The sequence below is a fragment of the Vulpes vulpes genome, chromosome 3 (assembly GCF_048418805.1).
Source record: "Vulpes vulpes isolate BD-2025 chromosome 3, VulVul3, whole genome shotgun sequence".
NCBI lineage: Eukaryota > Metazoa > Chordata > Mammalia > Carnivora > Canidae > Vulpes > Vulpes vulpes.
The window spans coordinates 138,469,187-138,598,208 of NC_132782.1; the positions used below are offsets into that span (position 1 = coordinate 138,469,187).

Below are 129,022 nucleotides of genomic sequence, written 5' to 3' on the forward strand. Positions count from 1 at the left end.
TTTAAAATAATGTGTCCTGTTCTTCACTTAAATATGAATACTCCAAATATCTCACTGTAAAGTAAATATTTATCATAGGTTTCTTGTATATTACCACTACCATGTTACTAAAGCTTCCTTCTGTTCATAGCTTATTAAAATATTTTTTAAATCTTAAAATTAGGAGGGATCCTGGGTGGCTCAGTTGGTTAAGCATCTGCCTTTGGCTCAGGTCATGATCCCAGAGTCCTGGGATTGGGTTCTGCACTGGGCTCCCTACTCAATGGGGAGTCTGCTTCTCCCTCTCCTTTTGCCTCTCCCCCTTGCTCGTGCTCTTTCTCACTTGCTCTCTCTCTCAATTAAATAAATAAAATCTTTAAGAAAATTAAAATTAGGAATGGATGCTAATGTTGTGAATTCCAAGAACAGAACAACTGATTTCCTAAGACTGAACCACATTTGAATTGAAAGGATTTGTAAGCTTGATCAGTCATTTGCCTCTAGCCCGTGATGTGGCTTATTAGGATAACTCCCTAAGAAGTGGCATGGTACAGTGGAGTTTTTGCATCTGTCACACTCTGGTAAACCCATGAAGTTTTTCCAGAACACAAAATAATTATCTTCCATACAAAATTGTTGGTTCTTGTTGAGGAAAATGTAGAAGATTTTGGTGAACATCAACTTTTTCCTGTCTGACCAGCACTTCTTTCTTTGGAAAACTACCTTTCCCCCAATCCACGTAATTCTGGTGAGGCTGTCAATCATGTGTATCTCCCAACCCAGGCCCAGACACAGGCTCTGACCCAGGCTGGACCACGAGTCCCCTTAGGGGATTAACCTAGAGCATGAGAAACCTCTGAAACCCCCAACTCCTTCGTCTGAGACCATGGGCACTTTCAAAAGTGCAAACCTGGGGTGGTTGGGGGTTTTATTTTCTGCTCCATGGAGAGTGCCTATTGAGGATGCAGTGAATTCTGAGGACAGGGCCAAGAGTTTGAGAGAGAGGCAGAATTTTGATGATATAGTTTGGTCTTTCAGACCTTATTATGACAGAAATCCACCCTCATACTTCCCGGTTATGTGAGTTCACTGCTTCCCTTTTTTGCTAAAACTGCTTTGCGTTGTGTGATCTGTTACTTGTCAGTAAGAATCTAGGACTACTATCAATTCCAAAAGTATAGACACAAAATTCATAGTCTTCCTCTTTATAGCAAGAATTGGTACCAATCACATTATATTCAGAAGTGTGCAAAGCCAGCCCCAGTAAATAATAAGTATGTGTGGAGAGAAAGCAAAATAAGGGAAAAAAATTGCTGGCATGCTATCTAGAACAGTGTAGGTAAGGCCACGGGTGAGAAGATTCTACACTCAGTTTTAGGTGTTGCGTATATGTGAAGTGTTCAGCAGATTTTTGTTTATCATGTGGAAGAAAACTTCTGTTTGGTTTGTGATTATTTTCTGAGCCACGGTATAGACAGGAATGAGGTTATCTACAGACCAGTAAGCGACAAAGAAGGACATTGCGACTTGAATGAAAGAGGCTTTTTTTGGATGCCAGTAACCACATGATTTATTCAGAGAGAACAGGCTGCACTTAACTCAGCTGTGTGCTTCCTGACTTTGACTTAATAAAGAAAATAGTAAAATTTTAGTAACAAGTTGGTTGTGCTGCTTGAGTATGAGTTTTCAGTGTACTCTGAAGAAATGGGCAGTGAAGACAAGAGTCTTTCTTTTTTCCCCCACATATCAGTCGTCTGACTGTTAAAGGGAAAGGTGTTCATGAGCTTGGGAAATGAGGAATGAGATGAAAACATTTCTTCATGGCAGTGATAATGCTCATGAGGCCATTTCAGTGATCACTGGCGGTTTGCTCAAAAACATTATCAGTGATATACTATCTCATTTTCAATCTTGAAAGAAAGACATTGAAATCTCTTAAGAAGACAGAACCTTGGTGAAAATGGCTTAAATGCTACGAGTAAATCTCATAGCATTTCATGATTTAAAAATAATGGATAAAAATTTCAGTGCTCTGTTATTGGGCATATTTTTTATTAATTACCTTATCATTATAAAGAATGCAGGAAATTCAGCATAGTACAAGGGAGAAATTATGAAATAACCCCAAATTCCCACACCATGGGTAATATTCCAGGCTTTTCCCTATACACATACAGAGCCAGAAGGCCAGAGAGATAGAGATGTAGATAATTAGATAACACTCATTTTATAAAAATTACGTCATACTTTTAAACAGAAAGTCTTCAATTTAATTTTGCTTATGTTATAAAATCCAATTTACCAGGAGAAACTGAAATGAATATAAATGTAATTGAATTTAACACAAGAAAAAGAAGTTGAAAATTGCTGATAAATGGTCCTTCTTTACAAAAAAGTTACGCAATTATAAAAAACCATTCAGAAGTTAGAGTCATTATCTTATTTAACCACATATACTAATTTTAGATTCTATTAGTTGACTTCCTGCAATAAAAGGTAAGAAATTACCAGTCTCACTTCCTTTCCCCACCTTCCAATTTTGCTAGTTATCTTATTCCAATTTTGCCAAGGTTTAAAACACATTTGGTTCTATAGTTCTAATTACCATAGTTGCTTATGATTAGTATGACATTTAGACAGATTCAGTGTTCACCAGGAGCTTTTTCTCATGGATTCTTCATTACTAAGTTCTTTATTTTGATTTATATATCCAGTTGGTTATGAAGGGCTCATAGATTTTCAATTTCTTTCTCTTGGTTATTAACAGGGACCTATTTCATGCTTTTAAATTAAAAGCAACTTGGCTAGGTATAATACTCTTGGCTCGTACTTTCTTTTCCCTAAAAGTTTATAGCGTCTATTTAATTGTTTTTTGGCACTAAGTATTACTGTGGAGGCATCACTCAGATGCCTCCACAGTAATCTATTTCTGCCCCCACCTTAGGGTGACTTCATTCATATGTATTACATTTTAATGGTTGGAGTTCAAAATCCTCACCACAGCATGGCTTGATGTTGAAAGCTCTGTGTCGTTTTCTCTTGAAAAACAGTGTATTCTTTCAATACATAAAGTCAGTTTTTGTTTCGTTTTAGCAAAAAGTTTCTATGCAATATGTTTGAATTTTTTTTTTGTTTCGTTCATTAGTTTCAAAAATTCAGAATGCCAGCAGTGGATCATCTTTGTTCTCAGTATCTATTACCATTTCTGAATTTGCTTTAATCTCTTCACCTTTTTGTTCTCTGTTCTGTAATTATCTTGTTGTAATAAAAATCTCTGTATGTTAGGTAAGTCTGTGGATTCATCTCCCCTTTCCACTGTTTATTTTCCATTGTGTTTCTGGTCTGGGAGATGATTAGTTTGTTTTGAGTGTAATTTATGCCCTTAAAGATCTTTTATAATATATTCCATCATTTCTAGATGTTTGGGGATGGAGGGCAAAAGGAAAAGAGGAGGGTTTGTGTGTCTTTCAAATTCATGACCAGAATTTTCAAAGCCCTTATGTGTCTATCTCATTTTTATTCCTAATGACATTTGTTGTGTGTGTGTGGTTTCTCTTCAAGCTTCCTGGAAGCTATTTCTTCCTTTTGAGACAATTTCCTTCACATATACTTTTGTAAGTTCCTTATTGAATCCCTGTTGGTGAATTTTTTTTTAAATATATTTTATTTGGAGTGGCCTTTATTTTGCCCCTGTTTTTTCTTCTCTTACTGTGATGGCTAGGATTACCTTTATTCTTTATTCTTTCACTGTGATGGCTAGGATCCTGCAGCACGATGTAGAATTGGAGTGATGATGATGGGAACATCAATCAGAGTCCAGCTGGGAAAAGAGAAACCCATTCTAGGTATTTCAACAGAGGAGATTTAATAGAAAAAAAAATGGTTATACAGATGATGGAAGAATAGGGTCCAACAGCTGCTCTTAATATAACAAAAAAGTATCAGCCACATTATTACTATGAAGTTTATAAAACCAGCCAAAAATAAAGGCAAATATTAAAATGGTGAAGTCACCCAAAGATGAGCAGCAGCAGAGCAATTTATTGTCCTGGAATAGAAGAAAAAAAGGAGGAGTGAGGTTCACAGAGCTCAGGAGCAAGGGCTACCCAGTGGAGAACCATGACAGCAGGAGCTGGGATGATGGAGAAGACTCCAGAGATAGTGCAGATCACAGAGGGAGACAGGGAGGAAACACTCTGGTTATACCTTTCTGCTCCCTCCTATGTTTTACCATCACTTCTCACTGGCCAGACCTATCTGGTTGCTAGAGGGCTGGGGTGCCTTGGAACAAAAGTGCCCCACCTTGCAATGAAAGAGCCATTTGCTTGGGTGTATGATTCTAGGTTAAAAAGATCACTCAGAACTTGGCGACATTACTTTTCCATTTCTATGTCTCTTCTTTTTAAAACTTTAGGAAAAAAAAACTTTAGACAATTATGTCTCAAGGGTACCTTCCCATATTTCTTTTCTCTCGTATTTTTCTATCTTTGCCTTTTGAATATAAATTCTGAGAAATTTCTTAAACTCTCTCTTCCAGATCACTAACCTTCTATTAATAATCGTACCTGCTCTAAAATTTATTTATTTTTGCATAATGGTTTTTTAAAAATCATCTTTACAGAGGTATGATGTACTCATTTTAAGTATGTAGTTCACTGAGTTTTGGCAAGTGTAGACAATCAATGAGTGCAGGCTTTTTAGATGCAGTCATGTTGCTGCTTGTATTGGTCGCTTGTCCCTTTCTTGTTTGTGAGTAGTATTTCTTGTCTGGATATAGCATCATTTGCTGATCTGTTCATCTGTTGCTGTTTGAATTGTTCTCATTTTGGGACGGTTACAAAGTTGCTGAACATTTATGTCTTTGTATAAACCTGTTTTCATTATCTTGGGTAAATACCTAGAAGTAGAATGGGTAATCGGAGAAGTGAATGGTTAACTTTACACAAACGGCCCAACTGTTTTGCAAAGTGGCCTTGCCATTTTAAATTCCCATTGGCAATGTGTGAGGGTTCCATCCAGTTGCTCTCCATTCTCACCAACACTTGGCATTATCAGTGTTATTAATTTTACTTTCTGTTGGTGTGTAGTGATATCCAAGTGTGGTTTTAGTTTGCAACAGGCCAGTGAGTAGCGTAGTGATACTGAGTATCTTTCAGGATATTCAGAATTGATTTGCTACTGAAGTTCTGTGACAAGGTACTTGAAAATTCACCGCCTGCTAGCCACTACACTTCAGGAAAATCTGTTTAAGTCTAGGTTCTGTTTAAATTATGAAAAGATTGTCTCTACTTCTACTTTTCAGATAATCCTATTTTTCCACCTAAAATGATATTAGTAAGTGTGGTAGGCAGAATAATTTTTCCCTCTCCTCCCTCTGCCACAGAGATGTTCATGTCCAAATCCCCGGAATTTGGGAATGTGATAGGTTATATGACAAAGGGGAATTAAGGTTGATCATTCGCTGATCTTATAATAGGATGAATAGCCTGGATATCCAGGTGGCTCACTAGAATCGCAAGGGTCTCTAAAAGTGAAAGGGGGAGGCGGAAGAGGTCAGAAGGATGCAATATAAGGACTCAGTCCAATATTGCTGGCTTTGAAGATGGAGTCACAGGTCAAGGAAAGTGAGCAGCCTCTAGAAGCTAGAAAAAAACAGATTCTCCCCTAGAGCCTCTAAATGAATACAGACCTGCTGATACTTTGATTTTAACCCAATGAAGCTCATTTTTGATGTTAGACTTCCAGAGCTGTAAGATAATAAATTTATGTTGTTTTAAGCCACTAAGTTTATGGAAATTTGTTATAGTAGCAACAGAAAATTAACATGTTCACATTGAGGTAATCATTTCCTGTGAGCATTACTACTAGTGGATAGTCAGATGACAAACCAACTGTGGTTTTTTCACCAACACTTTATCCCCATTCCCACTTTCCTCTTGGCCATTTCATTAACATCACCTTTAGGAGATGGCAGGGACTCTAATGATTTGCTTGATTTTAGGTTGTATTAGCAGAGCTTCAAGAAGATAGCTTGATAGCAAGAATAAGTCTGACCTGGAGAATTGGTTTCAGCTCTCCATGATTTCCCCTATGCAAAGTAGCTACTCTTTTCTGTTTCCTGCTTATATTCCAAAAAATAGAAATAAGATGGCCGGTGCACTGAGGTTTGTGACCACACTGACATATTTTCTTTGTCTGCTTGGTTTTTGCTTATGGTAGGTCATTCCAATTTGGGCCACTTGAAGGGAGATTGAATCAAGCCCTTCACCAGGGGAATATGGTGTAGAGACAGGAGGACCCTTGGTGGGTGTACTAACTAGTTTGTTAGGAGAGCCGTAACAGAGTACCACAGAGCCAGCAGCTGAAACAATAGAAATTTATTTTCCCACAGTTCTAGGGCCTAGAAATCCAAGATCAAGGTATTAGCAGGGTTGGCTTTTTTTGAATCCTCTCTCCTTACCTAGTAGTTGGCCATCTTCCTCTAAAATTTTCACATGGTCTTTTCTGGGCCTGTATTCTCTATGTCTGAATCTCTTCTTATAAATTCACCAGTTATCAGGTTAGGGCCCATCCACATAACCTCATTTTACCCTAATTAAAGGTCTTACCTTCAAATGTAGTCAAATTCTGAGCTATTGGGGGAGGAGAGTCAACACTTCAACATTGTGAAGAAACACAATTCAGGCCTTATCAAAGCAAAGGCTTATATTAAATAGGCATATAGAAAATGTTCAAGAAAGCTAAAATGAAAGTATTTAACTTCATATCCAGTATTTGTGCATAAGATAAAATTTAAATGATGATTTGGAGTAAAGATATGCCTAGACTTTTGTAATTAGTTGTATAAGGAAATGAGAAAACTGGCATATTGTCTTTAAGCCCTGACATTGATAAAATAGAGCAAGCACTGGTATAAAAATAGTAAACACGGTGTTATAAAGTATATCAATATTTATGAATATTTGCAGTAACAATAGGAAATGGTAACCTGTTAAAATAATTAGCTAAAACATTATTTCTTGAGGTCAAGGATGACTATAGAAACACACACTAATCAACCTGGCTGAAATCAGAAGAGGTACTGTGAACTCAACAACACTTCTGAAAAAAGAAAGTAAAGTTCATAGTTCATTGTTCCAATATAAGGATGAGGTCTCCTGCAGTGTCAATCATTTAAATATGAACATTTTTAACATTCTGTTAAGAGTTATTTGGACTAATAGCATGAGAAAGAAGTAGAAACGCTTTTTAGAAATTATGGAATCTAGTAGTTTCATTAGGAAACTACTAGATACATCTGGTTGGACTTGATTGGTGGACGTTTCTCCCCTATTACTCTGTTCCTACTATCAAAGACCAACCTAAATACATAAAAACTGGAATCTGTAAGCATCTGTAGTATCCACAAAAAAGAAATCAGGAGATGAGGGCACCAAATAGAATACAAGACTCAATACACTTTTATCCTTTGAAGATACTTTAATTTTGCTGTTATGATTAATTAAAAAACACAGTTGTTTTCAGCATTTCCTAGCTACAGTAGTGCATAGGAAATTCCATTCTAAACAAAGAAGTAATTAATGAAATAACAACACACCTTAACATTTTACATTGATAGGTTACAGTTTACAAGGTGCTTTCACATACATTATTTCATTTGATTCTTACAACAAGCAGATAAAACAGTTTGTGGGAAAGAAAAATGATTTTTTTTTTTTTTAGGCTTATGATGAGTATTTTCAGGCCAATGGGCAGTCAATACAAGAACATATCAAAAACAAGACAGCAATACCCACAAGCCACAATATCTTTTTTGGTAGGTTGACAGTTTGATATCAATTGGATTATTTAGCATCAGTGAAGGAGGAAGGAATCAAAACAGACATGAGGTCCTCATGATATTAAAAAAAACTGTAAGAACACTGTAAGAGATAAGAAGAAAGATGCCCAAAAATATCACCTTACCAAAACTCACTTCAAAGCACATTATCCCTTCAAACTGTCAAAAAGAATCTTGTCATGACATGTGAAAATTAGAAAAGACCTTAAAAAACTGCTTAATGGAACTCATTTTGTAGAGCTGAGGCCAAGGTCATGCTGACTGTGACAGAACAGCCTGAGACCCAGACGTCTTGACCTTGTATCAGGGGGTCCTTCCTCTGCAATGCCATCTCCTTAATATTTACTGAGGAAAAATGTAATTTCTTCTGTTTCAAATAATGTAATCTGAGGTTAAACACTGATTCATTCCACTTATTTGTTATTCAAGTTTTTATCTTGTTCTTGGCTAAATTGTGGCTGAAACTGTGAGTTTTATATAACTTTAAGATACTCTAATTCAGTGTACTTGATTGGTTGGAAATAGACTCCCTTGACATATCTGAAAGCTTACTCATGTCCTTTAAATGGAGAAATAGCCCTCAAAACCAAAGTACTCCTTCAGGTCATCTATCTAGGCAGATTCTACAGCAAGTTGTACAGGGCAGCAGTAATTTTACTGAAGACATTGTTTTTAGAACTTACAGAAATCTTTTTAATTGCTGAAAACTAAAATGTAATCAAATTGTCATCCCCATGATTTATTAAAATAATTTTACAATAATATACAATAAAGCTACCATAGAATCTGTAGCATACATATAGAATACAATGATCAGCATGTTCTTGAGCCAAAAACTAATTAAAATATTTTATACAAATGATATTTTAAATTTATTAACATGATGATATATTTTTGTCACATAAAACTTGATACAGCAAAGTATTTCATATTTTTCTTGCACATCTTAAATATAGGTGGACCAACTGAAATCATCATCAGCTTTTAAATGACATAACCATGCAGAAACACTTGACAACCAAAAGATATACAGATTGATGCAGGGAACATCCCAGACAGGCTTCTTTTTTCAATGTCTTCAAAGGTTTTACAAGGGTGTGGTACAGAGGAAAAGAAGTAGAGTCAGTGACCTGCACCAATAATGAAGCAAATAGAAGGCTTATGTACATTAAGATTGGTTTGATTAAAAACAACTTATGTGCATGTATATTGATCATAAAAAATGAACACAGTTTATTTTCGACTCTTTTGGTGTGTTGTTTTAAGATAGGTCACTGACACATGGAGAAAAAACAAGATGGGAAAACCTTAAAAGCAAAGAAAAAAATATTTAAAAAACTGAGTTAAGCCATGGATTCTCAACAAACATTGAACTAAATGTGCAAAAGTGCTTGAAATTTCCACATGACAGCGAAGTTGTTGGCAAAGAATTATAAAAAAAAAAAAAATTAAACCCAAATACTAAAATTGTATCTGCATGATCATACATTTTATTTACTGAGAGAAAAGAGGCTCGGAATTCTGACATGTCTAAAAATGTCACACCTCAAAATTAAAATACAGTTGTGGCAGTTTTAAAAACTTTGTCCCTTTTCCTTACTGATGAGGCATAGGATGAAAGCCGAAGCTTCAACAGGGCCTCCAGCTCAGGCTGACAAATATAGTACACCAGAATAACCTGGCAACAATTCCTTTTGTTCTTCACTGTGACAAAACAAAGCAAAGCAAAACAAACAAAAACCTCCTATAAATAAGAGCGTCTCCATACTGTTTACAAGTAACAAGCCATTTGTTTGACTCAGTAAAGTATTTGTCTGCATTAATGTTCTTCATAGTTCATTTCTTTTCCTTTAAAAAGTTTACAATGAGGACTATTTGAGAAACTTAAAAAATTGTCCCTTTCTTTATCAGTCACATTCTGTTAAAATACTGGCTAAAACCCTTATGGAGGAGTGAAGGTTTAGAAATCTTAGAGCTCTAATACCTACAGAAATGCTGGTACCAAGTGATGATCCATATAGCATTAGTTTTTCCTGTGAGTGAGACACATCTGTCACACTGCACAGGTGGTCACTTAATTACTCAAGGGGAAGATGATACAAAAGGTGGTGGGGGGAAATAGAGCATCTGATCTCTAGGAATCCAAACTGCTGGGTCTAGCTACTCCATGTTAGTCTATCCAAATGTTCTGCCAAAACAGTGAATTCTACAAACAATTATTTGTTTTGTATAAATTGCCTTGTTGATAAGACATTCTATCTTCAAAAAGTGTCAGAAGTTTTGGCAAAACGGAGTCTGAGCTACTCAAAGTAAAAATAATTATTGGAAGTATATCCTTAAGCCACTGAACAACAAAAAGAATGGCAAGAACTACCAAAGGCAACACTTATCCTTCCTTTCAAATATCACAGAGCCGTAACACTGCCCATCTGAAACGCCAACAAAATAAAACGGAGCAATGTATGGAGAAAAACCAATGAAAATGAAAAAGGAAGAAATGGATGTAGGAGGGGAGAAAGACAAACCAAAGGGAAGCAGAAAGGTGTCTAGGTGTGTGTTATGGCACAGACAATGCTTTGCTTAGCGGTGCCTTGTTACACAGGTAGATGCAGAGCGCACACACGGATGGCAATAAAGACCTCACTCAGTCGCTGGAATGACAGAACTAGGTAACTGCTTCAACAAGGATGGTCTCAGCCCCACCGTATCTCTCAACGGAGCGCAAAAACTGAGTGTGAGCTCTGCTGTCATCTTGTCGCTCAGCTTTAGAATTCACAAAATTCTTTTGCACATTTTTCTGTTATAGAGACGCGGATATCTTCTTCTTCATAGTCATCAAAGTTGCTGGTATCTCCAGAGCCTCTGAACTTTGGTATGAATGGTGCTTCCACCTGTAATTGAGAAGGAAAAATAAGTGTGATATTATGAATTACAATAGCAAAAATAGATTTGGTCTCTGTCTTAGTCCCCAGCATAGCGCTCTTTCAACTTGTGGATTTCCTAAGTGTTATGTTTTTTTTTTTTTTTATATATCATATTATTTTATTTATATAAAACTAAAACAGATAAAAGTAATACTTGGTGGTAGACTAGAGATGTATATATATCTTTGTTGGGTGGGGTGAAGGCATTGGGATTGGGTACCAGAAGAGCTTCTAGTGTGTTGATAATGTTGTATTTCTTCAACTGAGTGTTGATTACCCAAAAACGTTCAGTTTGTGAAAATTCTTTGAGCTGTAAAATTCTTTGGATTTGTATGTTTTTCTGTATGCATTTTATTTTGCAGTAAAGAGCTTATCTAAAATACATTACGAGTTTTTAAAAGTACAGGAATTGCATGAATATTATAAGCTTTCTTCCTCACTACCAGCCCCACCATATCTCATTTCGTAGGAATAGCCAAAGTGGTCTCAGGATGGTAAGAAATCCCATAGATTTAGGGATCTCAAAACTTCCCAGGTTAATATGAAGGACTTTGAATAAGCTTCATTGTTGTTGCATTTAATGTCAATACTAGGAATATCACTTGCCATCAGGGAAATACAAATCAAAACCACAATGAGATACCACCTCACACCAGTGAGAATGGGGAAAATTAACAAGGCAGGAAACCACAAATGTTGGAGAGGATGTGGAGAAAAGGGGAACCCTCTTACACTGTTGGTGGGAATGTGAACTGGTGCAGCCACTCTGGAAAACTGTGTGGAGGTTCCTCAAAGAGTTAAAAATAGACCTGCCCTACGACCCAGCAATTGCACTGTTGGGGATTTACCCCAAAGATTCAGATGCAGTGAAACGCCGGGACACCTGCACCCCGATGTTTATAGCAGCAATGTCCACAATAGCCAAACTGTGGAAGGAGCCTCGGTGTCCATCGAAAGACGAATGGATAAAGAAGATGTGGTTTATGTATACAATGGAATATTCCTCAGCCATTAGAAATGACAAATACCCACCATTTGCTTCAACGTGGATGGAACTGGAGGGTATTATGCTGAGTGAAATAAGTCAATCGGAGAAGGACAAACAGTGTATGTTCTCATTCATTTGGGGAATATGAATAATAGTGAAAGGGAATATAAAGGAAGGGAGAAGAAATGTTGGGAAATATCAGGAAGGGAGACAGAACATAAAGACTCCTAACTCGGGGAAACAAACTAGGGGTGGTGGAAGGGGAGGAGGGCGGGTGTTGGAGGGGAATGGGTGACGGGCACTGAGGTGGACACTTGACGGGATGAGCACTGGGTGTTTTTCTGTATGTTGGTAAATTGAACACCAATAAAAATTAATAAAAAAAAAAAAGAAAAGAAAAAAAATAAATATTCAATTAAAATAGCAACTAAGTGTTATGTTAATGAGGGGACTTGCGGAGAGCCTCTAGCTTGCCTAAAGAAGGCGCTGGTTAGATATTCAAAACAAAGTTTACCCCCCAGCTCCAGGAGGGGAGAGGGGCTAGAGACTGAGTTCAGTTGCCAATGGCCAGTGATTGAAACCATCATGCCTACATAATGAGCCATAAAACTTCAAAAGGATGGAGTTCAAAGCGCTTCCAGGTTGGTGAATAAGTGGGGATTTGGGGAGAGTGATGTGCTTGAAGAGAGGAGGAAGCTTCGAGCCCTCTTCCACATGCACAAACTATGTCTCTTCCATCTGGCTGTTCCTGAATTACATTCTTTCATAATAAGCTGGTAATAGTAAAGTTTCTAAGTTCTGTGAGCCGATGTAGCAAAGTAATTAAAACCTAGGAGGGGTTTGTGGGAACCTCTGATCTACAGCCTCTTAGAAGCACAGGTGACCTGACTTGTGATTAATGTCTGAAGTGGTGGTGGGCATGGGTGCCTTGGGGAGGATCAGTTGGTTAAGTGTCTGCCTTTGGCTCAGGTCATGATCCTGGAGTCCTGGGATCCAGCCCCACACTGGTTCTCTGCTCAGCAGAGAGCCGCCTTCTCCCTCTGCACTTCCCCCAGGTTGTGCTAGCTCACTTGCTTGCTCACTCTCTCTCAAACAAATCACGCTCCCTCAAATAAGTAAATGTTTAAAAAAAAGTGGTGGTGGGGTACTTTTATAGGACAGAGCCCTCAACCTGTGGGGTCTGGTGCTATCTCCAGGTAGATACTGTTATTGTATGGTGGTGTGGGGGGCAGAAAACACACATATTGGAATAACAAGAAAAGTGAATGCCTGGGAGTTTCTAAGCACTAAGGAAAATAAATTCCCGCTATGACTATATGGTAGCATCTTTGAATACCTTTAGGTCTCTAAATGATAACAGCATTAGAAAAAGCAGCAAACAGTAGGTTTGCTATTAATCTCAACATTTTTATTCAAGGAAAGGTACAATACTTAAGAGATTTCTAGGATAATTAACTATTGGCATTAAAATGGCTGGCATTTCAGATTACAGAACTCCATATTTTCCTTTATCAGTTCCTTTTTTTTTTTTTTTTTTTAAGATTTTGTTTATTTAAGAGAGAGAGAACAAGCAGAGGGAGAGGGAGATAATCTCAATCAGACTCCATGCTGACCGCAGAGCCCAACATGGGGCTTGATTCTCAGATCACAACCTGAGCTGAAACCAAGAGTCAGACGCGCAACCAACTGAGCCACCCAGGCTTATGATAGAGAGCTCTTTTTAATATCTAAACCAGTAATCTCCAAAGTTTTTTTTTATTTATATGCCTTTTAGTAAAGCATATCTGAGTATATATATCACCAATATATGTGTACTAACTATGGTAGTATAAGATACATACACAAACAAGACATTTAAAAAGAACAAGGTAAAAAGAAAGTAGGAATGGGAAGTCTAATATCATCTTTTTTGTTTGCCAGCTGGTTGCCTTGCGTGCATGCTCTGGGGACTGCTGTTCTGCACCATGCAGAAGAATCAGCTATGCAGGGAGTTGCCTCACATCTAGCCAGGCAGCAATTTAGGATCACACCTATTGGGATCATCTCTACATGTAAAATGATTATTCAGTATGAGTTATCCAGGCCTCATTCTTCTGTTCCGTGTCTCTGCTAGATATCTTGGGTTATTTCATTGTTCGTGGGCACTTGGTCAGAGAATAACAAAGACTATGAAAACCATTCAAACTATCATTTTTGTCTTGCTGTGCATAATTATAATTGAGACAATGTTAAAACAAATGGCTACATTGAAGTACTGAATTATTTCTATTTGTAAATTATCCAGGGATCTCCAAGTGCATTTGAAAGTCAAGATTTACTGTTGACCAATCTGTCCAATACTACAACCTGCTTGCTATAGAGTGCTACCTCTTGGCAAATAAGCTGTTGCTACCTAAGGTAAGTCAAGCCCTCTGAAAAGTACATGAACTCTGAGCAATAGCAGTTCAATTTTATCCCACTTTAAGAAGGGTGGCTGGGTGGCTCAGTCAGTTAAGCATCTGCCTTCGGCTCAGTTCTTGATCCTAGTGTCAGGCTCCATGCTCTGAGGGGGAAATACTTCTCCCTCTCCCCCTTCCCCGCTTGTGCTCTATCACACACACTCTCTTTAATAAAACTTTTTTATTTTTTAAAGATTTATTTATTTATTTATTTACTTATTTATGATAGAGAGAGAGAGAGGCAGAGACACAGGAGGAGGGAGAAGCAGGCTCCATGCCAGGAGCCCGATGTGGGACTCGATCCCAGGACTCCAGGATCGCACCCTGGGACGAAGGCAGGTGCTAAACTGCTGAGCCACCCAAGGATCCCCTAATAAATAAAATCTTAAAACAAAAATAATTGTAAAAATGCAATACATAATATAGGTAGATTAGTAAATGCGAGTAGAAGAAATTTTTATTTCTAAATCTAAAGATTAAAAATATATCGTCTTAAGATATTAATAAAATGAACAAACCTCAAGCAAATCTAATAACTGTATCTAAATATAGCATTAATTAACACAAATATAACAATAAAGATAATGTAAACACACAACTACAGGGGGATATGGATGATTTCATAAGAAAATAAAAATTTGGGGATCCCTGGGTGGCTCAGCGGTTAAGCACCTGCCTTTGGCCCAGGGCATGATTCTGGATTCCCGGGATCGAGTCCCACATCGGGCTCCCTGCATGGAGCCTGCTTCTCCCTCTGTGTCTCTGACTCTCTCTCTCTCTCTGTGTGTCTCTCATGAATAAATAAAATCTTAAAAAAAAAAAAAAAAGAAAAATTTCTGAATTGACTGAAGAGGAGATAAAAACTTAGAGATCAATATCCAAAGAAAAATTAGTTTGTTAAATTTCTAAGTAATAAGTAGAAGTTAATTCTTATTTCCTTAAGTTTCCCAAAGAATAGAAAGACAGAAAATTTCCAAACTCCTCTAATGAATTCATTCATTCATTTAATGAATCCACATAATCTCAACTCTAGAAAAACAAAAACTGCAGGTAAAACTGCAGGTAAATAAAACTTAGGCCTATGGAGGCAAAAATCCTAAATAAAATTTTAGCAATTTGATTTTGCATATTTTAAGTAGTATTTTTCCAGGTATTACAGTAATACCCCACGATTAAATGGTGTTCAGGAATGTGGAGATATTTCATTAATATAATTCATCCTGCTAATATGTCAAAGAAGATAAAGCACAATGTACTAGAAATCAAGGTGGTTTTTTTTTGATATTTTTTGTGGTTATTTTCTTAATTTGACCAAGAATATTTATCCAAGACAAATAGCTAACTTCATATTTGAAGCTGAAACATGAAAGGCATTCCCATTCAAAACAGAAGTAAGAATACAGCTGAACAGTCCCTATTCTTTAAAAATATTATTTTAGACATTCTAGCATATACAATAGAGCAAAATGGAAATAAAAGATGTAAATATTGAAAAGGATGAGGTAAATGATACCTCTGCCCACTATAATTATTTATCAATAAAATGCAAGGAAATCACTGAAAAACATATGGAAATCAGCAACAGGATTTAGTAAGGTGGCTAGTTGTAACACAAACATAGAATTTATGTTTCCTCTTATGTTCTATAATGGGAAAGCAAACACATTTGTAACAGCAATCAAAATATAAATTTAAAGAATAACTTTATTTTTTATTATTTTTAAAAGATTTTATTTATTTATTCAGGAGAGACAGAGAGAGAGGCAGAGACACAGGCAGAGGGAGAAGCAAGCTCCATGCAGGGAGCCCGAAGTGGGACTCGATCCCGGGTCTCCAGGATCACGCCCTGGCCTGAAGGCGGCGCCAAACCGCTGAGCCACCCAGGGTGCCCAGAATAACTCATTTTTTAAAGAATTTTTAATTATTATGTTAAATTAGGTTCCATAAGGCCCATTCATAGTGAAGTAGAGATTTTGGTTCTTTAAGAAAGAAACTGGGCTTGTACTGCGCAGGGCTAAGACTTTACTGAATGACAGAAAATATTTGAATAAATATAGAAATATAATATGTTCATTATGAGGAATTTTCAAGATTTTGATTCTCTTCTAATTAATGTTATCCCAATTTAAGAACCCAAATACAATATAAATATTTGGAAAGATCAATAATATTGTTTAATGGGTACAGAGTTTTAGTTTGCAAGATCAAAGAGTTCTGGAGATGGATGGTGGTGATGGTGACACAACAGTATGAATGCACTTAATACCACTGAACTTACAAATGGCTGAGATAGCAAATTTTCTTTTATTTTTGTACAACAAAACTGTAGAAAATGGAATTTTGTATTCTTTTCTATGAATATTTATAAGAATTCCATATTAGGGATCCCTGGGTGGCGCAGCGGTTTGGCGCCTGCCTTTGGCCCAGGGCGCGATCCTGGAGACCCGGGATCGAATCCCACATCGGGCTCCCAGTGCATGGAGCCTGCTTCTCCCTCTGCCTGTGTCTCTGCCTCTCTCTCTCTCTCTCTCTCTGTGACTATCATAAATAAATAAAAATTAAAAAAAAAAAAAGAATTCCATATTAAATATACAAATATTTTGAAAATTTAAAAATGAAATACCATAAAGTTATATAAAATGGTGTAGTGTATAGTACAAGAATAGACAAAAGGAATTCATAAAAATAAAGTTCAGAAACAGACTTAAGTATAATAATTTACCATTGGTAAAGGTGGAATTTCAAGTAAGGGACCAAATAAGGATTATTCATTCAACAAATGCTGAGAGGATAATTGGCTAATTATGAAACAACAACAAAAAGAAGTTAGATCAAAAAGCACTAAAGGGATGCTGTTGGCTATACAACATATCCAGCTGAGGTAATGATGCCAAGGGCTGTTTCATGATTTAATGGCTAGGGAGTTTCAGAACCCATCTTATGAGATGTAGAGACTACTGCACTCAGATTGTGTTGCTCTTTGCTGCATTAGTAAATTCTTTTAATGCTTTGTTTTTATAATCTTTTCTAAAAGATAAAAACTAGGAAGACTGTGCTATTAATATTCAATTACAGCATTTACATTTTTTTCCTAAGGAAATTCACTCATGTGGCTGCACAGCATCATTAAATATGGCAAGTCTCTGAAATATTAGAAGTTTTGGTTTTATAGAAAAAAATAAATATTCAAGATGTAAACACTTTATAAATACAAATTATCTTTAACTGGGCATTTAAGAAGCAAAGAGAAAGGTAATTCAGCACAGCAAAATCTTTTCTTAAATGTCTCAATTTTTACAAAGGTGAAGTGATAAAAGACTGAAAAATAATCTTATGAATCTAGCTATTAAAGTTATTAAATTAGCTTGTGCAAATTCTGGGTGGGAGAATATATTTGTTTATATGTTGTCTTTCTAATGTGGCTTCACATTAGTTTTAAAATGCAAACCCTTGTGACATTGTCTACTGTATAATTACCATGATATTGTGAAGACTAAGAGGCATGAGTAGGAAAAATCTGACACTGAAAACATTTCAGATTGATGGTCAAAACAGAATATGCTTTCTCTTTTATCAAGGAGAAAACTCATTTTTGTTGGGGCTGGAAAGGTCCCTTAAGTTCTGTGTAGGATTAATTCAAAGGTAAAAAAATAAAATCATGTATCAAGTTGAAAATATCTCTATTACATAGAATTTAAATACCAATTTTTAAAAGCTTTTAAAGAAATGGCTCACCTTCCTCTGGTAAATAGCAATCCAATCTGTTGTGGCAAACCACTTGTGAGTTTTTATATCACTCACACCATTCTTCAGGTTTCCAAACCGCTTTGTCAAATCCACCTGCAGCAGGTTCCTTAGAAGGTCCTTGAGATCTGAACTGAAGTGCGATGGGAATCGGACCTGTACCAACACACCAGGTGGCCAAACATACATTCCAATGGTTATCATGGCCTCAACTTCAAACAGAGCACAGACCTCTGAAGAAAATGCTAATTTGAGCGGTGAACAGATTCACTTCTGAGCTCCTTGTATTCTTAATGTGAACAGATTCACTTCTGAGCTCCTTGTATTAATGTGATTCTCTACAAGTGCCACCATCACCTCATAAACTCCTATTGTGTGTTATGACATTACCTCAGTTGATCTTTATTTAGGTATGCTATAATATTTGTGTATATCTGTTTCCCCCAGACCATGAGCATCTGGGGGGAGAGTACTGTGCCACTTTTGTGTTTTTATTCCCAGAATTTATTACATAATTTCAAATAATGTAGTTCATGTAGTTAACAATTAGTTAAAGAGACCTACTATGTACTACACTGCTCTAGTGCTGGATATATAGCAAGGAGCTATGACATAGTTGGTGAATATGGTATAAACTATACCCCAGAGATGGAGAAAACTAGGATTCAGAGGCATTGTATAACTTACCCAATCATTAGACTATAAAGTGGCAGAGCTGGGACTAAAAATCTAGTCATGATTCCTAGGCTCATGAATTTTGTTCTTTATTACACTGTCTTCAAATGTATAGAGCTCTTTAACTTCTATTCTGACTTTCAAAATGCTTAACATGGTGTTAATATGTTTGGATTCTCATATTGTCAAAGTAGAAGTTAAATCATGAGCATGCAAAGCTAGTTAGAGTCCATAGCAAAGCCAGATTTATAACTATAATCTTCTGACTACTACGTAGGCTATTCTGTAAATAAATGCTTCTCTAGGACCCACTTTCATCAGAATCACCTGGGAGAGCTGAGGCATAAAAATGGTGATTAGTTCAAATGATGGGGGCATTGTGTTTGAAATTCTGAGGTTTTATCTCCAACTGATTCATATGGGCATGAAAGCTTGAGAAGCATTATTTGCAACTCTATTCACTACTCTATGCAGAAGTTTTTTTTTTTTCTGCTAGAAAAAAATTTGAATGTAAATAAACTAGAATCATCATCATATTAAAGGAAAACTAATGTTTGTGTCCAGCAACCAAAGACTAACTGAAGGATTTGGGGTCAACGCATATAAATTAGCAACTAAAATCCTCATTTTTGCAAAGTCTATATTATCACAGGTTATAAGAGAGTTTATATTCTTAAAAAACTATGTGAATTGCTACACTTTTTAATTTTTACTGGTAAAAGTAAAGTTTTATTGACACAATGGCTTATTAGAAGTTAGACAATGTGCTGAAGTTTATGCATACTGGCTCATAAAAACCAAAATTTAACATTAAGGTAAGCATGATTATGATTTCCATTTTACAGGTGATACCACCAAAACTTACACAGATTAAGTGATTCACCTAAGATTACAGAGCTAATAAGTGATAGAGCTGTAATTCCAAACCAGGTACTCTGACTTCAGAGTATACACCCTTAATTATTCTGTACTGTTTTTATGATTCAATAACCTGAAAATAGTTATTGTCAGGACACTTCCAAACGACTGAGATTTTCATCTTAAAAATATTTGATGCACACTTCCTCATTTATCCTAGTTGGACTAGAAACTAGAGAATATGTGGTATTCAAAAGGCATATCGTCTAAAAATAACATGATTTATTTATACAGTGGTTATATTCCAACTTTGCTTAGATTCCAAAGAAGTAACTTATTTGAAATAGAGCTATCTTTGTTTAGAATAGAGTCTGCATGAACTGTTCAATGTAATGTGCCAGTTATTTTCCCCTTCATGATGTTCAGAACAGTAGACAATAATGTACCACATATAAATTATCTTTTGAATTCAGGTAATGTGCGGTGTAATGCCTAAAGAATATATACACCTAAATAGAGTAGTTCTTTATTTTGGAATGCAGATAAGGTGTTGGTGTTGGATTAGTTAATATGTGTGTTTATCTTTGTAATCTTTCCAACAGTAATTCTCAAATGGGGAGCTGTAGTCGGGGGGTTGTGACGGTAGACATCAGAGTCATTTGAAAACCTTACCAGATGATAGACCTATCCTCCTCACCTCCACACCACACCCTCTTCTTCCCCAGAGATTCTGATAGGTAGCCCACACTTGCTTAATAAGCACGTTAGTGACGAGAATCTATCAGATCCCATGAGTATACTGAAGGAGAAATCATGAGAATCATGGTGAAAGCTTTTTTTTTCTACGACTGTTCTGAAATGTAATCAGAAACATAGTTTCTTTGTTGATTTGACTTTCCAAAGAGCCATGTTGATTCATCAAACTGAAATAAGCAAAAACCAGAGAATGACTTAAATACAATTATGTTTCAGATGCAAGACTTTTACTTTTATTTATGGTATATTAACTTGGAAACACCAAAGGCTTCTATAATGGGAAGAATGATTTTTACTTCAAAATTATATTAAGAAGAGTATTACTATTATTATTTATAACTGCTGTAGAAATTGAAATTAGAATCCTATCATATTGGAACAAAGGGGGTTTTAGTTTAATTTAGTCCAAACCTTCATTTTAAGATAAGGAGCCTAAGCTCCAGTGAGACTACCAACTCAGTTTCTTTCTTGGGAAAATAACTTAATCCTCCTGATTCCTACATCTTTCTGCCAGTCCATTACTAGGCAAACAATGTGAAAGTAGCTGAAAAAGAGCCAGACATGGAAAAGAAAAAGTCTAGACCCATTAAACCATTAGATCTGAGAGATAAGATTATTGGAAACTGACATTATTTAACATGAAAGAGGTGTTTGCACAGTATATACTTCCTAGAGTGTTTATTTGGTCTTTTCCCTCTAGTATTTCCTGTTTAGGATTCTTTAATAACCTTTAGGGACCAAGTTACTTCTGAGTTTCCTAATGATATATTCTTATGAATAAATCAATTTCTACAGTTAGGTATAGACATACAGAACGACCTTTTGACATATACTGTGTATCAAAATAGTCTGTGATAATTTAAAACATACACAGAAGACCAATGAATCAGTATCTCTGACAGTGAGTGTCCACTTCATGACACCCACTCTGTGCTTAGGATAGAGTAGTAAACAAACTAAGACAGAGTCCTACCTTCAGAGTTTACATTCTAGTGAGGAAGAGAAATGATAGATAGTAATTTAGCAAAAAGAGTGATCCTTTAAAAATGTCACCCTATCGTACCTCACAGTCTTGCATTGTAAGGTCTTTGATTTTTACTCTGAAAAAAATGGGGAGGGGGGATGCCTGGGTGGTTTAGTGGTTGAGTATCTGTCTTTAGCTCAGGGCATGATCCCGGGTCTTGCATGGAGCCTGTTTCTCCTCCCTCTGCCTAGGTCTCTGCCTCTCTGTGTCTCTCATGAATAAATAAACAAAAATCTTTTAAAAAATTAAAAAATTAAAAAAGGAAAATGAATCATTGCAAGGTTCTGGAAGAAGTAACAGGGTCTAATTTAACATTTTTAAAGAACCACCCTAGTGACTCAAGAAGACAGCAGTATCAGTGAAGGTGATAAGAAGTAGCTGAATTCTGTGTATATTCACAAAATAGGGCCAAAATGGTTTTCCTATGCATTAGATATGGAGTGAAGACTTCAGGGTGTCTTGGCCTGAGTAATGGAAAAGATGGTATTGTCATCAACTGAGATGGAAGGAGCAATGGGAGGAACAGGTTCAGTTTAAGATATTTATTAGATACCTGAATGGAGATGTCAGGTAGGAAGTTGGCTACAAAGTTTGCAACCCAAGAGTCAGGTATAGACTGAAAAAGTGAATTTGGAAATTGTCAGTTTGCATGTAAAGTCATGAACATGGATGAAACCACCAATGGAGAAAGTGCAGAGAAGAGAAGAGGACCAAGGCAAGGAGGCTGACAAGGGAAGATCAATAATGCAGGATTAAAACTAAAATTGTGAAGAGTTACTGAAGCCAAGGAAACAAATAATGAACCACTGAATTAGATTCTGTTTCTGGTTTGCCACAAACTACCTTTTATCTTTGGGCAATCAGATCTTGATTTATCTACATACATATGGGGTAAAGGAGTTAAACTAAATGAAACTGAACATTCTTAACCATCTCAAAAATTCTACCAGCTTATCGCTTCCATAGAAAGAATACCTGAGTTTAATTCCAACTCCAGTCACATACATACTCTATGCTTTAGGGCAAACTCTTCCACCTTTCTGAGTCTCATTTACCTCATCTATAAAATGATGAAAGTATACTTCATCCCTCAGGTATGAAAAGAAGTTATGTAATTTTTATGACTGATGCAAGGCACTAATTCTATATTTTTAATTTTTCAATCTTTGTTACAATAATATTTCAAGGATCTGAAGCTGAATTTTAAGTCAAAGAAGGAACTTTGAAGACAGCAGTATCTATCACTAGATATTTAGACTACTCAAGGACAGTCCTGTGGTAGAAAATTCATAGCTTAATACGAGTGGTTCACTGTACTTAGATTGTACAAACACATGGCTTATGCTGAACATCTATTTTGCTCTGTGAGTTTGGGATGTAGGTGTATGCGTTAGGTAGAAAGTGTGTATGTGATCTCAATAAAATCCCTGGGCTCTGAGTCTCTAATGAGCTTCCCTAGTAGACAACAATTTGTTGCTGGAAGAATTAAGTTCATCCCCTGTAGCTCCACTGGGAGAAGACTCTTGAAAGCTTGTGCCTAGTATCCTCTAGAGACTGCCCCATGAGCCTTCTCTGCTGATTTTACTATTTATCTTTTTGTTATAAGGTAGCTTAAAATGAAGGTACTCATTACAATAGAAGGTATTCACTTCTTGAGTATCATTGCTGAAGTCTGTGAGTCTTCCTAGTGAATCACCTAACCTGGGAATGGTTTTGGGGACCCATGATACAAAAAGTTGACTGCTAATCAATTACCTTTCATGTGAATGTGAATTTCCCTTGAGGAAAAATGAACCACCTCTTTGATCATTCTATATATACATATGTTTACAACTTTATATTTTGCATAGTGTCTTCTTGTACATTTTTGATGCTCATTAAAAGTGCAATAATATTTACTTTATATATAATGAAGCTTAGAATTTTTAAAATTATCTTAGTGAAGGACTCTAAAGTTATAGTTTCTACAACAGCTGTTACTTGACTGCCTTATTTGCAAGTATCACTTTTCAACACAATATTAACTTTAATATTTCCAAGAGTAGTGCAACCAGATAGAGTTGCTGTGGAAACCATAACTGATTCTTGTCACAGAGTATATGGCACTGAAGTACGATATTTAAAGACTATATACAGAAACTCAGCATATATATAGTGCTAGGATGTGGCAAATTTAATGCAAAAATTATAAGACTTTTCTGTCAACTATGCATTTCTAAACTTGAACCTTGATATTGCATGAATAATTTGACATTTTAAATACCACCCCCTCCTTTTTTAAAGGCAAAATATGTGTAGGAGAGAATCTAACAAGCTGATTGATCATCTTTCTGTGCATTTAAAAATAAACCTGAATTAAAATATTGTAATACAGAAAGTATTTAAGAATCTAATTTTCAAATATATGTATTTCAGTGAATTAATCACTTCATTAAATATATTTCATTTTAATTTTGATGTTACTGACACCTAAAATCTTTATAACACAGTTTCAGGACAGAAAAATGTAATCAATATAAAATGTTGTATAAAATAACATACTTTAAAAAAATTAGAAAAAAATAATTCTCACTGAACCACATTTTTAAATGATATATCACTCAGACATTAAAGATTTTAAATATAAATACAAGATTTGCAAGATCAAAATTTGATTTTTTAATGACTTGAATAATTAAAAAATTTAAATATTAGTCTCCAATTTGGCTTTTATTTACTAGCTCGAGAGATAATACTTTTGTAATGTAGAGATACATTCTAGTTTGGATTTGAGTGTTGAAACAGATGGTTTTATTGGGAATGGTGCATATGATTTTATGCTCATATAAAACAGATCCTGGAGATCACTTAATGGCAATATTCTGCTTTTCATGAGTTCCACTTTAGGAACAAAGGGGAAAGGGGATGAAAAACTTTATACCTAATATAGGAAGAGATAATCTGGCACCTTTAGTTAAAAACAATAGTACACCAAACATCCTATCCTATTTCTAAATAAGTAAAGAAAAATATCTGTGATAAAATTTTATGTTGCCAAGGTGTTGTTAAGGTGACTCAGATTTAAACAGGATTTTAGAATATATGCAGATTTAAATATTAAGTTAATATTGATTCTTCTATTAAAGTTAGATAAAATAAAAACATATTCATAAGCAGTTAAAAAATTTTTTACACAATGTAGAATGATTGGCTAATAAAGGCCAATTCATACAAATGAAGATACATTCATTTTATATAAAGCAGTTTTTTTAAGGAAGTAAAATTTAATTATGATGGCATCCTTCTCAGACAGTTTTATTCCTTTTATAAAGTTAAGTATAAATAAATGCAATGTAGTAAAGATTCAGGAACTTTGTAATGATCTATAATTAAATTATTTGGAACTATTAGTCTAATTTCTGCATCCTTAATCTTGGCTGAGCCCTATATATACAGTTTTTTCCCATACATACATACCTAGGATAAAATTTAATTTATGAATTAGGGACAGTAAGAGATTAAAAATAAAGAACAATTATAACAATATGCTGCTGTAATAAAAGTTACTTGGGTGGTCTCTTTCTCTCTGTCCCTCTTTCAAACCATCTTATTGTAGGGTACTCACCTCCTTGTGATAATGTGAGATGATACGGTGCCTAAGTGATGACATGAAGTGAAGAAAATAAAATAGGTGTTGTGACATAGTGGAAGACTACTAATGACCTGATGGTGATACCTCAGGAGGAGGTATCGATTGTAGTTGACTGAAGGTCACTGAAACTACTGATAAGAGTATGCTTCTCTCATTGATTTTAAAGCATTTTAGTTCTCTCAACATTCTTCATATCATCTTTGGTTCTTACTCTCTCTTGAAATTTTACATAATCAGTTTTCAACTTCTTAAAAAATTAATCCCTGGCTTGTCTACTAATTTTTCTTGATCTTTGTTTATCTCAAAAGTTCTTTTACAGGTACTTTAATATTCTGCCAGGTAAAAACAATTACAAGGGTAAGAAACCTGAGGCCTAGAGATCTACAAATGTGACAAGGACAGCAGTGATACTTAATTGCTCATTCTACCTTTCTGCACTACCTTAGCTTAAATCTTTCAACACCTAGCTTAGTTATTTGTAAGAAGTATTTATTTTTTATTTTTGACATTGAAGTATAAGTTCTTTACTTAGCCCCCTGATTTGTGAATACCTCCATAAAATAAAACTTTCCCCATAAAAAAGAAGTAAAATATAATTGAAAATCTTGTGACCCCTGTAGACTACATATGTGCTGTGAGAAATGGAACAATACTGTGTTTATATGTGGATTCTATGTTCTATTAGTATCTTGTTCTTATAGTAGCATCCATGATTTAAATTTGGATCTTAGTAAAAAAGATAAATTACTATATCAGGAACATTCAGGGAAGCTTCTGAATAGGTGATATTACAAATTTTAAGTTCATGAATCACATGAGTGTGAATCTGGCTAAGATACAAAGAAACAGAGACTTTTCCCCTATCTCCTTCATGATTCTTTAGGTTGATTAGGCAATTCTCTGCATTAGAAGGTCACAAAATACGAAAAAGTCAACTACATTACATCTCAGGATAATGTTATGTTAAGGTTGATGCTCTATTTCTTGGTCATATTCTAAATGGGGCTATGTGATCTAGAGAAAAGAAAAAGACAAATACAGCATACCACATGTAGTAACAGGAAAAATGGAAAAATGGGAAAATACCCTTTCTTATAAACTCTATCAAAAATGTATAAAAGGTCTTTCTGGAATTTTTAAAAGCCTATTCTTTTTTTTTCTGTGGTAGAAAGAAATCAGGCTCACCTCTATGAAAACTGACTGTAGTATTTTTAAAAAAGATCTGAGGTGATATGCTTGGCAGGAGTGAATGGTTTGTTTTAAACAAAAGACTTTTGGAAACAAAATTAGGGATTATAAATGCAAAAGAAATTGGTGGAGCAATTACAAGATGTAAAATACTATGACATAGAGAATCTACTCATACTCAAAAAAGGTTTTTTTCCATATTTGCTAAAGATCAATGGCAATTAAAATCACAATCAACATAAAAAATTGTTTATATCATTTCTATGAATTTCCATCTTATAAAGGCTTGTCTATTTTATATTTACTTCCAATTTTGTGATGTTTAACATAATTTGAACAGGTCTCTCCTGAGAAGACAAAGGCATATAAAAATAGCCTCTAAAACTTCTCTTCAAGGAGATACCTACATGAAATAACAAGCAATTTTTACTTATTTAAAGAAAAATTGAGAATTAGGGGTATGATCCTATATTTCATAGAGTAATAAAAAAGAAAATTGCTTTTTTTTTTTTTTGCTAATTTGTAAAACTGCTTTTTCTTAAGAAACTTCAATGATTTAATATTTATTTTGTTATCTTAAATGCTAAATACAAAGGCAGCAGCTACGGATATTTTTGTATTTTTCCCAATTTAGGGTAATATTCTGATGACATCAATGGTGTCAATCTAAAGGCGTATGCTTCATTATAGAAATAATGAATGAAAGAGGAATAATAAAATGTATTACTTACCTTTCCAGAAACAATCTTTTCATAAATTTGAATTGGTTGATCTGCAAAGAATGGGGGGTAGCCAGCTGCCATTTCATAGATTAACACTCCTAATGCCCACCAATCCACTGCCTTATTGTAGCCCTGAGATAAACCAGCAGAAGATATCAATTATTACTTAATCTCTCAGAAGAGAATAAAGTAATAGATGATTTCAAAATGATCTTCAAGTATATGAAATTTGTTAAAGAGCAGTTGTTGAGCAGCTAGCTATTTAGGATAGAATAAAAAATGAACAAAATATATCACATCACATTTGAATTAAACAACGGGGAGAATTTCCAAATATTGGAATTGGATATTAGGAAATACTATTAAACCTTATTTGTAAAATCATAAAGAATATTGTAGACAATAAATATCCCTTAATTAATTGGAATAATTTAGTTGATGCTAAACAATGAAAAAGGAGGTACTAAATTACCTTTTCAAGTCCATTCTAGGCCCATAACCTTATAAATCAAGTTTTCTGGACCATTCTTAGAAAAGTCAAGGTTTTTAGACAAAATGTTAGATACTGGACTTCGCAGTAAACAGTGGAGTTGAAATACTCTATACTGTTGGCGTTAGGAGGTGATTATACTATGGGCATTCCCAATCATTTCACAGAATCTTCATGAAAGCTGCAAGTTTAATTTGGAGCCTAATAAATGTGAATATTTAAGTTACTTTACTTTAGCTATCCTACTGTCCTGCCTCTCATCTCTAAAAGGTACAGAAAAAAACTACTAATTCATGGTGTTTTTGTTAAGGACTTAATCAAATAAAAGGAAATAATAAAAGTACACTGCAAACCCAAATGTACAATTCTAAGGTTAATTTTGTTTTTTTATACTAAACATGCTAAAATTAAGAACTATTTATAATAAAATAAAATAACATGTTTTATAAAGTTTGTTATTAACTATGATCAATGTCAGTTGGCACAAAAGATTGTGGGGAAAAACCCAACTTGATCATGGAGAGAAATAAACTGGATTCTTGCCAGATCTTTTTGTCTGCCCTTAAATTACCTATACCACTCCCCACACTCCAAACTTTTGTTAAAATTTTAGTTTTACAAACCATTTAATTTTCAAATTATTAGCTAAAATATACTATAATATAGAGGTATTTTTCCTGTATGTTTTTTAAAAAGGGAGACTAGCATAAAAAGAATAGCACTTTAGTTTGCTAATAGAAATGGGCATCAATTTTGCTTTAGTTCTTTGAATTCAACTCACTAGTAATGTCACTCATTACAATATTTTTACTATAATGAAAGCATGTGATGTTGAGCCATATCCTTTTACTAAACTTTGATTTCTATGTTTCAGATTATGTTAATGTTTATAAAAACTATGCCAGATACTTTTAATATGCTAGGTATAGAGAATTAAATCAGTAAGAAAAACTAAATTACAATAGATAAATTGGTCAAGGACATGAACTAATAATTCAGACATACACCAAAACCCACCAAATGTCTATAAAGCATTAAAAAGATCTAATAACCAAAGACATGAGACTTAAAATAATGAAATATCATTTAATGCTTATTAAGTTAGTAATGATTTTAAAAATAAGAATATCCAATGCTGGGTAGTATGACTGAACAGCCTCTCTCACACTGCTAAGTGTAATATGTTACAATCTTTTTGGAAAGCACTCTGGCAATTATTTATGGAGAGACGTAAAAATGTTCATACCCTTTGTCTCAGTAATTCTACTTCTGGGAATGTGTTCTGAAAAAATAATTTAAAAGGCAGAAAAATCTTTATACAACAAAATGTTTATGTTTATCGCACTTATTTATTATAATAGCAAAAAAAGAAAAAAAGAAAAAGGAATGACCTGAATATTCAGCAATAGAAAAATGGCAAAATACTTTTTGATACATTTGCAAATAAACCATTAGAATGATGTTTGCATGCCTGTTATCATGCAAGTGAAAAACGCGGAGTACAAACCATACATTCACTATATCTCAACTATGAGAACATGCACAGAAAAATATAATGTTTTTTTTTAAAGGTTATCTCTGGATGGTGAGGATGATAGGTTTTTTTGGTTGTTTCTTTTTATTTGTCTGCCTTTTCCAAATTTTGTACAATGGACATCTATTACTTTTACAATATATACATATACACACTTTTAAAGTTTTGGTGCTTACTCTGTCATCACATTGTTAAGTGTTCTCACAGAAGAAATATGTTAACAGCAATGATATTTAGATTACAAAAGACTAAACAGTTACAGATGATTTAAATTATAAACAAGAGGAAAGTTGAATGAGATCATTTATTTTATTCTTGTATTGGTTAGACAAATTTCAATTATTCAGGGGGTAGTTTTCCAGTTTGTAAATATTAAGGCATGTGTGCTATCCCTTTTTCTTTCCTTGTCATATTTGTGTTCAGTCATTGTTATTTTCTCCTTTCTAGCTTTCCCCCCCGCATAGGGATGGCAATGGAAAGGAAAACAGACTCAAAACCATCCTTTTATACATGATACAAATTTCTCTCACCGCATTTTCACTGCTTTGAAAAGTAGAGCTATCTTCAAAAAGACTAAAACTATTCAATTGCTATAATATTCCTGTTTTAAACTAAAATTCAAAGACATTTGCATGCATTTCTTTTATTTAAGTGGTAAAGTTGAAACAGAGGAAGAATTGGGAACTAGTACGTATCATTTTTACATTTGCCTTGTGGGGTAACCCAGAGCAAAGGTAGCCCACCCTCCTGTTATTGGGAATAATTATGAAAACACCATGTTTTTGGTTTCAAAACAGGACTTTTTTCTTTTCTCCTTATTACATCTATATGAGATGATGTATGTTGATTAAACCTATTGTGGTAATCTATTCCACAATCTATGTAAATCAAACCATCATGCTGTAACATTTATTCACATTATTTTTTTTGAAGTATAGTTGACATACAATACTATATTACTTTCAGGTGGGTAACATAGTGATTCAACATTTTATATATATTATGAAATGGTCACCATGATATATCTAGTTACCATCTAGATACTATCACTATATCACTATATCTATCACTATATCTAGTGATATATCACATGGTAACTATGTGCCACAATACAAAGTTATTACAGTATTATTGACTATGTTCCCTATGCTCTACCACTCTATTTCTCTTAGATTCAGAGTTAAAATTGAAAGGTAACTGGATTAGTGGCAGATGCTAAGTAATTGTTTTAGTAATCAAATAGACATAAATTCATAATGTAGATTAAAGTGTAATATTAGATCAGTAAACTATTTTTACAAAAGTCCACAGTGATGCATGCCTTATATTTTTTACCTCTTACATAATGGCATTATAAATATACCTTGCTGAGAATTATCTCTGGAGCCAAATATTCTGGAGTGCCACATAATGTCCAAGTTCTGCCTTTAACTCTTTTGGCAAACCCAAAGTCTGTAACCTATAAAAGAAAAAAAAAACCTTGCAAACATTCATCATTATCTCACAGTAAATGTCTTTATCATACCTAAGTTGAAGTAAAAAATCAGGGTTAAAATTAAAACCATGAAAAAAAATTAAATCAATGTAATTGAAACTAATCCATGCAGGCCACTATTAGTGAAGGAAGGTTCACTCTGGAGAACTTTTCCCTGACTCAAAGAAATAAACACACAAAAAAAGATAGCAACAAATAGTTTTAACAAAAATGAAGCAGTGGTGTAAGTATTCCTTGAGTTCAGCCTTTGCTCTGCCATGAATTACAGCATCAGAAGTGCAAAATAATCAACAGGAGAATCAACTATGTAAAAAGGGATGCTCCCACTTTACTGATGGAAAAAGTAGAAAGAAAATACTTCCACCAGTTCAGTATTGGTAGCCAGGGCTCTCTGGCAGCTGCCCTGTCTCTGACTCTAGAGACAGACTGGGTTCAAATTCTGACTCTATTGCTTGTGACTTGCTGTGCCTTAATTCCGTTAGCCTTAAGATGAGGATAACAGCAGTACTTTATATGGTTATCAGGACTAAAAAGGATGATACATGTAAAACACTTGGAATAATGCCTGGCACTAAATGAGAGCTCACAAATTTAGCTATTCTATATATTTCTTTATGTAGGAGCCTGTGTTCAGTTCACAACTATAGACTATGGGAGGTATAAACATGTTCTATTCTTGATGGGATTTTTGGTCTTGGTATTAGTGGCAGAATCATGAGCTCAATTTAAGCTATTAGGAAGAATTGTCTCGCTCAAAGAAAAAAAAAAACCCAATACTGGTAGTTGAGGTTAAATACATACAACTTTTACCTAGTATTTTCTCAAATACATTATATATGTGTTCAAGTCATACCTGGATATAACCTTGGTGGTCAATTAAGAGATTTTCAGGTTTTAGATCTCTGTAGATGAGGTCTAGTGAGTGGAGGTACTCGAATGTTAGCACTATCTGAGCTGCATAGAACCGTGCATGGGGTTCACTACAAAGAAAAAAACATTGATTTTTCTATAAAATGGGTTAACACATGGTAATTAATAGATCATGTAAAAAATTTAGTAGAGATATTTTGGAAGCAAAATCTTTTTCTTTTAAACATATGTAAAGAATCCTGTTAGTTTCTGATTATCTTTTAACCTCTGAATTATCTTCAAATAATACTTTAATAATATGCTTAGGAGGCAGCATACATTGAAGAAAAATATAACTCTAAAACTGCCATCTTACTTTAAATTATTATCCATATTAGAAGATATTGATGTCTTTATGTCTCTCTTTGAGAATGACTGAAAAGCAAATGTGTCAATTACATTGTCTACCATGCCATTGTAATTGTTGACAGACTCTAACTTTATCACAAATTTCAAATGCTTAAAGAATTTCACTACACAGAACTTGTTTATCTGCATTAATCTGCAGACTAATGCCATTTCACTCAGACTATTCCTATTACAAAAATGATATAGTCTCATTATTTTAAAAACATCATAAAATATTGAAGAAAAATAAAAAGCACCCATAATCCTATCCAGAAATCATAGATAAATCCATGTATGAATTTCCAAATCTTCTATTATGCATGTATAGGTATCATGTATCCTGTATGCACAAATTAGATCAATTGATAGATCAGTGTAATGATGATGCCACATTCAGTATTATTCCAAAGGATGTACTGATTTTCAAATTTGAGTTTCTATTTCAACTTCTAGTGTATACAATGAATTCTGCTAATCCACCTGATGAACTGTGACTTTCAGATTTATGTCCTCAATGAATTACATGAACTATGAATAGAGTTTCCCTCAAGATGGCTGGCATTAATTTGATCTCATAGCACCAGAAATAGAAATTCCAGAAAAGATTATATATGCTGCTCCTTTTGCTTGTCACTATAATTTCTAGGTCCTAGATTGATACATACCAGGTGCTCAGGAAATATTTGTTGAATAAATGAGTATGTAAAGAAAAATACTTTTAGGGGAAAATATTTTATAATTTCTTTAAAGTTTCAGCCCTTCCTCAACACTGTAAAATCTGTATCATACATTGTATGACAAGGAGTGGTGGGGGGTACATTTTAAAGGGAAAATTGGAAGAATCAACCTTGTCATTAAAACATTCTTAACTTTTGAAACATTTGATTTGGAAGGTCCCCTCCAATTTTCTCCATGCATCTGTAAACACAAGATGCACTTAGCATCTTATACTTATAAATAAATATAAATTTATCAGTGTAAATATGATATAATAAGCATTTTAAATTTATTTCCATACACTGACACCTGAGTGGAGGAACATGAACATTACATAGATCTGTAATCAAACTGTTGAAAGATGAAAGCAAAATATCCTGTAGGAGAACTTAATGTTGAAGCAGCTTTAAGTCTAGACAGTTGCTATTTAAGTAGAGAATCATAATGATTGCCTTGATTCTGACTAAAGCCATGGTCAACAACAACTCAGTATTGTTGTTGCCTAAAAGTTTCTAAGATAGGAGTTAGTAACCTCTCAAGTGTACATGTAGTATGAGTGAAAGATTAGAAAAGACAATGTCTCAGTGTGAATTATTACACTCCACTTGCTTTTCCTCCTAGTACTAAGTGAGGTATTAAAGAAATAGGAGTGTGGGGAGTTGCAAAGGGAAGAATTTAGTAATTATAGAAAATGGACAAAATATTATTTGAAGACAGGTTTAGGTGTAGTGCTTCAGTATAAAACTTTGAATTATCATGAGGCAATCTGAGGAGTCTGGGCCTGTATGAACAAGGGTAGTAGGAGAATGGACAACAGTAGGTGAAAGCAATCATTAAAAATAAACAGACATAGTGCCTGATACATATTAGGTGCCTTATCATATTAGGTCAATAAATTTTGGCTTAGGCCTCAGATAACTAAAGTAACTCTAATGTTGGCCCATAATTGAATATGATCTTGTGATAATCTGAGTCTATCATCATCTTCTTTTCTGAATTGGATTATCATCATCAACAGTTTGAACTCTTGCATGTGCTTTCATCATGCTAACAGATAATGTGCTAAATGAAGCTGGACCTGCTCTGGGTTTCAAGTTCATTCTATGAGTGATTACTAACAAACAGTAGTAGCTTACAGACTATCACGCACAGGTAAAGTTAACTGAATCTATTTTAAAAACTGTGTAGCCTTGTAAGCAATAACCTAATGATAAAGAACAGTGGATCCCTGGGTGGCTCAGTGGTTTGGCGCCTGCCTTCAGCCTGGGGCGTGATCCTGGAGTTCCGGGATCAAGTCCCACATTGGGCTCCCTGCATGGAGTCTGCTTCTCCCTCTGCCTGTGTCTCTGCCTCTCTCTCTCTCTGTCTCTCATGAATAAATAAATAAAATCTTTAAAACAAACAAACCAAAAACACCTAATGATAAAGAACAAATTCTTTAAAATAGGTATATATATTTTATATGTAAAATATATATATATATACATACACACATACATATATATGTTTACTTAAAACAACGTAGCAATAACTTTAAGGAAAATTAAATTTGTGTGAAACAAACTTTTATAATCTCATCACTATGATACTGTTACTATCTTTTCTATATATTCATCTTCATCTTTACATAAACCTCTTCCCCAGAGTTGTATTATTAATATTTGTTCAATTAATGCCAGTGTGTTTATTTTTTTTAATGCCAATATGTTTAAATTAAAATTTTCGCATCTTCTGAAAATTCTTTAAATAATAGGCCTTCATAATACCTACCAATGGTAGCACATTTACAAGGGTATCATGGTGCTTCATTTTATTTTTATTTATTTATTTATTTTAAATATTTTTATTTATTTGTAAGAGGAGGAGAAGGGCAGAAGGAGGAGACATAGATTCCCCGCTGAGTAGGGGGCCTGAGGGGCTCAATCCCAGGACCTTAGGATCCTGATCTGAGCCAAGGCAGATGCTTAACTGACTGGGCCATCCAGGTGCCCTTCATTTGATTTTTAAAACTCAGTATGGTGTGACCTCTTACTAATGTTTCTACGTAATTCATCAGATAGCTAACGTCCTACTAAATTAAATGAAATAAATTGTTATCATCAGCAATAACTTAAAAATTTGGTTTTAAACAAACACAATGGGGATGCCTGGGTGGCTCAGTGGTTGGTCATCTGCCTTTCACTCAGGGCATGATCCTGGAGTTCCAGGATCAAGTCCCACATCAGGCTCCCTACATGGAGCCTGCTTCTCCCTCTGCTTATGTCTCTGCCTCTCTCCTTCTGTGTCTCTGAATAAATAAATAAAATCTTAAAAATAAATAAATAAACAAACACAGGATATAAAGATTTGAGGAAGATAAAATATTAGTTACCTGAACCTTCCAATTCTTCTTAGATGTGAAAACATTTCACCCCCAGGGACATATTCCATAACCATGTATAAATTAGAATTATCCTATGAACAAATAAAGAATAAATAAATAAATAAAAATTATGAAACCTAGATTATTTTAAGAAAATATTTTAAAATAACACCGTGTTCAATTAGAAAAAGACAAATTTAAAAATCCACCTGAGAGATTACTAACATTGGCAGGAGAGAATAAAGGGAAGATGCTCTAATTTTTCTACAATGGGGAATTCATTTTTTTTCTCCTAGTATTCTTAACACAAATTAGTCTCAGATTTTTGCTGTTCCTGACTTTGCAGTGAACACTAACTATTTAACAATTAGACATTAAGGCAATGACTTAATGCTATAGTGCATAAAAAGGAATAACAGGTAAAATAGCAATTTGAAAAAGTAAGAATGTTTACATTTTATGTACTAAATTAGGTCAGAGAGATTAATTTTAACATCACCCTAAATACACAGGTATTCATCTGATTTAAAGAATAACAGAGGAAAAGGAAAATGTTTAAAATCATTCATATGACCTAATATTGCAGAGATGCCAAGTATCATTCTAAAGAGCTGAAAAGCTGCCAACTTCAAGAATAAATCTTGTACAACCTTGTGAGACACTTGAATGGAAGACCAAAGACTGTTCTGCCTTATATAAATGGAAAGAGTAGAACACAAATTACTAAGAAAAAGATGGTTAAGACTGTGTCAGAAAAGGTTAAAAAGGAAGGTATGTATGTATATTCATTTGCATGAGTATAAGAACCACTTAAGATATTAATAAGATATTTCTATGGATTTTGATAAATTGAAATATTTGAATTTATAATACCATTTCATGAAAAATTACACATTACCTTTAAAAATTTCCCTAGGGAGAACCAAAACTTTTTCAAATGTTAACCTAAGTTTATAAGTGCAATAGGATTTAATTACAAAAAATCTAAATATATCCCTTTCTTGTTTATTCATATTCTCCAGGTTTATGATGTGGATTAAAATCCTATGACAGCTTCATATTTTTAAAAATATATACAAATAAGAGTATTTTATTTGAATACTGTAAAATCTACCTTAAAAGAGTACTCCAGTCGAACAAGAAAAGGAAAATTCACTGCCTGTAATATTCTTTTCTCATTCAAGGTGTGCTCTATTTGCTTCAGTTTAACAACCTGTAATTGAGAGATAAATATATTTAATATACTTGAACAGAATTTAAAACTTACTATAATTTTAAAAGAAAAAATTTAAATAAAATGCTTTTCATATAATAATGAGCTTGGATAAGCAAAATCACTAAGTTGGTAAGGATGATAATAACGACCAAAGAGGTTTATCAGATTCAAACAAAAAACCTAACTGAAGATTTAAAATTTGGTCTTAAGAAGGTCAACGATTTTTCAGTCAAGAAGCAAGAGCTAAAAAGAAACAGACTCCTAGAACATTACTTAAAAAATTAGTAGGTGAAAATACTAGCTCCTAATGACTTACAGTCAGTCCACTAAAGTAGTTGGTACAAATCACTGCAGTAAGTAGGTATTGATTTTAAGTCTTCAGAAGATCAGCAAGGAAATTAAGGATTGAGGAAAAGCCAATAATTGAAAAACAGTAGGTAAAAATGAACAATCTGTTCATTTCCTAATACCTGAATAAATACAAGATTAAATTCTGAAACTTCAATTTGTGTAGCTACAAGAGAGGACACACAAAATACTGGCAAAAACCCAACTATGTCTTTAAAAAAAATAGCTCATTTAGGATTAATCAAGCCTCCTTTGGATTGTCCACTCAAATACATAGCAGGGAAAGCAACTTATCTTCATGAAGACTATGCTTCTATCACATGTGATTCTATATTTAAGAAAAGGTGACCTTAGGGAGTTATAAATAATTGTCCAGTATATGTGTAAGTCATTAAAATGTGGCATTCTTTTTTGCTAGAGGCTTTCTGTCAGTGTGGGGTAGTCACAAAATTCAAGAAGTTGAACATCAATAAAAAAGGTAAATATACCATCCAATTATTAGTATATACAATTCCATTATAAAAATAATATTGAGCAAAGAATACTTAACTGAGAGTCAGATTATCTGTATTCTAATCTAGGCCTTCTAATCAAGCAGTTTTATGACTTTGGAGATGTTATTTCAATTCTTAGGATATCAGGGTTTTTTTAAATCTGTAATAGGGGTAGTTGGACCACTACCATCCAAATTCTAACTAGTTACAGAACTATTTAGTCCATACTTATCACAATAAATTATGTGACATTAGATAGAAAATTATTCTTGCTTTGTATTTATCTTTTTTTTTTAAAGCAGTTTCAGGTTCACAGTAGAATTGAGCAGAAATTTTCCATGAGACTCCTGTCCCCACACATGTATAGTCACCCGCACTATCAATATCCTCCCCCACCAGAGTGGTACATTTGTTACAAGTGATGAACCTATACTGACACACCTTTACCACCCAGAGTCCATAGTTTATACCAGGGTTTACTCTTGGTGTTGTACATTCTGTGGGTTTGGACAAATGGATAATGACATGTGTGTAACTGTTATAATACCATACAGAGTACTTTCACTGTCCTAAAATTTCTCTGTGCTCCATTTAATCATCCCTTCCTCCCTATAACCCCAATCACTGATCTTTTTACCATCTCCATAGTTTTGCCTTTTCTAGAATGTCATAAAGTTGGAATCACGCAGTATTCAGCCTTTTCAGATTGGCTTCTTTCACTTAGTAATATACATTTAAAGTTCCTACATGTCTTTTCATGGATTGACAGCTCATTTATTTTGAGTGCTGAATAATATTTCATTGTCTAGATATTTCACATTGTTTATTTCTGTATATTATGATACAGTAAGTTTTTAGTTAGACATTGACAATGTGTTTCCTTTGAAATAAGTAATAAAAACCGCAATATATGGGCTTTCTGCATTATAGCTCTAAGCCAACTATGTGTATGTAGGGCATAACAATTAAAAACAGAAATAAATGATATATTATATATATACATATATATATGATATATGAACTGGCAATGCCTAGTTACTCTTTAAGTTAGTTTAATAAGTTAACTAATTAAAATCTAATTTACTTTTAAATGTGCTACTACTACATACAAGGCATAATAATGCAAATGAGATAAAGACAAGGAAATGTCTGCCTTAATGCTGCATAGAATCTATTTGGAAGTATGGTATATGAATGTGTGAATATTAATATGTGAATAATTGCCAAATAAAAGTTATAATGTTATCACACTACACAAGAAAATGTTTAAGTTAGGCCTAATACATAATCTTTCTTTTTTTAATTTTATTTTTATTATTTATTTATTTTTTTTACTTTTTTTTTTTTACATTATCTTTCTAATTCCAGATTCTTCATCTGTAAAATGTTGATAATAATACCTACTTTAAAAGTGACTGTCACAAAGTGCATATGAAGTGATTAACACAGTGCCTGGCACACAGTAAAAGCTCAAAAAATGTCAATTGTTTTTATAATCCATGTAAAGGGGTGAGAGTTCAGCTGGGCCTTACAGATGAATACATAACAAAGATTAGGAAAAGAAAGAGGAGATACTGCAGTCAAGATTAGTATCTGGAACCGTTACCTGAAGGGGGGGTAATACACAAAGGTTAAGTCTGAGGTGGTAGTTTCAACTGAGAATAGCTTAGGATAATGCTTCTCAAGATTTGGTAATGAAATAGCCCTATATGACAGAGAAAAAAATAACAAGTAATCCTAAGGGTTTAGTCCATATTTTATTTTCAAAATGCATATAAAATTTACATTTACTTCTTAATATTTCTGTTAGTTTAAATATATATATATTTAAAAGATTTTACAAATGATTATACTTATTGGCTATTTTTTTTTCTTTAGTCAAATACTTGAGTTACTGATAAGGAAGATGGCCTATATATCATCACATACTCCCCCAGGCCACCCAGCATGGCACTGTATACTCCTGGGGGTCAAGTTTCAATCAGAAAAGTAGAAAATAGAGGACATGTAGAACAGAGTGAAATAAGACTATGGCAGAGTATGAAAGAAAGTTATGAAGAGTTTGTGAGTTAGATGCAGAGTTCTGCTTTTATTTAGTAAATATTAGGAAGCTTTTTGAGTGAGTAAATAAAATTATATGATACGGTAAGAAAAACGTTTTTGGCAGTGAGGAAAGTGATATATAGAAGGTAAAAAGTCTGGGGTTGTGGAAATTAAGATGTTATTGTGAAAGCCCAGTTAACGTTAAAGGGACCAAACTAGGTGGTGGTAGAAAGGATCTTAAGGGTAACAAATACATTTTAAAGGAAAAATTAACAAGAAGTAGAAACACAGAAATCAGACCAACCTAGTCAAATTCTTGGTTTATCTTATTAGCCTGTTTGATTTTAGAAAACCTGATTAAATAGAAAGGTTATTGGCTTAAAAGGGAGATTAATGTCACACAGAATTGTGAAAATTCACTGATAGAGTAAATATAAAGCTCCTAGCAATGCTTGATATAATGTACGGAATGAAGAAATACGATTTCCTTAATTTCTGCACTGATTTTCTTCCCCTTAACCCATACACCCTAAGACAGGAGATGCCAAAATTGAAGGGTTTGTGACTTCATTAACAGAAAATAAGGTGATTATGGAGTGTTATTTTATTACTTATCTCTGCAAATTCAAATAAATAAACTTGAAAAAATTCAGGATATAAAATCTTTGTCCTAATTATGAATAGATTCAGAACACTGCCATAGCAGAAATGACATAGAGTTGCAACTATTCTTCTAGGAAATACTCTTTTACCATGATTTATCTATGAAGTAACCTCAGTAATTTACTTAACAAATCACTGTCTTGTCAAGAGAGAAAAAAGAAGGAACTAAAAGCTTCTTCCCTAAATATTTTAAACATGAAAATGGCATATTATGTAATCCTTTTAATATTTTATGACTAAAGCATATTCTATTAATTCCTTAAGAAAGATAACAAAATATTAGGACTATCCAGACAACATTTTAATGACAGGTTTAATAAAAAAGATTTGATTTAAATAAAAATATTTAGAATTTTGTGTGCTACTAACATAAGTGCATAAGTAACTTACTCTCTCCGAGACCCAATGACCTCACCTAGAAAATCAGAGCATGAACTAGTCGGTCTGTTAGAGCTTTGTGGTCATATTGTACAAATTAAAGGTGTAGAGTTCAAGGAAGAATTGAAGCCTGGACAGTACAGAGGGAGAAGGTGTAGAACATGAAAGCAAGAAGAGGGGATAGTCCAGAGATTGAGATTAGCAATCTTTAAAGAGTAGACAGGAAAAAATAATAGGAAAAGGCATATAAAAAAGAAGAGCCCAAAAAGGCAGGAGCATAAGTAGAAGAACAAGGGGTCACAGAAGTCCAGGGACAAAACAGTTTTAAGGGAGTGGTCAGGACAGTGGATAGGCTGGCTGTAAAATGTTATAGAAGATGAGCAAAAAGAACCCACTGGTTTTGTTGATTAGGCCACTGGATTGGTGACCCTTGGCAGAGCTATTTCAGTGGAGTAGCAAGAGGCAGGAGATATACGAGGAGACATTTAAATTGTTGTGGGTTAAAGAATTAAGAGGAAGTGACTTGGTGAATAGAGTGATTAAACTATTTTTTCAGGAAGCATGGTTAAAAAAGTTATGAAAAAAGGGCAGTACACAAAGATGCACAATAAAATGTGTGTATAGGTATATTTAATTTTAGAGAGATTTAAGTCATTACTCCTTTTTATGTTGGAGGTTAAATTTGTTTTTTGTTTTACAGCAGTTTGGAGTAGAACTTAAGATCAGTCTAATGCTGTGCTGTTCAACATGGCAACTACTAGCCATATGTGGTTATTTAACACTTGAAATGTGGCTAATCTGAATGGAGATGTACTGTTAGTGTAATACATACATCAGATACTGAAGACTTGGTATGAAGTAAAATATCTCCATTTTTATATTAACTAAATGTTGCAATGATAATATCTTAGACATACTGGGCTAAATACAGTCTATTAAGATTGATTTCATCTATTTCTTTTTACTTTTGAAAATGTGGCTACTAAAAATTTTAAATTACTTATGTGGTTCACATTATATTTCTACTAGACAGCATCAGTCTAGCCACTCACTATCTGTAACCCTAACTACTAGCTCAGTACTATTTACTCCACATTTTCCTATATTCCAGTAAGCCAAACTGTCATTCTTGGGAACATAATATCTATAATATAGCAAGATTTACCATTTTTTGTTCCCTTAGTTGTACATGATTGCCAGAAAAACAGAAGTTTAAAGCATGAATAATTCAGACATCCTGATTCATTAGATACTCTAATATGTGGTAAAAACTTAAAAACTGTTTTCTCAAAATGATTTAACCATTTTATTGAGATATAATTGACATTTAACACTATATTAGATTCAGGGTACAACATAATCATTTGGTATTTTTTACTGTATTACTATTCCAACTTTTTCTCTGGCTTGACTGGCATTTTAAATTCAGCAAACTCAATGATGTTAAACAAAGGGCTTCTACTGTCAATCAAAATAAGCCATTAAAAATCTCACTAAGTTTCTGTTACTTCAATCTAAAGATCAAGTACAACAGATCCCTGCATTTTCCACAAGGCAGTATGTATTAGAGATGCCTGTTCTTTACAGGTTCAATTCAATATTTTGATAGTAAACATTCACCTATTATATAATTATTGAAATAATGTATCCCTATATACTTAACTATTAACTATGTTTCATATAGTCACAATAAATAAGAATGAAAATTAAATGCAATAATAAAATTATCTGAAGGTATCAACGGAAAGTCATTATACTGCATCTGTTTAATAAAATCTAGCTGATAAAACTGAATTTACCTTTCAGGTAAATAAAGACAAATACACTAACCTTCTGCTTATCTAAGATCTTCATGGCATAATACTGTTCAGTGGCTTTATGTTTCACCAACATGACTCTTCCAAATGAACCTGTTCCAAGGGTTTTTTTCCTTTCAAAATCCTCCAACCCGGCATTATTCTACATATAGATGGAAAAGAAAATGAACTTTAAAATTAGAAATTCTCAAAAGATTATAATAACTATAATAGATTTAGTTATATATAATCAGAAGAGATAATTTAATTTAAAACTATCCATTTAAAAGCAATACAAAGACTACTGAGATTTCAGGCTTTTGGTTCTATTTTTCCCTTTGAATAAGAAAGGATCTAATATTTGAAAGGAGAATTATATTGCAAAACAAAGTATAACAGTAATGGGAGGAAATAAAAGCCTAAGCTTAAATATTAAAGGTCATAATAAATTCCAATATGAATTCCTAGTATTAGACTTTTAATAAATTAGTTCTGTATTTTAATAATTACAAACTCACCAGCACTATACTGGCAAAGACAATCGTGGAAGCCATATAGTCTCAGTGTACTCACAAATAATTCTAATGAATACGTAAACTGAGGGACAGAGTCCATTCACTGGAGTTACCTCAGAAGGAAGCACACTATCTTACTTCATTTCTATCTTTATACAAGCTTATATGGACTAGATAATAACAGCATGAAAGATCCTAATGGCTCTCTTTCTCTAATGTTATAATAACCTGGTATTACCTAAAACAGTAATAATAAGGAAAGAAGAGTTCCTCAATCCCACAAAGATAACCGAAAGTCAGAGTCCCAGAACAATAATCAGTCTCTTTCTCCTTCAATAGATGCTTTGTTATGAGACCAAACATCTTTGTTTGGCTTTGACTATAGCATAGAAGCAAAGAATTGGAGGCATCAATCTATTGAATTTGTTGCTGCCACAAAATGAAAATTACTAGGAAGAAATTATGTGCTAAATAGCCACAAGGAGTAAGTGCTGACCCATCCATCTGTTTAATAGGTTTTCATTACAAAGATCTTCATGAAAATCTTGGAAAAAAATATTTGCAAGGGTTAGTCTGTATGATTTTTAGCTTGAGAAAAATATGATGTAATGTGATTCATGTAAAAGAAATCTGGATAGTTACTGCAGTTCACTATAGTTGGACTTTATCACAAATCAAAGCTTGCCTTTGGAGACATAGCAGTTTCTTGCTGAATCATTACAGAGACAGCAAGCAGCTCTAAGTTTTTACTTACAAAAAAAAAAAACTTGTTCCATTACATTTAATTTCAAATTTCTAACGATTTTAAATTGGTATGAGATTCTATATCATGTAGAAAGGAAAAGCCCTTAAAATTCTGATTGAATTAATATTATAGATTAATGCTTAATTTTTTTGGTTTTAGCAACACAAATTGAAATGTTTAATATAGTTCCCAACTAAATAATGGAAACACATTTAAGTAATAGGAAACAAACAGAACATCTCTTTTTGCTAATTACTGCTTTTCATACAAATGTGCCATCTTCCTCACCTTTCTCAGTATTACATATTAGATAATGTCAAACTTTTTATGACTACAAGAGTGACTATGTTTTAAAATATAGGTAATGCTTTTACTCTTAGTGTCTTCATAAAGAATGGTGGTATAAAAAAATAATGTTTAGAATTAAGTATTTTTAGTGAAAAAGCTATTTGAAATAAAAATTTTTGTGGTAGGAAAATAGGTGTTCAAAATTTAATCTAGTATTAAAGTTCATTAATTATAACTTTGAAAAGAGATTTTTGTGGCAAATATAAATGGCTCTTTTTATTCACAGTTTTTAGGTCTCAGTTACAATGTGAAGTACTTAAGTTATATAGAATTTACCCCATCCAGTGTTTATGAAAATGGAACTCTTTGTACTGCTATGTTGCCAATAGCCAAGCATTTGTCTTTAAGATTTTGAAACTGCACAATAGTATCCCTGCTGTTGTAATTAAAAAAAATAAATAAATAACATATGCTATCAAAGGCACAAATCAAAGTTACTGTACATTTAAAAATTTCAAGAGTTTGTGCCTGCTTATAATTAGTATCAAAATTTATAATCACATATTGTAATGGAAATCAGTTTCTTCTCCAATTTTGGCATACATAAATTTATTAGCAAAATAAAACATATTATGATAATATTATGGCAAAATTACTATGTTAAGCTTACTTTTTAAAATGTGACTTGAGGGCAGCCCTGGTGGCTCAGCGGTTCAGCACCACCTACAGCCCGGGGCCTGATTCTAGAGACCCAGGATCAAGTCCCATGTCAGGCTCCCTGCATGGAGCCTGCCTCTCCCTCTGCCTGTGTCTCTGCCTCTCTCTCTCTCTCCTCTCTGTGTATTCTCATGAATAAATAAATAAAATCTCTAAAAAAAAATGCGACTTGAAAGTTTAATGCTGTTTTACAGTTTCTGAAGTAGTAAATTACCTGGGCAAGAATCATGATTTTTTTTTTTAATTTTTATTTATTTATGATAGTCACAGAGAGAGAGAGAGAGAGAGAGAGAGGCAGAGACACAGGCAGAGGGAGAAGCAGGCTCCATGCACCGGGAGCCCGAGGTGGGAATTGATCCCGGGTCTCCAGGATCGCGCCCTGGGCCAAAGGCAGGCGCCAAACTGCTGCGCCACCCAGGGATCCCAAGAATCATGATTTTATATAACAGGACTTTTAAATTGTAGAAAATTTTAAATATTCCTTACCGGAGCAGGATTTTCCCATTTCTTTAGAAAGTCTTCTTTGGCTTTGGCTAGAAACTCTTTCACTGAAAATATAATTAAAACAAAAACAAAAACAAATTTTATCTTGTAAGAATATTTATATTACATGTAAATATACTTTAAAAACAAACTTATGTCAACTATTGTTACCATGAAACATGTATTCATACCCATGATAAACTAGAGAACTATTTAATTCCTCTAAACAAGAAGCAAATATTTTCTTCAATTTTTAAGGATCTCTAATACTATTCTATATGGGGATCACTTTCATAATTCAAATCTAATAATAAAAATACTGTTCCTGAAAACATATCTGAAAGTAATGTAATAAAGCTAGAAATCAATCTAGGACAAAATATTAATTGTAAATAAGCCAGCAGTGATATTAGCAAAGCTCTTAAATATAAGAACTGAAGACATCTGGAGAATGTGAACTCGTTGATTGGTGGAATTTCAAATATAACTGAGTTAACTTTGATAAAAGGCTGTTTTCAGGTATAAGGATTTATGTTATTAGATTTGTGTTTTCTCTACCGAGAGTAGAAAGAAAAGGAAAAAACAAAGGCAACACATAAAGGATACCCACAAAGACTGAAAAAAAAAAAAAAAAAAAGAACAAAATACCAAAAAAAACCCATCCAAACAGCTTACAATCTCATTCTAAATTTGAGCAAAACTAAATGCCTGAATGCCTAATTTAAAATGAACACAAAAGCATTCAAAAACAGATGTTTATCTAGTGATCAATAATAACAGCACATTAGCAAACTGTGGTTTGAAGTTTTAGGATTTGTTAAATGATAAACCATTCAAAAGTTTTCCTTTTTCATTTTCTTTTCACAAAGTTTCCATATTGACTTCTGTTTACAAAATGACTTAGAGTTTAAAAACAAATAGGAAAAAGATTCCAGAGATAAGCAGCATTAGCATAATGTATTCTTGTTCCTACAGTCAGGTATGAGAGCAAAACCTGGTCTTTCAAGAAGTACTTATTTTAGTGTTTCTTTTGTTTGGAAATTCCCAATATTTTTCTGATATCTAAATCTATAAATAAAGAAGACAATAGAATTTAAGTGGTGTTGAAATAGTACAAAGTTTGGCAAAATGAACTTAGAGTGGAACACTGGCATTTACTTCAGAAATACTGATGATGATGATGATGATGATGATGAAGAAAAGACAAAGCTAATAGTGGAAGTGAGGGACTCACAAATCTTTGATAAGATCATCTAACAATGTAGTGGTATTAAAGTGAGGCAGGCATTTTAAGATATACATTATTATTTCATCCTTTACCTTTGTAAAGTACCTTTGCCAAAACACTGCTGCTAACCAAAAAAGGCTGTTGGCATTCTCGATGTTTTGAGATTTCAAAATAGTGATGACAAGCACCAAGAGCAGACACTAGTTTTTAAGTAACACTGGAGTGTTCATTTCTGAAGACATTATTTTACTACTTCATATAAACTGTCACATGTATTTTGCTGTAAAATACTCTCAAAAATACCTATTTTAGAAAATTTGAGAAAAATAAATTTCAAAAGTAGAATCTTTTCTTTGTATAAAAATCTCATCTACCAAAACAATGAATCAAATAATTGTACCTAATTATGCAAATATGAACTAATTCTTCCTGGGGGTGGATTTGGGGGTGGTAAAGTCTTACATTTTCAGTTTATGATGGTTGAAGTCATCCTACTTCTAAAAGTTAATGTACTAGTTACAACTGAAGAAGAGTGGTTTTAGAAGATTGTATTTAATTTCATTTTATATATTTATTCTTTTCATGAAGCAGACATATTTGCAATAGCACTGACTTACAGATGACAGCTATAATAAATTAAAAACATAATCCTGCTAAATGCAACTGTGGCTTTTAAGAAACAACAACTTGTAATTCTCAAAATATACATTTGATTTCTTTTGAAAAGTATTTTTGGTTATCTTCTATTTATAGAACTTGCACATCAAGTTGTGGTATAAACTCTCCAGATGCCTGCATGAGTATAGATAATTTGGAGACAAGGAAGAGAAAGAGAAAGAAAGAAAAATCCTAACATCCGTTTCAGCTTCTCCTGTCACTTCCTGCTAAGTGGATCTGGAGTTAAGAAAAAAGTAACTGGAAATAAAAGAAGAAAAAAGAAAAAAGTAACTGGTCAAAGGAAGGACTGTCGGTATTTGCCAAAGACTACACTGAAGGAAAATTTCCTTTTCCCTGCTTCATGTATGAGCTAGAAGAAAAATTTCAGGTACTACTTAATTTCATTCACTAATAGGATATTCAGGAAATTCTTTGAAATAGTCTCTGTACTCATCAATATTCCAGTTCACTGCTAAGTAATGTTATAGAAAGTAACAGTTCTCAAAAAGGTCTTACATGAAAATGATCAGAAATGGGTAGTAGGAATCAAAGATATTAAATTTTGTGAATTATTTCAACAAATAAAGAGATACCCTTTTAGAGTAAGCATAAGTATTAGTTATAATGTCATTAAACAGATCCATGAAGCACACTCTATTCCTGAAACATTTTTTTGTCACTTAAGTATATGTAGACACATAAACTCTCTAGTTCATATGTGCACTATTTAGATGCAAAGAGGAGTATAGTGAACTCTGTAAAAATAGAAGTTAACCAAAATATATGTTATAAGTATAAACACCAGAAATAAAATATTTCACAATATGCTGGGTTATAAATAAGCTCTAAAACAATAGGCAATCTAGAACCACTTATATTCGCTTTGGTTTTTACTATTTTTAGACGGTGGTGAATTTTACTTTCTAAATGTTTTTCTCTGGTTATTTAAAAAATTGATATCCACTGACATAAGGTGTTGGCAGCTAATTAACAAAATAAGTAGTGAGAAAGACAGCCAAATTCAAATACTGCAGTACATACAATCGAGAGTTCTCTATAAAGCGTATACCTGAAGTTCTCAAATTATCCGGTTTTCTTTTTGTATTCTAATATGTGCATAATATCTGTATTTAAGCATTTGAACCATTCTGATATCCTGAAACAACCGTAAGTTTTGGAGTTGGCATATCTGAGTTAGAATGTTGGCTCTAATACTTCTTAGGTACATGATTATGGGTAACTAAGTACCTAATGGTGATTAGTAACTCTCCTTAGAAAAGATTTCAATGAAGAATTTTTCTGCAAATATATTTTATTCTGTACTGGTCAATAATGGACTACAGAAAATGAAAAGGACATATGAAAAATTAAATCAATTTCTCCCTAGGAGTATACAGTTCAATTATATATATTTCCAAAAAAACATTTATTTTCTTGTCTATCTTATTCTTTAAAGATATCACATTGCATTCAAAAGAAATGAGTATACCAAAGGAATCTATTCCCACAAATAGGACTGAATGATTATCCACACTCATGAGATAAAGAAAGAAGAAATGAAGTGACAGTTTTTATGTGTTTCCACAAGTACATAAAAAATTTATTCTTATTTCCCTCAAAATAGTTTTGAATATACTGATACACGGGACACAGCTTAAAAACTAGATTACAAAGTTCATTTTAAATAGGAAAATTCATTAAAACGTCAAGGCATATATTTACTCCATGTCATGCAGATAATCCTACAATGAATAAGATCCACTAATTACATTTAGTAAATATATTTATTAGGCACTTTTGGAATGTGTTAAATATACTTACATTACTGCTTATTATAAAAAGAGCATGTTATTAGTTATAGTATGCCATTATCTAATGCTTAAAAGAGGTTGTCATTCATAGTTGTAAGAAGAGTTTAGAAATCTATTACTATACAGATTACAACTACTTTGATGTTAAGTTCTTCGGTTTCTTTGTAATAAGATATCACCTCCCTTTTTAACATATCTTTTACAATAAAAACACAACTTTATTTAATGGATGTCAGAAAAAATAAAGAGAAAATAGAACAATACAGATTATAAACTTTGTAGTGTAAATATCCAATGAAAATATTAGCTGTTTTGTTCAAAAATTTACAACAGTATATTTTCTTTGAAGAAAACCCATTCATTAACCTGGATTATCTAATTTAAGTGGTGTGTATTAATCTGTCTTCTGCTACCCTATACAACTCCCACTATTTTACAGTGTTATGTTTATTGTTTCTAAAATATCATGTAAGAAACTGCCATATAAAACATTTCTATACATTCAACTCAACACTAAACCATTTCCTCTATCAACTAAAATATTTAATTAACTGTATACTTTATAAAAACATAACTTATGAGGAGCAGAACAACTTGCAAACAACCAAATAAAAAGTTTAAAGGTAACATTTGTTTTATTAAAAAGTAGTTGCCTACCAGATACTTCTGAAGAGGAGCAAGCTGGTATCCAAAAAAAATAAACAATGATTAAATAACACTCACAAAAAACAACATATTAGCATGATGTCACCTATACACAATTCTCAGAGTATTATGTACAGAAAACATTAATATGGAAACTCAGTTTTTTGACATAATCAAAGAGGGCTTTTTAAAATTAAATTGTTAAGAAATTCTATCAGTAATTTTTGTTTAGTGTCAAAATCAATACCATTCTAATTCTCCCTAAACAACTAACAAAAACTTTAACTCTCATAGCAATAGCGCTAATAATGTTAAGTAGTGTATACTGAAATACACATCCTGCAACTATTGCAATGCCATCCCTGGACTCCTATTATTTATTTGAAAATCCACTGTAGGAATGACACTAGTAATTATAACACTTTGTAATTCCCTTTTGAAAGACATTAGTGTCTGTCAGGCATTTAATTTCTTGGTGCTAATTTAACAATCTTTCAACATTTATTGAATAGCACTGTTTAGTGGTGCCAGACACTGAGCTAGGCTTTGGGAATACTACAAAGAATAAACATATCTTCACTGTTAAAGAAGTGAGAAGCTAATGGGGAGACAGATGAACCATTATAATGCCATGTCAAAGATTACAACTAAGGAAATTATAAGGTACTACAAGAGCTCAAAAGAGGAAATTCTTAGGTAAAGTAGGGCATAAGAGGATACAGCATTTATGCTGAGTCTTCAAGGACAGAGTTCTTCCAATAGAAACAATTAAGGAAGAAGATCTAGGCTGGAATGATCTTGTATAAAAGATATAGAGGAAGCAGCATGGCTTATCCAGCAATGGCAACTGACTTGCATAGCTGCAGCATAGGGTTAGAAGTGTGTAGCAGCAGTGAGGGGTGAAGTGTATATAGGTACTCCCAATCATGAGAGTAACTATTTGCCATGGGATGCTTTTCAATGTATAGGAAGGAATGAGAGTAAACTGAGTTATTCACAATTGCTAGACTCTATTTCTTCTGGGAAACAGGAGGCAAGATCATTTGCTAAGGAAGAGGGGGCCAGATGGAGTAAGGAGCATTTAACCATGAGGAATTTGAGGCCTGGTTTAAACCTTTATGGCTATCTATGTAGGGAACAGGGAAGAGGGCTATTCCTCTAAAATTTCCCATTAGGAAAAGAAAAAGTATTAGGTACTATAAACAATGGTATGTTTCTTAATATATATTTTTGTAATAATAGTTAAATTTTTTTTTTTCACAGAACGGACTGTAATTCATGGGCCTCTTTACAATTAAATTATTTTCATCCTCCTCCTTTACCTTAATGACAGCATTAGTCTACTTAAGAGTTATTTAGTATATATCCATCAGAAAGCACAGAACGGGATGGAAACTTGCTATGAAAAGAGCAAGTTCTATGAACAAAAATAGAAGAGTACAATACCTTCCAAAACCTCTGGAAAGTGTAAATCTAGTTGAGTGTAATAGTCTGTCTTATGCCATCCCTATATCAAACACCCACCTCTTTGGAGCTCTTCAATTGTTATTTCGAAGAATAACCCCCACACACATACACTGTACTACAAATATTTTCAGTAAACTAAATTAAAACATTCTAGTTGCCACAAAATACCTAATAAAATTCCAATTTATAGCAACAAAGCAACAGAATTATTCTGTAAAAAATGGTTTCCTACCAGATGCTTCTGATGATTTGCGTGCTTGATCAAAAAGAATAAATAAGTTAAATAGATTAAATAACACATAGCATATCCACAAGAAGTAACCCATTCATATATGTTCATTAGTATATTTATGTATAGAATGAAAAATACTCGGGCATACTTATTTAAAAGTGTTATATCTAAGGATTACAATACATTCTCTGGAAATACATATTTTTTAACCAACCAAACCCTATTCTGGACATGTGTTAATGAAATCTCATATTCTTTCCCTTTAATGTGAAGACCAGTTGTGTTCACTTTATTGAAGGGACACTTTATTTGCTTCACCATACTTAAGCATGTATCACTCAGAACAAGTTCACTGGAATCTTAAAAAGTATAGTGAGTATAAAAAACAACTTTAATAACTACAGTTGTATTTATGCATTTCAGTGGATGGGACCATGCCTACTTTTGCTATCTGAGATATCATTTAGTCTTGCATAAAGTCACATATGAATGGCTGTTTAGAAATTTAATAGGCAATAAAAACTACATTTCCTATTGCAATATCTATTTTACTCTTCTTTTTTCTTATGCTTTTTTTATTGTTAATTCCTTATAAAGTCTTGGTTACAAGTGAACAGTATAATTGACTTTCACTAAACTGTTAAAAAATAAAGTTTTTTTGTGAAACATATATATTTAAATAATCAAATTACAGAAACACATTTGTTTATTTAATTAGTATCCTTGGAGAGATGGATATACCATGAATCCACAGAGTGTACTCATTCACAACTAATGACATGTACATGCTTCTTCTCCCAAGTTGCTCTTGATTTAGGGATGCTGTGGATTTTCTAGGCCATCTAAGTCATGTTTGATTAGAGATATTCCCCGTAGGATTTTGAAATAAAAGCTTTAAATTTACAGCTATAAATGACCCAAGATTGCATGGTAATTTTTCCCCTTACAAGTCTTATTATACTGTTGTAGTCCTGGTCTTTAGAGTTTGGGTTACTACTGTAAATGGGGGAATTTTTAAAAAATTACCATTTGTTTATTGCTGATGTATGGTTGATGTTTATATATTGATCTTATTTATCTGGCAAACTCTTTTATTAATTCTAAAATAACACTGGTAGATTCTCTTGAATTCTCTCTGCAGAAAATCACCTGTCATCTGTGAATAATGACAATTTTGTTCCCTCCATTTTTTTTGTCTTATTTTGCAGGTTATGACTAACAGTTCAATACTGTACAGAAACAGACAATGAGCATCCTTTTCCCGTTCCTAACTTCAGAGAAAATGTTTCTAATTAATTTTCTTTTCCCATACATTGTAAAGCTATACTTGACTCAATAAATAAATTTTAGAGTTTCTCCTCTTTTTCAATTCTTTGGAAGATTTTGTACAAGGCTGACACTTTTGTTCTTTGACTATATCCTAGAACTTGACTGCCCAGTCTTAATTCTGTTAAGTTTTGAGTGAAGATTTTAATTATGATTACATTTTAAATAGGTAGAGTTCTCATCAGTTCTTTTAAGTCTTTCCCATGAACCTTTAGTTCTGATGGATTTTAAATTTCTATTTTACTGAATTTTGCTCATCTTCATTAGTTTTTTCTTCTTTGGATGAACCATGTTGTGCTTACTCTAACTTATTTACTTGAATACTTAAATCATTAATATCTTTCTTCTTTCCTGATATAAGCATTTAAAAATTTGTCTCTAAATCCACTTTAGCTGCACCCCAGAAGGTTTCATACACATCTGAATTTTAATTTTATATTTTGAGTGTATTCGTGACCTGAGTTATTTGAATTTTTTAAATCATTAAATGTAATATTTGTGTTTGTTAATCTGTTAAGTCTTTTTTACTGTTTAAATTTAGTTGCTTTGTGATCAGAGATCATGGTCTATATATCAATTCCTTAAAATATTTTGAATATATTTAGTTGTATAGTCAGTTTTGTAAGTGTTCTATATATATCTGCATATCCTCCAACTAGTGAGTGAGAGTTTTCTATAAATATCCATGAATCTTACATATTTACAATTTCTCCTTTTCTAAATGGGTCAATTTTGTTTTCTATGTTTTGAGGTTTTGTTAGAGATGCATAATCTCTTTTTTTCTCATTTTATATTTCTTTTTTATGTGATTATTAATTTTATTTTTTTTTTAATTTTTATTTATTTATGATAGTCACAGAGAGAAAGAGAGGCAGAGACATAGGCAGAGGGAGAAGCAGGCTCCATGCACCGGGAGCCTGATGTGGGATTCGATCCTGGGTCTCCAGGATCGCGCCCTGGGCCAAAGGCAGGCGCCAAACCGCTGCGCCACCCAGGGATCCCTGATTATTAATTTTAAATGGTAGTTTGTAACAATTCCACTCCCTGACATCTTGGAAGGGTATGATCCTACTGTGTCTGCTGAATATTGTTTGTAGTAGATAGATGTGTACGTGTATCTAGTTTGATTCTGGATTGTGAATTTAAAGTTCAGTTGGGCTTTATCTGTGAGAAACCTGCAGGGCTCCACTTGAGGATATGTTTTATATTAGCTTCTGCCTGGCATCCAGCAGATGTTACTAGTCTGGGACTGTTACAATAATGTATTTTATTTTATTGGTGATTCTTAGGCTACATAATTAATAGAGATTAAAACATGAAATTTACTAGAGAAGCAGTTGATTACAAACTCTCGGGAGAGGCATCCCACACACATGCACACATACTCCTTCCTCCCATGTCCCCAGGAATCTAAGCCAAGAAATATAAGCTTCCTTATTTTCTCCATGTATCAGTGGAGAGGGTTTATTTTCTATGTTTTCACTGAGGTTACAATCCTTTGAGGATCCTAGCTTCATGTAGGAGTCTAAAAAATCCCAAGATGCATGGATTGAGTAAATTATCTTCTGTCTCTGTGAGGTCATTTAAAATGAAAGCTCCTTGGTTAGCCAAGGTATGAAAATCTCCTCAGGGTAGTCAAAATATGCTCCTCTTGACAACTATGGTTTCCATTTACCACTCCACTTTTTGTACACTGAGGATTTCTATCATATTCTTGTAAATTCAGGTATTCATGCAAAGGGATGCTTGTTATATTTTATTTACATTTCTAGATGCTGTTGTATTATCATTAATTTTTGTTTTAGAAAACTTTTCAAACTATCTAATCTAAAATGTTGGATATTTTTCCTTTTTAAGACAAGCTTTGTATTAAGTTGCAAGATGCAAAGATAACTAGTTTGTAGAGTTTTCTATCTTTGAAATTCAAAACTTCTATCAGGATATATTTAGGTGTTGGTGTTTCTGTTAATCTTTGTCAAAAGATAATGAGGTCATTGAAGCTATAGATCAGGTTTGGTTTTTTTCTTTTCAACTAAGAAGTTTCCCTGAATCATATTTTTTTTTTTTAATTTTTTATTTATTTATGATAGTCACAGAGAGAGAGAGAGAGAGGCAGAGACACAGGCGGAGGGAGAAGCAGGCTCCATGCACCGGGAGCCTGATGTGGGATTCGATCCCGGGTCTCCAGGATCGCGCCCTGGGCCAAAGGCAGGCGCCAAACCGCTGCGCCACCCAGGGATCCCTGAATCATATTTTTTATTATTACTATTTTATTAGTCATGGTCTGTTCTGAAGGAATGGTATTCATTCAATTTGTAGAGTTTCCTACTCAACATATTTTTACCTCATAATTTTTAACCTGTCCATTCCCCCTAGATTCTGATAGGTTTTATCAACCGAGTTCTCCACATCATTAATTTACTTTTCCACAGTGATTATTTTGCTCTTTATTGCTTCTAATGCAGCTTTATGTTCTGCAAATGCCAGGTTCATTTTCTTAAAATCAATCCTAATAATTTCTTTTTTATTCTTGCCTGTTGGCCAGTTCTTTTTTTGTCTTACTTTCTTGTCTTTTTTTTTTTTAATCTTATCTTTCAAGTGAACACACATTTATGTTCACTTGGAATTTTTAAGAATTCAACAGATACTACCTGTAATTTCTTACTTTTAAACTCTCTCCAACATATTTTCTAAATATAAGTTCACTACTCTTTTCCTCTTGAAGTCTGTGATTTATCCTTTAATGATGCATACTCTATTCATAGACTCCATGTTGTTGCTCTTCTTGTTTATCCATTTATAAACAACGAGAAACCTTTCACAACTTTACAAATGCCCCCACATAAGGTAGATCCTCTCACCTCCTATTTTGGTATGTTAGAGTCAACTTCTCAGACCCTTTGATTAGTACATATTTATATTATCAGTTAAATAATTCAGAGACTCTCAGAAATGGGAATGGAGCCAGGACTATAGGGTTTTTTGCTGGTGGTGATGCCCACCACATCAGAGAAGAGCCCTGTTATATTTTTAAGTTTTCTCATTTTCAGCTTGGAATAGGCTAACAAATTCTTGGCTGTCCCATAACTGTTTTAAAATGAAAGTAATCACTAGTGTTGGATCTTATACTCGTCTCCCCCAAAGTTTTTCTTCTAACTTCATCCATCCCTCCAAGTTAGTGAGGGTGAAAGTATTATTTATTAATTTTCCATGAAGGTTAAGCTACTCAAAGTAAAACAGACTTTGGTGTCTGATCTTCAATCTGATACTGTGTATTTCTGGGCAAGTACACTTTCTTAATTCTAGAACTGATACACTTCTTCCAGTTTTGTGTTCTTATATCTTTAATCTAGAGAACAGAGACCTAGAAAGGGCAGTGAAATAAATGCTTTTTGCTCAAGTCTGTAACTTTTGTGTCATTCATAAAAGTTAACCTTCTTCAGAGATCTGCCCTCCACTGCAGTGAGGCCAATAAGAGTTCTCTTCTGGAATTTTCAAATAAGGGTGCTAGTTCTATTCTGATAAGCATATGAATAAAAAAATTAAAACGTGACTGATATTTTTCATTGATAAGAAAAGTACTCAAATATGGATAATTTTTAATCATTCATTTATTTTACAAGAATTTATGAATTCATTACTACATTTGGTACACTGGGGTAACAACTACATTTGCACTACTGGAAACACAGAGATTAACTCAGCACTACCTGTGACTTAAGGAGTTCAAAGTTTGGAGACTGGAAACCAACATGCTTTTAGTACATAATTTCAGTATACTACAAATACTTGTTATAGTTTATAAATCTGTTTTAGGACTATAGGAGAATCACCTAACTCTATAGAGCCAATGATGAAGGCACTGAAAAGCATAGCTGGCTTTCATAATTTTTATGATAGAGGATATAACTATGAAAAAGTAGCAAGGAATAATATGTAGTATAGTATGGCCAGATCAAAATTTGATGGGAGAGATGTAGGTAAGTAAAGCCAGAAAGGCAGGTCATTGATCCTACATGTCTTACTTTCATTATCTTAGAGAAAATAAGGAATAGCTGGAAGTTTTCATGTTGGGTTATGAAATATGCACATTGGGATTTAAAAAATGGCAGCATGTTATATGTCTGTCTAGAGGGATATTAAAGTGGAAGCTGAGAAGCTAGTGAAGCAATTACTAGAAGAGGACTGAGAATATACAGAATGCCTAATCTTAAGCATTCCCAGTGTTAGGGTGACTAGAGAAAATTGAGTGATTTCTGATTGAATCAATAGAAATTAATGACAGAGTGCCTTCCTGGGGTGGGATTAAAAACAAGTTAGGAATTACCATAGTTTCTGTTTTAAGTTCCCACATGGGCACAGGTATCATTAACAGAAATGAGAATCAATGAAAAAGGAGTAGATTCGGGACGGAAAGAGAAAATTCACGTTTGGGTTGAATGTTCAGGTAACAACTGAAGATGTGGGCATGGATGAGATCATTTAGAGAGAATATAGCATTAAGAGAGGGCCAAAGATAGATTCTCAGAGAAACCTGACACTTAATAGGCAGGAAGGAGAAAGAGTAGCTTTTTAAATAGAAAAATACCACATGCATATAAATACCACATGTATAGCTATAAACTCAGGTAAAAAGGACCAGCATTTGTTTTTTTTTTTTACAAATAAAATCATGCTTCTCTGTGATTTCCCATATTTTGAAATGGCTAATGCTTGTAATTACTTAGGACAGGAGTAAAATTAGATGAAATTGGACAAGACTGAAAAAGTCAGAATGTCATTGTAGACATTCTGTCTACTAAGAGTCCTATAAGGACAAGCCAATATGGTCAAATATATCAAATATTATTGGAATAATCCATAGATTCTTCAAAGGGAAACAAGTAATAGAAAAGCAGCAACAATTTTCTTTAGCTAAAACCAATACATCCAACTGTAAAACCTCTAGAATGCCACAGTAGTTACCTAAAAATTCTGTTTTAAACCAAACTTTCAAAGAGAAAACACTCATTGGCCAGAGTCAAAGAAATCTAACATTTTAAGTATGATAACCAGGTATATTCAATTTTGATATCCATAGAAATCCTAAGGAACGTTAACATGTTGATTTTGTAATATTAGCCCAAATTTAAAACAGTAGATCAGAAGAATCTATCTACTAACAGGAAAATAACAATAACAATTCTTAATATCTTGCATATAAAAATGTCCTTTAATGTCTAATATCATTTTGTAAACAAATACCTAACTGTTGAAGAGGCTTATATTTTATGGCAGCAGGATAAAAAAATATTTATTGGCAAAAAAGTGATCTCTAATTATGGAAGAAAAGGTATATTTATATTTATTTTGAATTCTATCATTATATAGGAAAAATCCAACTCTCTCAGGTTCTGGATTCCAGTTCCAAATCCCTTAAGTGTAATTTATAGACTGTTATAAGAAAAACAATATAGTCCTTCTAAAAATGTACCGGAATCAAAGATTAACTTACAAACATCCTCTTTTTAGTTAAGCAAAAAGATGCTAATGAATTATGCTCTAAGCAAATATTTCTCACTCTAACAACAGGATATCTATTTTTAGCTGCAGGTTTGGCTTAAAGTGAACAGCTTTTACCCTATGATAAACTGCAGTATATACTGTAGGATATTTTCTCAAAAAACATTTATGGAAATGTTTTAAAAAAAGTAATATTATAAAAACAAAAAAAGGAAACTAATGATCACAAACGTACTTTTGTAACAAATTATTTCCCCCAAAAAAGTATCTCTGAAAAATTTTAACAAAGCCTCCAAAACCAAAATGCACATATTTATTTCATTATTAAATCTTTATTTCTCAGTGAACTATAGTTAAAAGCAACCAATAAATCAACAAAATTCTGGCAGCATCTTATTCAAGATTAATATTTTTTAAACATCAAAAAGCTAACAAAAATTAATATTAGAATGATAAACTAATAAAATGGAAAGTTCAATGATCTTCAGGATCAGATACTAAAAAGAAATTCTCTTATCATGGTGGGTCTTTTACTCACTAATTTGTAACACAGTAACAACAGTATTTAATGAATACAAGAAATCAATCCATAAAGAAAATTAGAAACTGATTATTGGTATTGACTATTAATAGTTGTTTTACTTGTTCACAGTTCTCAATGGATTTTAAAAGCAAATTACTATAATTCCAAAATGCAAAAGCATCAACAGAAAATGTAATTCACTGTGGCCCTGGCTTTACAATTTCCCCCTTAGAAAATATTTTTTCCTCATAGTTAAATATTAAAAAAAATAATATATAAATATATATATCTGCAGAGGCTCAGAGAGCATACTTACCACTCATGATGAAAACCAACCTTTCCAAAACATATTGCTCAAAACAACAATCCAACAGCAAAGGGAGTTATGCTAATCTCTAGAGGTAGAAGAACCGATGGTGTAAACACATACACTGGAACATGCAGCACACAGAAAATGAAAATAGCTTTCTTTTGTTTAAAAAAGAAAACCCCCTAGAAGCAAAGCATAACTGCCCAGCATGAGATATCAGTAGTAAACATCAGATTAATGCCAAAGATGTCTATAACTAGATTTAATTTCTTTCAAGCTGGTTATCCTAGCCTCTTTCATATACCACTAGAAAAACTCAAAATGGCAGGGAGAAAATGTTCAAACCAGGATGTATAAGATGTTCTCAATTATATCAGCATGAGTTGTTACCACGGCAACATTAGACCAGCATTATCGGTTCACTTGTAACCAAGGAGTAGCTTTTCTAAAGCTTTAATCAAGCAAGACAAATAAAATATCTTTTTATTTTAGAGCCACATGATTTAAAAATTACCACGTTTCTTAAATTTAAGCACTTATCTACCCTTTTTACATCTTTCAAAGCTATAAAAAAATTGCTGTTTTCTTCAAATACTCACACAATCCCATGTTGAACCTGGCAAGGAACAAACAGCAGAATGATTGCACCTAAACGTCTTTCAATTACACCAGCTCTTACTGCTAGCTGTGGACCTCACTGATATTAAAATGCTGTGTGCTGTTGCTAGTGACTATTGGCGATGAATCTTATTGCCCAGATCGCTGATAGCTTTCATTTTTCATGAGCCAGAAAGCTATACTGCAGCACAAATGTTAACCATTTAAACATTCTGTATTATGGAAGAAACAAAATACAACACTATATTTCTTCATTTGTAAAGCAGAATCATAAAATAATTTACTATAAACTTCTGTTAAATTCAGTATTACAAACAGTGTCAGATGCCACTTACGTGGTCTTCAAAAAAGGATAATATACACAAGTTACTAGAGATCACTGTTGAAGTGTAAAATTCTTTACATCAAAAAGGATGAAGATGACAGATTGTATAGCAAGGTGGGCAGACTGGATAACATGGTGAACAGACTGTTCTGATTCCCAGAGACCTAAATTTTGTACCAAAATGGTACAAAGGAGAGAATGGTACCTTGTTAAGTGGAACTTCAGCAAGTGAACTTGCCATTTTAAAAGCTGCTAGGTGAGACAGGACTTCTGGTGATGGGGGAATGAAGAAGTCAGCAAATCTTTTCTCTAAGAAACAGCTAAGAAGCTGAACAAAATTGTCAAAAACAACAACTTTATGGCTCTGGAAATCTAGCAATCACAAATAATAAATTGAGAAGCATGAGAAACAGCTAAGCTTTGTATAAGAACAGTGGGAGTCTGTGGTGGTCTTGCTTGGTGCTGCTCCTGTTCCCTCAATAGCTTAGTCAGGGGAGTATTTCTCTCAGGTGGGGCTGGCCATGACAACCAGCAGCTTTGCTGCCAGAGAGGGCTGACGTGATATACAGAGGAGGCCAAAAAAATTCCACATATGATGCTGTCAATAAAAAAAGCAAACTCTAGGAAATTAATAGGGAAAGTGTCCAGCTTTGCTAGTCTAAAGTTGTGGCCTTGGTAGGGGTGAGCAGCAGACTGTAGCCTAGCAAAAAATTTAACACAGAAAATGGAAATGAGAGAATCAAGGAGGATGTAAATAAGCTCTTCACATATCCTGGCTAGCTAGGAAGCTATTCCAAGAGGGCCCTACAGAAAGTTAAAGCTGGTACAGACTTGAAAACTGCCTGAACATGAATGTGCCCCTCACTCCACTAATAGCTCCATCAGCACAGATTTCTTTAAACTTCTGATCAATCAACGAATAACCATCAAGTTATACAGACACAGAGTAATCCCTAGCAGAGAAATCAGCAGCCAGACGCCATGGGGGACAGACCATATATTAAGGCCAAAAAGTAATTAAAAATAAATAAAAATAACCAGGAAATAAAAAAATAATCAGAATCCAGAACTGCTAAAAAATATCATTTTTTTTAAAAATCGATTTTTTTTTTATTATTATTTATTTACGATAGTCACAGAGAGGGAGAGAGAGAGAGAGAGGCAGAGACACAGGCAGAGAGAGAAGCAGGCTCCATGCACCGGGAGCCCGACGTGGGATTCGATCCCGGGTCTCCAGGATCGCGCCCTGAGCCAAAGGCAGGCGCCAAACCGCTGCGCCACCCAGGGATCCCTAAAAATCGATTTTTTGATAAAAAATTATATAATCCATAATGAAAGAAAAAGCAGTCAATAGAAAATGTCTCTGAATAGGTCAAGATATAGGATTTAGCAGACAAAAGACTTTAAAACAGCTATTATAAATATATCAAAGAATAAAAGGAAATGTTTAAAGAATTAAAGGAAAATGTAATGGCAATGATATAATAATGTTTCATACATAAAGAGAAACTATTTACAACATAAAAATTATAGACTTTCAAAGTACAATAACCAAAATTTACATAGGCCCAACAGAAGATCTGAGGAGGGCAAAGTATGAATCAATGAATGTGAGGATAGATCAATACAACTATCCATACTGAAAAATACAGAGAACAAGAGGTAGAAAAAATAAATGAACAAAACCTCACAAATCTGTAGGACAGCAAAGGTTTTAACATACATGTAATAGAAATCCTAGAAGGTGAGGAGAAAGACAAAGGGCAAAGAAAAAATATTCAAAGAAATAAAGGTTGAAAATCCAACTGGATGGAAAACACTACCCCACAGATCCAGAAGTTCAAATAATACCAACTAGAATAAACACAAAGAGATCCATACCTAGATGCATCATACTCAAGTTTTTGAAAGAGAAAGAGAAAATGTTAAAAGCAGGAGAAAAATGACTAATCATGTACAAGGAAAGAGCAATAGGATTCATGATGAGTTCTTATCAGAAATAGGTTAGAAGGCAATGGAATGATATATTCAGAGAGTGCTAAAAGAAAAAAGAAACAAACCTGTTAACAAAAATTTTCTATCTAAAACCTTATTCTCCAAAAACAAAGGTAGATAGACATTTCCAAATAAACAACAGCTGAGAATGTTTGTTGCAAGTAGAAATACTTAATGATGCCCTTCAGGGTGAAAGGAAATGACATTAGAAAATACTCAAATTGACAGGAAAAAATGAAGAATACCGGAAATGGTAAAAATAAAAGTGAAAGACTTTACAAATACATACTTTTCTGTCTTCTTTTAATTTCTTAAAAGGACTTAAATTGTATGAAATTGCATTGCTGGGTTTATAGAAAGATACACGTAATATATATGAAAATACTAAGAGAGTTGGAGAAGAAATTGAGCTATTTTGGATCAAAATAACTACATTTTACTAGAATTAAGTCAGTACTATCTTGAAGTAGACTGTGATAAGGTAAAATGTGCATTATAACTCCTAAATCATTAAGAAAATATCTTTTAAAAATTTAGTTAATAAACAAAGAGGAATTAAAATGAGACCTAACAAATATTTGTTTAACACTAAAGATATAAAAGAGAAACACAACAAAAAATATGAGACATATAGAAAGCAAATAGCACAATGGAAGATGTAAATCCAACCATAACAATTATTACACATTGAATGTGAATGGAATAAAGACACATCAAAAGGAAGAAATTATCAGACTGGATTAAAAAAAGCAAGGTCCAACTATATGCCATCTACAAAAGCCAGATTTAAAGCTATAAATAGGTTGAAAGTAAAAGAAAAAGATATACCATGCAAATAGTAACCATAAAACAGTGGAGTATCTAAATCAGTATCAGACAAAAATGAATTTAAGATAAAAAAAACAGTATTTATGACAAAAAAGGCACTTCATAATAATAAAAGGGCCAATACATCTGAGAGATTAAATAATTATAAATGTATGTGCACTTAACAAGACAGCCCCCAACATACTAAAACAAAAAAGAAAGAATTGAAAGGAAAACTAGATAATTCAACAATTATAGTTGAAGACTTCAATATTCCCCCTCTCAATAATTCATGAAAAAACTAGACAAATACTCAGCAAATATAGAGAAAATTTGAATAATACCATTAAAATTTGACATTTATAAAACACAGCACCTATCATTATCAAAATATGTAGTGTTTTCAAGCACACATGGAAATTCCCATATGCTAAAGCACATGCTAAATCATCTATTAATCTGAAAGGACTAAAAATCATTCAAAATATGTTCTCTGATCACAGCAGTATTAAATTAAAAATCAACAACAAAAAATCTGGAAATCCCCAAATATTTGGATTTAAATCACAAAGAAATCGAAAGGGCAATTAGAAAATGTTTTGAACTGAATATAGAAACACTTATAAGAAATCAACATTTATGAAATGTAGATAAAGCAGAGCTTAGAGGGAAATTTGTAGGTTTAAACACCTATATTAGAAAAGAAGAAAGGTCTCAAAGGGTATTTTAAGCTTCCACCTTAAGAAACTCAACAAAGAAGATCACATTAAATCAAAACCAAACAGCAGATCAGAGCAAAATTCAATGAAACAGAAAACAGAAAAACAACAGAAGAAATGAATAACCAAAAATTTTACTGATAAACCAAAAGCTAGACTGATGGAACATTAAAACTCACAAAAACATAACAAAACAAAATAAAATAGAGAAGATACTAATTACCCATGTAAAAAATGAAAAGACAACATCATCACTGACACTAGAGAAATTTTAAAAATTATAAGGGAATACTATAAAACTTTATTTTGATTATATAACTTAGATGAACTGGACAAAATCATAGAAGGACACAAGTTACTGAAACTAACTCAAGAAGAAATAGAAAATCTGAAAAGATCTATGAACAAATTAAAGTGTTGAATTAGTAATAAAATTTTTTCCCACAAAGAAAAGCACATGTCCATATGGTTTCATTGGGGGATTCTATGAAACATCCAAAGATATAATACCAATCCTACATAAACTTTTACAGAATATAAAGGAGGATGTGACAGTTTCCAATTTATCCTATAATGTCCAATACCAAAGCAAGACAAAACTGGACAAAGATTAAAAGAAAATTACAGGGTAGCCCAAGTGGCTCAGCAGTTTAGCACCACATTCAGCCCAGGGCCTGATCCTGGAGACCCAAGATCAAGTCCCACGTCAGGTTCCCTGCATGGAGCCTGCTTCTCCCTCTGTCTGTGTCTCTGCCTCTCTCTCTCTCCCTCTGTCTCTCATGAATAATTAAAATCTTAAAAGAAAATACAGACTAATATCCACTACAATGCAAATATCCTTTTCGAATTATTAATAAACCTAATCCAGCAGTATATAAAAAGGATTATATACCATGACCGTGTAGGATTTATCCTAGGAAGGTTCAGCATTGAAAACCAATTAATGAAATATACTTTATTAACAAAAGACAAAACTATGTAATCATGTGAATAAATGAGGAAGCAGCATTCCATAAAATTCAACACCTGTCATAAAAGCTTTCAACAAACTAGGACTAGGAGGGAACTTCATCAAGCTGATAAAGGGCATGTGTGTGGGGGGGTATGCTATAGCTTATTATATCATATATAATGGTGAAAGATGGAGGGTTTTCCCCCCTAAGACTGGGAATAAGGCAAGGATGTCTGCACTCACCACTTCTATGCAATTTTGTATTAGAAGTTCTAGCCAGTGCAATAAGGTAAGAAAAAAGGCATATAGATTGATAAGAAAGAAAGCTATCTTTATTTGCAGATGACTTGATTCTATTTGTAGAAAATTCTAAGGAATCTACAAAGAAATTACTAGAACTAATAAATGAGTTTATTAACATCATAGGATGTAAGATTAATATACAAAAATCAATAACATTTTAATATACTAGGGACACAAAAATCCAAACATAAAAGAAACCACTCCATTCACAACAGTAATAACAAATAAAATATTTAAAAATCAATTTTAATAAGACTTCCTCACTAAAAAATAGAAAATACTGCATAGAAATTAAAGAACATCTATAAAATGGAGAAATATTTCATCTGCATGGATCATAACATTCAATATTGTTAAAATAGCAATTCTTTACAAATTAATCTATAGACTGAGAAAATCCCAGACATTTTCTTTTTTTTAATAAACTGATAGCTGATGCTAAAACCTGGATTTAAAAAGTGCAGTAAAGGGCACCTGAGTGGCTCAGTTGGTTAAGCATCTGCCTTCAGCTCTCAGGTCATGATCCCAGGGTTCTGGGATCGAGTTCCGCATCAGGGTCCCTGCTCAGCGGGGAGCCTCCTTCTCTCTCTCCTCCCCACTCATGATCTCTCTCACTATCTCTGTCTCTCTCTCTCTCAAATAAAATCTTTGAAAAAATTGTATAACCTTATGAAGGGGAAAAAAAAAACTTCACTCTGTACCTTACCTCATATACAAAACAACTGAAAAAGGGGATTTTTAGATGAAAGCTGAGAAATACCATGAGGATCAAACAAAATGTAATTGTGAGCTACATTTGAGTTACAGACAACGAGTTTGCTATCCCTGGACAAGATGATCAGGAGAGGACGGCTGATTTTGGTACACTGTGGGGGAAGGGCTAAAGATAATCTTGTCAAACATTCAACCTGCCATGGAAGTCAGGGTCAGGAGGCATGTAAGTATAAATTAAGGAAACTAAATCCTGTGAATATCCCTTGGATAAGCATAACACTGAAAAGGATAATCATTTTCCTATTAAGAACCACTAAGGTCTCCGCAAGAATCAGTGTCATCACATCAAGAGCAAGAATACATCCATAAGATTCTTCGGGACCAGGATTAAACCATGAAACCATGTAGCAGTGGCAAAAATCAATTGAAGCTAAAAATGAGACCATTAGCTTGTATACTAATCAAAATACTTAGCTCTTTCCTCATTTATACTTTGAAAGGAAGATTAGCCTCTCTGTAATGAGTAAACTTCAAAAGTTTAGCAATATGTGAAGGGGGCTGGAAGGAGACAAAGAAAAGAGCTACTTAGCAGTCCTGTTAATATGAACAGAAGAGTGCAAGTGATTAATCTGAATATTTAAAAGATGAAACATTACTTGTATCCTAGTGGGCCATACTGATTATACAACTAGTGAAAAACAGAGTTAAAAACAGCCATTATTTTAGGACTTTGCAAGTAATATTCAATCCTTCAGAGAATATATCACTCCATTTTCAATCTATTAGATCTTTTTGGATGGCATCTTATTTCCAAAGTTCTCTTTCTAGCCTGTTGGTCTTCTTGGTCCTCATAATATACATGTTGTCTCAGCATCTAACAGGAAACCTAAGATACAAACCTTTGCTATAGAAGCCAGAGCCCTGTTTTTCCAACACAAATTTAGAAAGATTTCACAAAATAGGTACCAAAAGCATGAGCTCTGGAGCCAGACTGCCTAGGTTCAAATTTCTTCCTTTAGATATGTTACCTTGAAGAAATTACTGTCCCTTAATGTGCTTTAGTAGATTATAGTCTGTTGATTACCAAGGAATATCTAATGATAATGCTCTATTCAGTAACTAAAACATATCTCTCAGACCATTTGCTATTAATAATTGACCAATTTTGAAAAGTGGAAAATTTTTATAAACACTAATAATAAAGGAGAAAATAAAGCATGTTTGATGTGCCAGAAAATTACACTAGGGAATTTGAATGTCTTCTCTGAATACTGAAGCAAATTTAACTCCAAAAGGATATATTACTTGTATATCTGGGGTGCAATTAATTTAATACAAAAGCCTTAAAACAGTCATAACAGTTTTCTAAATTTTCCTATAAAATATAAAAATAATGCATTCAATGATTTAGCTACAAAGATGTTTATCACAGTGTTTTAAAATATAATAGCAAAAATTAAAAGCAATCTAGATGGTCAGTGTTCAGTTGAATAAATTGTGGTGCATCCTTACAACTGAATGCAAAATAAGCCATCTAAAAAGATACTGTGGAACATGTTGAGCAAAAATGTTATGAAATATTGTATACTAAAAGATCCAAATTTAGGGGCTGGTGGAAATTTATTTATGCAAAAAACAGACTATATATACAAAAGATGATAGCAGTGGTTATCTTTTGGTGGGATTGTGTGATTTTTTTTTATATTTTTCTCTGTTTTTTTCTAAGGTTTGCAAATTTTCCCCAATGAAGATATGTTATTTGGTAATCACGTTAAAATAGTCCTAGGGAAAAAGTGCTTCTCTAACTTTGACATACATATGAATCAGCTAGGTAATTCTGTTAAAATGCAGATTCTGACTCAGTTTTGATAGGGCCTGAGAGTCTTCTTTTCTAACAGGCTTCGCAGTGATGCTAATGCTATTGGACTGGGAACAGATTTTGAGTAGCACATTACCTAGAATGTATACTTAATCTTCCTTCTTTAACGATGTAGTATGGCTATTCTTGTAAAACACAAGCAAATAAAAGCTACTCTTTATGTTATTACACTTGATATACTATTTGGGATTACTAAATAGCCCATGGAAACATTTTCTAATTTTAAATTATTTAATATCCCAATTGGTTGAATATAAGGTCTGCTGATTATTCAAATTCTTATAAGCAATCACGATAAAAATACATAGATAACACTGAAGAGTTTAGTGCCTCTGGAATGTGGTATTTTCTAGGTTTCAGGTCAGCATTTTACTGATTTTGGTTAATGACCATAGGCTTTTGAAATAAATTGCAAAGATCATAATAGAACAAATTAGAGAAAGCTTGTTAGTTTAAGACCATAGTGATATTTAATGGAAATCTAATTTAAAAAACTCAGTGTTTATTGAGAACTGTGCTGGCAATAACAAAAATAAATGGAAAAATTTATGCCTGCTAGCAGTTCAAAGCCAAATAGCGGAGGTAGGTAACTTAAGGACTAATGTAATATAACTTTAAATCTATAAAATAAACCATAACTGAAGTGGACATAAGATGATAGGAGAATACAGGAAGCAATTATGAATTCTAATTGAATGAAAAACAGTAAAAGAATGCTTTGGTGATTTTGTTAGAGATAATATTTGAACAGAGTCTGAAAATACGAGCAGATCTCACCACTGGTAGAGGTAAGAAAAGGAATCCCAGGTAGAAGAACCATCTTAAATTAGCACTATTATTGTAAAGGGAATCCAGTGTCTGACTAGATTTGCCATGGTCATGTAGTGACCAAAAGTCTTAGTTGTAATTACCTGCCCAGCTCAAATAGAAAATGTATAGTATCCAAAAAACCTCTCCTTTCAGTTGAATAAGCAAGTTAACTTTTATTATGCTTGTTAAAATTAAAATTCTTTAGGTGCTTTTAACAAAGATTGCATATATATTATGTTCCACTTTTAAAAACTACATTAACCCCTACTATTATAGTTCAAAATTCTGAATATATAATAGATTTCAAAAATCAGATCCACAGACTACCTTTGTAGACAGTATCTTACTATGTCTTTTAAGTAAATCCTAAATTTTCATATTTTCACATACTTTGTGTTATTTCTTATAATAAATATCTTTTCCTCCTTTTGAGTCTCTAGTTCAATTCATTCTTTATATTCTTGAAGGTCTCATCTCCCCTTAATGTTAATTTCTTCTTACACTAAGTTCCCATAGTAACATTACATATTTTTAAGTAACCATGTCATTATACCTTAAATATTATGTTCTTCATGTTTGCTCTTCCTACTCTTGTTTTTGAGGTTAAGGACTAGATCTTATTTTTCCCAGAGCTCATTTATAGACAATGATACAGTAAATTTTCAAAAAGCATTTACCAAATGAATAAAAATCTATTACCTCCAAGAAGCTTATAGAATAGCTGCTGATGGAAAATGTAGATAGAAGGATAATGTGGAAGGTCTTCTAGCTTAGAAGTTACAATGGCATAGATTCAGTGGCCTAAGAAATAAACATGAAAGGGGTACCTAGGTGGCTCAGTCACTTAAGTGTCTGACTCTTGAATTCATAGCTTGATCTCAAGGTCATGAGATTGAACCCAGCATTGGGCTCCACGCTCAGTATGGGGTCTGCTTGAGATTCTATCTCTCTTTCACTCTCTCTCTCTCTCCCTGTCCCTCCCTATCCCTCTCTAAAATAAATGAATAAATCTCTAAGAAAAAAAAAAGAAATAAACATGAAAGTGAATTGTCTTATTAAAGATTGTATGAGCTTCGGAAAGGTAAAACTGTCAGATAAAGTAATCTGATAAAACACATTAGCTATCTAAATCTATTTGAAGAAATCCATATACAAAATCACTTATTTGTTTAATATGATATTTATTTTTTTATTTTTTTTTAATATGATATTTAAATCTAAGATTCACTCATATGGATTTATATTGACCAGAAAACTAGCCTGTCAATTCATGGGAAAGGAGAATAGAAAAGTGTTTGAAGGTATTCACCTATTCAATCCTTAAAATGTTGTTATTAGATATTCATTAAGTGTATAAAGTCCAATATTTAAAACATGAAAACTTCAATCCAGTTCAGCATTATAAATTTGATATACTATTTATGATCAAAGGATGATTTAAAAGCTAACCATAACACATTTGCTATAAAGAGAATTCAATGAATGTCAATACTCCCATTCATTCTAAGAACAAAAAGCAGAATTTCTTCATGTTTTTCTTTTGAACTTCATGTACTTATATGTGGATGGAATCAACTGTTACTCCCATTCATTCTAAGTAAGAACAAAAAGCAGAATTCCTCCATGTTTTTCTTTTGAACTTCATGTACTTATATGTGGATGGAATCAACTGTTACTCCCATTCATTCTAAGTAAGAACAAAAAGCAGAATTCCTCCATGTTTTTCTTTTGAACTTCATGTACTTATATGTGGATGGAATCAACTGTTAAATATTTATGTTATCAAACAGGAATTCCTGCTACTTAGTAGTAAAAGACAAAACACAGTTAAGGCACCTGGAAACTACTATGTGGCTTTTATTCTGTATTTCTTCCTATATTTACTGTCATTAGAGAAGAAATTTTGATTAAAACTTGTTACATTTCATAAATGCCTAAATTGGCAATTAATTCTTACTCAGTAGTTCAAAAATCTAATTTTTAAAGTATTATATGTATTTTTCTGTGCTTAGTTGACTTCTTAAAATAGCACTTTTGGAACAAGCATACTCAGAGCGTTTATTATCAGGAGATAGTACATTCCTTTTTCTTGTCAAACAAGTCATACAAGTAGAATGCTTTAAGTAGCTTTGAAGAATGTGGTTTTCAGAAAAACTGCATATAGTCAAAACTCCTGCAACTCAATCTGTAAATGAGAATTTGTGTTTTCACCACAAAAATAAACCCTGGAATTCTGAAATGATAAGATTCCCGTTTCTGTTGTATCAGTGTTTTTTCTCCTCTCTAGCAACCCATTCCATAGTAGAAAACTAAAGCTTGTGTTTACTATACTCATCATTATGTATATAAAATTACAGTGTCTATTCTGATATTTTGAGGATATGAAAGAGAAGAGGGTAGAAGAATACTTGATTAATGAACATTCAGTTACTCTAAGTATTTCTTGTATTATGCCTATTTTTGCAGGGCTACAAGTCCTGCACCTAATTTTACTTGTGTTACAATTCTACTATTTATACTATTTTGTGACATCACAATAAAGAAAAATGTTAACAGCATTTTATCAAGTTTGTTTTTTTCTAAAAGAAATCATGCTCATGATGTTATCTTTGATTCTAGGTTTTAAAGTGTGTTTCAAAAAACATCACAGGCCCCATACATTTAAAAAACGGTTGACAGTATAGTTCAAACATAACTTTTAATTACTACAAGCCTGTGATATTCATTCATTTGAGATACACTTACTAAATAAACACCCACTATTTGGAGCAGTAGGTACTAGTGAAACAGAAACTAATTCAGTACTGTCCTCATTCTTCATTGAATGCTTAATTAAAAGGTCTTCAAATTGCATGAAAAAGATTTCCAAAGGGACCTAGGAGAACGTAATTCAACAGAATAGGACAAGTAGAATGAATAACAAACTTCTGTTGTATGTTTAATTTTAATAATGTAGTATTATTGCCAATATTTAACAGTTCATGTACTTGAAGATAATTGAGATTCCTCACCTATCAACCTGCTAAACAGTAAGGATTAATTATAAACAATCAAAATCTGTAAGTAAGAAAAACTTTAATATATAGATTCTTTACTGCCTCCTTTAAACAGCTCAAAGAAGATAAATTCTGATGCAGTAAATAAATAATTCAAATAAGCTTCTATAGAACCATGAAGGAGTAAAGTTTGTAAACCATTCTTGGTTTATCTATTTAAACTTAGTTTTAAACTGCTATGGAATATATAAACAGAAAAAGGCAAAATCTAGTGCTATTTGATTATCAAACTCACCAAAAAGGGCAAAGGTACCAAGGGTAATTCTATTGTTCCTTTAATCACAACGACAAAAGTACCTTGGGGAGGGTCCAAGGTGAGATGTGGAATGGAGGCACTGGTATTGTTTATGCGTGAAATTTATCTATTAAGTGCATGTCACCAAAAATGGTTACATATCACTATTTTAGCAAAGCAGCAAGTCCAAACATTTTAACATGCCTGGAAAGAATGTGATGTATGCATAAACAACTTTTTCCTCTTCTAACTGGAATTATAAATAACATAAAATTATAAAAGTTTTTGATATTTATAATGTCATAAATATAAGATTTCACATAGAATAGTTATACTATACCATCATAATAGAAATCCTGCTTGTAAAACTGAAGTAACTTTTACACAGGCATTTAAAAATAAATAATGGTAAACAGAACTTTAATTATAAATTCAAGAGTCTTCTCTTTTAAATCTTAAGGCTTATAAAATCCAAAATTAAAAAAAAAACTAAAAAATAATTCTAAAATTTAGGCTTTTCACTTTTACAGAAGAACAAAAACAAACAAACAAAAAAACCCAGTAACATACACTAGAAATAAAGAATTCTATAGAAAATTTCCTACTGATATGTGACTAATGTTCACATATAAAACAAAACAATGAACTACACAATTCAGTTCAACTTATAATCAAGTTTCTGTGGAATTTTGCAACTTCATCCTGCAAAATGTCCTTGTGCAAATCATATAAGACAAACACTGTTCTTTATGTTTGATTCTAAAACTCCAATTAGTACTTTAGCTTCTAGTCAAAATGTATCATTAAAAAAAAAAAAAACTTACTTGATCTGTCCCATAAAGCAGTATGTTCAGAGAAATGAAGGCTGTCATTTTCCAGAGTTGTTTTCTGATCATGTGAAGTACCTTTAGAATGTCTATGAAATAATCGGCTAGCAAAACCTTCCAATTTCTGAAGAGCAGTTGTACCTGTATACTGGTTACAGGATAGTTCTTTATAAGCTGCCATTCATGTGCATTTACACTTTACTTAAAGTAACTGAAAATATTTCCAGAAGGAGCTCAACAAGTTCTTACACAGAAGCTAAGAGCTATGCATTTGTCAAACTTCCTGTTTGCAGGGTATTCAAACCACTACTGCTGTTCTGTTTCCTGTTAATATAAAACAGTACATTTCTGAGCCTTTCTTAGCAAACTCTTCATCTCAGCTAGAGATGGGGATTTTAAAGACTTGCAATATCAGCCTAAAAGGCTTTATGCTTATGAGTGTTTAATATTAATATATAGGCTAATGAGAACATTAAAGATAAGACTTTATATATACATAGACTAAAAAAAAACTTTCTAAAAAAGAAAACTAGTTAAACATGTATTACAACCTTATGCAAACAATTCAAGGCCAAGCCACTCTCCAAATATAATATTTTAAAAAGGCTGTGTTTTTTTGCAGGAGATTAACTGACACACAGATTTTGTGAATTCTATTAAGCAGTTAACTTTTCATTGAAAATTTGTATAAAATAGATATTAAACTTCTCACAAAAAAACTTTATAACATGTTTTAACTAAGAAAAATCTGAACTAGCACTTAAAAAAAGAACTGAATGTTGCTAACTCATTGACTTAAGTCGAATATATACAGGAACTACAAAAATGTGAGTACTATGTGAACAGTATGTGAGTACTGCTTATCAAACAGAATCTGCTGACAAGTGCTTATCAGCAGTATATTTAAAAACATTCTAAAATATGAAAAAAGGAACAAAATTTGAGATTTAAAATTATATAAAATCAGCCACAGCAAGACATTTCAACTGAGAAAAAAAATTCCTTCTACTTTACTAAAACATGTTAATTTTTAAACTTAACACTGAGTACTACTGCTTCCCTGATCCCTAACTTTAGGTTTGACTTAGAAACAACTCTGATTAAAAGTAAATAAAACTTGCCACTGTCCGTTTGCAGGGAAAAAAAAGCAACCTGTGATATTTAATGATGATTTTGAGTATTTGCCTTTTTAACACTAATTAAAGGATGAGGAATCTATATGCTTTTTTCCTTGGGAGGGAGAGAAGAATCTACCTAAAAATATCTTAGTCCAGATTTCCTGCCAACAGCTTGACAAATAGAATAGGAACAATAATAATAAATAGAATAAATCGGAACAAAAATATAATCAATTTAGGACAACACACGCAATTGAGGAATGAATTTTGCCAAGTAACAGCTCATATGTGTACATTTTCTTTTGTGTAATAAAATTAGTATCAATGTAACAAAATAGGCAACAGTATAATACTAAGCTTTTAAAATTTGTAGCTTTTTGTGTAAATGTGTAAGAATAATTTTTTATTAACATCTGACAGTGTTACACAAAACAGACACTGAATAAGTGTCTGCAGTCTTTAATAAACCTCTATAGATCATGGAAGGACTAAAGGGGCAGAAGTCGATGAAATTCCTTAATTCTCTGTTATGCTGTCTTGGGAGAAATTCTATTTATCCTTAAGGCTCACTCCAACTGTCATCTCTTTACTGAATTTTCCCATAATATTTCCTAGAAAATAAATTGCTCTCTCCCTTTTCTTTTCTTTCTTTTTTCTTTCTTTCTTTTTTTTCTTCTTTCTTTCTTTCTTTTTCTTTCTTTCTTTTTAAACTTTCTTTCTTTTTTAAATTTTATTTATTTGTTCACAAGAGACACGGAGAGGCAGAGACACAGGCAGAGGGAGAAACAGACTCCATGCAAGGGAGCCTGATGTGGGACTCCATCCTGGGTCTTCAGGATCATGCCCTGGGCTGAAGGCGGCACTAAACCACTGAGCCACCTGGGCTGCCCCAACTCTCTCCTTTTTCCACTGATTTTAAACTTTTGTGTTAAAACTTGCTGTTTATATATTTATGTCTCAAACTGTGAGTTACTTGAATTCATAAATGTAATGCATGTAATACATACTCAAATATGTTGAAGCATTCATTTTCAACAAATTAAAGGTCTAAGTAAAATAAATAACATGAAAATGTTTTAATTTTATGTATGCAATATCACTGAAACTTTTTCTCTATATTCAGTTACTAAATTTTGTTCATTCTTTGGGTTTCATTTTTATATTGTGTAAATGTGAATTTCTAAGATAATTTCTTGTTTTCCCTGCTTCCAGTCATTTCTTTCATTCATTTCTGACACTTTAACCTTCCCCAAATATTACACTCATGGTATTCCCTTACCAAATGCATTAACTAACCCTAACATTTCAGCTTCACTATATTCATTTTTAACATGTTTAACCAGGCATATTCAACATTGCTCAAGTTTAGTACAGGTATTCCAGATTCCTAACTCTAGCACTAAGATTAATTTATTTAAAACAATGCATAAGGCTTACAGCAAAGTAAGTATAGAAGGAGGAGGAACAGGAGGAAGTAAGCCTCACTAGGTGAGTGAAAACCCTACATTTGAAACCTGGACCTTTTTTAAAAAAAAAAATAAAACTGTCTCCATTTGTTACCAAGTCCTTAAGTAGTCTCTTTGGTCTGCAGAGCAATGTTCCTATATATGGTAATGTGACCAGGAAGTTGTTGCTATGGAAGTACTTAGGCAATTTGATTATTATTAAAAAGAAGAACTCTACTGGCATCTACTGCTAGAAGGAAACAACTGCAGCTTTAACTAAAACTGAATTCCATCCTTCATAACTGAAATTAATCTTAAGAAGTATATTGCTTGTTATTCATCCTGATGGTATTTCCAGAACTTTAATTTGTACTAAGATGTCTAGCCCTGTATTCCAAATTTTATGTAATAGCATATTTTATAATCTAGTAATTTAATTAATGTATGATAATAAAACCAGAGTAATCAACCTTGAGGTTATCAAGTCCTTAATATTCAGTCTGCTTTAATTTTTGAAATTATAACAATTTGCAGAGTTGAATCGCCTTTGATTACCATAAGATACTACAAAATATTGTTTTTCCCCTCATATTTAGTAATACTGATGAAACCTTATATTTGCCAATTAGTTTATAACATATAAATTGGGAGATTCCCACTGGCTCATTAGATGTTTGTAAATGTAGGCAGGACAGGTGTTATTATCTCTACTTTAAGATGAGAAAATAAACTTATAAACATTAAGCGACTTACCCAAAGTCACTTAACTATTCTGGCTCCTAGATCCAAGCTCCTTACTGAGCAACAGTGATTAACAAAGGAAAGATTTTTTCAAATGCAGTATTTTTTGAATAAGGATGGGAAAGTGGGAATAAAAGAATAGTAACAAGGTGGCATTAGTTCTTGGATATACTGTTCAGAGTCTAAGAATCTGCCATTAGAATGTTTCCATTCAGATGGTTGGTCACCTTATAGCCATGTGACTTCATTGTCTAACTTTAGGTTCACAATCATGCTGAGGCCAAGAATAACTGTGTACTTTAGAATTTCAAGGTTAAAGAAAACATAAAGGCATACTTGATACATAAAGGATGTATTTGTTCCATGTAGAGGGCAAATAATATGACCATGATCTCTGGTATTCAAATAAAGGTTTTAGGGTAATGGTTTTGCCTTTCACAAAATGTTTTAAATGGATTCATGTCTCTTATAAATGGATTTATATCTCTTCTAAATGGATTCAACCTTTTAAGATTGGCTTCTTTCATTTAGTACAGTGTAACCAAGGAGGTTCGTCTTTGTTGTATTTCAACAGTTCACTCATTTTTCATTGCTCAATAGTATTCCATTGCATGGATTTACCAGAATTTACATATCCATTCACAATGGAATTATCTTTGAACCTTGTCATAAATCAATTAATAATATTTGTCTGAGTCTATTCTGGACTCTATCCTGTTCCACTGATTTGTGTGTGTGTCAGTGTTTTCATCAATATCATACTGTGTTGGTTACTGTAGGTTTCTAGTAAGTCTTAAATCTGATAGTGTAAATCTTCCAACATTTTCTTCTTTTTAATTGTTTTAACTATTAAAGTTCCTTAACTTTTCCATATGTATTTTAAGACTGTCTATGTCTACAAAAATAATCTGGCTGGGACTATATTAAGATTGTGTTTACTGAAAGAAATGACATCTCAATATACAGAGTCTTTCAATCCATGATCAGTGTATCTCTTCATTTACCTGAATCTTTGATTTCTTTCATCAGTGTTTTATACTCTTGAGCATAAGGATACTACACATATTTTGTTAAGAGTTACACCCCTATTTTTTTAAAATTGGAGTTATTGTAAATGGCACCTTAAAAGTATTTACAATTGTTCACTGCTAGTATACAGAAGTAGGACTTATTTATAAATTTAACCTTGTATATTACAACCTTGCTAATAAGCATATTTATTAGTTTTAGGAGTTTTTTTTTTTTGGGAGGGGGAGATTTCTTAGGATTTTCTATGTAGGGAATCATGTCATCTTTGAACAAGATTTTTTTTTTTTAGATAGTTTATTTCTAGGACTGTCAGTAATAATGTTGAACAAGAGTATCAAGATGGACATCCTTGTCCTATTCCCAATCTTAGAGAGCAAGAATTTAGTTTTTCATCATTTAGTATGTGTCAGGTGTGGACATTTTTTTGCAATTGCCCCTTATCAAGATAAGGGATTTCCTTTGTATTCCTAGTTAGCTGGGTATTTTTCTTTTTATCTTAGAGGGATATTGAATTTTATCTAATGCTTTTACAGCATCTATTGGTATGATTATATGGTTTTACTTCTTTAGTCTGTTAATATGATAGATTACAGTTACTGATTAATTTTCAAATATTAAACCAGTCTTGAATCCCCAGAATACCTCTTGGTCTTATTGTATTATACTATTCTTTTTATATATTGCTGGATTCACTTTACTGATACTTTTAAAGGATTTTGTATATGTTTATAAAGATACTATTTTCAAATTTTCTTTTCATTACTATTTTTGAATGATTTTGATACCAGGTTTAGGATGACCTCATAAAATATGTTGAGAGATACTCTGTCTTCTATTTTCCCAGAGAGCCTGCAGAGAAGTGGTATCATTTTTTTCCTTATATATTTGGTGAATTTGTCAGGAAAACTATCTGGGCCAGGAATTCTTTTTTGAAAGGCTAGAAATGGGGATCCCTGGGTGGCGCAGCGGTTTGGCGCCTGCCTTTGGCCCAGGGCGCGATCCTGGAGACCCGGGATCGAATCCCACATCGGGCTCCCGGTGCATGGAGCCTGCTTCTCCCTCTGCCTGTGTCTCTGCCTCTCTGTCTCTCTCTGTGTGACTATCATGAATAAATAAATAAAATCTTAAAAAAAAAATAAATAAATAAATAAAAAGGCTAGAAATACCAATTTGATTTCATCAATAGATATGGTACTATTTAGTTATCTATTTCCTCTCCAGTGAATAATGGTGGTTTGTTTTTCACAAAATGACTATTTCAACTAAGTTGTCAAATTGGTTATTAGTTATTTCTAATCTCTCCTTGTAACCCTTTTAATGTCTGTGGCATCTGTAGTTATATCCTCTCTTTCGTTTCTGAAAGTGGTAATTTGCCTCCTTTCCTTTTTTGGTAAATCTGGCTAAAGGAGTCTACTTATTTTTTAACAGAACCACCTCTTATTTTATTGATTTTATCTATCTTTCTGTTTTCAATTTTACTGATTCCACCTCTTTTTTCTTTCTCTTTACTTTTGGGGGTTTATTTTGCTTTTTCTAATTTCATAATGTGAAAACTTAGTTATATTAATATTTTCTACTTTTCTACTATAGGAACTCAACTCTATATATTTCCCTCTGAACAATGATTTAAGTGTATCTCACAAATTTTAACATACTGTATTTTCATTCTCATTCAGTTAAAAATATTTTCTAATATCCTTTAAGACTTTATCTTTGACCAAGATTATTTAGAAGTGTGTCATTTAAATTTCCAAGTATTTGAGAATTTTCCCTGGTATCTTTGGTTATTGATTTCTTTTTTAAAGATTTCATTTACTTATTTGTTTTAGAGAGCTAGTGTGCAAGTGGCAGTAGGAGCAGAGGGGAAGAGAGAGGGAGAGAATCTCAAGCTGACTCCATGAAGAGCGTGGAGCCTGATGCAAGGCCAGATCTTACATCCCAGAGATTATGAACTGAGCTGAAACCAACAGTTAGAGGCTTAGCTGTCTGAGCCACCCAGGCACCCCTCTGTTTCTGATTTTTAATTAATTATTTCATGGTCAGAGAACATGATTTTTAATTCTTTTAAACTTTATAAGTGTTGTCTGAAATGGTCTTTGATAGTGAACGTTCCAGAAATATTTGAAAAGAGTGTTTTCTATAGTTGTTAAGTATATGATAAATATCAATTAGACCGATTTGACTGATGGTGTTGTTCCAATCTTCTATATTTCAAAGTTTTGGTTTAATTACTATAGATTTGGTTTAATTACTATAGATTACTGAGAGATTACAGACGTCTTCAACTTTGTAGATTTTTCTATTTCTTTTTTCAGTTTTATTAACTTTGCTTCATGTGTTTTGAAGCTCTGTTATTAGGTTCATATAAATTTAGGATTGTTCTTTTTACTGAATGGACACTTTTAGCATTATAAACGTCCCTGCTTAATCTTGAAGTCAACTTTTTATAATAGTAATACACTAAACACAAATTTCACTGAATAGTGTTTGTATGGCATATCTTTCCTCCTATTCTTTTGCTTTTAAACACTCTATCAGTAAAGTTGACTTATTACAAAACATAGCTGAGTCTTGTTTAAATCATTTACATTTGCTGTAATTATTAATATAATTGGCTTTCGGTCTATTATTTCACTATTTCTTTTCTGTTTGTTCCCTATTTGCTAAGAAAGCTTTAATGAATATAACTGACATATAATAAACTGAAAATTATGAAGTACAGAATTTGATGTTTTGATAAATAAATGCAACTGTGAAACCATGACCCTCTTCATAATCTTTCCTCCTTTCCATTCCAAATCCCCAGCAATTTTAGACTTTCTGACAATACAGATAATTTGCATTTTAAGACCTATATAAAATGGAACTTTTTGTTAAAATAAACTTTTAATTTTAGAACAGTTTTGGACTTACTGAAAAATTGCAAAGATAGTACAGGGTTGCCATATACCCAAGACCCAGTTTCCTTAATTTTTTTTTTTTTAAAGATTTTATTAATTTACTCATGAGAGACAGAGAGAGAGAGAGAGAGAGAGAGAGAGAGAGAGAGAGAGAGAGGCAGAGACACAGGAAGAGGGAAAAGCAGGCTCCATGCAGGGAGTCCAATGCAGGACTCGATCCCAGGACTTCAGGATCACGCCCTGGGCCGAAGGCAGGCGCTAAACCGCTGAGCCACTCAGGGATCCCCTTAAAACCCAGTTTCCAACTATTATTAACATCTAACCAAAGTCCGTAGTTTATTAAGATTTCCTTAGCTTTAACCTAATATTCTTTTCCTGTTCCAGGATCCTATTCCAGATACATTACATTTAGAATTCGTGCCTCCTTTGGCTCCTCTTGGCTATGATAACTCATATCTCCTTAGACTCTGTCTCAGATTTTCCTTGTTTTGATGATCTTGACAATTTTGAGGAGTATTGGTCAGGTATGTGGTAGAGTGTTCCTCATTTGTGGGTTTTCTTTGTTTTTCACGATTAGCTGGGGTTATGGGCTACTGAGGACAATCACATCACATCAAGAATATATATTATCAACACGACTGAACACTGTGGATGCTATCCTTGATCACCTGGTTTAGGTAGTGTTTTTCAAATGCCTCCACTGTAGTTACTTCCTTCCCTCTCTTTCCATACTTTACTTGTTGGAATGAAGTCACTATGCCCAGTACATGCTTAAAGAATGAGGAGTTACACTCTAATTCCTTGGAGACAGAGTGGAATTCCTTTGCCTGGACAATGTGTTTCTTCTCCCCGATTTATTCATTCAATAATTTATTTACATTCAGTATGGACTCATGGATATTTATTTTACATTTTAGGCTATAATCCAAGACTATGTTATTTAATTTGTTACTCAAATTATTCAAGCTTTGGCCATTGAAAACTTTCAATTGCCTCCTATGTCCCTTTGATATACAATCCACACTGTGCATGAGCATGTGCACACATGCATGTATGTTTGAATACTTACTTTCTAACACTACAAAATGGCCCATGCGTATTTTGTATATTTCCTGCCCCAATCCCAGAATTAGCCATTGCTCCAGGGAGCCCTAGTTCCTTTCACTGGAGAATGGTATTAGAAGCCAAGATCTGAGAACTATGTGAGCTTGTTGCTACTGGAGTATTGTTGCCTCTAGGCCTTCTCAGCTGACAGAGCAAAGAAATATGTGTGTATACAAATGTGTATATACCCATTTCTGTAAATATTTCTCCATGTAATGATCTGTGTCTATAACAAGGTAAAGATGAGTTCCTCCTGGTATCTCTAACTCTAATTCATCACTGCATGATTCATTTTACTCCCCCTACTTGCTTACTTGAAAACTCCCACTCCAACAGTGAGAAACCTGGCTTCCACCACCCACCATTCATTTACTTACTTGTTCAATTTCAGTATACACATGTGGCAATATTAGAATTGTTAACCTGGTACAGTTAATAACTATCCCTGTGGGAAACAATTTTATCAACTAGAGTACACTACTATGCAGTCCTTTGCTTCTACTCTTACAGATTTCATCTATTTCCAAATTTACTTAGGTCAGTACCTGTTGCTTCATTTTCAGTGAGGTTGTTTCATAAGTTTATGATACAGTTAGATTGTTTTGTTACAGTCAGCATTTCACTCTGGGATCCCCCAACTTTCTAAATAATGTTTTTAAAAATCACATATATTAAAAAAAATTACATACATTAAGATTTACTCTGTACTGAGGCACTATGGGTTTGGACAAATGCATAATGTCATGTAACCACAATTATATTATCATACAAAATAGTTTACCACCTTTGTAAATAACCTGTGCTTCCCTGATCCTTGACACCTACTGATCTTTTTACCATTGCTAGAGTTTTGCCTTTTCCATGGTGCCAAAATTGGGAATCATAACCCATGCAAACTTTTCAGACTGCTTCTACCACTTAACAATATGCATTAAAAACTCAGGCATGTATTTTTGTGGTTTTAAGCTTATTTCTTTTTATCACTGAATAATAACCTCTTACATGGATGTACCACAGTTTGTTCATTGATTCACCTACTGAAAGACCATGGTTGCTTCCAGTTTTGGGTAATTATGAATAGAACTGCTGTAAATTTTCACGCGCAGGTTTTTGGGTGGACATAAGTTTAAAATCAGTGTAGGAAATTAAATTCTTAGGAGTATGATTGCTGGAATGTATGGTAAGGCTATGTTTAGCTTTGCAAGAAATTGCCAAAATGTCTTCCAAAGTGGCTGTGCCATTTTTTATTACCACCACCAATGAACAGAGTTCTTGTTGGTCAGCTTCCTTATTAGAAATTGGTAGTCAGTTTTGTTTATGTTTTAACTGTAGTCATTCCAAAATATGTATAGTAGCATCTTATTGTTATTTTAACTTGCAATTCCCTAGTGACAATGATGTTGAGCATCTTCTCATATGCTTACTTACCATTAGGATTTTTAGTGAGATGTCTATTCAGATCTCTTGCCCACTTTTTAAATTGGATTTTTTTCTTTTTTCTTTTTTTTAAAGATTTTATTTATTTATCCATGAGAGAGAAAAAGAGGCAGAGACAGAAGAAGGCTCCATGCAGAGAGCCCGACTTGGGACTCGATCCCAAGTCTCCAGGATCACACACACCCTTGGCTGAAGGTAGCACTAAACCGTTGAGCCACCCGGGCTGCCCTATTTTTTTTCTTTTTTGAGATATAAGGATAGAGTGCAAGCTCCAGGGAGGAAGGGCAAAGAAGAGGGAGATAGAAAAATCTTAAGCAGGCTCCATGCCCAGCATGGAGCTTGATACAGGATTCCATCTCAAGACCCTGAGATTATGACCTGAGTTGAAATTAAGAGTCAGATGCTTAACCAACTGAGCCACCCAGGAGCCCCTGGTTTGTTAACTTATAATTGAGTTTTATCTGGTGGAATTCACCAGTGAATCCATTCTGGTCTTGATGCTTTTTCAGAAATTATTTCTTAATTATTAATTTTCAAATGATTCAGTTTTAATTGATACAGATCTATTCAGATTACTTATTTCTCCTTGTGTCAGTTCTCCTTGTGTCTCCTTATTTCCTTCATGAAATTGGCCCATTTCATAGGACCTATCAATTTGTGGGCCTAGAATTTTTCATAGCATTCAATCTTCTATTACCTTTTAATGCATAGAGGGCCTATAGTGATCATCAAGCTTTTTATTTAATTTATTTATTTATTTTTGATTAGGCTCCCTAGATATTTATCAATTTTATTGATTTTTGCCTATAACAAATTTGTAAAAACAATTTTTCATATTAATATCTACCATGTTTCTAATTGTTTTCTACACATTGCATGTTTTCTTCCCCCCTAATTTTGTCTCTCCTGATTTAAACGAACATTTTATATTATTATATTTAATCTACTCTCTTAACATATCATTCTTCTTAACATATCTTACATAACATTCTTCTTAACATATCATATTATTATGATATATCATATTATTAATATATATATTAACATAACATTCTTCTTAACATATCATATTATTCTTCTCAGAAAAATTTTAGTGGGTTGTTCCAGTGTTTGCAGTCTACATTTTAAAAAAATTATTATTAAGTAAGCTCTACACCCAATGTGGGGCTTGAACTTACAACCTGGAGAACAAGAGTTGCATATTCTACTGATTGAGCCAGCCAGGCACACTGCAATATATATTCTGAACTAATCTAAGTCCAACCTTAAATAGCAGTACACTGCTTCATTTGTAATGTGGATATCTTAGAGTATTTCCCCCAATTCTTTCTCCTATTCCTCTGTCATTCATCTCATTTATCCATATTCCATAATCACCCAATACATTACTATTACTTTAAATAGTTGTTTTAGATCAATGATGAATAAAAAATATTTTATCTTCCCTTTTTTTCTTATCTTATGCCTTTTCCTTTCTTTATGTACATCCAAGATTCTAACCTATATAATTTTCCCTCTCTCTGAAGAACTTTTATTTTTATATAGGAGAGGTCTGCCGACAATAAATACCCTTAATTTTTGTTTGTTTGAAAGAGACTTTCTCTTTCACTTTTTAATAATAATTTCAATGGGTACAGAATTATAGGTTAGTGGCTTTTCTTCCAATTCTTAAAATATTTTACTCCACATTCTTGTTTGCTAGTGATAAGAAGGCTGTCATAATTCTGTCATAATTCCTCTAATAGGTAAGGCTTTTACCATCCCCTCCGCTTCTTTTAAGATTTTCACAGTTTTTGGTTTTCTGCAGTTTGAATATGATGTGCCTTGGTGTAGTTATTTTGATATTTATTTTGCTCGTTATTTTTAAAGCTTCCTAGGCCTGTGTTTGGTGTCTGTCATTAATTTTGTAACTTTTGCTGCCATTATTATTACTTCAAATATTTCTTCTGTTCTTTTCCTTCTCTTTCTGGTATTCCAGTTATGCATATGTTACACTTTTAAAAACTGTCGCATGGTTATTGATGTTCAGTTCTAGGTTTTTTCCCCAATTCTTTTTTCTCTTTGCATTTCAGTTGGCAGTTCCTATTCATCTATCTTCAACCTCACTGATTCTTGACTCAGCTGCACCCATTCTGTTGATGAACTCATCAAAGGCTTTTATTTAGTGTTTTTTACCTCTAGCACTTGCTTTGATACTTCCTTAGAATTTCTCTCTGCTTACAATACTCATGTTATCTTGCATATTGTCTACTATTTCCATTAGAGTTCTTAACTATTAATCAGTTATTTTAAGTTCCCCTATCTGATAATTCCAACATTGTAATATCTGAGTCTGGTTCTGGTGTTTTCTTTGTCTTTCACACTGTTTTTTCTTGTCTTTAGGCATGTCTTCTAACTTGTTGGAAGTTCACCATTTGGCACTGGGAAATAGAAACAGAGCTAAATAACCATTTAACTATGTGGATTTGTTAATCTGGCCAGGAGGTGAGCCGTATTTGATGTTTGTTATAGGTGTCAGAAGCTTCAAGTTCCTCCATTATCTTTGTTTTGCATCTCTTATTGACTCTGGGTTTCCCTTAGTACTTCTCTTTCAGAGTCCATGCCTTTTTGGGTGTATGCCATTGTTATTATACTGGATCCCTACTACATATCTGCATATTTGCATAGTTGGTTTTTTCTTTTTTGGTTTTGGTATGAGGGTAAATTGAGGGGGAGGAAAAGCATTCTGTAATTTTTTAATTAATCTCAATTTCTTATTTGGCCTGTTTCTCTGGGCTGTGACCTTCACAGGTGTTTCTCCATGATATAGCTTTCGCTTGCTCTTGAGAAAGGAAGCCTGGGGGAGTGGAATAGGAGGGATACCCTCCCAAACTGAGATAGGGCTCTGGTAATATCTTTTCCCTCAGAGAGTAGACCATTATTGAAGAATGCTTTGGGCACTTTTCGCAATGATTATCCTTCCCTCCTCTTGCCAGATTATTACTAATAACAAAAAAGGTGCCATCATTAATATGGAATTAACTGTTTCACACCTGGCAAAATGATATATTTTCAAGTATATAAATTTTCATAATCATACTCCATATTTTTCACCCTTACACTCTCCATAATGCCTAAAATATCACATAGTAAAAATATCACTTTTAGAAGTATAACAACCTAAAAAAGTGTATAATCTTGCTTTTTAAGGAATAAGATAAATTGATACAAGATACAAGGATAGTATTTTATTATTCCACATCAAACGTCAAAGGAATGTTGCTCTTAAAATATGAAAGGTGTCAGTTCTCTGTGTCCCATACTGTATGTTTGTGTTTTTTAGCAGATGGGGTACCTACATTATGGAAATATATATATAATACATATAACCTACATTAATCTAAAAATAGATTAGATTTTGGGCAAAACCTTTTTTTTGCATAATGAAAAATTTTGCAAATCAGTTTACTTTAAATAAAAAATTCTCGTTGAACATATATTCATCTTTAATATAATTTTATGATATAATAGGAAATAATAACTTTAATTCAAAGCATAAAATGTATTCACTGAAGTATAATCAAAAGAAACCTGTAAATATCCAAACAGGAAAATAGTTAATATAGATAATTCAATGTATTATTAAAATAACTTTTCAAAAGTCAGAGTCCAACAAGGAATAAAAACTAAATTTTCTGTGTACAGCTATCAAATATAAGAAAAACAAAAAGAACACACAAAATTCTCATTTATATCATAGTCAGACACATTAAACTAGTTCAGTAATGTATCAAGAATAAACAATTACAGCAAATGATTAATTTTTCTGAACTCATGCTGTTTACCTAATTAAATGCCAACTATTAGTAATACTAGCAGGTAAATTAACTTTATTCTTTCCTGGAAAGACAGATTTTCAAAAAATACTAATACAATTGAGTATACCTACTGAGGAGTTCCACAGTACAACATTTTTGTTCTCAGTTTTTAAGGGACATAGGGAAATTATCACACTGACTAATGATAATGTTTAAATCCCTGATGCATCTGTTTTTCAGATTTTAGTTGATGGATCACTATTTTCTATTAGGCAGCTATTCTACTCTGGTTTTCCTCCCTTATTTATCTTCATCTGATGTGCAAAAGTACATATTTCATAATGTATCTTGGGTAATATACACAGTGGGGTTTTTTTTCCTATTTCCCTACATTCACTCAAGTAGGACATATTGGTCATGTCTCAAATCAGTAAAATTCTACTAGTGAATATTTTATTCCTTGGAAGAAGTGGTAGATAGTTCCAAAAATAAACTACTTTTATTCACTTCTCAGAAAATATTTTTGATATTGGTGTAATGTACTCATTTAGTTAGTTTAAGTAAGTTACATTCCAGAGAACTTATGAACATATTCCAATGGATTTTTTTACCTAATCAACAAAGAAAGAGAGAATATATAACCACCCACAAATATGTTAGAGTATCCATAATGTCCACATGTTGAATTATAGAGAAAATAAAGTAATTATGTAAGAGTAACTACTCAAGAAATTTAAAAGTCAAGTAAAAGCTAGTAATATTTGCTATAGGTAATAACTGAAAATTTATATGACATATAATTAAATATACAACTGTAGAATGGAGGTAAAATTTTCTATAAAGTTAATATTTTATAGCTTGGAATAATAATTTTTTTAAGAAAATAACTTTAACTGATATATTAACCTAAACAAACATGTCAAAGAATTCACATATCAAGGAATTCCAGACAGTTGTTCTATATGGAAGACACTACAGCAAATATAAAAATAAATATTGACCATTTTAGAACTCTAACATCCGTATTAGTATTTTCTACATAAAGGACTTTAAAGTACTAAAAAACCATAAAGAGTAACAAGGAGAGTTCAGTGTGTACTAGGTACTGAGGAAAATGGAATGGAATATGTAAAGCTTGAGAAAGGGTCTTGGAGGAAAAGGATTTATACAGACCAGCAAAAGTAAAAATTTTAGGGCAATTCATGAAGATCAATCTATATAAATGAAGACTATAAGTAAGAATAAATATGACATGCTCTATCCTCCCCAGGATAATGATCTGAAAATCTTCTTTTCAGATTAAGAATGTGAAGAAGGAAATAAGAGAAGACATGATACAGTGTAATTTGTAGGGAGATGATTATATTATATACGGTGATCAAAGATGTCTGAGGAACATGACTTTACTTTGAGTTGTCAAGACCTGAAGTATAAAGGAAAGGAACAAATCAAAGGCTAATGGAAAAAGAGTAATCCAGGAAGAAGAAACAGTGCATGGAAGACCCTGACAGAAGAATGGACAGAAACAACAGAACTACTCAGTAGAGGATGGATTGGGAAATATCTAAATTGAGAGTAGCAGTGAAAGCAGGGAAACAATTGTTTGATGGTGGTCACTTTCACTGAGATTGTGGTGAGGGAGAGAAATGGACAGATTTCATTTATATTTTGGAGAAACAGGGAGATCTGATGACAGACTGAACCTGGAGAATGAATAAATGGAAAAATAATACCAATGTTTTTTGCTTCAGCCTCTTGGTAAATAGTGATGCCAATTACTAAGATGGGGGAAGGGTGAAGAATAGTTTGGAAGCATGTTGTAATAAAGAAAGGTCTTGTCGGATATATTAGATATCAAATTGGAAATTTCTAAAAGACTTGGATAGGAGTCTGGAACATATCATTACATTCTAATTTTATTTTAAAATTATCTTATCAAGTGTTTAACATTTCTGGTTATCCAGGGAAACAAAGAATGGTTTGAATTACTTAAAATATGAAATAAATCTCCCTCTGGTGACTGTGAAATTCTGATATGCATACCAGAGGTTTGGAGAAAAGGTACTCTTTTCTCTAAACTTCCAATGTCTTAGTTCTGACTCTTATATTTGTCATATTCCTAAAACACAATCCTATGTCATTCCAAAGAAAAACAAACTCCAGTGATTTCCCACAGCCCACAAAAATCTAAACGTTTAGCACAGTAATCAAGGACCTTTGCCAACTTCAAGCAGGCCTCCATTTAGCTCCATTTTACCAGTTTACATCTCAAAAAATAATGTTAACTGCCATTTCTTGAGTACAACATGACCTTTCTCAACTCTACTGCCTTTGTACATACAATCTTCCACTTTGATTCAAAACCATACTTGAGGGCAGCCCGGGTGGCTCAGCGGTTTAGTGCCACATTCAGCCCAGGGCATGATCCTGGAGACTGGGGATCGGGTCCCACGTCGGACTCCCTGCATGAAGCCTGCTTCTCTTCTGCCTGTGTCTCTCTCTCTCACAAGAATAAATAAATAAAATCTAAAAAAAAACCCAAAAACCATACTTGACAGTGAAACAATGGATCCTGCAAATACATTATAACGCATGGCTAGAGACTTTATAGATGTAATTAAGGTTACTAATTCATGACCGTAAAAGAGACTTATGGATTATCTAGGTGGGACTGATCTAATCATATTACCTCTTAAAAGCAGAGAACTCTCTCCATTTTGAAGCAGAAGAAAGTCAGGGCAAGCAGCTGCCAGATTCTAAGCACAAAAAGAATTCAACACACCATCACTGGCTCTGAGATACTATATAGTCCATGTGCAAGGATCAGAAAAAGGCCTCTAGGAGTTATGGGAAGCTACAAGACAGTCATCAAGGAAACAGATCTCAGTTGTCTAACCACAAGGAAGTGAATTCTGCCCAAAATATTAATGAGCCTGGAAGTAGATTCTTCCCCAGAAACTCTGGATAAGAACCTAATGGAACCCTGACCTAAAAACTTGTGAGATAATAAATGGGTGTTGTTTTAAACCACTAAATTTATGGTAATTTGTTATGGCAGCAATAGAAAATGGATACAAGACTTAAATGTATACTAAATATATGAAATATGAAGCTTCTAATCATGACCAATGCAGGCATTCTCTTCCTCAACCCCTTATAGTCCTTTATATTGATGAGAATCTTCCACTGACTCACTACTGATTCACTAGCCAAGATAATGGCCAGGCAGCCCAGCATCTAAATTTCCATGGAGGGACTTCTAAATCCTTGATTCAGAGGTATGGAAGATGAAACTTATCCTTCAACTCCCACTACTACTACATAAACGTATTCATTCCTTTCACTCAAATGAGAGTCCTCATCAGTATAGAAAAGGCAAACTCAGAACTCAAGACTGCCAGTATGATGGGTCTGGCTCCACAGAATGGGGAAGTGAATGTAGATAGGCTCAGATAACAACACTGCAAATGTTCATCCAGAAAAATACAGTTTACCTTTACCCAGAATTACCATAATGGAAGCCAGATCTTCCCTACTAACATATAAGCACTTGAAATCTCATTCTTCAGGTGATGTGTGACAAAGCATTCTGAATATGAAAGAGAGTATAGTGTTACTAATATGAAATATGGGGACGTACAGATAAACCAGTAGTCAAAATATTACATATAAAAGTTTCATTTAGGTAAGATGAGTTTCTCCTGGCAAATCCCTACTTGTTACCCAAAGTTTATTTCAATGTTATTTCCTCAGTTCTAACTCCTAAAATATATCATTAACACCCACATTACTGTACTAACCATAGTGTACGATTACATGCTTATAATTTTAACTCTTGTGAGCTTCTCCCATAATTTTCTATCTCTAGAATCTAAAACAATGGTGACCACATAGTAAGCATTCAATAAATGTTTTTGAATTGATTCACTTTTTAAGAGACACCATAGTTCTTTTATGAGATAATCTTAGGCTTCTCAAGTCAAAGATAAGTCACACAAAGCTAGGCCCCAGTATATCACATATATTTCTACACTATTTTATCAGCAAGCTACGCATTTCCAATATCTTCAATTTCTCTATTCTAATTTAACATTGGATATAAAGCTGTAAGAAAAAATAAAACATCGTTCAGGGTATTTTGGAGTCTATTTACTTATAAAATATATAAGAAAATGAAATATATTCTGAATGCTGTAAGATTGATGATAAGGCTTATTACATGTCAGACACTGTTCTAAGTATTTGCATTAAGTAAATAATGCATGTACTTCTCACAACAACATACCTTTAAGATGAATAATTATCTTATTTTCCAGAGGAAGAGACAGGTAAAGCATGTTGTAAAAGGTCACAAAATTGCCATATTCTATATTCTAATTCCTTCTAACTACACTCCCAAAAGTATATGATACTTACTTCAAATATATTTTCAAGTTTTAAACCTTTATCAAAATCTTTTTCGAATAAATGAAAATACATTGGAGAGTCATAAAACCAAGGAAGTACTAAGATTTCATTAACATGCACATGGTTTCTCCTTTTATTTCAAGCTCTGGTAAGTGATTATTGAACCTAACATTAGTCTCTAAGAACTTAACAGTTATTTCAGTAACCTCCATTTCTATATCACTCTCCAAATAATAGGAATATTGTGACTGTGATAAATATCTGACAAACTTGATGTCTTAATTTCAAGTAATATCTATAATACTGAGGAAAAGCCAAAAGTAGTTATAACTGCATACTGTTAAAGGCAACAGCCCTTCATATCATCATGTGGTATCACATTCCAATAACCTCTGACTCATTTTAGAACTAAAAAATAGGGGCACTTGAGTGGCTCCATAGGTCAAGCATCTGCCTTCTGCTCAGGATTGATACCAAGGTCCTGGGATTGAGTCCCACATCAGAGTCCCAGCTCAGCGGGGAGCCTGCTTCTTCTCTGCTTCTGCCCCCTTCCCACAAACGCACCCATGGCTTGTGCTCTCACTCTCACTCACTCTCTCTCTCAAAAAAATAAAATCTTAAAAAAAGCAAAGAAATAAATGTGAGCCCAGGGCACTAGAACTATGTTATAGCTTAAACTGACCCTATTTGAAATCTCCCAGGCCCCAAAATAAATGAAAGGGCAGGAACAGTTAGGGGACTTGTGCATCCCACTAGAAGATATAAAGTCAGCCAGAAGATGGCAGAATGGGGCCATTTAGGCTTCACGTACAAATCCTGAGAAATCTTTTATTTTTATTACCTAAGATTTTAGCAGTATACAGAAAACCAAAACCCCCACAATGTTAAATCCTAACGCAAAAATTTTATGTACTAAAGATATAAAAGAGAATTTCAGGTATACAAATCAAACTATAAAATTCCCACATAAACCACATTACACACTAATCCCCATTTACCCTCTCTGATAAATCTTTCCTATTTACAAAGTCAATGAAAAAATGCTGTCCCTCAAAGTCCCCTAGAAACTCCAGTATCACATCTGAATTCACTAACAATTTAATGAAAAATTACTAGTAAATGTGTTTTATGTCTTACATTTAGTTTCATAAGTTCAATCATAGTTACTATTATAATGGCAAAGTCAAACCTTTTGTAAGATCTCATGTAACTTTAAAGAAAAGAGTTGTTCTTATATTGGGTTTTTCAAATGGGGTAGAAAAGAGTTGTTCTTATATTGGGTTTTTCAAATGGGGTATAGAAACTATGGCTTAAGGGGCACCTGAGTGGCTCAGCTGGTTAAGCAACTGGATTTCTGGATTTCGGCTCTGGTCATGATCTCAGGGTCCTGGGATCTAGCCCTGCACCCACCTCCAGTGCTCAGCAGGACGTCTGCTTTAGGATTTTCTCTCTCCTTCTCCCTCTGCCCCTTTCCCTAATAATGCTCTCTTTCTAAAATAAGTAAAACTTTAAAAATAAAAAAGAAACTATGGCTTAATGTATGGCATATTAACCATATTATTCTTCATATTATTCATATTACATTTGAAAGTTTACAATGGCTCTGTTTATTTTTGCATTCCTGGTACCTATCAAAGAACCGAAAATACATAAGCCCTCAAAAACATTTGCTCCGGGGATCCCTGGGTGGCTCAGCGGTTTGGCGCCTGCCTTTGGCCCAGGGCCTGATCCTGGGGTCCCGGGATCGAGTCCCGCGTCGGGCTCCCGGCATGGAGCCTGCTTCTCCCTCCTCCTGTGTCTCTGCCTCTCTCTCTCTCTCTCTCTATGTCTATCATGAATAAATAAATAAATAAATCTTAAAAAAAACCCAAAACATTTGCTTCATTCAGTCGATACCTAACACAAATTGCTATTAAAATGGTTCTCTTTAGGGATCCCTGGGTGGCGCAGTGGTTTAGCGCCTGCCTTTGGCCCAGGGCGTGATCCTGGAGACCCCGGATCGAATCCCACGTCAGGCTCCCGGTGCATGGAGCCTGCTTCTCCCTCTGCCTGTGTCTCTGCCCCTCTCTCTCTCTCTCTCTGTGACTATCATAAATTTAAAAAAAAAAAAAAAAAATGGTTCTCTTTAGTTTTCCATCAGGTGACTGATCAGGCCCTCCAAACTGAACACAGACAAAACTAAGAGATCATAAAACCAGATCTGCCATCATTAACCAATTTACAACAGAGGCAGAAATTGAAGAGTACTGGAAAGAATTGTTGTGTATTGAGTTTGTGAGACAGGCAACACCATGAAGCAAAGGTGTTGTTTCACCTTACGCCAAATCAAGTAACGGGTTTCTGGGGAACCACTCAGAGATCTGACCTATATCTACTCACCTCTAGAGTCCACAGGAGTTAGGGGCTGTTTTAGAGGACTTACCAAATGTACCAATAAATACTACTTTCCTCTGTTATGTGTGTGCATATGTATGTGAGTACATATATAAACACACCAATTTCCTTCTGCCCTTCCCCCAATAATTTCACATAAGGTGTGATAGCAGTGATTAACTTTTTAATTTAGCACCAAGGCAGCAAAAAAAATCACTGTAATATTAATGGCTGAGAGGAATATCATCCACAGATTGGTACAGAAGCTGACAGTATTTTGAGTCTCTCCTTTTGGGTAGATATTTAAGTGTGTTTTCATTTATATGAAGGATAGCAGCATTAAATTAGATGTAGTATATTGTGGTTGCCATTGTTGTATGGAAATACCCCTGAAAGGGTGTATATAGATGATAAACAGCTAAAGGAGTGAACTCTGTTGGATGTTGTAAATTGGCTCATTCAAAATGCTTTCCACTCTATAATAGTAGGAGAGGCTGGAAAGCTATAATATATATTTCCTGGACTTACTATTCCTAAAGTTTAGACACAAAGTTCTCTCCATTAAATACACTTCTCTGATACTTGGAAGGTAGAAATGGGAGGGTAGAGTATCTGATGGCAAGCATAGGTCATGAAAATAAGGTTTCTCAGAGTCAGCATTTCAGTGACGTATAGCTCCAGGTTCTCACCATAAAATAAATAAATAAATAAAATTAAATTTTAAAAAACTGTATCAATACTGTAAGACAGAAAAAGAAAGAGAGAAGCAGAAAGAGCAGAGCAGAGCAGAAAGATAAATCTACTAACATCATTTAAGGCCATAGATACCACAATTCCTAAAGCCAGTTTATCACTTGAACTGTCAAATTACTTTAGAAAATTGATTCTCTTTGCATTTCACTCAGTTTCAATTGGGTTTCTGCTTCTTGCAACTGAAAGAAACTTATGTAATACATATTCTGAAAACAAGTATAATTTTTTGGATTATTCCACTTTTTACAAAAAGCAACCTTCTATAAATAAATGAATTTTAAGAGCCGCTAGGTTATGACAGAAGTGAGTTCCCACTTTCCTCAGTTGAAGAAATAAATAATGTAAGTGGATTTAAAAACATCATCAAATTTTATAAGATTAATTGTCATTTAATAGGAAATAGAGAAAAAATAGGAAATAGAGGATGGTAAATGTGACATATATGGCTAAACAATGTTCCAAAAATTATAATCTAGAAAGTTCACTAATAATTTTATGATCCTTGCCAATAAAATGGCATGATCCCTAACTTTCTTCTGTGTCTAGGCAGAATCCTAGATGTTCATGTTATAGTCCCTGATGCTCTGTCCCAAAGGTCAATGACCTTAATGGTAAGCTGTTGTTCTGCTATTGTTGCTGTCAGGTCTGCTTTGGGCTCAAAGGCTTATCACTGCCATTTTTCAAACTTTTTTTCACTTTCATTTTTTTTTTTTTTAGAAAGCTTTACATTAGGTAACCAAAGAGAAAGATGGCTCTTTTATGTTCTTAGATTTTGGTTTCTTTTTTCATTCTTATTCCCACCACTCAGAAATACTACAATTGATAATCTGGAATATTTGCTTCAAGTCCATTTTTCCATTTACACCTTAAAAAAAAGTAAGTTTCAATTTTGAGTAAAGTTCAATTACATACAATACTAAAGGCTCTCCTGGTTTCTATCCTCATCCTGACTTCTCTGCTTGGCTCCCTAGAAGGGACCAGTATTCTAAATTTGTGTATAGCCTTCTAATCTCTTTTTTATACTTTACATCCACATAGTTCCATAGCAAATATATGTACTACTATTTATTACTATTTTCTTTTTAAAAATATAGCTGAATGGTGTTATGTATCTTTTTGCAAGTTACTTTTTTCAAATACACCATATTTTATTTAGATTTCTCTACTGATGGACCTTTAGGTTAAATCTGTTTCCATTATCACAAAGAATGTGATAATGAGCATTTGTGTCTCTCCCTTCCTCCCCTTTCAATCTGTGTGTATGTGTTGTCCATTTTGTTTATTTCTCCTGTAAGTCATATATCTCTGGTCATAATTACTTTATATAAACATTGACCTACCATCTCAGGCTATAATTTTATGAAATTACCAGCTATTAATCATTTTTAACAGTTCTACTAAGATATAATTTACATACCATAAAATTAACCAGTTTGAGGTATACACTTCAGTAGGATTTTTAAGGTAGATTTTCAGTTGTGCCATCACCACTACTTCACTTTAGAACATTTGTCATTCATGAACAGAAATCTCACAGAGGAAGACACAGACATGGACAACAAACACATGAGAAAATGCTCCGCATCACTTGCCATCAGGGAAATACAAATCAAAACCACAATGAGATACCACCTCACACCAGTGAGAATGGGGAAAATTAACAAGGCAGGAAACCACAAATGTTGGAGAGGATGTGGAGAAAGGGGAACCCTTTTGCACTGTTGGTGGGAATGTGAACCGATGCAGCCACTCTGGAAAACTGTGTGGAGGTTCCTCAAAGAGTTAAAAATAGATCTGCCCTACAACCCAGCAATTGCACTGCTGGGAATTTACCCCAAAGATACAGATGCAGTGAAACGCCGGGACACCTGCACCCGGATGTTTATAGCAGCGGTGTCCACAATAGCCAAACTGTGGAAGGAGCCTCGGTGTCCAAAGATGAATGGATAAAGAAGATGTGGTCTATGTATACAATGGAATATTACTCAGCCATTAGAAATGACAAATACCCACCATTTGCTTCGATGTGGATGGAACTGGAGGGTATTATGCTGAGTGAAATAAGTCAGTCGGAAAGGACAAACATTATATGGTCTCATTCACTTGGGGAATATAAAAAATAGTGAAAGGGGGATCCCTGGGTGGCGCAGCGGTTTGGCGCCTGCCTTTGGCCCAGGGCGCGATCCTGGAGACCCGGGATCGAATCCCACATCGGGCTCCCGGTGCATGGAGCCTGCTTCTCCCTCCGCCTGTGTCTCTGCCTCTCTCTCTCTCTCTGTGACTATCATAAATAAATAAAAAATTAAAAAAAAAATAGTGAAAGGGAATAAAGGGGAAAGGAGAAAAAATGAGTGGGAAATATCAGAAAGGGAGACAGAACATGAGAGACTCCATATCTGGGAAACAAACAAAGGGTGGTAGAAAGGGAGGTGGGCGGGGGGTGGGGGTGACTGGGTGACGGGCACTGAGGGGGGCACTTGTTGGGATGAGCACTGGGTATTATTCTATATGTTGGCAAATTGAACACCAAAAAAATAAATTAAAAAAAAAAGAACATTTGTCATTACCCCCCAAAACGCCCATTTGTAGTCATTCTCCATTCCCACCACTAGCCTTAAGCAAACACTGACCTACTTTCTGCTTCTACAGAGTTTGTCCTTTTCATAGAAATGAAATTATACAATATGTGGTCTTTTGTATCTAATTTCTCCCACTTCTTATGTTTTTTGAGGTTCACCCATGTTATCACATGTATCAATACTTATTTTTTATTGCTTAATTTTATTTCATTGTATAGATATACCACCTACTCTTTCACCAGTTTAGTTGTTTCTACTTTATGATTATTATGAATAATACTGCTATGAGCATTCTTGCATAAGTTGTTGTATGAACATAAGTTTTTATTTGTTTTGAACAGATTTCTAGGAATAAAACTGCTGAGTGTGGTCATTTGGTGCTTAACATTTTGAGAAACTGCCAAGTTGTTTCCAAAGTGGCTACACCATTTTACATTTCCGCCAATTATGCATGAGGGTTCTAATTTCTTCATATCCGTGCCAATTCTTCTCTTTTCCTTTTTTTTAATGCATAATTGGTTTTGCTCATGCATGTTTCTATTCAGAAGATACCTAAAAGAGGAATTCCTGAGTCTAGTTTATACCCATTTTCAGTTTATTTTTTTTATTAAATATTTATTTATTTATTCATGAGAAACACAGAGAGGCAGAGATATAGGCAGAGGGAGAAGTAAGCTCCCTGTGGGGAGCCGATGCAGGGCTCGATCCCTGGATCTGGAGCTAAATGCAGATGCTCAACCACTGAGCAACCCAGATGTTCCATTTTCAGTTTTAATAAATATAACTAAATCATCCCAGGAGTGGCTGTTCCAATTTATACTGGACATGCTTGCCATACAAGTGATTTGTTCATCTTTGCTAAACCTGGCAAATAAAAAAGGACATCTCATTTTAAATCACATTTGACTGATTACTAGTGAGGAAAAATATCTTTTCATATGTCAGTTGATCATTTGAATTTCATCTTCAGTAATTTATCTATCCATATACTTTATTTTCCTTCCCTTATTCATTTATTATCTTTTTGTTGATTGATACAATGTTTTCGTTCTAGATATTACGGCTGTCAGTTTTATGCATTGAAAATATTTCCTGCCAATCTCTTTTCTTAAGGAGTATGAAACACTGCCTTTCAGAGTTCTACACAAAAATATTTCTCTGAACTATCATTTACAGTCTTATGCTCCCTGATTCCTGTGCCAAAGAGCTCAACTATGCATACTAAGAATACTTTTCATTGGTTTACTGGGAGCCCTATGAAACATGCTTACAAATCAGATCACAAGTTGTCTCTCCTGGATGGACATTAATTAGTTCACTAATGTGAATTAGGTTCCCCTTTAGGACATATAGTAGGTTGTTAGTTCTAAAAAAACCCAAAACAATAAAAAACATATTAATTTAAGCAGAAAAAGAATTTCTTCAATGGGTACATTATAAAATGGTTGAGAAGACTGGAAAACTAGGTAAAGACACGAACCAAAGGTGGTAAGACACAGTTGAGAAGCAATCTGTTGTGAAATGAACAGTCAGTCATCATCAATGATGGCAATGCCACCAATAAATATTCATTGCTACGCCACTAACTTCTCAATTCTGCAAAATAATCTGATCTTCTATCTTTGAGTCAAGTTTACAAGACTCACTTGCAATATAAGTTTCTTATTAAGACACGTATCTAATCTAAAAGTCAACCCAGGCCTGAAGTTGAAATACAGTTATAATTACCTCCAGGAACATAATTATTTGTCTTCTCTACTACTAAGCATACTACTAAATATTTTGATGGCTATCTTACAATCTTATATTAGAAATAAATACAAAATAAAAATTTTATTTTTTACAGTAATTTTTAGATGTATCTAAGTTGTCATGGCTATATTTAAAATAAATACCTCTCTGAAAAATATTTCAGATCCAGTCTCTTTTAGCTATCAAGAAACTATTCATTTATTTATCAACTGTTTGAGTGCCTACTATGTGTCACACATAGTACTATGTAGTAGATTTCAATCTGAGCAAAAATAGGCACTATAGTTCACTGGAAAGACTGTATTATTTAAACACAAAACAAAACATCAGTGCCATAATTCCATAAAAAGATAACAGGAGACCTTAATCTAGTGTGGGAACATTAGAGAACACCTTAAAAGCATAATGACTGAAATGAAATGTGAAGGATGTGATAAAGGGTTAATCAGGAACCAGAAGATAAGATAAAAAGACTTCCAGAAAGGAAACAGTATGGGTAAAGGCCTTATGGAAAAAAAAAAAGTAGGAGGGTAAATTTCAGAAACTAAAACTTTAAAAAAGAGCATACTTACCAAGTAAAATATCGTCAAGAAATTAGTAATCATGTATTTATAGTATTATAACATGCTATTTATATCTTTGTGAATTCCTCTGAGATATTTCCATAAAATCAAATAACAAAAGAAGAGTTCAGACACACAAAAGAAGAGAGCAGAATGGAAGAGTTGAAAATATGAGTAGGCCCTTTAAAGCATGCCAAAGATAAAAACTGTAAAATACCTATTTGATTAAAAAAACTTTAGTTTTTGTAAAGTTGAAAGATAAACAGGAAAAGTTCATAACATAAAGAACCAGAAAGGGTTAATAATAGTAATAAATAGACATTTAAAAGTATTTCAAGAGAAATGTGAGAACAGAATGAGAACAGATTACTAAAAATAAAAAATTGCCAATAAACATAATGTTCAACTTTTGCTCAAAATAAAATTAAGAATATGAGATGCTATCTCATGAATCTCATAAATAAGAGTTTATTTATTTATTAATGAGAAACAGAGAGAGGCAGAGACACAGGCAGAGGGAGAAGCAGGCTCCATGCAGGGAGCCCGATGTGGGACTCGATCCCGGGTCTCCAGGATCAGGCCCTGGGCCGAAGATGGCACTAAACCACTGGGCCACCTGGGCTGCCCAAGATGCTAGTTTTTACTGAGTAATTAAACTTGTAAAAGTTATAGCTCTTTTTTTTTTTTTAAGGTTTTATTTACTTATCCATGAGAGACAGAGAAGAGAGAGAGAGAGACAAAGACACAGGCAGAGGGAGAAGCAGGCTCCATGCAGGGAGCCCAACGTGGGACTTGATCCTGGGTCTCTAGGACCACACCCTGGGCTGAAGGTGGTGCTAAACCGCTAAGCCACGAGGGCTGCTCAGTTATAACTCATTCTTCTATTGTTTCAGTGAAACACTCACATTATTTGTACAATTATGTGCATAGGAAACATGTATCAGAAGTCTTAAAAATAGACATGAATATTAGTGTCAACATGTTTTAATTTTTTTCAAAAAAAGAATAGAATAAATGTTCAACAATAGGAGGTGCCTTTAAAAAAAAAAGTACATATCCATACAATGGAACACTGCATAGTCATACAAATGTTATTGTAACACCCAGTAGAATGGTTGAGTGAAAAAGAAAGAAACAACCAAAAGTTAAAAGAATGTAGAACAATGAGAACTCTTATACAGTACTGGTAACGATGTAAGTTGGTACAACCACTTTAGAAAACAATTCAACCATATGTATTAAAGCTAAAAGTCCACAACTAGCCACATACTCTATAGAAATGCATACATGTGTTCACCAATATACATGTACCAGGAATGTTTACATTTACAATAGCCCCAAAATGTTAACACATTCCAACAGAATGGATAAACTATCATATACTCAAAAAATGGGGTATTATACAGCAAAGAAAATGGGCAATTTCCAACTATATTCAACCATAGGGATGAATCCTACAAATTGTCAGGCAAAAGAAACCAGACAGAAAAGAGTACATTCTATATGATTACATTTATAAAACAGGCAAAACTAATCAATGCTATTAGAAGTAGAGAGAATGGGTACTGTTGAAGTGGAGAGTTAAAAAATTAGTTCTATATATGTTGTTCTTTTTTTAAATGTAACATACTGAATGTAAAAAAAAAATTCCCTACAAAATAATATCTGGCTACATGGAAAAACTCATGACATAAACAAAAACAAAAACAAACTATAAGTCAGTAAATTTAAAATGAATGGCAGGTTAAAATAATGGTTAAAAGTGTAGGCTGTAAGGTAAAGATGACCTAGATTTGAATCTCAATTATGTGATCCTGGACAAATCACTTAACTGCATCAGTTTTTTCACCTGCAAATGGGGTCAAAAGTACAGACTTCATTGGGTTGTGAGGTGGATTAAATTAAAAAAAAAGAACAAAAAACAGATTAATGTACTTATAACAGTGCCTGGCACATAATAAGCACTCTGCTATTATTGTCATAGTCTCATTTTTCTTATGCACCCATATACTTATAAAAATTATATTAAACAAAAAATGATAAGGGATTCTAATTGAAACTTGCCTTCTTTTTCTTCTTATATGTGTAAGTAATGCTGAGTGGAAATTTTCACCTAAATATTTATGAAAATTCCTTTGTTGAGAAAAATAGCTTGAAAACTCCATTCTAAGAGAAACAAAAAAGCAAGTCAGTGCCTTAACGTTAAATTGGGTTTTCTGTAAAAGAGAGAAGTTTCTCTGCAAATAAGGAAGTGGGAAGGAAGCGAATGTTCCAGATGAAAACATCCAGATGGAAGAAAGTGACCAGAATGGAATTTTGTTCTAGAAAATGGTCAAGAGAGAAGACCCCTAATAAACAGTACAATCAGAAGGACATTTGAGAAAAACTTTAATGCCTTGTGAGAATTAAGTTGCTTATTTTTTGGTAAATTATATAAACTATTCGGAAATTCCTTTATGAAATTTTCAGTCAGTTGCACTTTGCTAACTAAATGCTTTTGTGTAAGAGATTTCTTTTATAAAATGCTCAGAGAAAACCCCTCCTGAGATTTTTTAAATTAATGAACAGTACCCAATTGTACACTCAGATTATACTATTACTGTAGAATTAAGTCAAGGGATAAGCTAACCATAACTGCCCAACTATTAGATGAAAAGTGCTAGGAATAAACACATTATATGGAAAAACTTTAGGTGTGGACACGTTTCCTAATGATGGAAAAGGGGCCCCAAAGTGTCCTCTGTAAAGAGGCACATAGGCAGTTTAAAATATGATTGAAGGCAATGGTTCTTACTATCTCTGTGGAGTTGGGAAAGTGATAGAATTTTTCTCTATTTCAGTTCACTTGTGTTTCTGTTGTCTACTGCTATGTAATAAACACCAAAACTTAGTGTTAAAACAATAACCATATTTTGCAAACAATTCTGTGATTTAAGCATTTGGATAAGGTACAGTAAGAATTGTTCATTTGTGTTTTACAAGGTCAGGTGTCTGAGCTGGTTGCTCAAACAGCTGGAGGATGGCTGGAATAGCACAACTGAGGTCATACATCTGGCGTCTCACTTCTCACTGCTGCCTGAGTCACTTACTCATCTGGTTTCAGTTCAAGGCTGGGCTCACTGAAAGGTCTAAGAAAGCTTCTTCATTCATTTGTCTAGTACATAGGAGCTACTCCATGTGGCCAATCTTTCACACTCTCACTCATCTTTCCTTCTCTCTTTCTCTCTCCAAGTGGCTAGTTGGGCTTCAAATAGTATGCTGGTCTCAGGAATTCTTGGTCTCAGGAAGCCAGTATCTGGCTTCTATGACAGAAGAGGCTGTCAGTACTCTGACATGAAGCATAAGCCTGGAACTGACCCAACATAACATCCACCATATTTTACTGGTAAAACAATCCCAAGCCCAGACCAGATTCAACGGGCTAAAGAAATTAACTATGCCTCTGGATGGAAAGAGTGGTTAAAAATTGCACCCATCTTTACTGTCATAGTCTACTCTCTAGCCTCCTATTATCTATACTATTATTTATACTTCTTCATTTTCAAAATATATTCAAGCCCTCTCAAGGGCCCAAGAGTCTCATCACATTACAACATCGGCTCAAGTTCAGGACCTGATCTACATCAGGTGCAGTTACAGATAAGGCTTCTCAGATCCAGTTTCTCGGTTGCAGCTTCTCAGTTACAGTTCCTCCAATCTGAAGATGAATGAACTAAAGATATAAGTTAACTACTCAACACACACCTAATATAAAATGGTAAGCAAAGAATATGAAAATTGCAGTGGACCCTCCCATTCAAAAAGGGAAAAAACTAGAGGCACCTAACAGTCATGGTCAATAGCAATTCTGAAATCCAGTGGAGCACATGTCATCAGTTCTCTGATTGGCCCTGGCAGTGGTTCTCCATGTCTCTTAGCTCTACTCTCTGGCTTCTTGGCTGCATCCTCCAAGTCATCTTTCATTTAGCACAAGAAATGGCCAGTGTTTAGAGCTCAATAGCTTCTGAGCCTTCATCCTTTTCACAGGAGGCTGAGAGCTCAGAAGCCTCTTTTCATCATAACTCTCTCTGCCCTTTTTAATCAATGAGATATAACTTCTGTTAAAATTCTGTGGGTTAGGGGGTGGGATCAAGATGGCAGAGTAGGATGAGCTGCTTTCTCCCAGGGACACACTGAAATCCTTAACTATATATAGGACAAATATCTCTAAGAATGAACTGAATTCTAGAAGGACTGATCATATACAACTAAGAAAAAGCCACATTGAGAGGGTTAAGAGGGGGTGGAGATGCCATTCAGTTAGGACCTATACCATCAATACAAGGACCTACCAGCAGGAGGGATATCACAATCAAACAGGCCCTCCCTGAGGAATAAAGGGTATGAGCCCCTCACTAGGCTCCAAAGCCCAGGGGACCTGCACCAGTAAGACAAGCCCCCACAACTCCTGGCTTTTAAAACTTACTGGGTTTATGTCCAGGGGAGCTGGGGGACAGCAGGAAACCAAGACTCTGCTCTTAAAGGGCATGTGCACAATCTCACTCTAAGTCCCCGGGCAGAGGCAAGAGTTTAAAAAGCACCTGGGTAACACATGAGGAGATCAATTAATTATTGATTAATATTAGGGCATATGCCAAAAAAAGCACCATTTTTTTTCTTTTGGCATTTTCCTTCTTCCTAGCTGGCCTAGTGCTGGTGGGTGCCATTTCTACATTCTCCATCTACTTTACTAGCACTGCTCACTCCATTCCCACATTCCCCTGCAGAATCACCTCACTCAATCACCTACCTGGTCCAGAGCACCTTCTGGTGGGTGGCCTAGGCCAACATCAAAGCCTCTCCCAAGTACCCCTGCCCCAGGGGGCCAGTCTGGCACACTAGAACACCTACAAGAGTCATAGCCCTTGAAGTGAACCATGCCAAAGGACTGCCCCAACCACCTGGGCATCTATAGATATGGCAGCTGGACCTTGCACCCAGCCTTGCTAGAAGCCAACCCCACATACCAGTTTACCTGGAACAGTTACTTACAGCCAGGCCTCTCAGCCAGACAGGCATGGGGCCAGACCTACATACCAGCTGCTTGAAGCAGTCATGACTAGACCTTGCAGACAGTTGTGCTGGGTGAAAGTTCCATGCACCACGAGTGTACCAATCACAACCCAGCCACAATAGGAGGGTGCACACAGCTCACACAGATCACCCCTTGGACACCTGGCTACGGTGACCAGGAAGGTTTATACTACTGTGCCCCACGAGACATCTTCTGTATAAAACCACTCCTTCAATATTGAGAGACCTAATTGGTCTATTTCATACACAGAAACAGAAATAGGCAAAATGAGAAGACAGACATATATGTTCCAAATTAAAGAATAAGACAAAACCTCAGAAAAAGAATAAAATGAAATAGAGATAACCAATATACTAGAGAAAGAGTTCAAGTGATGGTCATAAAGATATTCATCAGACTCAGAAAAAGAAGGTAAACAGTAATAACTTTAACAAAGAGACAGAATATGTAAAAGAACCAATCAGAACTGAAGAATACAATAACCAATGAATGAAATGAAAAATACACTAGAGGGCATCAATAGGAGATTAGATGATGCAGATGAACAGATCAGCAATCTGGAAGACAGGGCAGTGGTATCAATCAATTTAAACAATAAGAAAAAATTTTAAAAATGAAGATAGTTTAATGAAGTTCCGAGATAACATCACACATACTAACATTCACATTATAGGGGCCCCAGGAGAAGAGAGAAAGGAACAGCAAACATATTTGAAAGAATATTGGCTGAAAACTTCCCTAACCTGGTGAAAGAGACAGACATCCAAATCCAGGAGGCAAAGAAAATTTCGGATAAGATGAACCTAAAGAGATCCACACCAAGACATGTTATAATCAAAATGTCAACAGCTGAAGAGAGAATTTTAAAAGCAGCAAGAGAAAAACCAGTTACATACAAGGAAACCTTCATAAGGCTATCTGTTAATATTTCAGCAGAAATGTTACAGGCAGAAGGGACTAGCATGATATATTCAAAATGATGAAAGGAAGAAACTTATAACCAAGATTACTCTAACCAGCAAGATTATAAGTCAGAACTGAAGGAGAAATAAGGAGATTCCCAAGCAAGCAAAAGCTAAAGGATTTCATCAACACCAAAGTGGCCTTATAAGAAATGTTAAAGGTCTTGACTAAATGGGGGAGGGGGAGGGAGGGGAGGCCATAACTGGAAAGAAAATTATGAAAGAAAAATTCTTGCTAGTAAATGTAAACATATAGTAAAGGTAGTGGACCAACTGCCTGCATAGCCAGTATGAAGATTAAAAGACAAAATTAGTAAAATTACCTGGAAAAAACCCACAAATACATAGAGGCGAAACAACATGCTATTAAACAACCAGTGGGTCCACAAAAAAATAAAAGAGAAAATTAAAAAAAAAACCTTGGAGATAAATGAAAAAGGAAACACAAAATACAAAATCTATGGGATGCAACAAAAGCAGTTCTAAGACGGAAGATCAGTGAAACTAATGGCTGGTTCTCTGAAAAGATGAATAAAACTGATAAACTGTTAGCCAGACTCTCAAGAAAAAGAGAGGGACCAAATAAAATTAAAAAATTAAAGAGAAGTTATAACTGGTACCACAGATATGAAGGGACCAAGGAGACTATTATGAACAATTATATTCCAACAGATGGGACAACCTAGAAGACATGGACAAATTCCTAGAAACATACAACCTTCCAAGACTGAATCAAGAAGAAATAGAAAATCAGAATGGACAATACTAGCAATGAATTTGAATCAGTAGTCAAAAAATTCCCAGTCAACAAAAGCCCAGGACCAGAGAGTGTCACAGGTGAATTCTACCAAACATTTAAAGGAGATTTAACACCTTTCCTTCTCAAACTACTGCAAAAAATTGAAAAGGACACCACAAAAAAGAGAATTACAGGCCAATATCCCTGATGAATATTGATGCAGAACTCCCCAACAAAACATAACAAACCGAATTCAACAATACACTAAAAAGAATCATCACCCTTATCAAGTGGAATTTACTCTAGGGATGCAAGAACGGTTCAATATCCACAAATCAATCAATACGATAAACTACAAACAAAGTGAAGGAATAAAATTCATAGGATCATTCTAATAGATGCTGGATATCATTTGATAAAATTTAACGCCCATTATGATAAAAACTCAACATAGTGGTTACGGAAGGAATATACCTCAACAAATTAATAAATATAATGGAATATTACTCAGCCATAAAGAGGAATGAATCCTGTTATTGTGACAACTTGGATGGGCCTAGGAGGTATTCTGTTAAATAAATCAGATAAAGACAAATACCATATGATTTCACTTACATGTAAAAAATAAAATAAATCAATAGCAACAACAAAAAAATCCCAAACAGAAATGGACTCATAATCTGTGGTTGCTAGAGATGAGGTGGGTGTGGGGATGGGCAAATAGGGGAAGGAGATTAAAAGGTATAAACTCTCAGTTTTAAAATAAATAAGACGGGGTACAATGTATAGCAGCAGGAATATCATTAATAATCTTTAACAACTTTGTATGATGACAGATGGTAGATAGATTTATCCTGGTGATCATTTTGTAATACATATAAATATTGAATCACTATGTTGTACACCTAAACTAACAACACTGTAAGTCAACTATACTTTGATAGTAATAATCATAATAGACTATAGGTTTCTTATTATCAAATTATAACCAGCTTCAATGGACAAAAACTGCATTCACATTTCTTTCTGAGAAGGCCTTCTCTACCTTGTGTGTCATGTAAGGCTGCTATTAGACAATGTCCTTATTTATACAAATTCCAACTGTCGTAAGTGAGAGTGTCCATGAGCCATACCCTTAAAATAAGCCTTTTGGTTAAACATCTATGAGGCATCACTTTAAATCTCTTAATAAGCCTTTTGGTTAAACGTCTATGAGGCATCACTTTAAATCTCTTAGTAAACCATATAGCATTTTAAACTTTATTTGTCAAAAGATAAAAAAGGTCAAGATATAAATAAGAATTACCAAAATAACAGTAACTCTACACATCTCTCTGAAACCCTTCTTGCACCTAAAAATCTAGAGAGAATTCTCTCTTAATAAGAAATAATTGTTAATTATGTAGGCCAATGCTCCATGTATTTAGATAAATTTTCTGTTAGAATTTGATGCCAAATAAGAAATAATTGTTAATTATGTAGGCCAATGCTCCATGTATTTAGATAAATTTTCTGTTAGAATTTGATGCTAAATTCTACTAGAATTTCTGTGAATTTGGAAAAGAGATTCTATACTGTATAACTCCCTTGCAATGTGAAAAGTGCTAATTTTATGCTCAAATACAGTAACTAGCTTCAGCATGTTTTTTTTTTAAGATTTTATTTATTTATTCATGAGAGCCACACACACACAGAGAGAGAGAGAGAGAGAGAGAGAGAGAGAGGCAGAGACACAGGAAGAGGGAGAAGCAGGCTCCATGCAGGGTCTCCAGGATCATGCGCTGGGCTGCAGGTGATGCTAAACTGTTGAGCCACCTGGGCGGCCCTAGCATAAGTTTTCCAGTTGAATCGTCGCTCTACCTTTTACTTTGAGGCTCTTGTTTATTTTTAAAATTTTGTTTTAAAGGTAATATGTTTTATGTAGATGTCTTCATTGCAAAACACTTGAAATCTTTTTTGGGGTGTGATAATGGGGTGGGGTAGAGTTGAAGAGGAGGCAGGAGTGATCAATACATACATGAAGACTGAAAAGAAAACAGAAGTCCCATTTATAGCTTAGGAAAATGAAAGCTGCTGACCACCCCAAACCCACCTCAGGGTTTAAAAAAAAAATGCCAGAGATGATCACTTTTGTGTCGCCTTGGCTAGGGTGCAGTCTCTAAATAATTATTCAGTCAAACACTAATCTAGGTGTCGCCTTAGAGGTATTTTTTAGATGTGATTAAAGTCTATAATCAGTTTACTTCAAGTAAAAAAGATTATCCTAGATAATCTAGGTGGGTCTAATTCAATCAGTTGAAAGGCCTTAATAGCAGAACTAAAGCTTCCCTAAAGAAATTCAGCCTGTGAACTGCAGCTTCATTCAGCCCAGCCAAGAGTTCCAGCCTGCCCTTCCTAAATGCCTGCTCTATGGATTTGACTCGCCCTTTGGACTTGCCTGGCCAGCTCCCACAATCAGTAAGCCAATTGCTTGCAATATATCTCTTTATACATATCCAACTGTTTCTCTGATGTAGCCCTGACTGATATATATTGCCTTACAGAGTAATGAGTTTCCTACCACTAAAAATATTATTATAAAAGAGATAGGCAAATGAAGAAAAAAATACAAATTATTAGAAAAGTGGCCAATATGGTATGGTAGTTAGGAACAGATTCTAGAGTCAGATTGCCTTGCCTTGCCTTGGTTCCGACTCTAACTTCAGTACTTACTAACAATATGACTTTGGACAACTTACCTAACCTATCTGTGCCTAAATTTCCTCTTGTATAAAATAAGAGCAATCATACTTCCTATCTCAAAGGGTTGTGAAGATTAAACAAGATACTATACATAGAGCGCTAACAGTGTCTGGCACATAGGAAAAGTTAAGTAATATTCTAAAAAGGTGATAGGTAAAATAGAACTTCTAGAGGCCCTCCAGATTCTAGGACAGTTTCAAATGCTCAATTTTTAAAAGGAAATATCATCATCACGTTAGGGGAGCAGTATAACACAGTGATTATAAGGGCCTGGTATTAAACCAAGTAACTCTGTATCACACTCAGCTCTGCCATTTAACTTGCTGTGTATTTGACTTCTCTAACCTTGGTTTTCTTACTAGAAAAAAATGGTAACAATACTACCTACTACATAGGGTTACTGTAAGAAATAAATTACTTAAGCTGCTTCATGTAATTTTTAAAGTTCTGATAGAAAAAAAATAAAGTTCTGATAGATAACTCTAAAATTTCCCTTGGAATTTTTTTATTCTTGATGTCCTGAAACTATGATATAAATTAACTACTTATAACCTAATATAACATGACTCTACTAAACTAATTTGCAGTTTCTAATTGTTCAATGATTGGTAATTCACATAACTCATTAAAAAATGTGCCTAATCTATATAGACCGTGGTTAAGGATTTCCCACAAAAACTACAGCTACCATTTATTGACCATCTTCCTGGTGCCAAGAGAAACACATCATATTTGATTTCTAAACTTCACAACTTAGCACTATGTCCATTCTGTAGATTAGAAAGATTTTGAAAGGAACTGTGTGAGCTAAGTATGCTATAACATATATTACTGCTTCTTTGAGAACATTTTTATTACTTTATGCATCTCAGTGTGATCCATACCCAGGTTAATAATGTTAAATACCCAGGTAAGTAATTTCTAATCACAAAGTAGCTAGCTTCTAAATTCTCATAGGATATTCAGTTAATTTATTTAAAAGTTGGGGGAGGAGGGAATTGTAATTCAGTTCCTTTCTCAATTAAATAAATTTATATTTGCTGTTAATAAAAGCTCTTTCCACAGAGAATAAAAATATACTCCCATTTAATGATGCAAGTATGAATTATTTTTAATTTCAAGAGATACATATCTAAACTGAAATATATGTACACAGAATATATGCCAATATGATACTACTTTGTCTTCATTATGCACCATAAATTGAAAACTCATGCCATTAAAATACACTTACTATATTGTCTTTTTACCCAGAAATTACATCATTAAAAAAGCAAATTTTTAAGTACTTTACTAAATTTTTAAAAGAATTTTTAAACATTGTCTATATATTTCTTACACATAACACTATAATAAAATTGGGCTACTTCTAGTTCATCTAATATATATGTTCACTGAATATGTATATACTACAACCTTTTATATTTAATATCAGTATTCACTTAATATGTACATTCACTACACCCTAGACTCATTTTTTTCTATCCTTTGACAACCGTCTACCTTTTTAGCTCTCTCTTTAATCTTAACTCCAACAATCGTCAGACCTTAACAAGACTCCAGTCCTTTTCATTATACTTCACACCTTAATATCCTTTTTTCCTCCTGAAAAAGCATAAATTGTGAGACCAAGCATTAAATCACCTCTCTGCATACATACAATTCTGGCCACTTGTCCCCTCTCATTTTAACATTTCTTTATGTTTTTATGTTGTTATATACTGAAGTACTAATAGGAAGACTGCAACTTTCAAACAATTTGTATTTCAAAAGCTGAACTGCATTAGATATAAGTTATGTTCTCTGCACCATAATTGTAAATATACTATAGCAAGAGAAAAAAACTTTTTTTTTTTTAAATCCTGTTCTTGAGTTTTATCTATCACATATTTAAATTGCCTGGTTGGCCACCAAAGGCAATTGAAGTGGCCACATTACTATATAAATGATAGGTCAGTTCACTTTACTGGGTAAGAGAGGAAAGAGGGAGAGAATCAAAAAAGCAAAACAGGAAGGTAAAGAAAAAGGGGTCCAATTTAAAAATAAATGAAAAGAAAACAGGTTGAACGTAAATGAGAAGAAAATGCAATAGCAAAAATTCCCTGGGAAAGCAGTAAGGGATTGGATCCAAAGAAATGGAGGGATTGGCCTTGTTAAAGGAAAATGTATCATCATGCAGTGGCTTTTAAAGCAGGTCAAAAAAGTCATTTAAACTCCTCTCATCAGAGAGTGGAATTTAATTCACCTTCTTTCAAATATGGACTCATCTAAGTGACTTACTTTTAATAAATAGAAGGCAGCAGAAGTGACACTGCTTGACTTCAGAGGCTAGGTCATAAAAGGTGATACAGCTTTCACCTGGCTTGCTCCCTTTCCCTTAGAACTCAGCGACCATAAGAAAGTCCAAGCCACATGTAGAGGCCATGTGTAGATGTTTCAGCTGAAAGTCTCAGCTAATGTTCCAACTATCCATAGCCAGCACAACAAGAAAGTGCGAATGAGCAAGTTTTTTGGTGACTCTAGACCCTAGCCCTTGAACTGAGCTCGCTATCAAATAAAGCAGAGATGAGTTAGCCTTGTAGAGCTCTGCCCAAATTGTACTTTCCTAAGCAAAATAGATGCTGTCATTGCTTTAAGCCACTAAATGAAGGAGTGATATGTGGCATAACAGATAAATGGAACAGACAATTCTTCTTTTATAACAGAATAACAAGATAGATTAAAAGTTAAAATACAAGAGATATGCATATTTGAGAGAAGTTGAAGGAGTTCTTGCCTGATACATTTTATTTTCTTTGTGAGATCTGAGGTAAGATCATCTCTTAGAATGAGGGAATTTCAGAAGTGTGAAGAGAATAAAATAAATTATAAAGAATGGAACAGGGTTATCAGAGAAATACAGTAGAATTGTCAAATCATGTTGACAGCTTATTTCAGGCTGAATTTATAATGCCCTTTTATATGGCTTTCTCCAGCAGTGCTTAGCTCTTAGCTGAAAGCACTGAGAAAGCAGATAGTTGAGTTTATCAGTTAGATTTCTGCCAGAAAAAAGTAACAAAGTGACAAAAGTGCAATGGATCTTAGGGACCATGTAATCCAAACTGGTTAAGAAGGAAAATGAAGTGAGAGACACGATGGATGAATGGATGGAAGATTCTGATGAATAATAGTGAGAATATTTAAAAAGCAAGGAAAAAGGAGAGGACATTGGGATCAGAAAATGGCATGTGTATATTGGTGATTCTTGAGCAGTTAATAAATATGGCAAGATTCGCAGTGAGACTGGCTATTTGAAGTGAACAGAAGGGGATAGGCGGTAATGTGGTGGAACTGAGATGCAATGGTAAGAAATGGATCATCCACATAGAATTCGAAGCCACCTAGGATAAATGCAGGGCTTAGAGTATATAGAAAGACTGTGAGCCAGGTGCCAAAGTTTTTGACAAATGAAGAGAAATGACCAAGACATCTGTAAATGAAAGCAACAAGGATGGGAACATAGTAGTACAGCTTAATAGTATACACCTTGTCTTGGTCCTATTTGGGCTGCTATAACAAAATACCATAGATGCATGGCTTATAAACAAAAGAAATTTATTTCTCTCACAGTTCTGAAGACTGAGTTCAAGATTATGGTGCCAGCAGATTCAGTGTCTGGTAAGAGTGCACTTTTTCACTGACAGCCATCTCCTCACAGTAATCTCATCTGGCAGAGAGAGCAAGGGACCTCTCCTGGGCCTCTCTTTTAGGGGCATTAATCTCATTCATGAGGGCAAAACAAAGCCCTGATGACCTGATCACCTCCGAAAGATTGCACCTTCTAATATTATCACCTTGGGGATTAGGATTTCAACATATGAATTTTGGAGAGACATAAACATTCAGACTATAGCAGGCCTCAAATGAGTAGGGATTTTTTTCGAGAAGTTGGGATCATGATAGTTTTTCCTAATTCAATGTCTTCCTACTTGAAGCTTGAGACCAACTTCTCCATACCAATTAAAAGTGATGTAATCTTGACATATAAATGTCAAACTACTATATACTAAGTATGCTAAGAAAGAGGGAAAGAGGGATCCTCCTATCAAAAAAATCAACTAACAGGCCCAAGTAGTCAATATATTGCAGACAAAGTACCTGCCAACTAAGGGGAGAGAGAAAGAGTAAACATTTCTACAAGAAGCTTGAATTTTTTATCCATTTAACTATCCACGACTTTAGTTTCCATTATGAGCTAGGAACTGCCAAAATTTAGGGATTAAAACACTAAACAAGATACATCCTATCTCTGCCCTTACATATCACAATACATAGTCTAGGAAACAGCTGAGAAATCAATACTAGTGTAAATGCTATAATCACAAATGTAAATATCTCCAGAATGGACTCAAAGCCAGTTTCTTTCAGTCAGTTACAGTCTATCTCCCAAGATGTTCTCAGAAATTCTATATTTATTCTTATATAAACTCCTATGTTGTATTTTCACCATTCTATCAATCTTATGATAAAAGTTATCACTGTACATTTTATCATAAATACCTGTATATATGTGTCTCCCAGCTTAAAACAGGAACCACGTCTTATTTTTACTCACATATTTCCATTTGTGGACTAGCACAGAGTCTGGTACACTGCAGGCAATCAGTAAGTACTAAGAATGACTAAAGGATTGAATAATGACAAATAAATGACTGTTTTGTCTCTGTGTCATTCTACCAGATAAACTATGGCTTATTTAGTAACTTCAAGACTATAGCCTAAAGAGGGATTCATATTCTTCCCCAGTTTAACCTTTCATGGCTCCTACTCATCCTCCTTGGATGAGAGCAACTAAATTATTTAGCAGAACTAGTTCCTACAAAAGAAACTAAGTAATACCTATACAAACACATTCTCTCAAGTTTGTGGCTCACAGGCAACCGTCTGCTGATGCTATATGGTCATCTACTTAAAAATAAGTAATATAGAAATTGAATACTCATTTTATTAAATTGGACTCTAAAGTGAGATCTCAAGACAATATTTTTAAATTTTTAAAAAAGATTTCACTTATTTATTCATGAGACACACACACACACACACACACACACACACACACACACAGAGAGAGAGAGAGAGAGAGGCAGAGACGCAGGGAGAGGGAGAAGCAGGCTCCAAGCAGGAAGCCCGATGTGGGACTCGATCCCAGGACTCCAGGATCACGCCCTGAGCTGAAGGCAGGCGCTCAACCACTGAGCCACGCAGGCGTCCCTATTTTTAATTTTTTAAGGACAAAGTCCAGATGGAGAAAACAGATTTGCAAGGACTTTAAGGTTTAGATTCAACAGTTATTTTAGAAGAAAACAAAAATTTCAAAAGCCAGTGAAAAGTTAATGTTATATGAATAGTAGGGAATACAACTTTAAATCATGGCCATAAAACCTAGGACTTTTTACCTTGTAAATAGCAAGTCAGATAAGATATATCTACAGTGGGTTTTCTATAGCAGCTTTAATGTCAAATGTGCTAGTGCATCATTCATCATTGTAAATTGTCAATTAGTGCATTTCTCTCTTTAAAAGAGTCCCAAATTTGATTCAGAAAATCATCTGCATAGATATAGAACATTACTGAATCTAATTTACATGACAACCAAAAAGTTAAAAACCAAATTATTACTATAGGAAACATCCTATACTCTGCTTCCTACAAAATTCTCATAATTATGCTTTTACTTACCTAATCTTCAAATGATTATACAGTACATAAAGGCAACTCTTCATTATTCCCAAGAAATTTTTAAAAGTTAAATAAATGGAAGAATTATAAGATTAAGGTAAAAATTTAAGCTATCCTTTCATATCATTTAAGCAATTCAAGCTATACCTCCATATCAGGGGAAACAATTTATTATTTGCATTATAGTAATAAACCTCAAGAGTAAGAAAAAGGTTTATCTGTTAATACTGATGACTTTTTCAGAATTTGGTAAGGAGCTGAAGGGGTTATAAGACCTAAAAAAGAGTAAAAAAGCATTTAAATTTTCTAGCAATTTCTAAGTTGCTAAAAATACCAGCTGAATTTATAAATACAAATGTTTTTACCTTTAAACATAAATGATTAAAAAGTAGGTAAATATACTTATTCTCTAAGCCTAGTTTATCAATGTTTTGCTACATTTTCTTTTATTTGCGCTACAACTAGCTTTTGTAAGTTTTGAGGACTATCCCATGAGTTCTAGTATTTCAAATTAGATGAACAATCCCAGATTTTCTGTCAATGATACTTGATCTATACATTTCCACAATATAGCCATAACTGCTAGTTTGAAAAGTTCTTTTTTTCTTAAATTTATTCTCATACAATAGATCTTCCATTCTCTTACCCTATTAACTGTCTCTGGTCTTAACTTTCCCCTGTTCTGCTATATACAAAACATCCCAACTGGGGTGCTTGGGTGGCTTATTTGGTTAAGCGTCTGACTTCAGCACAGGTCATGATATCAGGGTCCTGGAATTAAGCCCTGTGTTGGGCTCTGTGTTCAGCAAACCGTCTGCTTTTCCCTCTCTGTCTGCCCCTCTTCCCACTCATGTCTGTCTGTCTGTCTCTCTTCCTTTCCCTCAAATAAATAAAATTAAAAAAAATTTTTTTTTTAAGAATTTATTTACTTATTCATGATAGACATGGGGAGAGGGCAGAGACACCGGCAGCGGGAGAAGCAGGCTCCATGCTGGAAGCCCGATGCGGGACTCGATGCCGGGACTCCAGGATCATGCCATGGGCCAAAGGCAGGCAGGCGTTAAACCACCGAGCCACCCAGGGATCCCCCAAAATCTTTAAAATTTTTTTTAAAAAACATAAAGAAATCCAACTACACATAGCATGCGAAGAGTTTTACATGAATAGTAGAATGCTATGTTTTATTTCCAATACACTCCTCTAATGACCAACATTTAAATAATCCCGTACCTATAACAGAACATGAGGATATCTTCAAAGATTACTATGGTGATTTAGAAAATTGTTTCCGAAGTTAAAATTCAGAGGCTATCATTTTTTAAGTAGAGATAAAAAAAATTTTCCCTAAATACACTACCTTATATATGCTCACATTGAGGCTCATTTGCCACCTCTCTACCCACATAATTTTGTGAGAACCTTCTATAATTCATTTCCAAGTCTTGGTACTTTTTAAATGTACATTCTTTCTCTTAACAAATATATTGGGACAACTGGATTATAAAACTAGAAAAGACCACAAACTGATTATCAAATCCATTCTTCTCAATTTTACAGGATAGCTTGGAGACATTAAAAAGTAATAGAAAGTACTAGAAAACAGAATCTAGATTTTTTCTAATTGTAAGTTCATGTTCTTACTATTAAATTATAGCCCAACTTTTTAGGATCTATTTGAAAGCGCTCTAGAGGAAGAAAACATATTTACTTGGTAAAATATATATTGGTACTATATTTTACATTTTCTTTCCACTATTCCATGTGGCTCTATAAAGCTCAGCAGTTTACAGGATGCATACTTTAATTATGAAAGCAATATTTTATCTGATGTTATTATTTTTATTATTTTTTAAAGATTTTATTTATTCATGAGAGACACACGGAGAGAGGCAGAGACATAGGGAGAGGGAGAAGCAGGCTCCCTCTGATGTGCGACTCGATCCCAGAACCCTATGATCACAACCTGAGCTAAAGTAAGATGCTCAACCCCTGAGCCACCCAGGCGTCCCTTATCTGATTTTAAATGATTTTGTTTCTTCAAAAGTTAAAGCATTTTCATCAGTGCTTTAGCTTTTACTCTTTTCAAAACAAAAAAACTAAGGTTTTAGTAGCCATAGTTCTTACCTTATAGGAATTATGCCAGATGTTATAGTTCTATAAGGCCAGCTACCCTTAAAAAGGGGAGCAAAATGAGGATGTTATACAGAACATATCCTCTGACCATCCAAGGTCATTTTCACCTTGATGGCTGGAAGAATTAAAGGTAATACACATATAAAATAACCAATCAGATATCATTTTTCTCAGAAATGCCACAAGCACCCTGAATTCAATATGCCCTCCAATTCTGCTCTTCTCCTTTTATTAATTTCCTGACGCTATTACTGGCATCACAACCCATCCACTAAGGCACAGAAGCTAAAAACTTGAGCATTTTCCCCAAATTCTTTTTTTCCTCATTCCCCAAGTACAATTTGCTTATTTTCATTTTCCAAAGCTCTCAAATTTCAGATTTTTCCTGCATCCCTACCTCTACCACCTTGATTCAGATCCTCAAAGTCCCTTACTTGCACAAGAGTCTTCTAAATGATCTCCCTGCCTGTACCCCCACTTGTTTCACAGTAACTCATCTTTACATTACTATCAAAGTGATCTCTCTAAAACTCAAATTTGATCATTTCTCTCTCTTATTACAATGTCTACAATAGCTTCCTAATACCTATGGAACAAATTCAAAATCTATCCATTACACGGCCTCTGTCCATTTTTCAATCTTATCTTTCATTATACAATTTCCCTTCTCTACCACCAACTCTATCCTCTATCAATTAGTCATAATGGGCAACTTACTTTCCTTTTCCTATATATCCTATTTTGTTTCACTCCTCTGCATCTTTGCTCACTGTGTTCCTCCTACTCAGAACACACCTACCCCTGTAATCCCGCTCGAACAGTTACCATTTTCAATATTCAACTCAGAGTTCACCTACTCTTTGAAGTCCTTTTTGAATTTCACCCTCCCCACACCAGTGAAAATGACCATAATTTCTACTGATTTCTCCACTGAGCTTTAAGGAAAGGATTTGTAACAGTTTTTCCCCCCTACTAATTTCTTTTTTTTTTTCCCCTACTAATTTCTTGACAAGTAAGTCTCCTCTTCCTGGAATGCAGGCAATCTGGAGCAGGTACTGTGTCATACTCAATCTTTACTCCCATAGATTTGCATAGAGTCCATCACATATTAGGAACTCAATTATGTGGAATGAATGAATGAACCAACAAAGAAAATAACTATATAGGATACTCTTGAAGGAATATTTTTAAATTAAAATACCCAAAATAAGTTGGTACTGACCAGGGTATATTTACTCTCATAAATTACACATTTTTCTATTTAATATACTTTTTTCATTAAAAATTTAAGACTTGGGCAGCCCTGGTGGCTCAGCGGTTTTTAGCGCCTCCTTCAGCCCAGGGCATGATCCTGGAGACCCGGAATCAAATCCCATGTTGGGCTCCCTGCGTGGGGCCTGCTTCTCCCTCTGCCTGTGTCTCTGCCTCTCTCTCTGTGTCTCTCATGAATAAATAAATAAATAAAATCTTAAAAAAAAATTTAAGACTTATTCCCCTGAAAAAACCTGGTCACATATGTATAGTAACATTAATATCACCTAGATACGTAATTTTGTAAATTATACTAATTGTTTTATTTTATTAATGTGATAGAGTATCAAAATGATTTATGGTCAACTCCTGACTATCTGAAGGATGTTAATACCTAACCTGGCTTACCTAGGATCTTTACATGTGCTGCTTCTGCTCCTCAGCTGTCGCTTACTTTTCTAAGCTGGCTTTCATGTCTTTAATTATCCCACTGCCGGCAATGAAAAGCAACAATCTGTCTGTATCCTAAGTGAAGGACACTGACTAGGAGAATGGAAAAAAATGGTTCCTGAACACGAGATAATTTTATGCATTAGATAATCTGCACAAAATGAATTACATCATGTAACTGGTTGAGATAATATGTATTGATTATTTAGTGTTGCTGTTATGACCCTTTTTTTCTTTTGTAAAAATTTTTAACTTGAAAACTACTCCTAAGTACTTCTGCCAAGCTAGTAAATTGGAACAAATATCTGCTACTGATTTTCCCTTAAAAACATCTGATAATTGAAAGCTTTAAGGACAGAAGTATGAGATCATTAAATTTTTCCTAAAGAGCATTTAAATCTACAAAAATTTTCAATAAAAATATTTTCACTGAGATTCAGTATTAAAAAAAGTAAAAAAAAAAATTAATTACCGTAGCACCCAATACAGAAATTAACTTTGTAGTTAACTCTACAGATTATACACAAATTACGATAGTAATCCATTCACTAAATTTATAAAGGCTTATTCAGCGGAAATGCTTTAGAAATAAGTTAATTCCTAGTATGAGAAAAGATAAATCCAGCATTATGTTAATCAATGCATACTTGTGAGGATCCAAATTACCAAGATGATGAAAAGATGGGTTGGCATTTTTATTAAACACAAAGGGAGTTATGTTCTAAACCTGTGCTGTCCAATATTCCAAACATTAATATATAATATAAGTGACATAGAAGTTAAAAATTCAGTTCCTCAGTCACCTCAGTCACATTTCAACTGCTCCATAGCCCCATAAACACCACATTAGCAACAGAGTAACATTTCTACCACAGCAGAAAGTCTGACTGGATAGTACTACTGTAAACCATAATGCAAATTCCTAAATACTTTTAAAAATGGCAATATAAGTTTAAATAGCAATGTTTTGATTGGCTATTTATCAGGAGGGGCAAGTGCACATTTACAAATGAGAAAAATAATTAAATACAAATAGCAATGAAGGGTATATCAATTGATTTATATGGCTTAATTTGAAATTTCATCATTTACACTAAATCTGATTTAGATTTTCAAGATAATTTAACCTTCGATCTCATTTTATAGGTGAGGAAACAATCTAGAGAACAGTATGAGAAAAAGCAACTCTCCCATTTAAGATATTTAATATATACAAATGAAGTCACTATCCAAAACAACCAAAATTTCCTATAATGGATAATAAACTGAAATAAAGTGAAGTCTAAGCTATTTTGTGTATTTTAGAACCAGCTTTTCCATGGGATATACATAGGATATTTGCACAGTGGTTAGGATTTTGGGTCTAGGGGTTAGGCTGTCTAGGTTCAAATGTTGGTCCTTGACATCCTTGCTGTAAGCACTTAGGCAAGTCATTTAAGTTCTTTGAGCCTCCATTTCCTCATATATAAAATAGAAAAATAATTAAACTACCTCATAAGGTTGGAAAGATTAAGTGAAATTATACATGAAAAGTATACAGAGAAGCTAGCTAGCTCATAGTAAGCCCTCCAAAAATGTTAGTTGTTATGAAACTTGCATTTTGGTTGAACCTAGTCTACTGGCGACATTCTTTGATTAATTTCTATTCACCTTCAAGCTCTTAAGAGATACTTTGGAAAACACTGAAAGATCATTATGTAAACACTAGGTTACATGGTGGCTCTACCACTTGCAGTCATAGGAGAATCTGCATCCAAATCTTTACCAGCACTTCACCCACCCACCTCAATACCTTTGTCATGAAAGTATAATACGAACCCCACAGGCAACCTGTGGGGACTAATGTTTTTAAAAAAGGAAATAAGCCACAAAAAAACCTTCCCACATTAAAATGGTGGCATGTGCTTTTTTATGTTGGTGACTGTGGGTAAAGAAGTAGGAGACTAGATAAGTAAAACAATTGTGAATGACAAGAGTTTACAACTTCTCAGATAATTATATAGTCATATATTTAAAATTTACGCTTCTGTGTATTAGTGGAAGTTTAAGTAACTACACTCAAATCTGGAACACATATTTTTGGAAGTAAGTCTTCATAAATACACAAAACAGTTGTTACATAATGGTAAGAGATGTTCTTTCAATAAATTTTAAGATATATCAATACAATTTCCTAGTTCACTGTAATAGAACATTAAGTACCCAACATAATGTTATCTCTAGAAAGTATGGAGATGACAATGGCATCTCCCAGTCCTACCCAGGAAAATGTTTCATTCTAAGAATAGAGGATTTCAAGAATACAACAGAAGCACCAAATGGTCAAAGCTTTATTCTTCTGGAATATTTGATAATGAAGCTCACCTATATGAGGCATGGTTCTAACCAAACCTCAAATCTTAACCTTATACGTTTTAATATCATTTCAAACCAAACATTTTCCTGTGGGTAGTTTTCAGAGTTCTAACTTCACTTTCCATGTTAGCACTTTTCATAACTTTTATAAGTACATTTTCTTTCTCATCCTAGATAGTAAATTTCTTGAGCTTTTACTTAGAGTCTCCAAATGAAATCAATATACTCGGCATTTTGAAAATATATGTAATAATTGATTATTTCATGATGCAGGATGGAGTCAGAGAAACAGATTCTGTTCCTTACTCTGACATCACTAATAATCTGATCTCAACCTCAGCTTCTTCAGAGGTCAGGCTCTTTGGCTTTGAAATGGAATGATTATACAGGCTGAGCTCGAGATTGCTTATATTTCTAAAAGTTAATGCTATTATGCATCAACGGAAGTTTGAATAACTACATTCAAATTTTGAAAGGCATATATTTTCAAGAATAATCTTTTTAAAATACACAGAACAGTTAGGTTTGTAATGGTAAAAGCTATTCTTTCATTAAGTTTTAAAAGATATCAATAAACTTCCTTTATTCACTACAGTAGAAGAGCAGCATCGCACACCTGATAACATTGCTCCAAATGAAATTACAAAGTGATCAACACATGACATTTCCAATAACTGTCCCTTTGAGATTTCATTTGCTATTTTCTTTTATCATTTCACAACATTTATTCAAACTATTATACTGACCTTCAGTTTCCATAAATAAACTTACATAAAAAGCTGGCTAACATACTTACTAAATAGGCTGTCACTAATAGCTAAAGCTCAGGAAAGAATGTATTCATAGGAATAATTTAAATATATTTAGACAAGCATTTAAAGTTTCCATTCTGTTTTCTGTAGATATTCCACGATTATCCCATAGTTCTGAGCTTCAAATCAGTACTGTCTCCAGGAGAAGACAGTACTAGTATTAGTTTGTTGACTTAATAATGGAAATACAGAGATCAGGGAAGAGTCTGCTATCATTATTAAAAATAGAAACACTACACAGACCCATACTTGCTAATGAAAATCATTAACATGATTCAATTACCAAGCACCCTCTTCTGTAACACAATGAGCACGTTTTATCTTTGATTTAAAAGGAAAAGTGATAATTCATCAGACAAAAATTCTTCACACTCTCCACATTCTTTTACTTCCCGTACAGTTACTACATTTGTGCAGTTAAAAATAAAAGATGACAAAGTTCTACCTCTACATTAGCTTTTGAGAATTTCCCTATCAACATAGTAAGGCACGGTCGGTCACTGACAATTTGTGTGACAGTACTTCAAACTTTTCTGGAGCTCCTGAAAATTAGCTCCAAAACCTCACCGGTGAAACATAAACCATATCATCTGATCTCATCACTCTCATTAACCAAAATGAATGACTAAATCTCTCTCCAAATTGATTCTGCTTTGTTGATGCAGAAGAAGAAAAACACACACACACAAACAAAAAGCTATTTCCGTCACGCTAAACTACAAAATCAACCTAAAACATGTCACAAACATAGGAACACTTAAAGATACCGATGTCACACGCTGGAGTAAATCATGTGGCATTCCCCCAAGGATGTCATTTACTCCCGACGACACAACCAATGCCATTTGCTGATTAATTCTGAATTATATAAAATCTAAGGTGAACCCGACAGAGGCACATCAGTTTTGTTTTGTTTTGTTTTGTTTTCCCACAACCATCCTGACTGACTGACTCAACTGTAGAGACACGGAATCCGCACGACTTTTTACTCTTCGGTGTCACCTGCAGCGCGCCTGCACTTCCAGCCATCGGAGGGAAATTCACCGTGTTCTGGAAGCACCTCAACTCCGAGGGACCTTTAAGTTTCACGGACACTCTGGGAGATGCCTGAATGTGCTGCTTTTCCAGGGATAAAGTTGCGCTTCGGTCTTGCGGCAGCTTCCGTTCCGAGCCCGAACGGACGCCGGGTCCCCGCGACGCAGCTGCCTCCTCAGAGCTAACCTCACCTGCCGGGGGCCGGGCGAGCAGCCCCTCACCTCGGGAGAAGGCTGCGCTGGACCCACGTGATGGGGGGAGCGGAGCCAACTCCGCCGGCAGCGCTACCTGTGGCGCCCGCAGAGGTGGTCGGGGCAGGGGCAGCGGCGGCCGGGGTGGCACCGGGGGCTTCTCCCCGCGGACCGTCTCCGGGGGATGGCTCCCGGGGCGCGTCCCCTCGCTCCAGAGAAAGGGGATGTCGGGGAGCACTCTTCTCGCTCCATCTCCGGCCCTCCCGGCGGAGCTGGGGGGAGGGGGTGAGGGGAGGAAGGCGGCTGCTCCCCAGAGCCCCCCCCGCCCCGCCCCGGAGCAGCGCTCGGCGGCCGCCGCGAGGCCTGGACCGTGGCCGCGGCCTCGGGGCTCCGACCCGGAGGGGCGCTCGCAGCCCCGCGCCGGCCCGCCCGGCGGGTACCCAGCCCCGGCCCCCGACTCACCGCTCTCCACCTCGCTGCCTTTCTTGGCGGTCGCCGCGTTCCCCATGACGGGGGCGATGGAAGGAAGGGGCCGGGGGGGGCGGGGGGCGACGCGGGCCGGGGCCGTGCCCGCCGCTCCACGGGCTGAGGCAGCCCTGCTCCTGCACCGCTCCGCGCGGGCGCCCCGAGTCCGGGCGGGAAGCCTGGGCGGGCTCGGAGGGCTCGGAGGGCTCGGAGGGCAGGGCTTCAGCCAACTCCTCACTCAGCCCCGGAGGCAGCAGCCGTAGCGGCGGCGGCGGCGGCCAGACACTCCCCTTTCCCCCGCCCCGCCCCCCTGCTCGGGGGCGCCCCCTCCCCCGCCGCCCCCCTCACGGCCCCGGTATTTCTCCGCGGGCGGGCGGGCGGGCGCGCGCGCCGGAAGTGACGTGTAGCCCGGGACGCGGGACGCGGGACGCGGGCGGCGGGGTGAGGGGGCCTGATCCGGGGCGGGGAGCAGGGTGACCCCGACGGGCGCCCCCGCGGCCCGCCGAGCCGAGGTGCTGTGGCCGGGATTGAGCTCGGACGCTCCTCCGTGAGGTCTGGGCCGCGGCGCGGGAACCGCTAGCTCCGAGGAGCCCGGCGGCGTCCCCGCCTGGCGTCCCCCGTGCCCCGGAGCGGGGCCGCGGGAGGCCGCGCGGGGGCCCGGCTTGCCTTGGGAGCCGCCGGTGCGCGAAGGAGGTGGCGAGCGCGGGGAAGCCCCAGGGTCTGGGCGGCATCCGCCCCGGGGACGGCCTCGCGCCTCATCTCCAGCGTGCTCGGAGCCCCCTTTCCTGAGGAGATTCAGGTAGCCCCTCAGCCCGTGGCACGCGGTCTGCCGGGTCCCCGGCGGCAGCCCCAAGCCCTCTGATGTTTCCAGGGCGGTTGGCTTGCCGGGGTTCCGTGGGGGCGCTCGAGGTTTTACCGGACCTCCCAGGTGGAGACCAAGAAAATCCTACTTCTGCAAAAAAAAAAAAAAAAAAAAAATGTCCATTGGATTTAGCAGCTTTCCGCGTAGATGTAAATAAACGCATTCCCAGTTGATCATACCCATCTTAGAGCACGTGAGTTTTCATACAGTTTTATTTACCGGGTGATTTATGCGGCGCCGTAATACATTTTTGTTGCATGTTCCTTTGAACTTCCCTGCGAGCATTTGTTCCAAAGTCTGTCGCTTCCCGAGGGCGAGACCACAGAAACTTAACTTTGCGTCTCCAAGGTACTGGACCTGGCGCGGTTAGGCCTGCATGGAAACCTGCTGACCTGCAAGTAAGCCAAGGAAAAGTTTTAAGAATTAAAAAAAAAAAAAAAAAAAAAAAGTTTTCATTACTAACCAAAATAGTGCTCACTGAAGAAGTTCCTCAGTTAACTCTTGCCGTTTCTTATTACCGATTCTGTTAAATTTAACAAATATTTATATTATGTATACCGTGTGTGCTATGGACTATTCCAAGTACAGTATAAATATTAACATTGATCCTCAAAACCGTATGACATAATGTAGCTTTACTGTCGTTATTTAACGTGCAAACTGAGGGAAGAGAAGTTAAGAAATTTACTCTAGGTTACACAGCTATTACCTGGTGGAAGCAAGATTTGAACCTGGGTGCATGGGGCTCCAAAGTTCATTCTTTTGTCTGCAACACTGATCAGAAACCTGTAGAATGTTGTGGGAAATTGCTTTCTCATTTGAAACACATTGACTTGAGATATAAGAGATAACAGGTTACTTTTTGGAGAATTTCAAAATTCTCCCTTTATCCACAGCTTTAGTTATCCACAATCAGGAAGCAGATGATTCTCCTTCTGACCTACCAGAAGGAAGGTCAGTAGTACCTTAATGAACAAGAAAAGTGAGTATAGAACAATGAGATCAGAGAGAGACCACATTCATATAACTTTATTGCAATATACTGTTACGCTGTGCCTAATTTATAAATTAAACTGTATCACAGGTATGTATGCATGCACAGGAAAAAAAACATTGTTCGTTTGGGATTTGGTACTATCTGGTTTTAGGCATTTATTGGGATTCTTGGAATATATCCCCCGTAGATAAGTGGGGAAAGACTACTGGGTTGTTTTGAGGGTTTCCACTAAATCCAAGTAATATAAAAATAGCAGAAAAGGGTTTGGACTAGATGGAGGTTTTGTGTCAGCATGCAATAATGTTGCGACAATGTCACATCTTTCCAATCACATTTAGTTTTGTGTTGTGGATGTGACATTTGCCCTACTTACATGGAAAATTCAATAGATAGCATTAAACCACATATATAGCAAATTAAAGACAACCTTTTAATGTACTTTATTTTGGAGGGAATCTTTCTAGAAACCTGGAATATTCATACTGTCTTCATTGGGGTAAGTTTTAAAAGGCATGCCTTTTTAGAGACTAGCTTTCATAATAAAACAGTGGTTATAGACAAATTTGTCCCTTTCCTTAACATGATTTTGAGTTCTAGGCCTCTAATAAGAAGATAGGCATCTGCTGAGTAAATCAGTAGTTTGCAGAGGAGAGCATTGACTACTATTAGAGTTACATACACCATAACTACATTCTGGAAAATTAGTAAGTAAAATACTCAGCTTTACAAAATTTTTCCCTTTCTCAGTTTATGATTAGTTAAGAAAGTAAATTAATGATTAATGAAAAAAATGATCAACAATTAGAGATCTCTTGTTATTCTTTTTTCCTTATGCTATTATTTGTTGTATTAGCTTACACTGCTTCTCTGATTCAAGGAAGATTATACTTTAAGAGTATAGTTTCATAGTTTTCAGTTAACATTAACAATCATTTAGATGTAATTATATACAAGTTGCCTTTTCATTATTAGAGAAGAGTTCTCTGTAGGAAACCATTGTTTATGTAGCACATAGAAAACTACATTTCAAGAATTCCTTTACATTCCAGAAGGGGCAGCAGCAATTTCATTAACTGTCCTTCAAACGATTAGCAATAACATGGGGCAATTGCTGTCCTTTGCCACTAATGACTTTGCTATTATCTAGAAAAGTGCAAAAGCAGAACTGTATCTTTCCGTAGGAAAGCAGACACAGTAAGAAGGGAGTCATACAGAGAAATGACTTTGAGTACTTTTCTATATATTTTATCTAAGAATCGGCAGCACTATTTAGCAGGGAAGATTATATTTCACTTTGGAAATAATTAGTCCTACATTTTCTAGTACGTTGTAAAAGTTTTTACTAAATATAAAAACATTTTCACATGCTTTTTTTTTTTATCTGATCCCCACAACAAACCTACATAAACTAGACAGATTAGCCCCATTTTATACATGAGTAAAACAAAAGTTCAAAGAACTAAGGTAACTTGGCCAAGATCACTCAAATGGTAAGTGTAAGAGCACTAGATTTTATATACCCTCTTGTGAGAGACAAATATAATCTCAATCCTCTTTAAGGTTTGGTTTTATTATCTCCGTTTTACAGATGAGAAAAATAAGACCTAGGAACTAAGAGTCTTGACCCTTTTATTCCTAGAGGGATCTCAGGAATGAGAAAGTGGGCAAAAATTAATAAATTATTATTTTTATTAATTTTATAGTTTATATTATCAACTTGATTTAGAAGATTTTTTAAAAGCAAAACACCCTCAAAAATAATCTATGCCAGAAAGATTTATTTTTCCTTTACAATCACCAGGACAGATAAGCAGAAGTTGATAATTGTTGGAGAATATGACCAGGTGATTTGTTTTTATTTTATTTTGCATCAAATAAATGCAAGTAAAAATTTATTTAACCATCATAAGATTATGGTTATTTTGAATGATAGCTAATAATCCACATAATCGGATATTTCATTTTGTACAATATTGTATGTCCTAAACCAAACAATACCACATTAAATATCAGGCAAAGGGCAGAATAATACTTCTGAAATGAGGAAGTAATTTTATAGTTAATAAGTTACAAATATGTTATAATTGTTCAGATCATTGCAGTACAATAAGGAGTTTTCTTCTTGAGCATAATTCTAATCTCTTTACTTGATAACAAATTTATTATCTGAAGTTTGATATTCATCTTTTTGGGTATTTCTTTACAGATGAGGAGACTAAAAGAGTTGACTGTGGTAAGTAGCCTGCTCAAAGTCAACAAAAATGAACTAGTTAACAGCAGAATTGTAGCTTATCTCTTGTGTAAGATTAGAATACATACTGAAAGTGGTTTAAGAAAAAAAGAAAACATGGAGGAGAGAATAAAATCAACATTTTTTTCCCTTAAAATGTAATACATTCTCTCAGAAAAGGTATGTTTGTTTAGGATATTCAGCTTTTCCTAGTTTGTGTTAGTAAAACTATGCCTAAATTTCTGCTATTTTAGTTTTGTACTATGCATTTTTTGACAATACCTGTAGACCAAAAGTAACACTCAAATTTACAAAACATTCATTTCTTTATGAAATCACGAAACATGGGGCAAGAGCTTTCATGAAATCTCAACTTTTACGATTGAAGCCCATCTTTGACTAAGGTGAATCTGGCCCACTAAAATAAAACTATATTCATACTATTCATCGATAGTAACAAACAGAGTGGTGTGTGATGAAGTAGAAATGTTTGAGTTTTATATTCAGAAAAATCTGGATTCATGTTCCATTATAATCACCATCTGTAACTTTCACATAAATTACTTAATTTCACTTGGTCTTTGTTTTCCAAAGTGTGAAGTAATATGGATTAAATTAAATCATCTGTGAAAAGTACTAGGATAACTTTTGTCATATAATAAACAGTAAAGGTAACCCTATGCCCACCTTGCAATAACGTTCAGTGTTTTCTTGTATTTATGTTTCAACAATAACCATTCAGTGAGTTCCTACTGTATGCAAAGCATAAGAGTATAAGATTAATAAAATCTGTTCTCTTCCCTCAAGATTTTGTATAAGGCAAAACGAACATGTAAGTAATTATGTAAATCACTGTAATAATTTGTAATTATTCCAAATTTGGGATAATCGGAGCTTCTTCCAGACGTGCATTTTCCCTGGTTTTTTGGAGTTTCCTCAGCATGGCCGCCAAACCCCAGTCTTTGCTCCCACCTCAAAGGAGGAAACCAAGACTGCCTCCTGCTCACAAGCTGGAGGAGATGTCGGACCTCTCAGTACTTGCCAAAGGGAGAAAAAGAACAGCAAGAAAAAATTGAACATATTGATGAAGTACAAAATGAAATAGACTTAATAAATATGCCAATGAGGAGATTTTGAAAGTAGAACAGAAATAAAACAAACTCTGCCAAACATTTTTTCAGAGGTTGGAATTGATCACCAAATTTTGATCTCGAATTTTTGGGTAACAACATTTGTCAACCATCCACAAGTGTCCACATTGCTTGCGGAGGAGGATGGAGAGGCGTTGCATTATTTGATAAGAATTGAAGTGACAGCATCTGAAGATATTAAATCAGATTACAGAGTAGATTTTTATTTTGATGAAAACCTTTAGTTTCAAAATAAAGTTCTCTCAAAAGAATTTCATCTGAATGAGAATAGTGATCAATCTTCACAAGTCCATTGAAATCAAATGGAAATCTGGAAAGAATTTGATGAAATGTTAAGTCAAATACAAAATAAAGCAAGCAGGAAGTGACAGCATGAAGACCCAGAGAGCTTCTTCACCTGGCTTACTGACCATTCTGATGAGTTAGAAGAGGTCATCAGAGATGATATTTGGTTGCATCATTATACATGACAAGTATCCCTGTATCATACCAAATCAGATGTTATGAAAGGATGTTGTAAGAATTACAACCTTCCCGGGACACCTGAATGGCTCAGCAGTTGAGCGTCTGCCTTTGTCCCAGGGTGTGATCCTGGGGTCCAGGAACGAGTCTGGCATCAGGCTTCTTGCAGGAAGCATGCTTCTCCCTCTGCCCATGTCTCTGGCTATCTGTCTCTCTCTCTCTGTTTCATGAATAAATAAATAAAATCATTTTTAAAAAAAGAATTACAACCTTCCCACTGGAATGTAAGCTATTTTGTGATCACTATTTCCACTGTATCCAGAGTGATGTCTGGCACATAGTAGGTACCCAATAAATATTTGTTGAATGAATGAGTAAATGAATGAACAGTTTCAGAATAGATCATGTTCATCTGGGGGAAGCCTTGCATGCCATTTAAGAAATGTGGGCTTTGTTCACCATGCAAAAGAAAACCATTGAAGATATTTAAAGAAAAGAGTAATATAATCCCACATTTTATTAATAAGCTAACTTTGCTAGCAGAATGGTAGATAAACTGGATGAACAATAGATTGGCAGCAAGCAGACCTGTAAGGTAGCTGTAATAGAAGAATGACATAAAGTCATTAAGGTGTATAGCAGCAGTGGAGAAGAAAGGATGTAAGTGAGACATTTGGATATAAAATCAATAGGACTTGGTATTTATTAGGGCTCCTATAATGTAAGGGATAGAAGCCCAATTCAAAGTAGCTTAAGAAAATGTAAGCAGAATTTTTGGATTAATGAACTGGAGAGTTTAGATTGTCCATAGCCTTAGACTTAAATTTGAGAGCTTAAGGCTATGTATCTCCACTTATCTGTCCTAATTCTGTTGCTGTATATTGAGTGTATTTTGCCAAACAGGCTCTCTTTACATTACAGATTTATATCCTCCCAGCTTAGTAACTTAAAGAACAGTTCTCTTTCCCAGTATCTACATATTATTACTATTTTATATATAACTATGCTAATATAACAATGGGTCCCCTGAGTGACTCAGTCGGTTAAATGTCCAACTCAATTTCAACTCAGTTCATGATCTCATGGTCATGAGATTGAGCCCCACAATGGACTCCACACTCAGTGTGGAATCTGCTTGAGATTCTTTCTCTCACTCCACCCATATGCCTCCTCCCCCTGCTCATAACCCTCTCTCTCTCTCTCTCTCTAAAATAATAAAATCATTAAATATATATATCAGTAAAATAATTTAAATAAATATAAATAATTATACATATTGGTTCTGTATAATTCACATGACCATTTCTGTTGAAGGGAGGAGACAGGGTACCATGACTGACATGGAATGAGAAAAGTGCAGTTTTATTGAAGAAATTGTCATATAGGGTAGGTAAAAGCAACAGATACCCCATACACTGAAAATAAGAAAGCTTCTAATCAATTTTCCATCTTGGGGACTGGATAATAGAGGTTAGGAATGAAGGAGAGAAACTAGTTTTTTTAATTAATGAGAGGTATATGACTTGGGACTTGGGTATATTGAGTTTGAGGTGGTAGTGTGACATCTAAATGTGGATAATGGGGATCCCTGGGTGGCGCAGCGGTTCAGCGCCTGCCTTTGGCCCAGGGCGCGATCCTGGAGACCCGGGATCGAATCCCACGTCGGGCTCCCGGTGCATGGAGCCTGCTTCTCCCTCTGCCTGTGTCTCTGCCCCTCTCTCTCTGTCTCTCTCTCTCTGTGACTATCATAAATAAAAATTTAAAAAATAAAAATAAAAAATGTGGATAATGAATAGCAGGAAAATGTACAGTTAGAGCAATACAGGAGTTGTGAAATAAATAAAGACAACAGTCAAAGCCACAGCTCTGAATGAAATCTCATTGAACATGGAAAGAATAAAAAAGCATGTAAGGGTAGACAATTATGAAACAAAAGAGAGGGGAGTCCTAAAAGGAGTTTGACATGGTAGGAGTCTGGAGTGGTCAGACAAGCTGAAAGAAAAACAGGAAATGTAGTCAGAGGTCAAAAAGAATGAGAGAGTACCAATTTGATTGCATACTAGAAGTTATCTAATAAAAACAATTTTAGAAGAATATACAGATGCTTGTAGGAAAGAAAAGAAAGCTGAAGAATCAGGATTGGCAT

At 34.4% G+C, this 129,022-nt stretch overlaps 1 protein-coding gene and 1 pseudogene across 9 annotated transcripts; one reads left to right on the plus strand and one right to left on the minus strand.

Annotated features, from left to right (window-relative positions):
* Positions 1-7,438: 7,438 nt before the first annotated feature.
* PRKACB (protein kinase cAMP-activated catalytic subunit beta) lies at positions 7,439-121,493 on the minus strand. Of its 9 annotated transcripts, none has more exons than XM_026004785.2 (12): positions 58,609-59,167; positions 50,349-50,372; positions 48,662-48,685; positions 44,312-44,373; positions 41,595-41,723; positions 35,737-35,835; positions 34,632-34,714; positions 31,140-31,266; positions 30,155-30,250; positions 26,777-26,899; positions 17,905-18,069; positions 7,439-10,710 (listed from the first exon to the last, which is right to left on the minus strand). In XM_026004785.2, the coding sequence occupies exons 1-12, from the start codon at positions 58,616-58,618 to the stop codon at positions 10,585-10,587; spliced, it is 1,068 nt and encodes a 355-aa protein (XP_025860570.1). In that variant the 5' UTR covers positions 58,619-59,167; the 3' UTR covers positions 7,439-10,584. The 9 variants fall into 9 exon arrangements, with proteins under 9 accessions (XP_025860570.1, XP_025860571.1, XP_025860572.1 ...); XM_026004786.2 differs by lacking the exon at positions 58,609-59,167 and adding an exon at positions 58,016-58,448; XM_026004787.2 differs by lacking the exon at positions 48,662-48,685 and having other exon boundaries at positions 58,609-58,776.
* Positions 121,494-126,059: 4,566 nt separating this feature from the next.
* LOC140598389 (protein SET-like) lies at positions 126,060-127,136 on the plus strand (annotated as a pseudogene).
* Positions 127,137-129,022: the final 1,886 nt, after the last annotated feature.

Coding starts and splice junctions, on each gene's coding strand:
- PRKACB (XM_026004784.2), bottom strand. CDS start 71,430: ATGGCAGCTTATAAAGAACTATCCTGTAACCAGTATACAGGTACAACT. Junction 44,374..71,246: donor TGCTTTATGGGACAGATCAA/GTAAGTTTTTTT, acceptor TTATATTTTCAG/TGAAAGAGTTTCTAGCCAAA. Junction 30,251..31,139: donor ACCACCAAGGTTATATCCAG/GTATGACTTGAA, acceptor TTTCTTTTATAG/GTTACAGACTTTGGGTTTGC.